This window comes from Rhyacophila brunnea, unplaced genomic scaffold, assembly GCF_057557595.1.
Source record: "Rhyacophila brunnea isolate RB1 unplaced genomic scaffold, BYU_Rbru_1.0 scaffold_21, whole genome shotgun sequence".
Lineage (NCBI taxonomy): Eukaryota > Metazoa > Arthropoda > Insecta > Trichoptera > Rhyacophilidae > Rhyacophila > Rhyacophila brunnea.
The window spans coordinates 1,361,981-1,506,159 of NW_028232871.1; positions in this window are offsets into that span (position 1 = coordinate 1,361,981).

The window sequence follows — 144,179 nt, forward strand, 5'->3', positions numbered from 1 at the left end:
AGATACATGTAAGTAAGAATTTATAAAATAACCACCAAAACTCATTCTCATATTGGTGGATAGGTGGAATATATTAATATCCGAAACGATTTGGTTGGACACGGTTATTACTGGCCTAATTAGTATTACACCCACGGTGGCCGCGCGGCTTAAGCGTTGGACTATCTCGCCGTGGGTCTCAGGCTCAAATCCTGGGTCTGGCAAGTATTCATATTGTTTTTCAATTTGTGTGTGAGTCAGGGTATGGACCTAATAGGTTGAGCAAGTGGCTGACATCCATTTCTCGTAAAAAACAAAATCTGTTAATACAAACCTCTACTCTGTGGAGGCCCATATGATCCTATTAGGATCGGACATGATCGAAAAAAAAATTAGCATTACCAATGAAAGGTTAGCTCTGCACCTTGTGAGAGAAAACAACTGATATTCTCGATTTCTAAGTTGTCAGGAACACACTGGTAAACTCTTTTAAGAATGGCAAAGTTTGTATTTACGAAAAAAATACGTCGCCAAATATATATATATATGTAATCTTCTAGCGTTTAGACTACAGTATGTAAGTATACCTAAAATAAAGTAGGTTGGATAAAATATCGTTCAGAATAGGAGTGAGGACCTGATCGTCGAATCCCCATCTAGAAGAGAAGAGGCGATATGACAGCGAGTCGCAGTCAAAACCTCGGTAAAATCACAAAACAAAAACAAAAAAATATCGTTCACCTAAACTCATTCTCACGTAGGTGGAATATATCAATATCCGAAACGATTTGGTTGAACAGAATTTTATTTTGATTCCTTCACGATGAGGTTTTCTTATGAATTTTTGAGTTTAATTTAAACCACATTATTTGCTCCAATAGAGAACAGTAACCGGGAAGGTAGTAATATTTCAAAAACAAAAAAAAAATCGAAAATGGAGGAGGGTATGAAATTGTAAAAATTAATTTCAAAATTTCTTTCACAACACCATGATCCATGTTGATTACAAGTCCATGATTTTCTATTATAAATTCCACTCACATTGCAATATAAAAAAGTTCCCCGTCACTGAAATGATATATCACCGTGAGTATTCAAAGATGAGACTACCAAAGGAAAGAAAGCGAGGTGAGGTTATTACGTGACTTGCTAATGTGATTCGATATCTCACATTTTGTTACGTCACAATTTTACTCTGCTATGACAAAGTTTTACAACGCTATTTTGTTATACTTTGTATGGTTGATACCAAGATTGGATTTATCAAAGGGTTAAAATCCATGCCTAATTGTAGGAGTCTAGAAAAATAAATAGAAAAAAATTATGAAAGGGTTTATAAAAAATGGTAAACAAATTGTAAATATCTACCATTTCAAACGTTCAAATTGTTTTAAGAACCTCTCTCTATATCTTATACTAATTGAGCGTATTTATGCAGAAAGCAGCCAGTCCACACATAACACAAACTGAGAAATTGGCACTGCTGTATTAGGTGTGATTATTTAAAACTACACACATCTAATGATTCAAATTCATGAATTTTTTTACATTATAGTGAACATTAAAAATTGTTAATTTAAAACGTTCACAACATAACATATAGAAACAAAGAAATATTATTAAAACAGTATTATATAAAAGTTATTCATCGTAATCAGCATCATCAGCCTGAATCTACCCACTGCTGGATGAAGGCCTCTTCAAGCTCATTGCACTTCTCTCGGTCCTATGCGTTGCGTTGCCACGTACTTCCACAGAACTTTATCATTTCATCGATCCAGCGGCCTCTAGGTCTACCTTGAGGATGTTTTGTACTTCTTGGATACCACTAGATGACTAGATTTATTGAAAGATTGTTTCTTCTTCGAGCTATGTGTCCAGCCCATCTCCATTTAAGGCTTTTAATAAACTCTATTATACCACAAACCCTTGTCTGCTTCCTTATCCACTCATTCCTCTTCTTGTCCTTTCGCGTTATGCCCAGCATGCACCTCTCCATACCACGTTGTGCTACTCTAAGTTTCTGGATCTCTCTTTTACTTAGGGTCCATATTTCACACGCATATGTGATCACGGGAAGCACACATTGGTTGAACACTTTGCGCTTTAGGCACAGTGGAAGGTCACTTTTGAAGACATTATTCAGGCGGCCAAAAGCACTCCAGCCTAGCTTTACTCTGCGAAGAATTTCATCAAATATACATCCATCTATAGACACTAATTGTTGTCCCAGATAGATGTAGCTTTTCACCTGTTCAAGCTGAGTGCCATTGACGAGATCTCTTTTGGTCCGCAAAGCAGTTGAACATGACTTTCGTCTTTGTTAAATTTATTTTCAAACCTACTTTGTTGCTTACTTCAGCAAGTTCCTGCTTTCTGCTTTGGAGGTCTTCTGAGTCTTGCGAGAAAATTACTATGTCATCGGCAAAGCGCATATGACTCAGACAGAGACCATGACTGATCACTAAAAGTTATTAAAGAGTAGAAAAGTGCAACTACAAAAAATATAAATTAAATACAAGGAAGTACACCAAATGAGCTAAACAGACCCTACTTAAAAAAATATTTAAAACAATGCCTACTCACACTCATCTTACGCAGGTGGAATATTGAGAGTGAATAAGTGATTTTGTTGAACAGGGTTATTGCCCTCCCAATTGGCATTACCAATAGCAGGTCAGTTTTGTACCTTAAGAGAACAAAAAACTGATGTTCCCGATTTCTAAGATAGTTATCAGGGACACACAGGTCAATACTACCAAGAATGGCCGAGTTCTCATTTTCACCACGTATAAGTCGGAAAAAAATCCGTGGCCAAATATAAATATTGTCTAGTGCTTAAGTACTGTATGTCAGCATACCTAAGATAAAGTCAGTTGATAAATGTGTCGCTATATTTCAAAATAAGCCAAGTCCACCTTTAGGTATTATTTACTTTTTGTAAATTGCTGAAGAACTACTGCTTTCTAAAATTTCCACATTGTCAAAATGTGGAATTTATTAATTTTATATTTATTCTATACTGGAAATAATATAAACTTTCACCCTTGTGTGTATTTGAGAAAACAAAAAGCTGTTTTTCTCCAATTCATCTATTATGGACTTGGCTGATTTTGAAATCTAGCGACACGATAAACTATTTTTGCCGAAATTGTGGACTGACTGCATTTTGCATAAATACGCTCAATACGATTTTTTTTTAATTATTGCGAATTCAAAAATATGGGTGCTCTAATACTAATAGAATCTATGATATAATTTATTTTATTTTGTTAACTGTCAATTCATGGTGGAACTGTATTGTATTATTGTTTTTATTTAATAAAACGCAATTTTTTTGTAGTACTTATTCCACTTTTAATCAATAGATTAGGACCGGTTTCGTCCACCTCAGAGGGACATTTTCAACTGAATACATTTTTTTTAAACAATATTTATCAAACAAAATCGAAAGCGACAGAAATAATATAACAATAGGTACATAAATAATTATCCGTCAAAAAATACCATCCCAATAACAGATTAATTTAAAATTAATCAGGTTGGACATAAATATTTCATACTACATCAGGTGCATTAAACAAATTATTTTAAATATTAACAAACCACAAAATATGAAACAATCAACACTTACAATTTCATGAATATCAACAAACAATTATGATTAGTCAAAACTTACAATAAAAATTAAAAAATAATAATAAAATAAACAACATTATCAATTGAAGTGAGATCGAATACAAAAACAAATACAACCAAAATATGAGTCAAAATTAAATAAAAAATAAAATAATAAATAATATACAATATATAAAGTTATGTTATAACAATCCCAAATATTAAATAGTGTATAATAATGGAGAAGACACAAATTATAATTGATCATTTAACAAATTAGAATTGGGCAAAAATTTATACTTATTAATTTCTAGGATTTCCTGTTTATCCAATTTTATAGATTGTTTTAAAAAAAAAATATTCAGTTGAAAATGTCCCTCTGAGGCGGACGAAACCGGTCCTAATTTATTGATTAAAAGTGGAATAAGTACTACAAAAAAATGCGTTTTATTAAATAAAAACAACAATCTATGATATGAAACAATAAATTTTGTAAAAAAAAACCAAAAAGTATATAATTTAAAAAAAATACATATTTGAATTTATTACTTTATTAGTAAGTATCTATTTAATTAGTTCTTTTTGGACATTTATTATCCCATGGTCTTTTCATGTGTAAATGCGAAATACCTACCATAAAATACGATAAGGGAATAAAAATACTGTAGGTATGTCATGAGTATATTGCTTTGGTTACTTACTTACGTAATATAATGATGGTAATGGTATCATGGTTAATCTATATAACATTGATTCCTTGTATTTTTTAAAAATCAAGTGCAAAAAGATTCAAGGAATTTTTTGCTTAAATTATATATGGAAAATAATTATCTGAGAATACTCATGAAGCCTACTACCAGAAAAAATATAAACTAAGTTTAATTGAAAATTCAAGTTTTTTAATAAGATTCAATTTGGATTGCGCCGCCATGTTGGAAATATGGCACACAAGGCTGATCTTTTAAAAATACTCTTCGTGGGTAGGTTCTTGGATAAAAAATAATTTTTACAATTTTGTAAAAATCATAATTCCCTATTCCTGAAATATTTTATAAATTATCCATATGAAATTAAAAAAAAACTTTTCCAAATAATTTGAGGCTTTTTTTACTCTCTGCTATTAGCTAGGTAATGCGTCAATTACATTGAGCTACTTTACGAGCTGTTTGTTGGCAAATTTAAAAGCGGGCGATTCAGCTACTGCGATTGTGATGATGACACACAAAACTTTCCATTCGCTGAGAAGCCAACAAGCTAGCAACTATTTTGACAGAATGTGGTTCGTTTTTTACCGGGAGGTCGCTACTACGCTCTACTGCGCAGACGCAGTAGGCCCACATGCCGGCGTGTAGCGTGTAAAGTTGACCGGCTTTCAATTTTTCTCATTATATTCTTTACAATCTGCTTGTTAGCTTGTTTGATGATGACACTGGGCGACTTTACAGACAGATTGTAAATTCGTCAACAAGTAGCTCGTAAAGTAGTTCAATGTCATTGTGCATTTAAGCAGAGTTTTTGCCCAAAAATATTTTTGTATTTTTATGAAGTAAAAAGATTTTACAAAAATTTGACCGTGTCTCATAATAAAATTTTCAGTTAATTTTTATAGACAGTTGTTGCCATTTTCATAAAATTTATTAGACAAACAAGAAAAATAATTTTACTATGTGACTTTCAGTACTTAAATGTAGGTACATAAAATAATAAAATGAAATGTGATATTGTGAGAAGTCTCCACTAATTATTAATAAATTGTTTAAAATAATACATTGAGTAAGTATACGTAGCAATTTTACACAATCACGTTTTCCATTATCTCTCCTTTCTATGACAATAATAATTGTGTTGCATTTTTAATATTCATTAATCTTATATTTTAGTTTTATATAACAAAAAGACATCAGAAGTAATACAATGACTGCAGGAATATTCAGTTTAAAAGATTAGATGCTTTTGTTTTTAAAGCGCGATCAGTTACGTCAGTTTAGTACTTTAGTATGTAATATGCATAGATACACATGCTAAGTTTTGAAGACATTTAAATATATATATATAGGATCTATATATTATATAATATCAAACTAAATAAACTATAGTATTACCGATCTTTAGCATTAAAATGTATAGGTTATAATAATTACCTCATATTAATATATTTTTTGAATTATCTATAACGCACGACAGAAAATATATGAAAATGAGTAAGAGAAAGCGAGACAACATAAACCCCTCCAAACCAAGCCGCTCACACCACACTCGATATTAAGGCTATACTTCACTTGAGGCATGGTCTAAAAAGATCATGGCTAAGTGATGCGCGGATTGTGCAAATGACGCGTGCCGAACGAAATATAATTTGTCATAAAATTGCAACATGCGTCCATTTAATATTATGTTTATTGTTATATTACCAATAATAATAGTATATTCATTGAAATATTTTCTTTTATAAGTAATGTAATTTAGTTATAAGTTTAATACGTAATGTTTTTTTAGTCATCTTTACACGATTTAAGAATATATTCATCCGACGCCATGACAAAACAAATCTACGTGCAAACACCTCGACTGTCGGTCTCCGAATGGCAACGCGGCCGAAATTACGTCCCACATAGTGTTGACAATTATTTGCCGTTTCACTTATGTACGCTCTTAATCGAGCGTATTACGCCTATTACGCCTAGGAATATCTTAGGAGTAGATACCCAAGACTGAGAGAGATAGTCTAACAAAAACGTGCCCATGTGAGAGAGAAGCACGGTGAACTTAAAAAAAATAATGATTCTAATTAATAAATATTATATAGTATAAAAAACAAAGTTAAAACAATACAGACATACGAAACTATATGAAAATATTTTAACGTTGGCAATAAGAAGCTGGAGGATGGCTGGTGATATGAAAAACTCGTGTATAATTGTGGATCTATTGAATGAGCTTCCTAGATTAAAGCTTATATACAAATATGGCGTGTATTTGGACCGACTCCGGTGTAGGAATTCCAGGTGTGCATATATTATGATGAATAAGTATGGCTAGAAAGTGTCCCCACAAATGTGGTGAGTTTCAGACCACGGGCTACATCGTGGAGTAACGTAATATCTTTGCCATTTTCGTAGTTTGATTAAACGATTTTTATGTGTTATATGGTAGACTTTAACTGATGGTATGTAATAATATGTAGGTATTGATTTTGAATTCTAAAATAACGCAGTTTATCTGTTAAGCTGTCTTAATTTTTTTAATTCTTCATTTAGTTACTATCCTAAATGTATAGTGAAATTACCATAAAAGACGATTAACAATAGCATGTTTTATGGTTTATGTGCATTGGTTATTGTTAACGTCATGTAACCACTAACTGCCTGTTGTGAGTTAACCAGTAAAGTTCAACGTGTTTTAAGTAAAAGTAGTTTTATTTGCGATTAAGCTATTGATATAATATATATATATATATAGTTTCTTCACGATGCTAGAGACATGTAAACAATCGAAAACTATCGAGATAACTTAGCATTTATCATGAATTATGACATAACAAACCCACAAACCACTTTCATAAAAAAATAATAGGTACAACACCTTAGTATTTTTGTAATATGTTTCGTTATCTCACATGGCTATGTAAATTTAGTTCATTGAATATCAAATTTCGGTAAGAATTACTCAGTTTAGATTACTCAAGGAATATAATATTAATTATACATTATGAAAGATTCACATTGATGTAGGTATGTTTGGTAATGATATATTGTCCATATATTATTTATCTCAAAGAGCTTATATTGTAGACTAGCTAGACATTTGAAACTTTTAGAATATATCAGAACACGATGCCAATGCATTCTTTTAATACTTTTAGCCATCTTTAAGCAGAATTGAATTCATTTTTAGTTAATTCTGTTTTGTATGAAAAGTTATTTCAGAAAAATCCGTAAAAAGTAAAAGACTTTTATTGGTTGCTAAATGGGTGGCCCTAGCAACTAAATTGTTAATATATACGTGCGTTACTATGGAAATCAAAATTACATTTCAGTATTCTATATTTGTTTGTATGTCTGTTTGTTTTTTATTTACTTCATATCAAGTACAAGTTTGAGCATAATAATATAACAGAAAATTTAAAAATGTTGTATATAAAAAGTTCCTTTTATCTTGTTATTATTTATACTTAATTTAAAAGAAAAAATAACTACACATTTCATTTGATATTATTCTCAAAAATTCAATTAAAACTGTCATTTTATTTTAACTAAGTTAAATATTTAAAAATATTAACCGATAAAACATAATATTTTTTTCATATCTAAGAGCGCGATGCTCAATCGTCTGTCATAACTAAAATGTATTAACAACAAAACACTATCCAGAAAGCCTTTCATAGTTATGATCGAGTTGTCTATGGTCCACCAGATCTACAATAGCTTCGTTCTGTTTTTCTATTGAAAATAATACCATATATAAATATTCTCATTTTCATAATTTAGGTAAATTATTTTGTAATTGTTAAACGATGACAAAAATATGAAAAATATACAGAATAAATTCAATAACTATAAATACACAATTAATATTTAATTAAAATGATTAAATGTCTCCGCAATTAGTGAATAATAAAAGTTATTTTTTGACCCATGTTTTTTTCCGATACGGTAACACTTACCGTTGAAATGTCAGATTTTGTCATTTACAATTATTACAAATATGCCACGATATGAATAATTATATAGAGTGATTAAAACTAATATTACCATGTTGGTGTGTAGGTTACTAAGTACTTATATATTTTAACTACCTATCTATTGGTTTATATATTTATAATTCATTGACACTGACATTTCAATTCGATAATCGGTTTTACTAAACTTATCTATACTTTACTGAAATGTACAGAATCAACGAAAGTAAAGGAAAATATGTCGTATTAAATGTCACGGATATTTAATAGTTGTTCAATACCCATATTGAGATCAATTGTTAAATGAATTTGAGTGTATGGGCTGTTTATAGACACGTAAATTTATTTTGACAGCAGTTGTCAGTGGTAAATGGTAATACAGAAGGGGGCGAGTTCATAACAAAAGTAGTCTATGGTTAAGGATTCCTTATCTCTATAATCTATAGTTAACAGATGGATTTCGGCTATTTACCAATTTTACTGTAAGTTTGTGGTAAGTACGAATTGAGCATTACGCCCTATGATATTAAATGTTTACTCGACTATTCGGGAAAGTACTTTGGATTTCAATTTATTTAAAAAGAACCTTGTAATTTTTCTTCATCCAGCGGGATTTAAACCGGTATATAATTATACTTGACATAAGATTGGTTGGAGCACATATGTATATTTAATTGTGTAAAATCAAATTAAAAATATTTAATTCTATTGAAAATCTAAGGCGAAATGGTCATATGAGTATTAATTATGTATTAAGATGAAATCATATATTTTCAAACAACGTATATTTATTTAGAAATATATATTTAGTACATAACAATAAGACGTTCAAAACATCACATTTGGAATGAAAAAAATAGGTAAATTAAGAAACAAGTCAAGAAATAGTCTTATAGCAAAGAAAAACAATGAACTACAATTTTCTACACAAAATAATTCAAGAAAAAAAACAAATTAAACAATAAAGTAGAATTTTTAATGGTTAAAAGATACATAGCGCATCACTAAAATGACAACTAAAATATCAGGATCAGAAACTATACTTATACCACGTGAGAGTAGTCGGAAATGCTTTAAGATCAGAAATGACCTACGAGATTCAAAAGAATGAAAGGCGAGCATTCCTTGAAGAAAGTAAGTGGGAAAATACTCGTTTGAGAAATAATTATTAGAAAGAAATGTCAAAGAAATTTATTCTGGACACGCTCTAAGGAAAACCTCATAAGAAATCCAGATATTAGACCCATATTCAATAATACTCCGTACTAACGACAAGAAATGTATACGTAAATCATTTGGATTCTTGAATGGCTTGAATTTACAGGATAACTAGACTTTATCATGAAGATAGATGTTTTATATATACAAAATCGATTGATTTTGGTTAACCAGACACAGATAGTTTCAGCAAAAATTTCACTTCATAGCAAGTTTTTGTCTAAAATATTAAATAATACCGAAATAAGATTGTATGAATTATTACAATTTTAATGTCAATTAATATTCATCCAATTTTATTCATAGGCGATCGTAACGCTTTGATTTAATAAAATTAACAATATGAAATATGCGCTGAGAAATATGCTAATTCCTCGAATCGAATTAAAAGTATGAGAAGTAACCTCTCAAATGATTGTATCAGATATATTTTTTCCGATGAAAGTTTTTCGAAGCACAAAGAAGTAATAACTTAACTTTAATAAAAATGAACGATTGTTTGCCTGGTTCAATTATATTGCATTGTAACTAAAATCTTTAATGAATGCATTATGTAATATTCTACAGAAATACACACAATCAAAGAATCGAAAGCATATGTTTTCTTAAAATACATAACAAATTTATTACATACGTGTGTTATGATATAATGTTTTGAGGCTTTCACGGTTTTTTTTTATCGTAGTATAGATTTTTGGGTTTTCACCGTGTGTACTTCTTTCTTCTTTACTTGACGTTTCGGGCTCGTTGCAGAGGCAACTATCATCTCTTGATAATGGCCTCTGCAACGAGCCCGAAACGTCGAGTAAAGAAGGAAGAAGGACACATGGTGGAAACCCAAAAATCTACTATGTGTGTTATAATATAATCATATGATGATTAGTTTTTTTTGTTTTGTTATAAAATTGAAAATATTTACCATTGTTACTGTAGTTAAAATAATTAATTGAGAGACTAAGGATGGAATGATGACAAATATAATACCGGTGAACAAGTTGAGTAAATCAACTTCAATTGTAAATTCTTAATAACTATTTTCATTGTAAATACTATAACGAGGTCTTATACTCAAATAATCTACGTCTATTATTCTAAGAGAAACTATTGTTTTTTTTTTTTTAAATATTATTTAATTACTTATATAAGTATAAGTAGCTATAGGACAGACTCGGCTAAAAGCGGCTCTTTGTTGGTTTAAGTGCGGCTCCCAATATCTCTTGATAAAAATATAGGTATTTTATTTCCCATTATACTTGTATTTTTGCGAGTTTTTCTTTCTAAATGTTGCGCGTATATGAATACAACTGTCAAAGATGTGCGTTTTTGTATATGCGTGTGTGCATATTCGAATATCCTAACTTAAAGAAAGCTGCTTGCCGATCATTTTCGATTTGTGTATTTAAACGTGAGAACGTATCTATGGCGTGACTCTTTATATATATATATGAAAATCCAAAATGTGGCTCTCATTGGCCTCATGTATCCACATCCCTGCTATAGGGTATGGAAACATTAAAACCAATTATTAAAATCCTAACTGTAAGGTGTGTTTTTCTACATTCAATATTTAATAAACATTATTTTCTCAATTACATTATATGTTTTTCATTTTATAATAGATAATATTATAATATACAGGGTTTTTATATAAAAAATAGTGCCAGGCAGCTAAATATTAATGTATAATTTACAAGTTTTTCGAATTATTTTCAGAATTTTGAAATTCCCATAATACTTGAATAACTTTACTTAGAAGGTTTTTTTTTAAGAAAATAGATGCAAAAATAACGATTTTTCTTAGAAAAATTAGAGTTGGCTGCATTCAAGAATGAACAATCTAAAAAACCCGTTTTGCACAAAACAGCCTGGACTGCTAAAACACCAAAATTTCATAGATTTTATGCTTTTATCTCTTTATAAGTTACACAAAATCATATAAATATATAATATCTATTATTCAAAAGGTATAAATAGTATACAGAGGCTTTGTGGATTTAAAGAAACACACTTTACATAAAAGTGCTTCTATCTCTGTTTGAGGTTTGTGTGGATCGGCTGCTTTGCGTATAACTACGCTCAAATGATATACCATGCCAATAAAAATTGATATCGGTCAGTCGTCCTCGCCTTTTGCTCCAAACGGAATAATTACATGTGAGATATATCGAACATTTTAATGAAGATAGTATTTTTTCCTGTTACAATAGTGAACGATCAAGAACATTAAATTGCTCATATCTCCAAACTATGTTTCTGTGGCATATCATTGTCTTGCAATAACCCCTTCATATATGGTTGCAAAATTTACATCCTATAAGTGCCTGAATTCTTCAGCGGAGACTATAAAATAATCAGAACCAAAGCGAAAATATATATACTTAATACAAAACAATAAATTATTCAGACTTCTCAAAAGTGCAAGAACGCCTACAAATTTCTCACCTATTACATATTGGAACAAAAAACTTGATCTTGGAATGCGATTAGCGAAAGTACAAAATCCTAATGATAAACGCCGTGTGAAAGACACAAGGAAAAATATTTTTAAATATATGAGAGTCAAAAATACACCCCTGACGTGAAGTTGTAATGATTGTTAAGTTTAAAATATATGTACTTAATAAGTGATGTATAATTTATAATAATCAAACAAAAACTAACAAGTGTAATATTGTGTCCTGTCGATTTTAGTGATCTAAAATGCCGGTCAGTTAGAAAACCAAACCATCTCTACCCAAATAACGTGTAATATTAGTAACAATTTCTCAAATGTTTATATCATAATTAATTATTAGCCTACATTATCTTGAAAATACCTCAGATATATACTAACTAGAAAAAATTCCATTTGAAAAAAATACGATGACTGACAGGATTTGAACCCGTATATCCACTAGTATCGCGCCAATATACTTTAGCCAATTAAACTACAAGCCTCCTACTTAATTACGACAATTTTAACCGGTAAGCTTTACATGAAATGCTTGAAAATGCAAATTGCGTTATTATTTATTATCAGAATTATCGTAATTAAGTAGAAGGCCTGTAGCTTAATTATTTAAAGCATATTGGCGCGATACCGGTAGATATACAAGTTCAAATCCCGTCAAGCGTCGTATTTTTTTCAAATTTGATTTTTACTAGTAGGTATATAATATTTGAGGTGTCTCAAATCTTGTGAATATTCGATGAATAAAAGAAATAGTTTATTAATAATTAATATCCCTTTACAAAATACCTACCCTTCATATTATTGTCCTAATAATAATAAATCTAACTGCGCAGCGATATAGAATTTTAAGCTTTGTTGTTTTCACTTTTACTGCAAAATAAACGTGATTCAAGCTAATACAAAAGCAAAACTCCACTCTTATCCCGAAAATTAAGGACCCCTGAGAATCCTCACACTGGATTTGGTTAGAAAGAATTATCATGTATATAAATATATTAAAAAATATATTATTATACATGGAACCGTATAGTTAAAAAGTAATTACTTATGTAACTGATTATACATTATAAATATTATATTGAGTATTAAGAATCTGTATAATTATGCAACTGCATGTAAGATGTATTTTATACGGTTTATTAAGTCCTATAAAACAATATAAATATATACAATGTAAATATCAGAAATCGGTGAATATATTTTAATTAATAAGATTTACTGCGATATCAAAACATAATAGCAAGTACCTATCGTAAAAACTTACGTTTAAGATAAAATTAATACACAAGTGAATGTTTATTATTTTCTGTTCAAGAAAATAACTTTCATAATAGTATATTACCTAATCAATTATTATGGAAGCGTTTGGTTGACATTTATCTAAAAATACTAAAGTTTTAAATTCATAATTGATCTTTATTTTAAGCCATCCCCTATCGAAGGTTTGTCAGCGTCAGGGAGATTTTTGCTTTACCGTCTGCCATCTGGAATAGTTCAATACATCTTCACGCATACCAATCATATGACATGATATATTTATCAACTACGTATTCTGTGGTCTTTTTTGCAAGAAATGCTTTGCCTTTGTCATCTTATAATAAGACCGGTGTACAGTAGTTTTCTAATTTTGATTCTACACAGAACATTTTGATCATTTCTCATTTGTTTGAGGATGTCAATTTTGGCACTCTGCTAGTCTAAGGAATTATAAAGATATGTCTATTTCTATATAGTTATGATTCCCAACATTTTTTGTTTGAAGAAACCGTTGAAAAAAATTTAGAAATCTCACAAAACTCCCACTTGGCTAACACGCATTACAGTCCAGTGTGATAAATTACAAAATGGCCAGCAAAGCAAAGTTGTATTTTTCGTATATTTTCCTTAATCCATCTTCCCCTTTGAATGTCATATTCTAAGCAACGCACCATTTCTTTGCCATTGTATGTCACTGCTGATAAAGCAAACAATAATTAGTAAGTACGTATTGAAAAATATGACGTATTATTATTTCAATACACCAGAATTACTCAATATTTGATCATTCAAATAGCTGTTAGAAAAATTCTCTTTCGAAGTAGGTAGTTCAATAATAAATTAATATAATGCGTTGTTTAAACCTAAACAATCTCAAATTTCTAAAGTTCCCTTGCTTAAATGTAAGCTTTTAGCCTATTATCACAAAGGTAGGTGTACCTACTTTTTGGGTGAGCTTTTCCCAATTCTCGACAAGCTCCAGGATTCTGCACTAGTCCAAACAACCACAACTTGAAGGTTTCAACTTTCAGTTATACGTACTGTTTGATGTATGGACGCTACCATATGTGTCGCTAGATTTCAAAATCAGCCAAGTCCATAATAGATGAATAGGAGAAAATCAGCTTTTTGTTTTCTTAAATACATGAGGGTGAAAGTTTATATTATTTCGAGTATAGAATATATAAAATTAATAAACTCCACATTTTAATAATGCAGAAATGTTAGAAAACAGTAGTTCTTTAGCAATTCACAAAAAAAGTAAAAAAAATACCTAAAGGTGGACTTGGCTGATTTTGAAATGTAGCGACACATATATCCAAAAAATAGTCGACATCAAACCTTCCACAGCCTCAGGTTTAGGTGGAGGTTTCGATCGCTAAAAAGACATCTCGTTATAAGAAAGTCAATCCTTGCAATTTCAAGTCTTGTTTATATTTTGTAGTCACTGTTCCCATTTTTCAGTGATAATAGCCATAAAAGAATATCGGATATTTTTTAACTTCAAAAAATTATCATGTCATGTTATTCGTATTATAACTTCAGTTCAATAAAAATAGCATCTTACACAATATTATTATATCTGCAAGTATTTATAGTATGTAAGTATGTATGTTGAAACGTTTTATGAATCGTGCTGTTTCTTTTAACGTAATGTATTTAATTAATAATTATAAATAATTTAACTTGTATCTTACTTAAATTACATATTTATAATATATAACTGATGACACAATATTTCATTCAAGCATTTTTCATTAATAACTACTCTACAAAGATCTTTGTAATGATTGTAGTAACTCAATAAAAAAACTTCATATTTAGTTATTTTAGAATATTTTTCTTAGTATCGTATTATTATTATTATGGTTATAGTATTTTGCAGCCATAGGGCTCAAAAATATTTTTCTGTAGAGAGAGAAACTATATTAGGAATATTAATTAACATTTTTTTGTTATGATATCATTTTTCATATTTGGTAGTTCGGCCAACATCATGGCATTCTTCACATCGTCGTCTAATACCTGGAATATTCCAACAGAGTTCCATTTTTACCAATCACAAGACTTCTTCAGCTTGATATCACAACTTTTCAAATATGTTATAATACAATTAGTACGCAATTAATTCACTCTTATTTGTTTTTAGCTATTTTGACTGAGCGATAATCATATGAGTGGTTCATAAGCATAGTGAACCAAGTCCATTCTGGTTATTTTAAAGTAAGCTAGGTTCAAATATTATTTTTGAGTATTTCTTATTCTGGAAGGGAATGATTAATTTTTCTTATATAATAACTTTAATGTCTCAAAATAACATTTCTGAATTGCAATCACACCCCTTACAGAGTTAGAAATACTCAAATATTATGTTTGAACCTAACTTACTCAAAAAAACCCAGAATGGACTTGGTTCACTATGCTTGTGAACCACTCATATATTTAATTTATTATATATGTGAACTATATAGGTATGAGTATACTAACAATATATGTGTATTATATATAACATATATTAAATTTATAAATCTCTAATATTATACTATAATGGACACAACCAAGATTTTCAATTCTAAATACAGTCATAATAAATCGTGAAACTGTAATATGTTCCAAAAAATAATAGTTATAATAATAATAATAATAAAAAATAATGATAATAATAATAATAAAATGAAAATTTAAATACGTAGTATTGTACATGTTTCGGCTTCCGAATGTTCATGCAATAGTTGCAACCTGCGCGACATGTGCGCCTGCGAGTGGAACTATTGTGGCAAACCTGCCGGCAAAAATATAAAATACACCACGCATAGCATTTTAACGTTTACAAATTTTCAGATAGCACCACACAATGCACACAACGCTTGAAAAATGAGATTGGCGAGACAATCAGCACTTTTGCATATAAACAGTTATTGTCGTGATAGTTTAATTTACACGATATTGCTGACAAATCCATACGCTTTTACAGGCGCTATTGAAAGATTAGATAATTTGGGGAGGAAACCAAAAAGTCTATTTTATACACAAGGCGGCTATCGACGGCTAAAGTTATAAATATTATCACTTTATCATATTTATGTATTGAGGTATTATAATTGTTACAATAAGTTAGCTGTTTTAACTGTCAAAACTGTCTCTCTCACTCTAAAAGTTAATACAGCTAAGGGAAGATCTGTTAAAAGATAGCAGCTTTTTGACAGTTTATATGGTTAAATTATTGCCACAATTAACCACCTCAATACATAAATATGATAAATTATTGTCGATAGCCGCCTTTTGTATAGAATAGCTCCGCTGCACTCTTTAATTATTGTTCTGTTACAACTATCTTCCTGTAATGCAAGGTGGCGGCACATCAATACAGTAAGATAAAAATTAAATTGTATCTATATTATATCATCATTTTACAACGTTTTTATTAGCTTGTATTCTAATTTTTCCGGTGGTTGTTTGTCCGGTACAAATCTTGCAATCGATTTTTAATTAACTTCCCAACTAGCTAGACATTTGAAACTTTTAGAATATATCAGCACATGATGCCAATGCATTTTTAACACTTTTAGCCATCTTTAAGTAGAATTGAATTAATTTTCAGTTAATTCTGTTTTGTATGAAAAGTTATTTCGGAAGAAATTCGTAATCCAATACACTATTATTGGTTGCTAGGGGTCTGGGGTTCTAGCAACTAAATTATTAATATATACGTGCGTTATTATGCAAATCAAAATGACATTTCAGTATTATTTCTATCAAGTACAAATTTTTTTGATCGTTTAAGCTAGCAAGTCAAGTTTGTATGATTCAACAGAAAATTTAAAAACGTTTTACATAAAAAGTTCTTTTTATCTTGTAATTATTTGTTATCAATACTAATTTGTCTTAATATATTACTATCAACAGATAAATATTTTACCTGTATGGTTAAGTTGATTAAGAATCTTAAAAACTTTTCAATCACTTACCCATGGAGTTATGAAACTAATAACTGATTAGAATATTAATTAATTTATATGTTATTATATATAATAAACAGTTGCAATCAGTTAATAGAATTATGTCGATGTTATTGTACAATCAAATTATTAACGAAACAATTTAAAACCTGATTGAAAAAAATATTTCATGTTACACAATAATTATCTGTAACACATTCCCTTTCAAACGGTGATGTACTATTACTCCACTAAATTCACACGAATATATAAAACAAAATTATCGGGTTTTAAATGCGTCGATAAATTATATCAGACAAATCCTATAGTAGATATATGGAGATTTTACATAATTTTACGTGCCTATCATTATCAGATCAATAAATTTTAGTATAATTTTCTATAAGGCATGGCATATATCGTGTTTAAACGGCATACCACCTTTGAACTTCGTTAAATATTTTCGAAAACACTTTAAATCGGCACAGTTTCACTTTTCTTATAGTAGTGAACTTAATATGATGAAATTTTATATCATTTTATATACATTTTAAATCACATTTTATTGATTACGTATTTAAAAAAAAAATAACTATTTATTAATTATTCAAGTTTACCCAAAAAATCGGTTAAGAAATTTTTTCCAAGCCAGATGATCCAAAACCACTACTTTGCAATACTATACATCTTCAAAACTCCTGTGATACAATCCAGCTATGTTAATCTCTAATCGTCTAAGTGGTTTTTTAGTCCTCAGGTATGTACAATATAATATGCAAAGTATACTATACTACTACTTACTAGTAATACTATATAAGGTAGAGGTAAGAGTGTTCGTTGTCAGTGTGTGTTTACCTTTGGTGAGTGCACATGACGCCTGAAGATGCCGAAAGGCGAAACCCGGGTCGCAAAAAACAGCTTAAATGGAATAGTACAGAGCTTGAATCTATTAGAATTTATAATATGCAAAGCTTACATTGCTGACGACTCTTTCACTATTATCAATAGATCAATATGTAGAATTTTTTTGTGTCAGAGGGTTTGTTTTGACTATACCTAATTAAAATCACGGATTTAGAGCGATTTAAAATTATGTATATTTTACTTTTTACATGAGATGTAGGATGTTTATGGAAGACCCTGGGGTTTCTGTTTTGAAGACAGTGGTCGAAATCGGTCATCTTTTGACTGCTAAAACAGTCAAGTGTATTAGAAACAACAAAATAAGCAAATAAATTCAAAGAGCTAATGCAATCACTATTTTGAAAACTGTCAATGTATCCAGAGAACTGAAGGAGATATTTTATAAGCCTAGGATATCAATAGTTTTATAATTAATGTTAGTTTATAATTATTATAATAATATGTATCTATGTATATCATTTCGTCTCTGTTCTGGCAGAACACACTAACTGGAGAATACTAGTTTTGAGTAATTTGACTCTGAAGTTGTTAAAATGTTTGAAATAATGATCTATCATGTGAGTTTATTAAGTAATCATAAAAAGGGTGACTTTAAAATAAAGACTGTTTATTTATTAAGAAGGTTTCCAGACGGTAAAGTTTGAAATAAGGAACATTTTGGTACTAACTCAATATGTCATTTTTTCGAATTAGTGTTTTCTGCCAGAACAGTGACGATTTAATCTCATTACAAAGTTTTTTTTAGGTCATATTCTTATTTGTCCGGTGGTTGTTTGTCCGGTATAAATCTTACAATCAATTTTTAACTAACTTTCCAACTAGCTAGACATTTGAAACTTTTAGAATATATCAGAACAAATGCATTTTTTAACAATTTTAGCCATCTTTAAGTAGAATTGAATTCATTTTTAGTTAATTCTGTTTTTTATGAAAAGTTATTTTAACCACCAATACAGAGTGTCGCGTGAGAGCAGCCGGAACATCCTCTGACCTCTTTGAAATCACGTCAGGAGTCAAGCAAGGATGTGTACTTGCGCCCTTTCTTTTTATCATCATGATGGATTTCATAATGCGTAAGACGGTTTGCCCCGACAGTGGGATACGCCTACATCATGATGACACAAGCGATCTATGCGAAGAAAGACTGTGCGACTTGGAGTATGCAGACGACGCAGTCGTGTTTGACTCGACGATCGAGAGGTTGGAGGTGACCGTGAACAGGCTAGCCGCGAACTCGATGCGTGTGGGTCTTCATCTGAATGCCGCTAAGACCAAATCCATGTGCAGTGCTGCTTGCATCGACGCCGACACTCCTCTGCGGGTTTCTGGTCTGCCCGTCGAGCTGGTGTCCAGATTCAAGTACTTGGGTGCCACGGTTGCCGATGATGGTGGTATTTCTAGTGAGCTTGGAATCCGCATGGGTGTGGCGGGCTCTGCGTTCAACCAACTTGGAGTCGCATGGAGGTCAAGGCTGTATTCTGTGAGGACCAAATGTCGTTTGTTTAACGCGTGCGTGCTACCTGTGCTCCTGTATGGCTGTGAGACATGGCATCTTACTAAGCTTCAAGAGTCACGGCTTTTGAGCTTTGAGAATCGATGTCTCCGCAGAATCTTAGGGGTACATTGGTACGACCGCGTTACAAATATCCGAGTTCGTGAGCAGACACAACAGCCTTCGGTGATTGAAGTTATCACGAAGAGACGATTCACGTGGCTGGGACATGTATTCCGGATGCCGCCAAAGAGTGCGGCACTTCGTACCCTTGTGGCACAGCCTCAAGGGTTCCGTCGCCGTGGCCGGCTCTCACTCACCCTGCAGCGATGCTACAAAAGCGACCTACGTGCTGCAGGTCTGACATGGCGGGAGGCACAGGAGTTGGCGATGGACCGAGGGAAGTGGCGCCAACTTGTGCTTGCCCTATGCCCCAATGTTGGGACGTGACAGGGTGAAAGAAGAAAAGAAGATTAATTGGTTGCTAGCGGTCCTAGAAACTAAATTATTATAAATAATATATACGTGCGTTACTATGGAAATCAATATGAAATGACATTTCATTATTCAGTATTTCTATCAAGTACAATTTTTTTAATCGTTTAAGATAGTCAAGTCAAGTTTGTATGATTCAACAGAAAATTTAAAAACGTTGTATATAAAAAGTTCTTTTTATCTTGTAATTATTTTATTTTGTTTTACAATTTTATTATTATTATGTAGCCATAATATATTAATTCCCCGTGTAATTTTCTATATTACAATTTACGATTTTAAAAAACTTTTACTTAATTAATTAATTAATTGTCAATTTATTTGAACGCCACCTAGTTGAAAATAAATAATAAACCATCAATCAAATAAAATTAATTTTTAATATATTATATAAAAAGAACCTGCTTTTTTCTGCATTGAAAAGTAAATATAACGATGTGTAAAAATATAAAAACAAAAAATCATTTCATACCTGTGGTTTTAATTTTGGCACGCTACAAAATTAATTATATTTTAACATCTATCTACTTACTTAGAATATAAAAAAGCATCACAAAGATTTTTGTATTGTATTGAATTATTATATAACTTTAGCAGGAAATAATGTTAATATTTGATTAAATAAATTCTTTCATACTCCATGCAATTTAATTTAATTCCATGGAAGCTGCTGCAATGTAGAAATCGATATTCATTATGAAAACATCTCAATACTCGTTTTTAAGGCCTACTTATTTTAATCGAATCATCTTGTATTATAATATTATTTACCTGATATAAGACGCGTTCATTGAAAGTTATATAACATTATTTTCTTCTGTAGTACTTCTCAGACTGATTTTTATTTTAAAATATCTTCCATAACGATTTTATAATATCAATGTTTATTTGAATCTGCCCAATAAATATGAAACATTCGGCGCCAACATTACATTTTAAAAGAATCATTTTGCCTTTCGTTCCCTAGTCCTCAAAGTCCATAACTCGACGCTGTACAAAAATATGGAGACCACTAATATTTTCACAAGCATCATTTTCGTGGAAATTGAAATTTCTCGATTCTTTCATTTAGTGATAAGACGTGTCATCGCATTTTTTGCCTTTTCAACTAATAGTCGATCCCAAATTTACGCATTCTGCAGTTTTTTGTAGACTGGATAACCTGAAGAGACTAGTAGTCTTGAAGTAGCCTCCATGGAAAACAAAGCAGATGGAGATTGTCGCCACGTTGGAGTGATCAAATAAAGGAGCATACTGGGGGCAGCCTTCATCTCGAGAGTTGAGAGGGGTGGAAAGTCTTGGTCGCTCACGGACGCTCGCTGATGGAATTTCAACGTAGTCACGATCCTTAGCCATGAGATAATGACCAAGGAAAGAAATATTTAAATCAATCTTGACAAACTTAATTTAATTCAGACCTTAGCCACATTCATCCTCCATTTATTTACGTCGAAAAGGACTCTTGTTTCTCACTTCATCCCCTTCTATTCCGATAACTGTGGCCTACCATTTATAGGCTTTTATTTTACTACTCGTCACGTTTCCATACCATTTCAGGTATACCGGGGTAATACAAACAAGATGCGCCATTACAAATTATACTAGTAGCGTAACAGAACTTTGATTGTGAATGACGACGTACTACATTATAGTCTGCTGTATTCCTAGTTTAGTCTCTATATTGCCTTCCTTTTATCTGAATTTTGAACTAAGGCCGTATTAATTTGTTATCCGTGTCTCTTGTATGCGTTTGAGTTATATGAAACTATAGATTTTCGAATCTTGGTACATGTGGCATAATCCATTATTATACTTGATTATACACAAGCCAGCCATACTTACGAGTCCGTATTTCCGTCGAAAAATCTCTCTCTCAAAAGTGCTGTTTTCACAGTTAGTATCCTACGATTTGCTTCAATATGCTATCACTGGGCATAATATGATAGTTGTGTAAAATATTATTTAACGCACTTCAAAATCGATCGTAATCAAAATGATAATTGAGTCATATTTTGATTTTATTATTTTTCACTATTTCTTTATTTAATTTATAATTCCTCTATTTTTTACCACGTTTTTCTTAGCTCGTATTCTTGTTTTTCCGGTGGTTGTTTATCCAGTACAAATTTCGCAATGGATTTTTTATTAACTTCCCGACTAGATTGACATTTGAAACTCTTATAATATATCAGAACACGATGCCAATGCATTCTTTTAATACTTTTAGCCATCTTTAACTAGAAATGAATTCATTTTCAGTTAATTCTGTTTTGTATGAAAAGTTATTTCGGAAGAAAGCCGTAATCCAATCCACTATTATTGGTTGCTCAGAGGGTGGTCGTAGCAATAAAATTATTAATATATACGTGCGTTACTATGGAAATCAAGATGAAATTTCAGTATTTTATATTTGTTTGTTTGTTGCAAAATAGCAAAAAATTGATTTGTTGACAATTGCCTTATTTGTCCTAAATTATTTATACATAGAATTGTCAAGTTTATATGATTCAACAGAAAATTTAAAAACGTGGTATATAAAAAGTTCTTTTTATCTTGTTATTATTAAGAATGGAAATAAAGACAAATTTAAAGATATCACTCTTTAAATTAGCTGTATATTTAATATGACTACAATATAATATATCAATAGTATGTCTTTTAGGGGGCCGTTCATGCCATTGGAGAAAGATAGATACATCTCTGAATGATGCCTGCTGCATACACTTTGTATTCCCACCACCACCCGTCATGTATGTACACCGCATACTGATTGTCACGAGTTGAAATGGATGAGTCTGCGGAGTATAGAAGAGTCGGGACTATCCCGCTCCCCATACTATGCTGCAAACGTATCGAATACCGCAAAGTTGGCCTCGGTTGCTATCAAATCTGCGTGGCCAATTGGGCTCGTGTGAGGACGGATCCTGGCAAACAGCTCCACTCGTTCGGTTTATCAGGATATCCGTCGAGGAGTAGCCGCCGATGTATATCACACAGCCTAAATGTATAATAAAACACATTCATTATATGGAGTGGGTAAGCTAAATAAACTGCTTCAAATAAAATCGAATGCACTACAGTAGTATAATATTCAATTACATCGAAGTGATTGGACCTATCTGCATGCATGTGGTGGTATTTTTGGTTAAGCAGAATAACCTTGGTGCTCTCAGAATTTTTAGATGTACTTTCTTTGTCGACTTATGACGGTCATGGTTTGGAAAAAGGTTCCCGCCTCCGCTCCCGTTATGTATATTATGCAGTCACGTCGATGCGCAACCGTCTATCATAACCCTTAAGTGTGCCAGTTCAAAGAATTTAAGCCCTCATTTTTGTCCCGAGCGGAGTCGCACGGGACTGGTGATACAACCTTGCACAGAAGTGCAAAAGTAAATGGATTTTATTTGTTTATCGGCAACTATTAAAGTGTCTTTAGTTTGACGAGTCGCAAGGGGATTCGGGGTTGTCCCGCTCTCCGTACGCTCTGGTGAATTTAGTAAAGGCCTCAAAATTGGCCTCGGTTGCCACCATATCCGCGTGTCCTATTGGGTCCGAATGGGGTCGGACCCGGGCAAACAACTCCGCTCGTTTGAGGCCCATAAGTGGACAGTCCCACAGTACGTATAGATTTAAGAATTGGCATAAAAAAAATACGTGTGAAGTGGCCAAGCAAAACGTTATTAACATATCATCATCAGTCGGGGTCAATCCACTGCTGGATGAAGGCCTCCTCAAGCTTTCTCCAACTCTCTCGGTTTTGTGTCGTTTGCTGCCACGTATTTCCGCCGAAATTTACCAGTTCGTCAATCCAACGGCTTTTAGGGCGGCCCTGTGCCGTTTCATGTCCCTTGGGTACCACTGTATGACGGCATTTGTCCAGCGGCCATCTTTTCGGCGAGCAATGTGCCCCGTCCATCTCCGTTTCAGCTGTTTGGCAACGTCTATTACATCACGTACTCCTATCTGCTTCCTAACCCATTCGTTTCTCTTACGGTCCTTTCGCGTGATGCCCAACATACACCTCTCCATGCCTCGCTGTGTGAATCTTAGCCTTTGGACATCTCTCGTGTTGAGGGTCCACGTCTCGCAGCCATACATGAGCATGAGTAGCACACATTAGTTGAACACCCTACGCTTATATAACTTATATAACTACTTATATATTATTATTTCACTTTATCTTATATTAAAATCATTTTTTTTTTTAATTTCTTTCATGCCAATTTTATTTTTTATTAACAAATAGCAAATCTCACATTACACTATGTTTTTTGGGCAGCTAGTATTAATGAAATATGAATCATTTCGTTAATTTGACAGATTTATCTGTCTATCTTTTCATCTGATTCAACTAATAGATTTGACTTTGCATATTTCCTTCTCTGGTCAGGTCAACGTCTCCACAGTTTACTGAGCAGCTAAATGATTTATTATTTAAACAGATTAAAACACTATTAATGTGTGCTGTAATTTTACTCAGCCGTTTTTCATTCAGCTTTCACCTGAGTCTTTTGTGTTTAGATTGTGCACACGTTGACCGAGTGGATGTATTATTATAGCCACCGCTGGGGTCTGCAATCAAGTCGAGTCTGAATAATATATGTAATTACTTAACTATGTATTTGTATCTTTAGAAAAATGTGTAATTATATCATAAAAAAAATCTTCTACGATAATAATGATGTAATTTTAGTAATACTTCAATTGAATACAAAATGTATAAGTATTGTAAAACATTTTTAAACCTAATTATCTTTAACATGATAGAAATTTCAAGGTGTTTCCTTATTTGATAATTTATTTCAATATACTGTAAGGTAAAAAGTGAATTAACATCACCGCTCTAAGAAAAAGCATTATTATATTGTATTTATAGTATAGAACAGAGGTTTATACACTATGTGCAATTTATTCCCGGAGACGCCGTATTATAATAATTTTTATTCAATCATCATAATGTATGGTACTACAACCGTTCGCTGGTCCTGACTTTCATCGGAAACTTTCTTTATCCTGGACGATCCAGCGCCAACACTATCCAGTTGCTTTCGGGGGTTGCATACATAGCCCGCCTTGCTGGTATTATACTCTGTCACATGGCCCCCACAAGGGGAGGGCTGACAGCGCTCTAGCCTAGGGGCCCGGCAAGGCGAGACGACCAGATAAATGAGATAAACACACATCAAAAGTTTGCTTAAATCGTAAAAAAAAGTCGCCTGCGGTGCTATTTTTCTTCAGAAATATTATTATTCAAAGTTATATGGTTATACGATACAATTGTTGATTGTATATCAATACTCGACATCGCCATAATTCAAATGGGTGTATTAAAATATACAATAAAACACATTAATTTTACCGTGTACACCATTTGGAAAACGCTACTGTAGAGCGTCACATTGCCTTTATCCTTAGCGATAGGTAGGGGGGCCCGCCAAAGATCCTAGCCTGAGGGCCCGCTTCACGATGTGGGGCCCATGCTCTGTCGTATTATGCACGGGGCCGATTCAAGTTAGTCCCTGAATTTTCGCCCATAAGTGTGTACAGCTCCTCATTATACCTTGATCTCCAAATGCCGCTTCCTTTTCTCATGTGCTATCAGCTGAGTTTCCAGCATTCTAATAAACACGTTAATACTGGGCACAAGAGAGTTTTATATAAAGTTGTATTGTTTTTCTTGAGAATACTTTTTTGCTCTTCAGAAACCTTTGGAAACCAAATTAGCACCGGTTGATAAGGTTGATCCGGGTAATTTATTTCGTTTGAGTCCTATTTGTTTTATTTTTTATACTATTTTCTAATATGTGTAATATTTCTCTGGTTTTTAAAAATGACGTTATTTCTAAAATAAAGAATCCAACATTTTTAAACCGTATGTATATTCAGTACTGCATAAAAAGCAGTAATTAAGTAATTGTGTAAAAAAACATCTGTTACAGAACTGTTCATTCAAATCAACCTAAATGCATGTATTGAAAACCTGTAATATTATGATAATGTACCTTAAACTTACGTATTTATATTTCTGTACCTGACAGCCATACTACATTATCTGCAAAAGAACAGTTTCAAGGAAACGCAATTTAAGATTTGTTATCGGGTTTATTGTTTTAAGAATTTCGGATTTGTGTTACGAATAGACTCAATGTGTAAGTTGGACCTAAAAGCTGACATGATAATTTAGATACTCGATCGATATTTAACTCACTTTTAATAAAATTGGACTTATGATACAGATTTTTAAAAGACCCCCCCCCTCCCCATAGATGACGCTGCACATATCCTGCACTGTGGGGTCTTGCACAATGTAGTGCTACCACTTATAATGTACTATTATTGATTATTTGAAGCTTTAAAAACATTTTTTTATTATTTTATTTATACTGTGTATTTTACGGTGGTGTAAATGTAAATGCGAACTCAGCCATACTTAATGGTGTTGACCTGAGTGTCTCCGATAACTATCTTAGAAATCTCCATTCTCTCTAGGTGCAGAACTAAAGTAATAACTATATTCAAGCAAATAGCTTCGGATAGTGATATAATATTCCACCTACGTAGGATAAGTTTCAGTGGATATTAATTTATAAATTCTTAAAGTATGCTTAGCTTATTCGGTGTACTGTCATGTACTTTTTTAATATTATTTTAATGTTTGTAATATTTAATACTATTTTTTGATTTTTTAATGTCCGGAATTCGAATTAAAATGAAATGTACCTATACAACCAATAAAATAATATTTTAGTCGCAGTCTCTATGCAAACAGTAAAAATATGATTTATTGATACAATAAAACACTAATGTATGCATATTATTTAACTGGTGTTTATTGATGGTGCTTTTAAAATAATAATTTCACTTAAGGTAGAGAGTAACATTTTAAAACCTACAATTTAATACATTTGACTGATAGCGTCCATTTAAAATAAGTATTACGTATCTAAAAACATCAATATATTATATATATACATTAGTTAAAAACTAAACTAATAAATATAAAACAACTAGTTGACCTACTTATAAATATTTTTCAAGCCACATTTCAACGTAAAAATATTCATAAAATACAATGTTGTACTAATAAGCCCTGGTTTCTTCGTGGGTTTATTTATAAATTTAAGTAAAATCTTTTTACAGTTTTAGATACGTATTAGTTATTTAGGATAAAATTTATCCGTTAAATATAATGTATGTATGTTAATGTAAATGTATGTTAAAATTGACTCGCGGAGCCATTATTGCAATCCCAATATTCAAAAAGACTCATACAGGTTTATTCGCCAATAAACGTAAACTGATAATTATTCATTTTATATTTTTGGATAACTTTCTCATTTAGCGCATCTTCTTAAGTTTCTCGAAATAAATTAAACAATAATTATTAACGTCCGTTTACTGAGATCATATCATAAACGAGAAAAGTCACCAACTAGCAGTAAGCCGTAATCACACTATTATTTTTTAAATAACATTTTTTTGTTGTTGGTATATTTTTACCTATACACCCACGATGGCCGCGCGGCTTAAGCGTTCGCCTATTGCGTCGTGGGTCCCAGGTTTGAATCCTGGGTCTAGCAAGTACACATATTGTTTTTCAATTTGTGTATGAGTCAGGGTATGGACCTAATAGGTTGAGCAAGTGGCTGAAAAACAAAAATCTGTCAATACAAACCTCCACTCTGTAGAGGCCCATATGATCCCATAAGGATCGGACATAGTCGAAAGAAAAGAAGAAGAATATCTTTACTTAGTTAATTTAGGTGGTGTGATATTTTTTTGTCGTATAAAAAATTAGATTAAAATTAAATAATTCTAATGTTATGTATGAAGCGTTATAAATCTCTATATATATAAAAATCTCGTGTCACGATGTTTGTGGTCGCACTCCTCCGAAACGGCTCGACCGATTTTTATAATTTTTTTAAATGTATATTTGTTAGATATGAGAATAGGTCATAAAGCATATTTCATACCGCTAGGTAATTAGGGTATCTCTATCCAGAAAAATTATTCTTTTATTTTTTTGACAATTTTTTTTTATTTGGCATCAAAAAATACCTATAACCCCAAATTTTTACCCTCCTACCCCCATCCTCCCATTTTTTAATCGCAATTTTAGTATTTTTTTATGAACAAATTTAACCGCCGTTCGTATTTCAAACAGAACGAAATAAATTATGTTGTTGAATGACAGATGGCGCTACGTCCAAGAAGAATTCAAGAGAAGCGTCGCGTCATTTTGACATTTCATTCGGCATATCACAACGCAGTGCGTGAAAAATTTTGTATGATCTATTTTAATTTATCTATTTGTGTGCGTGTATTACAGTGAACAATGCCAGCAAGACGCAAGGGGGCCCATTTAGGCCGTCGAACGAATAAACCAATAAACATACGAAATAGTAGAGCAGAAAGAACAGACGAACAAATCCAACAAGATAACGAAAATGTGCGTGTGAGCATGTCGCAATTGCATGCATCTCAATCACAAGAGGCACGAGCTGAACGAAATCAACAACGACAATTTGAACGGAGCCAAGCGCACCGGTTCGTAGTTAATACACGCAGAGCAAATGACTGACAACGCCAACAAGTACATCGAGCATTTACATCCACTTCGTTCCTTCGTCTCGAATTCGAGTACGAGCCAGATATTGGATATCCCACTTATCCGAAAATGCTGATTGGTGCTATGGACAAAAAATGTCCCCATTGTCATGCGCTCAAATTCAAACATGAGTCAGCCGGGATGTGTTGCGCATCAGGAAAAGTGCAACTATCAGAAATTGAGACACCACCAGAACCATTGAACGGCTTGCTCATCGGCACGGTTCCAGATTCAAACCTGTTCCTGAAGTCCATTCGCACATTCAATTCATGCTTCCAAATGACTTCGTTCGGAGCAACAGAAATAATTCACAATACTGCAGCAATGGTCAACAATTCCATTCAACGTTCAAAATCGAAAGCCAAGTATACCACAAAGTAGGCTCATTGCTGCCAGCACGCGCTATCCTTCAAATGCAAAAAACTATGCAGGAGGCAACAGTTATGTTAGCTCAAGCCACCCAAGTCGTCCAAAATGGCTACTAAGACCCAACCGATCTCCTTACAGACGGCCGTCTGGAACGCATGCGGCACCTTGATTAAAGACAAAGGGGAAATCCTAAATTTCCTAACTTCCCATGTCATCGACATCTTCCTTGTCAACGAAACTCATCTCAAACCCACCTCGCGCATCAACTTCCCGAACTACACAACGCACCGATCAGACAAACTTCACAATAAAGGCGGCGGTACTGCCATATTCATAAAATCCCACATAGATCACTGTGCAGTGCCCGAGCCCCCTACACAGCCAATCTTAGAATCATGTTCCGTAGTAGTCTCAACACGCACCTCCGGTCCCGTTAAATTCACCGCAGTGTACGCACCTCCGTACTCTACAAAATTCAACATGATATCTAACACAGATTTCAATAACCTCCTGGACGCTAAAACCCCCTCTACCTTTATCGCGGGCGACTTCAATGCCAAACACCCTGAATGGCACAGCCGAGTACCGAATACCAGAGGGAGACTACTACACAAATTCATCTGCGATAAAAATGCCAGCATTGCTGCACCCTCAGAACCAACTTACTACCCCACAAATCAAAAGTTCAAACCGTCACTATTAGATTTTGCCATTTTAATACAAACAGAGTTCATACACGAAACAAGGGTAGTAAGTGAACTTAACTCAGATCACAAGCCGGTATTAATACATCTAGGTGACCCATCAGATGCGGTCTTAGCTCTCAACGGTAAGACCTCTTCCCAAACCTCATGGGAAGACTTTCAAAAAGCTTTAGAGGAAAAGCTCACCCAACCAACCCTTCTTAACACTGAAGAATGCATAGATTCAGCAGTCGCGACATTCACGGGCGAAATCCTTGAAGCCGTAAACTCAGCCACCACAGTTAACCAGTCAATTCCAACACACCGCCCAGACACCCCACATCACATTAAAGATAAAATCAGAGAGAAAAACATAGCCAGAAAGGAGTGGCAGGATCTCAAGCTCCGCACCTCTAAAACCAAATACAATAGGTTACACGACGAAGTCAAATCAGAACTCGCTGAATTTCATAGCAACAATTGGTACGATAAAATCAGTAGATTAATTAAGGGCAGTACTTCATACTGGTCCCTAACAAAAACTTTGAGATAAGAAAAAACTAAAATAACCCACCTTCAAGGGCCAAACGGCCCAGTGTATTCATCCTCAGATAAAGCCGAAGCATTCGCCTTGAGCATAGCCAACCAATTCTCTCCAAACACTTACGATAGGTCCAACAAGGAATTAGTAGAACACGTACGGCTTGTCACTAGGAAAGCCAGGGTTATCTACAAAGAGAGATCAGACCCTCCAGAAAATCCTCTAAAGCCGACCTCGATTGATGAAATCGAACGCAAAGCCCCTGGTAATGACGGACTATCAAACCAAGCCGTCAAGAACCTCCCAGACACAGGATTAGAAATCTTAACACAGATTATCAACGCGTGCTTAGAATTCCAATACTTTCCAGCAGCCTGGAAAGCAGCGGACATAGTACTAATCCCAAAACCCGGCAAAGATCTAACCAAACCCGAAAACCATAGACCTATCAGCCTACTGCCTGTACTAAGTAAAATCTTTGAAAGATTCATAAAATCCAGACTCCAAATCATGACTGATGAATTAAGCCTCATCCCGGATTTTCAACACGGATTCAGAGCAAGGCACTCAACCAACCATCAACTACTTAGGGTTATAGAATACATAACCGAATCATTCAACAGGAAAGTCTTCACAACAGGACTCTTTTTAGATATCTCAAAAGCCTTTGACAAAGTCTGGATCAAGGGTCTTATTGTTAAATTATCAGAATCAGGACTCGACAAAGCAATGATTAACTTGATAAGCTCCTTTCTTCGGAATAGAACTTTCAATGTCAAATTAAACGGTATCAGATCCACAACAAAAACACCCACAGCCGGAGTCCCACAAGGATCCGTGGTAGGTCCCACCCTGTACAACCTGTACACGCGGGACATAACGATTCCCACAGACAGCACCGGTAACTCTACCATCTTAGCTCAATACGCGGATGATACAGCTATTATAGCGAGATCGCACAACCTCAATCAGGCCTCCAAATTAGTCCAGACCTCGGCTAACCAAATATCCAATTGGTGTGACAAATGGCGTATACAAATCAACCCTTCCAAAAGCACAGCTTGCATCTTCTCCAAACGACCACACAAAAAACATCCTCAAAAAAACGCTAAAAAACTTGTTATGAACGCTCACCCCATCCCATGGGATAAATCCGTCAAATACTTAGGCCTCACCATCGACAAAAGACTCACTTTTTTCCCACACACGCACATCAAAAAAAGGCCTAGCCAAGGTAATAAATGCACGACTTCAACCCATGATGGGTAACAAAAGTAGACTGTCTACGCGAGCAAAACTTCTGCTATACACCGCAATCACTAGACCCATAATGACATACGCTTGCCCCATCTGGGCTTATTCAAACCCGAATCACTTGAAAACTCTACAGACAATACAAAACAATACCCTACGCAGAATTACAAACGCACCCTGGTTCGTGCGCAATTCTACGTTACACAGAGATCTCAACATCGAACCCTTCCGCGACCACGTCTTTAAATTATCAGAAAAGTTTTACAAATCCATGACAGGCCACCATAATCCGACCATCCTAAATCTAACAACTGATAAAAGCGACACAGATGACGTCTTTAGGAGACCGAGGGCGATCCTGGACGACAAACTGCCATAGTTCCCCTCCCATCCCAACCACAGATCCCACAACCTGAACGACCAAACCTTGTTCGAAACGATGTTAGACCCCTCCCCGAGGATAATAAAAGACGAAAGGCAACCCTCTGACCGTCGTTTTTGCGCGGACAGAGGGAACTTTCCTCCCCCGATCTAGGGGGATATAAAGTATAAAAGATCAAATACTGCTCGGGTGATACAATCGAGCATCGATGGAGAAAAATAATAAAAAAAAAAATATATGAAAACCACTGATTACAACTAGCCAAAGCTTACCCAACAAATGAATCCAGAGATGAAGGAGATAGGGGGCCCAGCCCCGGAGCTCCAATTGAATGTAAAAAGCTATACACAAATCAAATCAAATCTCATTGCTGCCAATGCCAAACGAACCACATAATTTTTTACAAATCTACTTCATGGGCGGTGAGGACATCAATCGTGTGGATGCACGTTGCGGCTACAATAACCTCAATTCGCCTAATGCCAGGCGCATCGTCGGCGAACTGGACGCCCTATTGAATGAGCACAATGAATTATTGAAATTCTTCAAATCACACATGCACGAATTGCAAAATGACAATCACGTTATTGTCATCGATCCTGATAAAACACCAGCTGGAGTGCACGTGCGTTGATTCGATGCATCTGTTGTTGACGACGTTGCTAGAATCATTGTTGGCGACCGCACATCAACGCGAGAAATCGTGATTCGAAGAAGAAACAATAATCTGGAGTTCATCGTTGACACACACCGTTCATACGACGCTCTCCAATATCCGCTAATTTTCTGGAAGGGACAAGACGGATATTGCATACATATTAAACATCGAGATCCTGCCACAGGTAATTCATTCATAATGAACATCATTACTCATTTTGAATTGAGAAAATGAATGGTTGGTGTTTTTTTGTTTGTATTGGCGGTCATCGTCTACATCGCTCCATTCCTCTTTCTTTCATAGATCCCATCCCCACACACTTACAATACATTCGTTATTTTTTATTTAACAACCAAAATATTCACTAGATTTATATGGCAGAACGTTTGCCGGGTCAGCTAGTATATTATATATTAGTGTGTGTAGTGTTCTTTGGTTACTAGTAATTAAAACTTTTACAATGTAGAAGAATATTCGCATATTAAAAACACAAAACTATTTTTAATTACATATTCATGTTTAACGATGGAATCAAAAGATACAAATAAAAAAGTCACTCATTTGTTTCAAAACAAAATATGAAAATAATAAAAACTGAAAACATGACTCATTTGTTTTTAAAACAAATGGAAATGCAGTAAACTGCATTACCGCTCGATCTTTCATTTATTATTTTCGCCAATTGATGTCAATGGGTACATTTATGATACAAAAAGATACAGTGATAAGTTATAAAATGCGACAGTTGGTACCTAATTAATCACCTATAATAACACCTAACATGAAACCAACCCACTATATTATTAAATTTCCTGCAAGATAGTATAAAATGGAATTAAATAGTATAGAGATAAGTCGGTCCGACCCTCAGTTGGATCGGCTTTCAAAATGTTTGCGGTATTTTACGGCGAACAAGAATATTTTTTCTTATCGAAAATTGACCGTGATTTACTATATAAAAGCAGAAATCACGCACACTCTAGTAGTGCACGCCAACTAAGGTATTAGAAAATTGCTTCAGGGATACTTTCAGCACCATTTGTAAGAGCGCCTAACGTTTGTTACGCTATAGTAGTGGCGAGGGGTGGAGGTAGGCTGTTAAGGTTTGACATAAATAGTGTACACTAAACTTTGTCAGACATAGTTATTTGTTTTTATTGCACTAAGAATACAATTTGCACATGGTGGTTAGTTTTTAAAATTCAATTAAGCCCAGCCTAACCAAACCATTACAGTTTAGGTATGCTAGGGCAATCCAACAAAAATAGTGCACAATTTTTTAGACATACTTATTTGTTCTCGTTGAATTAAGAATACTTATTACAGATAGATAGAGTTGGTTAGTTTTTTTAAATTCATTAAGCCCAGCCTAAGCTAAACCATAATTATTGATAAAAAATATTCTTCTATCTCTAAAATATCCATTATGGCTTGGATGAGGCAGAGTTTCATTGAATTTTAAAAACTAACAAACAGTATCTTGTTTGTTTCAGTTTCAGTTCAGTTTGATTGGCAAAGTTTAGTGTGCACTATTTATGTCGAATCTTAACAGCCTACCTCCACCCTTTACCACTGCGCTACGGTATACAACTGCATAATGGATGTAGAGACGTGGTGGAAGGAAAAGTATGTACGGAGATATTTTAACATAATCCATATGTGAATTTATTGTCAATTTTTAGACAGATTTTATAATCAACCGATAACGGTAGATATTAATATAGCAAGAAAAGCATAGAAGTGTAGGTCAAAAACTATCGATAAATAGTCGCAAATATTGATATAAAATGATGCCTTGACTGCAATGGATTTATTTTGAATATCGAAAGACAGTATTGATGAATCTATACCAAAGTTTTTTGACAGCTCTAGTTGTAGGTATACTTGGCCATTTTATTAATGCCACATTGACCAGAAAGACGTAATCAATAGTTATTTTGAAGCAATATTTTATTAATCTTATTAATTGATTAAATCAGTTAACGCCAAAACATTTTTACAAAACGTTTCATTACGAAACTAGATCGTGCAAAACGTAAAAACCAAATCGAATTATAGAGATTGATTTTTTTGAATGAATATTATGATTAAAATTTAAAATCAGCTGGTCATTTAACGTTCTAATTAAAATAAACATTTATTTAACTAAGTATTTTAATTATAAATAAAATATGATCTATGTATGTATAATATTTAATTTAACTTTAATCAGGTCAGTGGTACTTAGCAATTTTCACTTGTAAGATAAACAGTAAAACTATTATATATCATCTATAATAAATTTCGTCACTGTTCTGGAAGAAGACACTAATTCTAAAAAATGACATATTGAGTTAGTACCAAAATGTTCTTTATTTCAAACTTTACCGTCTGGAAACCTTTTTAATAAATAAACAGTCTTTATTTTAAAGTCATCCTTTTTACGATTACTTAATAAACTCACATCATAGACCATTATTTCAAACTTTTTAACAACTTCAAAGTCAAACTACTCAAAACTAGTATTTTCCAGTTAGTGTGTTCTGCCAGAACAAAGGCGTTATATTCTATATCAGAAACATTTGAGATATTTCACAGAAGTGTCTTTTGAAACAGCACATTATTAAAGTTATTCATTACTTATATAAACAAATTTTTACATAATCTTTTTTCATGAACAATTTTACTAAATTCATTTTTTAACATATTGAGGACATTACAAATTATAAGTTTAAGATGTTCACAACATGACATGAAACAGTATAAAGAAGAATGAAAAAAAAGTAATAAATGCGATAAAAATGAAAATTATGAATTTATTTACATTTATTTATTATAAATCTATTTCAATTATAAATAATGTGTAAATAATATGTCAGAAGCGATCTATATTAATTTCGCTATGTACTTTTTACGAATTATACGTGGCGTAAATGCGAAGTCTACCATTATTGGTTATGTTGACTTGTGTGTCCCTGACAACTATCTTAAAAATCGAGTGGATTACTGTGTTCACACAAATCACTTCAGATATTGATATATTCTACCTACGCGAAGATGAGTTTAAATTGGCGCTGTTTTATAGATTCTTAAAATAACGTCTACTTTGCTCATTCAGCGTACTTTCGTATGCTTCATAATTTATGTATTTACCCTTCTACGATTAATAATTGTTTATATTTATTTGTTTTTAAAAATACTATTTTAATAGTAGGTATATCACTATTGTGTGACTATATTACGACGCAGTCGTGTTTGACTCGACGATCGAAAGGTTGGAGGTAACCGTGAACAGGCTCGCCGCGAACTCTAAACGTGTGGGTCTTCATCTGAATGCCGCTAAGACCAAATCCATGTTCAGTGCTGCATGCATCGATGCCGACACTCCTCTGCGGGTTTCCGGTCTTCCCGTCGAGCTGGTGTCCAGATTCAAATACTTGGGTTCTACGGTTGCCGATGATGGTGGTATTTCTAGTGAGCTTGGAATCCGCATGGGTGTGGCGGTCTCTGCGTTCAACCAACTTCGAGTCGCATGGAGGTCAAGGCTGTATTCTGTGAGGACTAAATGTCGTTTTTTAACGCGTGCGTGCTACCTGTGCTCCTCTATGGCTGTGAGATATGGCATCTTATTAAGCTTCAAGAGTCTCGGCTTTTGAGCTTTGAGAATCGATGTCTCCACCGAATCTTAGGGGTACATTGGTACGACCGCGTTACAAACACCCGAGTTCGTGAGCAGACACAACAGCCTTCGGTGATTGAAGTTATCATGAAGAGACGCTTTACGTGGCTGGGACTCGTATTGCGAATGCCGCCAAAGAGTGCGGCACTTCGTACCCTTGTGGCACAGCCTCAAGGGTTCCGTCGCCGTGGCCGGCCCTCCCTCACCCTGCAGTGGTGCTACAAAAGCGACCTACGTGCTGCAGGTCTGACATAGCGGGAGACGCAAGAGTTGGCGATGAACCGAGGGAAGTGGCGCCAACTTGTGCTTGCCCTATGCCCCAATGTTGGGACGTGACAGGGTGGAAGAAGAAGAAGAAGATATTTATTTATTTTTTAAAATACTATTTTAATAGTATATCACTATAATAATAATGTGTAAATAAATAAATTTGAATTGATAATAATATAATTTTAAAATTGGCACATTTGAAATTAACAAGAAGTGTATTACCAATATTGCATCAACAAATAATTAACAAGATCATTTAGTGTTCGCTATTACGCATTTGTTTCATTAATTATTATTATCGTAATATAGAACATGTCTTGATAGTAAGTTATATTGCGTAATGAAATAAATACATCACCATTATTTATTGGGATTACTATATCATACAAGATCACGACAGCAGAATTATCTTTGGTGAAAAAAAACGATTTCCAATTTTAAGCCATTGATATCACGAAAGTTTACCACCTAGTTATAACTGTTATATTGGCAAACTCAAAACAGTGGTAATGTAAGTTGATGGTTAAATCTGGCACGGCATTTTACACTACGAGGCAGCATGAGTATACTGCGACTATGAGTTCTGCTTAATGACAAACATAATTATTTCTTGATTATTATTCTTCATTTTCTTTCTGTCAACTGTAAAATTTATTAATGTGAGGGATAGATAGAATGTGAATAAAAAAGATTAGAGAAGTTGAAAGTTAAGAGTAGAGCATGATTAAGATGTAAGAGTAAAGAGTAAAATAAGATAATTAAATTGTTCAGGGCATGCGATCGCGCTGAAAAATGGATTTGAATATCAGTGAACTTGTATCTATGGAATATAATAAAAAAAAGTTATTTAAGTAGAGATTAATGATTAGGGCGCCAAGTGCTTTCTAAGTGTTTACATAGTGTTTTATTGTAGAATTGAAAAAAATAAATTAATTTAGAGGTAACAATTGTTTCTTATAAGCTAGAAAACGTTGAATTTATTTAAACAAGTAAGAAGATAGAGACTTGAAATTCAAGAGACTCGTGATCTTTGCTATGCATACATATATAGTTTTACAATAACATTACAATACAAAAATAGAGGTACTCACCTGCTGGTTCATTTTTGAAGACACTGATTTTACAGATGGTAATGAAAGTTTAAAGGAAGCAAAAGCTATACTGAGAATTTATGTGACCGGCGTCCGTACCGGCCATCAATAAAAGTAAGTTAAGTGCAGAGCTCCTTCCAGATGAAACGCCAGGGTGAGAGTGAAAGAATAGAGGTCCATCACCCATTGCCGCCAAAGTTAAAAAGTGGGGTCTCGTCCTGCCGCAGGGTGGGGGTTGGTGTAAAAGACACAAACAATCTTGCATCTTCTTCTCTTGGTCAGCATTTACCTACTTTGAATTTAGGTATAGGTATCAAAACGTGATACAACCCAAAGGCTAAGCAGGCGGTGGAAGTCTATACTTGTATTTTAGTCGTAAGACAACACAATGGTATTAGATTAACCCAAATATTTTTGACAAATAAAGAGGTCACCTATTACTATACTACTATTGGTACAACAATACTTAATGGTAATTTCAGATCATATTTACATGTAAATTTATCCACTGGTATTACATGTAGTCATTAGTGGCACTTTCCAGTGGACTGTAATATGACGGAATGATTCGGATGCTGGGGGGGGAGAGTCATACCAAGAATGCCAAGCACTGACCTTTAACGTTGATGAGGCTGGCTTCGTGGTCTGGTTCTCACTCACTCACACTACCAATCTCGCGTGTTTACTAGTTATTGAGTCACCTTATGCGCGGCAATTGACGATCAAAACCAGTGCACGTAATGACGTATTAATGTTTTACAGGTTTTATGTGTTTGTAATCACACGGTTGAAGAATGATAGTAACTGTTACGTGACTGTAACCGTTAACAGTAAGCTTGGATAGGGTAATAATGTTAGGTGGGTAAGAGATTTATTGTATTAGGCCGCCATAATAGGTCCAACCTGGTATATAATCATCATCATCAGGGGCGCGACAACCCGGTGTGGGTCTGAGCCTCCTCCAAAAGCTCCCTCCACCTGTCCCTATCCAGTGTGGCCGCTTTCCAATTTGGCACCCCTAGAATACGGAAGTCATTGGCAGCTCCATCCAAGCAGCATATCTTTGGCCTGCCTCTTCTTCTACACCCGATTGGATTGGCGGACATCACTCTCTTTGCCGGTTCATTTTCATGCATACGGTGTACATGACCTAGCCATCGCAGTTTCCTTAGTCTCTTAATTGATTGAACTGCGCTGCAATCTTCGTATAGCCCGTAGAGCTCAGCATTATATCTTCTCCTCCAATGGTGTCGTCCTTGATCGGTTCATATATACGGCGGAGAATTTTTCTTTCAAAAATGTTCAGGCATCGTTCATTTCGCAGAGTTAATGTCCAGGTTTCCGATGCATAGATGAGCACTGGATTTACAAGTATCTTGTAAAGAGTGCTTTTAGTTCGGCGAGATAGTATGCGGGACTTAAAATGTCTTAACAGGCAAAAGTAGCATTTATTCGCAGATATGATTCTCTTGTTGACCTGGTATCTAATAGTATTGTTTATAAAAAAATACAAAAATACATATTATTCACATTGAATAAGACATAATATCAAGACCACAAAATAAACCTATGGATAAGGAAGTAGACAAGAGTATTCGATGTGATATAGTTCGCTTCTTCTTCCACGGCGCTACATTCCAGGGTAGGATTTGGCCTCCTCCACAACCGTTCTCCACCCACTCCGGTCTCTCGCCACACTTCTCCAATTACTGGGTCTACCGGGCCGGTCCACTTCTACGCCGTCAGCCCACATCCTTCTTGGACGGCCTCTGGGTCTCTTCCGTTGGGGTAGCCACTTCGTCATGATTCTTGGCGCTCTAACTTCAGGCATTCTCTCCACATATCCCGCCCATCGTAGTCTTTGGGACTTCTTATGATTGTTTGCTGTTCAATCAGCTCTTTCAGCTCGTGGTTCATTTTTATTCTGTAGTTCCGATATAGTTCGCTAAGCAGATAATAATATATCAATAGTCTGGACATGTCGCTCGACGAGTGAACAACCGCTGGACAAATTCCGATATAGAGTCATACCCTAGGGGTACTAAACGCCCACAGGAACGCCGTAAAACCCGCTGAATACACGAACTCGTAAAGTTAGATAGATGTACGTGGTAGCAAAGAACTAGGGACCGAGAATTAATAGTGGAGGGAGTTATGAGAGGCATACATCCAGCAATGGATCGACCCCGGCTGATAGTGATGACACTGATGACATAATATTAGATGTTAACATCAACTATAAGGTATTATAGTTTATACGTCTTGTGGGTTACATTCTCTCAGAAATATTTGGTTACACAAAATGGCTTAGATGTTTGGTTGAGCTAAATAACATCATTTTCGAGATTTAGTGATAGAGTATACGTTTTATAACTTTGCACTTTTTTGTACCTCTTACTACCTGATTACCTCGCATAAAATTTGATTAAATGATATTCACTTGTATTAATATTATGTAGTAATAGTAATAAATGTAAAAATATATTTTTAGAATATATTACATCATTTTCATCCTAGAGCCAAAGCGCAAAGTTATGAAGCATATACTACATATACATATTTTGACTTCTTAAAAGCAAACATTACCGAAAATCGTGATTACATTTCATCGTCGCTGCAATATTGTAGTGATCAGCTCTGTAGCGATTAATTTTAATGGGTTTCTCAAACACCTGTGACTAAACTAGTTCCATGGAGACCGAACGGGCAAAGAAAAGTCTTGGAAGTTACTCATCTTGAGCTTTATCGTCACCCAAAGCGAAGAATAGAAATACAGTTATATTGTGCATTATGGTCACCGCATTGTCTGACCGTTTGTACAGCGCTTTCTTCGCTCGCCTTTCGCCGATAAAGTAAAAGCACATTAGCGGTAATATTGTGTAATACGATGAAGCCACTTAATTCAATAAAGATGAGAAATGGCCGCTGTACTAATTATTGAATTGCTTCAATATTAACAAGCCGAGCACTTTAAAGTAATTTGGCATAATGCGACGTTACGTTGACTAAGATATCACTAAATAGAAATAGGCCAATATAAGTCCCAATTTAACACTTTCAATTTTTGTTGATCAAATAGCCTGATATCACAAAATTGTTTAACTCATTCGCTGCTGAGTAGATAATGATTTTTTAATTAGCACTTTTTACATCGATCGGCCGCCTGGTCATTACGCGCCGGGTGCGTCTTCCGTGTCCAAAGTATTAAGCAAATCACAAATACCTACAAACATCCACTAAATAAACCCATCTTTGGTGCAGCGGCAAAGGCTCCACCCTAGCCTGTTCCCATTGCAGACAGAATTAATTCAAAGTTAATCACTTAAAAAGGCACACTGATTACTAAAATTGATATAACTCATGTATTCTTCAATCAATTCGATTTTTAATAAAATAGGTTTTGAATTTTTCTATTAAGTATTTACATTTTAAATAAACTTTTTGTATAAGTGGAATGAAAAAAACATGTCAAATATAGTTTTTTGGGTTTTTTTTACCCTTTTTTTATACAAAATGACATAGATAAAAAATCCATGATAGAAGTAAATAATAAAAAGATGATATACTAAAACTGGAGCTAAATATAATACTATTCAAAATATTTAGAAGATAGAGGGCCATTTTATGTTTATTACTGTCTCAAACACCTCAAATCTAGCGAACTGATCATTATTTTGACGAATTTAAATAAAAATGGATTTTATAAATCAAATGTTTCTTAAAAAATATATTGGACTGTATATAACTAATATCATAAAATTATAGCTACATATATTATTAAGTAATTTCAACTTAAAAAAAATCAAAGATCCAACATAAAAAATGCACACTGAACTTTGTCAGTCGAGTGTATTTGTTTTCTTTGAATTAAGACTACAATGTTATAGTATTTATAAGTTTTTAAAATTTAATTAAACGCTGTCTTATCCAAGCCATAGTAGATGATAGTTTATCTATATAATATCTAAAATTATTCCAATAAACCATACAGATATTTTATAGATGAATATTTTTATTGATTATGAGTAAACGCCCACCCGTGAGTATATGACACCCACGGTAGCCGCGCGGCTTAAGCGTTGGACTATCACGCTGTGGGTCTCAGGTTCGAATTCTGGGTCTGGCAGGTACACATATTGTTTTTCAATGTGTTTGTGAGTCAGGGTATGGACCTAATTCAGCAAGTGGCTGACATCCATTTCTCGTAAAAAAACAAAATCTGTCAATACAATCCTCTACTCTGTGGAGGCCCATATGATCCCATAAGGATCGGACATGGTCGAAAAAAAAATACGCAGGGTTTAATGAATTAAAAAAAAGACTAACAAGCACCATTTGCAAATTGTATTCTTAGTTCAATGAAAATAAATAAGTTAGTCTGAGTGTGTACTATTTATGTCGAATCTTAACAGCCTATCTCTATCCCTCGCTACTGTTTTGGTGATTAAACCAAAACAGGCTTCCGACGGTCTTATAACAAAGAGTTTGCTGCAAATATTCATATTAAGTTATATTTCAACGATGTTCGCGCGGCTTAAGCGTCGACCTATAACGTCGTGGGTCCCAATCGTATCTTTGCGAATTTAGTTTTTCAGCGCTCGTGGAAATGAAATTAAAAAAAAACGAGACCGTTACAGACAGATGAGGTGTTATGTGTTTGTTTATCTAATTTAGAGCCGCGTTTTGACAGAATTATTTCTAAAAATCAATTGCATCCTTCTCACTAATAAAATTATTACGACCTATATTGATAAAATATTAAAATAAGTATTAAAAAAATTGTTACCTACACTATGATTTCCTTTATTCATATTATGAAGGTACATTTCCTTTTTTAAGGATTTTTTATTTGGTGTGGCGCGGAACAAATCCCATTCACCAGTTCGCAGTGAAGTAAAAAAGTTTGGCAAACCAGCGTCAAACAAATTTTGTAAATAGGAAATAATAATGAATTCATGAACTCTTGCCAAAATTGGCTTTGAAAATTGTCGCTGTTCTCACTTGGATTCCATTAAACAGACTTGTACCATTTATTGTTTATTAAAATGTCAATAAAAACATTCATTAATAACATACCTTTTGTAAAAAATATTATTACTATTTTAAATTTATTACTAATCTGGTCCGTTTATAAAAATATTGAAATCATTCTCTTATCACAAATTGTGCTTTAATTGCACCGTAATACGTTTAGTTCCACTACGCATCTTCGAACAAGAATAGTCTAATCCGCCAACGGTCTCCTATCCAATCCATCACCTTGCGTTGTAATAATTTAATTACTATTAAATTAGAAATTAAAACTGCGAATCATGCAAGCGAACTCGAGGCAGATTAAACCGCCAAGCGAAAGTCACTGGTACATCATATTTTTGCACACTGTTATTACATTTAATTTTTATTTATAGATCTTTGTATTCATACAAGATGTTATGTAGCCATGCAATTACATTGAGAAGATCTCTTGATCAGTGATTTTTAAAGTATAATCTAAGTACTAAATTAAAAAAAATCTTCGTGTGCCATTCAATATTGTCTATCGTACTATAATAATGGTGTTAAAACAAAGCTATTTTTATTAATTCTATTTTGATTGAGCTATTTACGTTGACAGTTTTTTCGGACTATAAAACCCATCATCAGAATGCTCGACTGTGACTAAAGTTGAAGATTCAGATAACTTGTTCACAATATCGAGCTTTTGTGATCAAGGCCTGAACAAAAACGATGCATAAGTGCGAGTGAGAAAGTATTCGGCACCCTTATAATCTCTGCGACACGCGCTAGAGTAAGATAAAAGGTTTACAGATGAGTGAGATGATTTTCTGTAGTGTCGCCACCAAATCTTAGTTTGTTGCATAGCTAAGCGTCGATAGCCTGCGAGCGTGTGTTGCTAAAATTGATATTTTTTGTGTTATACATAAAATCAGTGGTAAATATTTTTTGTTAATTAAGTAGAAAAGATGGTTCTGTGTGTTGTATTAAAATGTGGTAACTGTACTGATAAGCAAGAAGATGGTATTACGTTTCATAGGTAAGTTGATAGATGTTCGTGATAATTTATTTGCATATTATTATACATTTTAATATCAGTGACCTAGTGTTTCTTTATAATAACTTAAATTATGGATGTCTTTACTTAATGGTTGCATTTTAGCCGCTTAAAAATACTATATAACGTAAAAAAAAAAGAAAATTTTATTTTAATTCTGAGCGTCTAGTTCGAGCACTTTGGGCGAGCACTAGCAAAATGGTCTATGGTCTCAAACATTTGTGTACGAATGCGTTCGCTCGTCCACAAACCAAACGCACGGCACGCAGCTTCATTTAGCAATGCAATGGGTGGCGTCTAGATGTATCTATAGTCTAAGGTTGTGATAGAGATAGAGCGAGAGAGTATATAATAAATATATCAATATGTCAACTGTTTCTCGTCTCTTCTCACTTACAACAGTGGCGTAGACATCATAATAATATACTTATTTAAGTATTGATACAATGTTTTGTCATACTTTAACCGTCTATATACAATTTTCTGTGTAGTCATATCAGCTACAGATGGGCTTAGAAATAGCTGTACACATAAATTACTCAATTGCAGTAGAGTTTAAAAAAAATAGTTAAATTTGATTCAAAACCATTGTAATGGGGTTCTCCCGCGTAAGCGCCAGTTCAATTAATAACGTACTATAATAATTGTACTAGAATTCTGGTCCTCTTACTATGTACGATAGAGATATTATATTATATTACAGGTACATAAAACGACTATAGTTTTTAAATTTGTAAAACAGCTGTGAAAAAGCGACTCTAAAAGGGCCCATAGAAAAGGGTAAAAAGCTCTTGAATGTGGATTTGTATTGAGAATTTTTGACTAGCCACTCGGAAAAAAAGAAGTCTTGATTTCTTTTGAATTGTACGTATAATGGCCGTTAAAATTTATTCAGATAACATTCAGTTGACAAAATATAATTTAGACCGGATGGACACGTTTTTCATTCAGCATTTGACATATTAGCAATTTGTACGTATTTTAAAAACATAAAACAAAAAAGCAACCGAAATAAAACAGAAAAATAAAAAAAATGTAAGTAAGTTTCTTTTCAAAATAATAATAATACAAGTGATTTAGATCCCACACTTTTCAATATTCGGCTATAATAAGTTGACCATACACAGCCAAGTGGTCTTTGACAAAGTAAAGCCCAATGATCAGTTTAGATGTTTTCATACGCCAATGGAAGATGATACACTTTCTTGCTCTTGAATATTGCGTTCCAGAGATTTGCAATAGTAGGTACAGGCTGTTTTCTATCAGCTTATTTCAATAAATATTATGCACGCAAAAGCGATATACGTCAACCTTATTTGAAAATAAATCAATCATGTCAATATACTATTAAATAGTTACATTTTGCATTCAATATTTCCACTAATAACATAGTATGAGATACAAGATATTTTCGTTTAACAAGATGAATTACACTATGACAGAATATTATGATACCTATATTTGAAAGAAAATTACATCACATTCTTACATATAGAATCTGCAAAAATAAAATACTTAGTAAATGCGACTAAATGTACCAATACACTATCAAAAAAATATGATGACACCATATAGCATTTATTTAGTTTACTGCAAAATACTAAGTTGAATATTCCATCTATACAAAACAATTTTAAGATGATCGTTATAGTTATAAGTTGAGTAGGTATATAATAATTATAGTATTATACTTTATATTATTATTTATAATAATTCAGATAATGTTTCACAGATGGATGTAAAAATATGGTTCGAATCTTGTTTATTAATTGATATTAGAATGGAATAAGTTCAATATAAAATAATATAATTATATTTTTTGTATCACATTAATTTATTTAACATATGTTACTTATTAATATTTTTGAAGATATATTTTATTGTAAATTTGTATTCATTTAAAATAATATAGATGCTGTATTATAAATTAAAACTGAGACATCTCTGTGCAGTTTTATGTATTTTTATTTTACTTATTATTAAATTTAATAATGTTGAATTATTCTGAACAGTCATGTATCTGACCATTAATATTATTTATTGTATTTTGATAAAATAGTATTAAAGACTTTCAACAGGTGTCCGTCGATGAAAATATTAAATTAGAATCATACAAAAATTTTCACTTATATTACAGGGTTGTGTGTATTATATAATATATAATATAAATACGTATGCTAGAAAAAAAATATACCATCCGATATATATAAAACATGCACATAAAGCATAAAGAAATTAGCACTATGTCTGCTTTTAGAGAGCATGTAAAACTTTAGATTGCAATTACTCCATAACATGAATTCAAAACTTACCAACTTTTGGCAGTAACTCCACGGTATTATTTACAGTACTTAGCAGTTACTTTTATTGATAAGCATATATTTTAATAAAAAAAATATTCTTCTTATCATTGTCCAAATTACTTTATAATCATATGTAAGTATATAATAAGTTATGTCAATTTTCAATTAATTACATGTTTCGTAATTTTATTGTTATAATATTTCATTGGATGATTGACACTCCGCCTTAACCCTTAAATACATGATAGAAATATATACCTAATCGACCACATTGAATGTTTAATATTATTATAGATCAACAGTGGCACCTGTGAATAAAAACTATAACTATTTTGTCGCACGCTTTGTAAACTGCAGAGAACTGCAAGTTTTTAAATAAAATTTCATTTACACAAAAAACATAAACAATAAAACAGTTTGTTCCTGAAAATTAACACCATGCTATTGTTGGTTAAATATATGTTTTATATCCTTGTATATTATTATTATTTCAATTAGGTAATTGAAAAGACCTATTAGTATTTATTAATTAATACAGTTAAAATTTTAAATTATCAAAAAAAAAATCTCAAATAGCAAGCTTCGTATTTTTCCGCTAGGTTTTCTGTTGGCATATAGGATCCTTCTTAATATAGTTGAAAGTGTAATTGCTTTGTATTTTTCCCCTAGGTGCCTCTGGCAGGTAAAGATATCGTCTTAACTATTGTCAGACATACTTATTTATTTTCATTGGACTAATTATTCAAATTGCAGATGGTTTCAGTTAGTTTTTAAATTTCAATTAAACCTTGCCTAAACTAAACAATAACACATAAAATAACAACATTTTGTTATTAAGTCAAACATAATTTTAGATTTTATTTTATAAATAGAATATTTTTTATCTATTATAGTTTGGATGGGGCAGGGCTTAATTGAATTTTAAAAGCTTAACAACACCATCTGCATTTTGTATTCTTAGTTTCATGTATTTTTAAATTCTTGTCTTTGCGATAATATAGTTTCTGTCAAGTATGAATCGCTCTTTTATTTTATTTATTCCCATATTCTACACTGTTAAATATTTATTATCTTTCACGGTCGTAAGATCGTGTGGTGCCCAGAATTTTATTATGTACATCCTAAACCCTGGATTGCACGAGCCTTTAGCCGTGTAATCCCCTTTTTAAATTCAAAGTACAGTTATCAGTTGCGAGATTTCTGACGGATAGCGGAATTCGGCTTGGAAAATATCAGGTAACTTCACGACTCGGTTCGTTGTCTCATGCTCATGCTTTACTATTAACTATTTTACTTTATTTTACTTTATTAGAAACCCATTTATTTTGTAATTGTGACGTAAAAAATCACAATTACAAAATTTTATATAACAATTGATTTTCATATTTCATACTTATTACTGGACAGATTTGATCGTGTATATTAAAACGATTATTTATTTAACTACTAAAAATTTGTATGAATAGGTATAATAAATTTAATTTTATCTTTTTTTGTAAGATGGTTGTATGGTTACCCTTATAAGGGCGAGGTGGTCTATAAGCTGTGCAAATTTCATAAACATCGGTCCATTCGTTTTGACTTCAGTAGACCTTTTTCCTTACACAAATAAATATGATTCAATACCTTCTGAACTAAAAAAGTATTAACTTCAAAATGAAAAGACACTTCTCAATTTCTGGCTTTCAGGTTCTATAGTAATATGTAGGCATAAAAAAGAAAACAAACCATATTAAGTAAATTATTTATTTTCATAAAATATATTTCATATTTTAGTGGGCGTTATAAAAATGTATATAAGTACTATATTAAATGCTTTTTTTATTAAGTCAATTGCTTAAAAAATCTTATTTACTAAGTTATACAAATAATGAATAATATGATATATCGGTTAATTTATAAAATTCATAATATTTTCGTTTATAAGTAACATTGATTATTCGTAATGTTTAAATAGTTAGAGTAATTAATTTTGTAATATGATTAACAACGATATTATTATAGCGATAACAATGCTGTATTTTTTTTAAGTTTTATTAAATGTAATATCTATAATATATTCCAGAGTAATTGTGCAGAATAATAAACACTTGCCATATAAATTTGAAGACTAGAAGTTTTAAGATTTAAATTAACAATAGTTATTGATGTTTTTTAAAAATAACATGGACTTAATTCTAGTATATGGAAATATTTACATTTTATATTACAACATCCCAGCCTTAAATAATATTATTTTATTAAGATGAATTATTATTTAGTGATTTATATACGTGGGGCATGGATTTACATAATTACTCAACGAAGGATAAGGTATGTACTTAACTTAGATTAAACAAATAGTTATAAAGTTTTTTTATCACAAGCAGAATGTCATGGTTTAAAATATTGTAAATTAATATTACATGGATATGGGTGGGCATTTTTATGAAGATCAGTTGTGTAATAAGTAAAAATGTCAAACTATTTTAAGACCTGAAGATTTTAAATAATAGTCTTGATACATACAATTAGTACAAGCATATTTTTAAAAATCTACGAAAAGACGATAAATAAATGAAACTGTTCTACGTTTCAAGATAGATGCCGTGAAAGACATCATTCATTAATCTTAATAAACTTCAATAACTTAGTTAATGCACTAATGATTATAATAATTTTATTAATGATCCCGTGATGTACCTTTTTAGTACTACTGCAGTTAAGTAATGCACTATTGATTTTAAAAATTGTATTTTTTCACTTCTTACAGTCACTGGACCAAGCGCGCACACAGAAAAAAGTTTAGGGGGGGCCATTTTCATATCTACAATATTTTTGTATTCATTTTAAGGCGCTAGGAAGGGGCGGAGTTAACAAATCCCGTTTGTGTCATCCACGCGGTATTGTCTTTTAGACCATGTCGCATTGAAAATATTAAAGTAAAAATCGAATGACCCTGATAGTTGGACCAATTTATGAGTGCCACAGGTATTCCATTAGCTACAGACCTTGCGTTAAGTAGAATACTGAGAGGAGTGCGGCCAGTCCATAAAAAAAGTTGTTCGATAGCAAATCATCCGGGTCATGATACTCAGTTATGAGAAAAAGGACGATAAGTAATATTCCATTTGCCCATATAATTTGTATTTATTCCGTTTCTGGAGGGAGTCCGCATCCGAACCCCCCCCCCCCCCCCACTCCAAGCCCCTAGTGTGCAAGCTTCGAGTATACTTTTCATTTTATTACACCGCCAGTTCTAATCTAAAATATTTTTCTGGTAATAATTATTCTTCTTTTTAGCACTTTATCATAAAAAAATTATTCTATAAAGCATAATTAATAATCGATCACAATCTTATAAAATTAATATGGGTAACTTCAATTAAAATATTATTTTTAAATACCTCAAAAAACATAATATAAATCAGATTAGAAAATTTCTCAATAAATATTAAAATATTCTCCAAGTTAAGTTAATTAAGTTAATAATTACAAGATAAGAAGAACTTTTTACATACCACGTTTTTAAATTTTCTGTTGAATCAAATAAACTTGACAGTTCTATGTATTAATAATTTAGGACAAATAAGGCAATTGTCAACAAATCATTGTTTTTGCTATTTTGCAACAAAGAAACAAAAATATAGAATACTGAAATGTCAATTTGATTTCCATAGTAACGCACGTATATATTAATAATTTAGTTGCTAAGACTACTTTCTTAGCAACCAACAATAGTGGATAGGATTACGGATTTCTTTCGAAATAACTTTTCATACAAAACAGAATTAACTGAAAATGAATTCAATTCTACTTAAAGATGGCTAAAAGTATTAAAAGAATGCATTGGCATCGTCTTCTGATATATTTTAAAAGTTTCAAATGTCTAGCTAGCCAGGAAGTTAGTTAAAAATCGATTGCACGATTTATACTGGATAAACAACCACCGGACAAACAAGAATACGAGCTAAGAAAGGCGTGGTGATACGAGTATAAATAACGCTAATGATGCCCGAGCGGTAACTCGTTGACTTAATTATATTATCGCGGGATCCCGGATTCGAATCTCAGGTCTGGCAAATTTACATAGTATCTTCATTCATTCTGGACCTAATAAGTTGAGCAAGTGGCCAATATCTTATATTTCTCGTGAAAACAAAAATCTGTTAATAACACAATAAACACCATATATGGAGGCCAATAATATCGTCGCCCCAAAAGCAAAAGGGCACATGTGCAATTTTGGCGGTTTTGAGTTATGAATGCAGTTTTCTTCGTAATTTTTTTCTCTACAATATGGGCAAAACGGTATTTGTGAAGCAACACCCATGAATTCACGATTGAGCAAAGAAAATAAAGGTTACTTGTGTATTTGTAAAGTGATCTTCATTTAATATATAGGAAAAAGGTAACATGTACACGATTTTAGGAACTATGTGCAATGTTTACAAAAATAATATAGGAAAAAGGTAACAAGTTTAATTATTTAAAAGTGAGTAAGGGCATTTTTACAAAAAAAATAATTTCGTTGCAGAAAAAGGGCACTTAAAAAATTTGTGAAAAATTTAAAAACCTGTTGGCAGTGAACAAAGAGGCCCAAATAAATATTTTGGAAGATCACAATCAGCGTAAAGTGGACGCTCGCAAATTAAAAGATGAAGATAAAGCTATTCATAAATACATATAGGAAAAAGGTAACATGCGACTTAATACCTCTTAAAAATCAAAAATTGACAAATTATAAAAAAAATACAAATTGCATTTCAATTTTGAGTAATTATGTCATATGTGTTCCAAATTTCATTTCAAAATATTAAGTAATAACCTCTCCACAATTTTTTTTCACTCCAAAAACACTTAAAATGCGTTTTTCTCAAAACTCAATTTATGCACAAGTGCCCTTTTGCTTTTGGGGCGACGATATAATCCTCTTAGGATTGAACATGGTTTATGTAAGATAAATTAGTTATATTACTTACACCATTCATAAACGGTGTGAGATATTTAAGCCAAATTGATTTATGACGTATTTATACTTTAATTTGTATGAATCATGGTTCGGCTAGATTATTATGTTAGGACAGCGAAAAGATAATTCTCATTTCGCCAATTTTTTTCTTGGATTTCTTCTGTTAACTATGTTTTCTGAAGTATTTTAAAATTATATAATGGGTAACATCATTAAGACTCAAAAGTTTTTACTTATTTGTAATAGGTTTACGTTCTTTACAAAAATACATCCATGAATAACCTATTGGTTTGACATGTTTGTTTGCTTAAATTTACATATTTTTAATTAAATTTCTTCAAGATTTTACATTTTTATTTCTCTTTTAGTTGTTCTTTTTAAATGGCCAAAAGTTACTCCTCCACTCCCTGTTGGATACATTTGATTTGGCAAAAAACCTCTTTCAAACTTTGCCGGAAATCTTCTTGCAAAGGCAACTGTATCATAAGTAGACAATGGTTCCTTACTTAAACCTCTTTTCAAATATTCAATCTGAACTGATGAAGGAATGTAAGAATCTAATAGAGATGTCGGCTTACGTGCTGGAAAATATTCATATGCAGTCTTGAAGTTTCCATGATTAGGAATTCTTTCACTGTGATAACTTTCCTGGAATTGACCACTACCCAAATTGTTCGTCTCATGCGCCGGTTTTGAATGATCTTGGACAAGATTTCCTGAAATATGCGAATAGACTGGTTGAGACACTCCTTGAGCATATTGCGACAGAACTCGGGGAATATGTCCCGTTTGACCTGTGGGCGAAGAGTGAATTGCTATTGGTTGAGGAACCAATTGAACATGTACTTGTGGTGGTTGATATTGTGGAACAATGCTTTGAAGTTGTGGAGCGGGAGTAACGTATTTATATTCTGGAGTATTGTGAGGTTGGTCTTGAGGTATTTGGTGAGTATACGCGTATTGTTGAGCTAAACCTGCATAGTTTTGTCTTAGAGGTGGTGATTTATTTACTTTATCAACAATACCAAGATTTGGTTCTTGATATTGTGGAGCAATCACATAATTTTGTCCTTGTTGAGCAAAATATTGTGCAGCGTCTCCAGAAATAGTTATAAACTGCATCTGGGGTTCATACACTTCCTGTTGATTAGTATTTGGAAATACAGTTTTATCTTGCTGATCGTTTGCCTGATACTTTTCATCTGTTTGTTGAACATACTGAACTGGAGCTTCTTGGGAAACTGGTTGATAATAATAAGACAAACCTTCTACGTTCGGTTGATAATGGTTTGCATACATTGATATACTGTTACTAGCAGAAGGATCGTATTGTGGAATATAAACCACTTGCATGCCTACTTCAGGTATATATCCAGTGGCGATAGGTTGTTGAGGGTTTTGTCCCAAAGCTCTTGTATGTTGTTGAAATGCAGAAGCATAAGAGTCTTCTTGTGGCTGTGTATTAGCATTTGGATCTCTTTTGATTTCTTCATACTTAGTTCCTGTCGCATGATAGTTTTTATCTTGTGTAGGATACACCATGATTGGCGATTCTTGTGCAGTGTTTTCTTCTACTGCATATTGGTTTTTATCAAAATCATTGGAACCTGATGGACCATAGTTCACAGTTTGCTCTGCGTTTATGCCTGGTGGTTGCAGGTAGTCTTCTTTATTGAGGAATTCTTTAGCTAGCTCACTCTTCAAGTTATCTCGTTCGATGTCTTCCAAGCCGACTTTCTTTTCTTCTGCACTCGCCAGACAGCAAAACGCCAGGAATAAGGCCGCAGAAGTCAGCAGCTGAAACAAAACAAAACACACTCATTAACTTAAATGTCTTAAAATATTAAGTAATGAAACGTTTTTTAGTATTATATTTTGATTCTCACTAAAGCTTTATTATAAAAATATGCTATTAATTATAGTGCCTACAGAATATGAATAGTGTTGACTGCTTCTGAAGCCATGTATTGTAGGTGAGAATCCAATACTATTTAGTATCTAATAACCATTTCTCGTAGTAATTTAGCGTAATATATGCTTTCCCCAGAGGAATATCAGCCATACACCAAGATAAACAGGAGGCTGTTAGGTGGATTGATGCATTACCGGTCCCGTTGTGACTTATTGTTTTGACTAATTCTATGATACTGTCTTTCTGATATTATTTTCGTGGTTTTGTTTTCTATTGTATTTGTCTTATTGAACTAAAGTTTTTTTACTATTTCTATATGGTTATACAATTATTTATAATAATGGTTTATCGAGTTAGTATGTACTTCATAGAACATGATTATTGAGTAATATAAATATGCAATCTATATTAAATTTTAAATTTCAGTCAAACCACGGAAATATTGGTAACTCTTCCTGTACAAAAAAAAATAATTGTAGTGCAATTGGCTCGGATACCTGGTGTATGACAGAATCCAAAAAAAGATATTAGGGAACACGAAATTCAAACTGAAAGCTGGCCAAAATCGAGCAAGATTGAATGATAATAGCAGGTCGGATTTAAAACTTAAAAGCTCAAAACTGCAGAAAAAATACTTTTAATATACCTAAGATATGTATAAGATATAGGTGATTGTTAGAGAAACTTGGTAGGTATTGCTGGAAAAAAGAAGAAAACACTTAATTTGGAATGATTTAATTTTGTTTATTGTTCGTTAACATAGGTATTCTGATAATTTCTTTTAAGTGTTTAGATGATTATTTTATTTTTACAAAGTACATAATATTTAATTAAATTAATTTGACTATAAAGTAATGCATTGTCATCAAAGTCTTGGAAAACTCTCATCGAGAAAGCATAATATTATAAAGCCTGGTATAATTGGTAATTTTGAGGATTTTTTTGGGAAGAAGAAATAAAATGCTTTCAACTTTGACCAGAATTTTCATTGTCGGGAAAACAAGTGTTGATAATATGATTGGAAAGCAAAAGGAATTAGAAATTTAAACAAATCTCTCAACCTGGTTTGATGCAAAAGGTATAAGAGTAAAATAAGAATTTTAAATGAATTATACTACCAATGTAGTATGATAATACCATCGAATATAATCGTTATTATAAAATATTTTTAATATATGACAGCAATTTATTAATCCACAAATTAATTAATATTTAAATCATGGAATCAACTTATAAATCAATTAATAATATAATATCATTAAGAGGTATATAAAATACACTATCTCTTAAATAAATGTTACATAACACAATGTTATTCCAAATGACTACTTACATTGGAAGTTATTAAACCTTACCAAATTAATGCAGCCATGCATTGAAAACTAAATACCAATGAAATAATGAAAAAGCATTCGCACATTAAAAGAAAAGCCCGTCTCTTCTTTTAGAATTCAACCTGCCAGTTAGGCGAATGCATAGACTCGATTTATTTTTATTTTGTAAACTTGCTCAGTTTAACAAAACAGTAATGAAAGTGGTTCGAAGGAGTCGTAACACATAAACAACTGAGAGAGTTAGAAAACTTCAGGTGTCAGGCAGTTATCTCGTTTATGTTCGGTGCCATAACAGGCTATGTCACTACACTTTGAAACATAACGAATGAAATTTTAATGTCATGATGTTTTTATTTGTGATTTATATCAGTTGTCTTCAGCTGCTAACACGAAGTAGATGATCTCATATGTTCTGATGTCATAATTGACAAAGTATCATAGTAAATATTCTTTAAAAAAAACATTTGAATTGAGTTGAGTATTGATTATTTTGCGTAATTCCATTTTACAAGCATTGTTTAACTCTATAGCCTTTTGGTACGATAAATATTGTGGTAGAAGTGAACAATTATCAGACTACTAAACTGGTGGATTAACTGCATTGAGGAAGAATACAATAGGATCGAAAGGAATGTATAAAAAATTGCAAAGGACACTTATGGAGGAAATGAAATCTCGCCCTGTGTTGAGGCGTTGAGAAAAAAGAATAAAGCTTTTTATAAAAACGTTTCATAATAAATAATCACACGATAAAAAGAACTTTTTATATACAACGTTTTTAATTTTTTTGTTGAATTATTATGCTCAATATGCTCAAACTTGTACTTGATATGAAGTAAATAAAAAACAAACAAATATAGAATACTGGAATGTCATTTTGATATTTCATTTTGATTTCCATAGTAACGCACGTATATAATAATAATTAAGATGCTAGGACCACCCCCATAGCAACCAATATTAGTCTTTTACTTTTTACGGATTTTTCTGAAATAACTTTCCATACAAAACAGAATTAACTGAAAATGAATTCAATTCGGCTTAAAGATGGCTAAAAGTATTAAAAGAATACATTGGCATCGTGTTCTGATATATTCTAAAAGTTTCAAATGTCTATCTAGTCGGCAAGTTAGTTAAAAATTGATTTCAAGATGTGTACTGGACAAACAACCACCGGACAAACAAGAATACGAGCTAATAAAAACGTTGTAAAAAAGCATCGATTATCAATTATATTAAATTTTAATGTTATATTTCTTAAAAAACCTTTCAAAATTATCATCACTTTTATTTAAGAATAATAATATTATTAAGTCTTTAATATTACAGAGTATTTATAATATAGTGTTTTTTGTTTTAAAGAATTGAATATTTATTGGTCATATTTTTATAATCTCTTTATATATAAAAATCTCGTGTCACGATGTTTGTGGTCGAACTCCTCCAAAATGGCTCGACCGATTTTTATGAATTTTTTTACGTATATTTTTTGGGTATGAGAATAGGTCAACAAGTATATTTCATACCGCTAGGTGATTAGAGTATCTCTATCCAGAAAATTTTTCTTTTATTTTTTTGACAATTTTTTTTTTGTATTTTTTTATTATTTGGCATAAAAAAATACTTATAACCCCAAATTTTCACCTTCCTACCCCCACCCTCCTATTTTTTAATCGCGATTTTATTATTTTTGTATGAACAAATTTAACCGTCGTTCGTATTTCAAACAGAACGAAATTATTTATGTTGTTGAATGACAGATGGCGCTACGTCCGAGAAGAATTCAAGAGAAGCGTCGCGTCATTTTGACATTTCATTCGGCATATCACAACGCAGTGCGTGCAAAATTTTGTACGATTTATTTTAATTTATCTATTTTTATGTGCGTGTATTACAGTGCACAATGCCAGCAAGACGCAAGGGGGGCCATTTGGGCCGTCGAACGAATAAAGCAACAAACATGCAAAATAGTAGAGCAGAAAGAACAGACGAACAAATCCAACAAGATAACAAAAATGTGCGTGTAAGCATGTCGCAATTGCGTACATCTCAATCACAAGAGACACGAGCTGAACAAAATCAACAACGACAATTGGAACGGAGCCAAGCGCTTTGGTTCGTAGTTAACACACGCAGAGAAAATGACCGACAACGCCAACAAGTACATCGAACATTTACATCGCTTCGTTCCTTCGTCTCGCATTCGAGTACGAGCCATATTTGAATATTCCGCTCATCCAAAAGTGCTGATTGGTGCTATGGACAAAGAATGTCGCCATTGTCATGCGCTCAAATTCAAACATGAGTCAGCCGGGATGTGTTGCGCATCAGGAAAAGTGCAACTACCAGAAATTCAGGTACCACTAGAACCATTGAACGGCTTGCTCATCGGCACGGTTCCAGATTCAAACCTGTTTCTGAAGTCCATTCGCACATTCAATTCATGCTTCCAAATGACTTCGTCCGGAGCAACAGAAATAGTTCACAATACTGCGGCAAATGGTCAACAATTCCATTCTACGTTAAAAATCAGAGGTCAAGTATACCACAAAGTAGGCTCATTGCTGCCAATGCCAAACGAACCACATATATTTTTACAAATCTACTTCATGGGCGCGGCGGTGAGGACATCAATCATGTGGATGCACGTTGCGGCTACAATAGCCTCGATTCGCCTAATGCCAGGCGCATCGTCGGCGAACTGGACGCCCTGTTGAATGAGCACAATGAATTATTGAAATTCTTCAAAGCACACATGCACGAATTGCAAATTGCAAAGTCATCAATCCTGATAAAACACCAGCTGGAGAGCATGTACGTCGATTAAATGCGACTGTTGTTGACGACATTGCTGGAATCATGGTTGGCGACCGCACATCGACGCGAGAAATCGTGATTCGAAGAAGAAACAATAATCTGGAGTTCATCGCTGACACACACCGTTCATACGACGCTCTCCAATATCCGCTAATTTTCTGGAAGGGACAAGACGGATATTGCATAAATAGTAAACAACGAGATCCTGTCACAGGTAATTCATTCATTATGAACATGATTACTCATTTTGAATTGAGAAAATGAATGGTTGATGGTTTTTTGTTTTTATCGGCGGTCATCGTCTACAGCGCTCTATTCCTCTTTCTGTCATAGATCCCATCCCCACACACTTACGATACATTCGTTATTTTTTATTTAACAACCAAAATATTCACTAGAAATAATTTATATGGCAGAACAACGTTTGCCGGGTCAGCTAGTATATATATATAAATTTTCGAAATTCAAATAATCTGAAAGTTAATAGTGAAGCAAGTATTGATCTAACAGCATTTTTCTTTATTTAATGTTAGATTGACAGATCATAAAAAGTAATACTTTCCGCAAAAAAATATTCTGCTAAGGACAGTCAGAACATAACGTAAATAATTTATAACTCTACGCTAATTACCAAAGAAATGTTTTATCTTTATTATTTGATAAAAAAATCTGACTACATTAAACTTATTCAAAATACGACTTTTTTTAAATTGATTTCACTTTGATTCACGTTTATAAAAGCTTTTTCCGTTCAAACTTTATACTAGTTTCTTAATTAGTTTCTGATTGTAAAGTGTATGCCAAACTGGAAATAATGAATAATCAATCATTTATGCTGTAGATTTAGTCGTAGAGTTTGTTACCTAACATTTTAATAATGCAAACATTTTCTACAGTCAATAATTCTTTTTTTTTTTCATTTTTCTCGTTCGCCATGACAGCCGGACATTAGCTTCTGACACCTTCTCTCCATGATACACTTGCTAAGCGATGTTTTTCTTCAACTTTGTTCTTTTGAAATAAACACATTATTGTCTATGAATAACATTATTAGACCTGTCATTCGTTATTCTTAAATGTATTTTTCTGTCTAATGAAGATATCATAAATACCTACTAATTAGAATTAAGCCCTAAACTTTAAAATATAATTTAAAAACTTAATCAAATTTAGTAAGAATGATTTAAAAACTGTGTGAAATATCTATATTATATTACACACTGAGAGTTTATATTTCAATTTGGACAGATATGGTATTTTTCCACAAATACACCACAAAATATTTGTAATTAGCAGCAAACAAATTTAAAACGTGACTCGATATACTTTGGACAGAAAAAACAGCTTTATAAGTACAAAAATAATAAATGTAAACTTATTATAAGTTTTCGATTACCTTAATAATTTATCAAAAAAAAAAGTATCGTTGGTACTCGTTATCATTGAGTGTTTATTTTAGGTATTATATTATGACTACGTACATTTAAGGTAATGCGGATTTAGTAAAATCAAATAATATTATAATAAGATAAGTACATAATTTGAATATTTTTTTTAAATACGATGCTCGACGGGACTTGAACCTTCATTTGCGCGAATCCAGTGAATATAATACGTGTTATATATACAGTAAATATTATACGTGTTTAATAATATAGTTGTTTTTTCAATGTGTGTTTGATCCAGATCAAGGATACACTAGTTTGAGAATTTGGCTAATAATTATTCGTGGTCAAAAATCTGAAGAAAATTACATCTCACATGTGGAAGCTCATACGGTTCGCATAGGAGTAAAATAGTAATTTATCTTCCTTATATTATTTGTCCAATTAAAATATATTGTTCACGACGACATTTAAAAAAAAAACAAAGAAAAAAATCATTATGTTTCTGAGGTTTTTTATAATTATGTATTTTGAATAAAACATAACAATTATACGTCGTCATCACATCGGTAGCTTAATACTTTGGACGCTGAAGACGCACCTGGCGCGTAATGACCAGGCAGCCGATCGATGTAATTAACGTGCATTTTATAGGTGGTAATTAAAAAATGTTATCTAGTCAGCAGCGAATGAGTTCGGATAAGAGCACTCTCCCAGATAGTGAAAAATATTAGTTCGAATCTTACACAGTCCAACTTTTTTATAAAAATAGATGTTTCCAAAATTTTTCAAAATGTTGTATTTATTGATAATGTAACACTCTTAAATTTTGTGGGTAGACGGTATTTAATGGAAAAATAATTACAAGACAAAAAGAACTTTTTATATACAACGTTTATAGATTTTCTGTAGAATCATATAAACTCGACTTGACTTGACTAGCTTAAACGATCAAAAAAATTTGTACTTGATAGAAATAATACTGAAATGTCATTTTGACAATATGTTATATTGATTTCCATAGTAACGCACGTATATATTAATAATTTAGTTGCTAGGACCCCAGACCCCTAGCAACCAATAATGGTGTCGAAATATATATTATATATATTAAATTTTAATAACCTACAAAACAGAATCAACTGAAAATGAATTCAATTCTACTTAAAGATTGCTAAAAGTATTAAAAAAATGCATTGGCATCGTGCTCTGATAATATATTCTAAAAGTTTCAAATGTCTAGCTAGTCGGGAAATTAGTTAAAAATCGATTGCAAGATTTATACTAGCCAAAGAACCACCGGAAAAATAAGAATACGAGCTAAGAAAAACGTTGTAATAATAATTAACAAAATCTTATCGGATATGATCAAGTTTAGTACCTACTATGGAATTACTGAATGTTCTATCATTTTAAAAATTTTAATTGAACTTCGATTGAAGAGATAGGTACATTGCGTGATATAAAAAGACTTATGAAATCGATGTGTCTTTATAATAAAATATCTGTGTGGCCAAAATAACCAATTATTAATTTCATTTTACCGTTATAATTGGAGAGATATTCTAAATTATAGGCGTTTCCGTTAAAACAAAGTAGCCACAGTCTCTATAATGATAATTACTATTATTAGTTACCTTGCAATTTCGTCTAGCATAGAATTAAAAATAATACAAGAAAACCCAGTTTTTTTCTCGCTGTGCCTATTGAAAATTACCCACTATAGTGTCAGATATTAAAATCATTATGGTGAATTAATCTGGAGAGTTTTGTTGTTAACAAGACAACGATTTTAGTTCGTGAATCGCTAATGGAACAGGGAAATAAAACATTTAATATAATGTAATAAATCATTGAAGGCACATTGAAGTTAAATGCCCTCCATGCAAACCCGCCCCGCACCACACTCGGTCTTAATCGAGCGTATCGTGGGACCCTACAATTGGTGATATGAAGCATCTAAAACAATTAGTCTGGAAGTGTCCTGGGAGAAGATGCCCAAGACTTAGGTTGCTACGCTCAAAGTGAGCTCTGACTGAGTTTAATGAGTTTATTTTAATGAAACTGCCAGGAAGAGAAAACCACGTGGAAGGCACAGATGAAGTTTATACTACATTATTATGAAGAATATCAATAGTATGTAGAATAGCACCTGTTTCTATCCAGATTTCCATTTTGATCAGTGAATAAATAGAGCATTGAGAATATTACCAGCTTTAAATATAAAACATGAAGACGTGTACCTATTACAGAGGATGGGTACCCAAATGAAAATGCCTGGATCATAATTTAAATCAACGTAGACTATCTAAAATCAACTGCTATCTGGATCTATGCACGCGTACATGAAAATGGTTTAGGGGTCCATTGTTAAAAAATATTCATAATATTTTTTAAATAATTTTTAATGTGCCGGCGGTATGGTGCGAGGTTAACAAAATCTTGTTCTTTTTACTCCTTATAGCTTCTCGTCACATCAACTGTAGAATAACATATTTTCTACATACATCTCCCATACTCAAAGACTTCGTACCGACAGTCTAGCGTAAAACATCTGGCCTCAGTCTTGGGTAACTGCTCCTGAGACATTTCCAGTCATAAAAAAAATGATGCTTCACACCAAACATAAGGCCCCCTTATACGCCCGATTAAGACCAAGTATGGTGCGGAGCGGGTGTAGTTTGCTGAGGCCATTAACTTCAATATCCTCAGTCATACGGTTTTGATGAAGAATCACAACAAGTAATATTCCATTTACTTACATAATTTGTACTTCTATCATTTCTGGGGGAGGCCCGGACAGAAACAAAATAATGAGCTTTAAGTGTGAAATATCAATTAAGATAATAATATCATCGTATTAATAAAAATAAATGTCATATTATTAATTTAAAACAAAGTAATGATTATTTTATAACGTGTTGCCAAATTTAATGTGTGTGTTTAGTTCCCCTGTTACACTATCATTTGATATAAAATATTCAATGAAAGGCAATGTGAAATTAAATCAATTTTTAAAATAATTATTGAACAACTTTCTATTTTTTTTCATCCTTCGTGAATAGCAGAGCAATTTTTTGGAGGTTTATTAATCGTCAGATCAAAGTTTTGCATCAGCATCATCTCATAATATGATGCAGCAGGTTACACATAGACACATCAACGACATTACTAAAACACCGAACATGCAATGACCCATTTTGTATAATTATAGCAGATCAGATATTAGTATTATTTTTTTTTTTAGTATAATCACAATATGGAGATATCATGTCATAACGTGATCGCGGCCATGACCTATTTTGGGTGAAAGTTGTTTCCTCATGTCAGGCTCACCATGCACCAATAGCGAGGGCTGTTCGGCTGGTCAATGCACTCCCTAGAGATGTAGTTATTTTTGGCGATCCATTATATATATTCTGTTTTTTATTTTACTTCTTTTGTATAAAACTATTCTTTGCTTTTTTTTCTCTAACTGATTACTTGTAATTTTTATTATAATTGTCATGTTGTGAACATCCTGAATTATTAATTTTTATGTGTACTTAACGTGTCTTTTTTAAATAAATAAATAAAATAACGTTTAGTTAATAATAAGTGAACCCGAGAGTATAACTTTGAAAATTAAGTAAAAATCATACTATTTCTCTCATTTAATTGAAACTTCATTTAATGTTATTTAAAAATAGTATATTTGAAACCCACGATAGCCAAGTGGCTTAAGCGTCGGCATATAGCGTCGTGGGTCCCAAGTTTTGAATTCTGGGTCTGGCAAAAACAGATATTGTTTTTCAATTTGACCTAATAGGTTGGGCAAGTGGCTAACACCCATTTCTCGTAAAAATACAAATCTGTTAATACAAACTTTCACTCGGCCGAGGTCCATACGATCTTATTAAGATCGGACAATATTAATTGTCTCTCAACGAAAACAGTGATATAAATTGATTTGTTGCGAAGAATTTATGTATCATATAATTCAGAGAAGTTTTGGAAGCTAAATCTTATCATTATGTTGACTTAAAACAGGAAAGATGTATATGCCGTTATAATCTCCTGTCTTTTGCATTATATAAATCAACATTATTCATGATCACACAATATATTAATTATGTTAATACCCTAGATTTGAATCTAATTATTGTAAAGTCGTTATTTTTAAATTCAGAATAAAGCCGCATTTAAATTGATAATGAGAATATGTCCATGATTATGGCACTTTTTAAAAATAATCTTGTGCATAATATAATTATTGCATTTAACATTAACTGAATGGTAGGTGTATGTTATTGGTCTAGAATTTGTACGGTGAACGATAGAAAACCGTACGTCATGATTTCGATTTTTACAATCAGATCTGACAAATCACAACAAAATTTAAATAAACTATATTAAGTTCTCTTTTTTCTTCATTTGACCATGTCCAATCCTAATAGAATCATATGGGCCTCCACAGGGTGGAGGTTTGTATTAACAGATCTGGTTTTTACGAGAAATGGATGTCACCCACTTGCTCAACCTATTAGGTCCATACTCTGACTCATACACAAATTGAAAAACAATACGACGCCTACTTTCCAGACTCCTGATTCCAACCTGGAACCCACGACGCTTAAGCCGCGTGCCCATCGTGGGTGGTAAGTAGTACAAAATTATTTTTTAATTTATTTACAGGAGATCGAGATTACAACCCTCGCTTATCCCAAAAACAACCATGCGGAAATTACATTTTGAATCCAATGCCTACTAGCTCGGTGGAAGGACTACTTACCTCTTTTCAGGTATTTATAATTAAAAGGGATGGGAGAGTAATTATATTAACCGGTTTTGGTGAAGCCCAATACGCTTTGCTAAAAAGCGTGAATTTCAAACAAAAATCAAAGTGGGTTTTCTTTTGTGAATTAATCACGACTATAATAATAATATATCGGTTCACATGTCTTACTAATATTGAATATATTTGATAAATTTTCTATTGTTTGCAATTGTTTAATTAAGTTTGAAATTGACTCATAGTTTTTGGGATATGGCAACATTTTGCGTTTTGTATTTGCCATAATGTATTTTACAATGACTTAATATATTTTATGTTTACATTGAAAGATTCCGATCGTTATATACATATGTAGTACCCGGGCCCTTAAGCATTAAAAAAATCAACATTTTTTTCTGCTATTAACTAAATTTATATAATCGAAAGCACAATGATAATTAGCAAACATCTGAGTTACAGTGCTAACACAAAAGGTAGCTGACTTTTTTCTTTTTCTATTATTTAATGAATTTCATCGCTGTCGGTGGTTTTCAACGACTAATTCTATAAGTCGTTAAACACTCTGCGTTTGAACTTTTCTTTTTTCGCTGCCTACAAAAAATAGTTTAAACACAGTAATGGTTCTTACATGCTTAGAGCGTTTAAAATTTTCTACACGAAGGCATGCAAGCAAGTAAGTAAATTAAATAATAGTAGATTAAATTTGGTGTTTAAAAGCATATCAATCACGAGAGAATATAATATCTGTCAGCGCACTTAGCAAAACGATGTTAATTCTAATCTGTTACATAATTCTAGTTATTTTAACCAAATTTTACAAAATAAGTAAAACATAACATATACTTCATGACAGTACATAAATTTTACGCTAAAAATATCATTGAGGTCTTTTTATGTAATGATGTATGTGCGTTGTTTAGATCAGGCGTATCCACATGTGGTCCAGTCCTGATGGGGTCTAGTAAAACTATCCATACAATTAACGACAACCAAATATAGAAATCATCTCTATCTTCACTGTGAAGTCTTTTTTATTCGTATTATTACTTCTATACAACACCTACGTTTTTGTAAACAACTATTTTAAAGGTTGAAGCACACAAATTAATAGTGTTAAGTTAAATTAGAATATATTGAGAAACAAAGTCAAATATTCCACTATTTTATCGTTTTTTTTTAATTTTTATTGTATAGTAAATAATACTAAAAAATAAATGAAGGTTTATTACTAAGAATTCATTGAAAAAAATCTAACTGAAGAATTTTATACCATTTATTTATTATACCAAAAACCTTAAATGGAGATAGTTAGGACATATCGAGTAACGTTATATTTAAGGTAGCAGTGGCGAATCTTTGATTTATAAAAGAATATTAAAATTGTGATCATAATCCTTACTCAAGAGAACCAACGATGTGTTCCGCCTAGTGGAAAATCGTTTCTGAAGGAAATTGATTGCTAATAATTATTATTAACTATTTTTTTTTAAATCCCTATTATTACCGTATTGTTAAAGAATAAAAAGAATCACCGCCCTCACGCAAGAAAGTGGAATTACCTAAAAAAATTAAATTAAAAATTATCTTAAATACCATCACCTTGGGTCGTAAAGGATTTTCCGAGATTTTTAAAATGCGGTCTCATAGGCCTTGACTGAATTTATTTCAGTAGATAGTAATTGAATAATTTCCTAGTAAACACGGAAAATCCATGAACGCATTTAGAAAAAAAATAACTAACCTATGCTGACTAACACCGACAGAACTGTCTGCCTTCAGCAAACGGCCTCTCTAGAGTACAAAAAGACCAGATCATCACCCTCCCGTATATTAGTCAGCTGATCTTGAATAAGTAAGTGACCTTCTTCTTAGCTACCATTCAAATACAATGAAAATATTCACTGATTATAATAATATTAAGTAAGAAGTATTAATTGTATTAATATTAAAATCAGTCGACGTGGCGTGACATGCAGGTCGATTCGTATTGGATGAGAGACCTTGTACGATGTGTTCGGTCAGCCTATCGGCCCTTCAAGGTTGAAATCGACAGGAAGCAAACAGTAGAAAGAAAGAAAAATAGGCAGTAGGAGAAATTCGTTCAAGCGGGATGACGTCTAAGGATGCGAGCAAATGTTTAAGTTGAGATTTAAAGATAATGTTATAAGATAAAGCCATTATATTTAAATTAATTTATTGTAATATGTGACTGTAAGAGACTTAGTGAATAATAATTATATCAGTTGAAAGTACACTATGAGTTATTTTTTTGTGGACCCTTTCCTACTCCCGGCCGAGTTAAGTGAAAAAGTTTTTAAATAAATGTGGATGAAATGTATGGAGGTAGCACGACCTACACTAATCTAACATAACCTACCGATATTTTTCTGCACTTTACACTACATATTATTGCAATGATTTAATGAGGTAATTTTATGACTACTAATAAAAGTGTCGTAAAAAAGCTTTCTCCTATCAAGATGCCCTTCAAAGTTTATAGATAATGATAACTTGGTATTCGCTATCTAATGCTGTATTCGCTATCTAAAACCTCTAAAAATATCAAAGCTTTCTGACTTCCGCGATTAGTGTCATATGCGATATGTTTAATTCATTAAATTTTCTTTTCATAACATTAAATCCGGTTATACACACAAAACCACTGAACTAATAAATCTTTCAATTGTAAAAGCCTAATCGCTCGATACAATGAACATGATTGAATACTTGTTGATCCAGTCTCGTAACATTTTGCTTCTTGATTTTTACAAAATGCCACCAACAGCCAATTATTAATGTTTACAAATTCAATTATACGAAGCCTCACTAAAGAAAGTTCTGTGTAGGTCTAGTAGATAGAAGGCATTAAGTGTTCGATACAGAAAAGCGACTGCTACAAAGTGATTGATGGTATTATTATGAAATGTACATTTCATATGTATAATGGACACAATATGTAAAAACAGGTTGCTCACATTTCAATTTGTTTAAAATTAACAGAGTAAACAGACATTACGTATCTTTTGAATAGACATATCTATTCATTAGATATACAAGTATTAATTATTGTTGTAAGAAATCTATGTTTGAAATAATTTAAAAAACAATAAGTTACATGGACGATGCTACATGATATTCGAAATAGGAACACCAACTAAATTAACTCCCCTTTGGAGACTTTCAAAAGGCATTCTTACATTTTGGGGATGTAGTCTTGAGTAGGTCTTGTAGTAGGTTTGAAAAATTGCGAGGTTTTTTGTCGGACTCGGCTATCTAACGGTACGCGCTTGGGGTCTGGAGCGACCATGGGAGCTAGCAGGTATGGTATGCGTTTGGTTTGAATGGGCGCTGAGGAAGCCTGTTTGTTTCGCAAAGTATTTATTTTTTTGTTGAAAGGCAGGGCTAGTTAACTTTTGTCAGGGATATTTTAATATTGAGGCTTAATTCCTGATATGGCATTAGAGACCTTTTTATGGAGAAAGGTTTCATTTGGTAATAATGTATATGCCTAAACTGTCAAAAAGCGATATGTTTTCACAGCACCTCTCTTAGCTGTGTTAAATTTTTGTTTAAGTTTTGACAGTTTAGATGGTTTTGACAGCTTAGTAACAATTATAATACCTCAATTCATAAATATGATAAACTACCCTGATAGCCACCGACAGCAGCCTTGTGCTGCGCTCGTGGTCTTATAAAAAGCAGTTAGATGAAACGTGGACACAAATTAAAATTATTTTTTATATGAATATCGTTGTTACTGTACAAATTTATCAATAGAGCAAACATTTTACCTAGTCCTATATTCCGAGAAGTCTTAAAAAAGTCCCATCCCTAGCCTTAATAATTTATTGTAAGGTAGAGAATGAACCCACCATAAGTGGTGCTAATTAAAAGGTAAATAGCTGTTTTTAATCAAATTGCTTCAGACTTTTGTATTTTCCTCTTTTGTACGGGTTATTTTAGATAGTATTCATTTTATACATTCTTATAATAAGCTCATTTGGTGTACTTTTAATTACTTTGTTATGATATTTTTATTTACCCATCTAAAGAGTCCCATGTTACCCATTTTATGATGTCCACATGGTGATTCGTGAGAAGAATGTAAGGGAGGGTTTTAAAAAATGTGACGTCACAAGGCCAACAAAATATTCCGTTAAAGTAGTAAATTTAAACAGGGGGATGAATAAATAAATAAATTTAACTCAGTGTGTGATAATGGGGGGGAGGAAGCTAAATATAATGTGATCTCATTTGTGGACAACCCCTTATTACGCTGTTTATTTACAATTTATAATTTGTAGTTATTTGCATGTAAAATCAATAAATTAGAATTTAAATGATTGCCTGTATTTTGCTTGAGCCTTGAACGGTTGCTTTTTTTGTGTGTTTATAGTGTGTTCTTTCTTCAGCTTTCTTCCTATTTTTTTCAGGCTTGTTGAAGCGTCCATTATTAATACCATTGTGGTAAATGAAATCATTAAGAGGCTATGATTGAAAACTGCATAGCTTCCGTTCTTTCAAAAATATCTAATGTCCGGTCTAAGCAAAACAAGTCTCAATTTAGAGATCGATTAGCATCTTTTTTTGTGAAAGAACGTTCGTCGTCACCTAGTTATTAAATTTTTTAGACACATATATTATATTTAGGCAACTTATATCTTTTAACTTTTATCTATTGGGAATAGGCTCTGCAACGACTAAAAAAACGTCCAGAAACATACCTAAGCGATAACTTCAAATAAAAATTATAGTATACAGCTAGATATCAATAAATTTATAATAATCAATGTTTATATTATTTGTCCAAAGTTTTTGAAAAACATAAAACGCATTCTTGAAGACGTTAACAATTTTATTTCTCATAGTGTAGTATAAAAATATATTTGACAGCCGGACGTAGTATAGATGAATATTATTATTTTTTGGACATGTATGTTTAATTAGGCAATCGTAGTAGATTTTTTGGTTTCCATCGTGTGTCCTTCTTCCTTCTTTACTCGACGTTTCAGGCTCATTGCAGAGGCCATTATCAAGAGATGATATCGACCTTGTTTAGGAAAAAGGGCGTAACACTCACAGAGCAAATTTTACAGGAGGGGCAAAAAACTTTTTTTGAATGATTTTAGTTCATTATTTTTTTTTTTAAATAGGTACGTTGGGTGCATGATGATTTGGTGTAATATCTTTTTGATCTTACAATAATTAAAGAAGTTATTACAGAAAAATCATTAAAATTGAGGGTTAATGCTTTTTTACTTATATTAAAACCTAAAATTAGATACAAATTTGGCATTTGCGGCTTACTTCCTTTTTACAGAACGTGTATTTAGTTGTAGACATTGTTAATATCTAATAAAACCACTTTTCCCCCACTTAAGGGGGGACATGCTCGTCGAAGGTCAAAATTGAGATTTTATTGTATTTTCAAACCATGATCCTGGACACTCCTTAAACGTTGTAGATAATCTATTTATATAATTTTAAAGCCTTACTATCCTTTATAGTTATTTTAAACATTTTATGACTGCATGAAGTATTTTTGTTACATAAAATAGTATTCTTTTAAACCTCTCGCTCTAATGTTTTAGAATATAGTCATATTTCGGTACAGAACTGTGCAGTGGTGTTAAGATTTTTTACATTTATTAATTTTTAAACGCATTTATAAAACCATTAGTATAATTTATTACGAGATAATTTTTGTAAAATATTCACGATAAAAAATTATTTTGATAATCTCTGTGATCCCAAATTTGACAAGAATTAGGCATTTTATTATTCAAAAAATCGGCAAGATTAACACATTTGAAGATGATTCTAAAGATATTTTTTATAAGTTATGTCTTTGACCATTCAAGTGTGATAAAAATCTTATGAATAATGATTGCTTTATAATAATTATTGACCTAAGAATAAGGTAGTGTTTTTTTGAAATACGCCATTTCTTTTGTCATTCCCTAGTAATTAAGCTACAACATACGGCCGTAGCCATAAAATGACAAACTATAATTAAAGTAGGGAGTAAAATTATGTTAACGCGCGTGTTTGAACATGTACCTAACCGAATTTATTTTTATTTTTTTTTAAACGGTACATGTTCAAACACGCGCGTCAATATCATTTTACTCTTTACTTAAATTATAGTTTGTCAATTTATGGCTACGGCCGTATGTTGTAGCTTAACCACTGGGGAATGACAAAAGAAATGGCGTATTTCAAAAAAACACTACCTTATTCTTAGGTCAATAATTATTATAAAGCAATCATTATTCATAAGATGTTTATCACACTTGAATGGTCAAAGACATAGCTTATAATAAATATCTTTAGAATCATCTTGAAAAGTGTTAATCTTGCCGATTTTTTGAATAATAAAATGCCTAATTCTTGTCAAATTTGGGATCATAGAGATTATCAATATAATTTTTTATCGTGAATATTTTACAAAAATTATCTCGTAATAAATTATGCTAATGGTTTTATAAATGCGTTTAAAAATTAATAAATGTAAAAAATCTTAACACCACTGCACAGTTATGTACCGAAATATGACTATATTCTAAAACATTAGAGCGAGAGGTTTAAAAGAATACTATTTTATGTAACAAAAATACTTCATGCAGTCATCAAATGTTTAAAATAACTATAAAGGATAATAAGGCTTCAAAAGTATATAAATAGATCATCTACAACGTTTAAGGAGTGTCCAGGATCATGGTTTGAATATACAATAAAAACTCAATTTTGACCTTCGACGAGCATGTCCCCCCTTAACCACAGTCGATATGTTTAATGATGAAAATGTAGTGTAAGTATATGAATGTAAACGTTGCTCTAAGAATGTCAAAAAGAAGAAGAAGGAAGGACACACGGTGGAAACCCAAAAATCTACTACGACAAAAAACAACCGTGAAAGCCTCAAACATTATTTAATTAGGGAATGTTTGCTGTACATTAATTAATCGAGAATTTATTATAAGCCTATGAATATTTTATAAATAAAAGACAAAGAATATTTTAGAGAAAATAAGTTATTTATGGCAATATTCCGTGACAGATAAAAATCTATATGTTTTTTATTATAGAGTAGTTAGTTAAAAATATATAACAAAACCAATCATAATCGTATTTAAAATTGATCACCTGTAACATAGAATTTAATTTGAATTGTATATACAATAACATTATTGATGTGTACGGATTTTTTTTTGTTCATTATCGTATACGACTCTACACTTTTCTTAGCACCTTCTAAAATTTCTATCGATAAATCATTACAAGAGTGTACTATACGTAATAATATACACTACGGCTAGAATTAGAGCGGTAAGCATTCATTGATCGCCGGATAAAGAAAAAGTAATTTGGAGAAACGTCATATTATTTTATTTATTTATGTATTTACAATCTGCAACTTGATAATATCTTAAAATAGCCAAATTATGATAATCTTTGCACAGTAAATATTTAATGCGAAATAGTTGGCACATGGAATTTACTTTCAGTAGAGGTATTAAAAAAATCGTGGCATATCTACTATCAGCATTGTTTAATTATTAATTAAAGATGACACATATTTTAATATACGTTAATTAGTGACGTCCCGTGGGGGTAGGCAGATTGAGCGTCACTTGGGGGGCGGCAGTTACTCGAAGGGCGGCAAATCGAGGAGAATCATTTCGTATATATAGAAATAGCTACCTAAACTTAGTAATAACGAAAATATCTTTCCATTAAAAAAATCAGCGGTACGGTTCGGTTATGAGGAATACAGCGGAAAACACATTTTTTAAATAGCCGATATACTGGATTATTTGTTAGGTTAACCTAACCAAACTCAACCTAACCTAAACTAACCCAAGCTAACAAATAATCCAGTATATCGAGTATTTTCAAAGTTTGTTTTCCGCTGTATTCCTAATAACCGAACAGTACCAATTCAGCTCATTGGGTTGGAAACAAAATGTATTAAGTAACATAAAATGTTTAACATGACTGTATTTTTCGTTATTGTAGTTCGTAGTTCGCGATTTCTAGTTTACTTCCGTTGCCCTTCGACGTCCATAGTGACCAATAACGACACATGCACGGGTGATAAAAAATAGGGCGGCATTTTGGCCCTGCCCAGAGGTGGCATTTTGTCGAGGGACGTCACTGACGTTAGTGCGTCTACTTTATAGTCAAAGCCGGATTTATCATATTACTACAATGGCTAATAAACTATTATTTTTTCAACGAATAATTCACAAGATTTAAGAATGCAACATTTTTTTATTGAACATACAATGCTTTAGAGAGTATTTTACAAACCACTAGTTAACTTCGTCGCAATTAGACGAGTACCTAAGTGAAACGGCAAATAATTTTCAACTGTATGTGGAACGAAATTTCGGCCGCGTTGCCATTCGGAGAGCGATAGTCGACCTGTTTGCACGTCAATTTGTTTTGTGATGGCGTCGGAGGAATATATTCTTAAATCGTGTAAATATGACTAAAAAACGTTCCGCATGTAGGTACCTACTTGAAAAAGAAAACATGTCAATGAATTAATATTATTACGAATATAATAATAAACCTAACATAAAAAGGACGCATGATGAATTTTTATGACAAATTTTATTTTGCTCGGCTCGCGTCATTTGCACAATCCGTGCATCGCCTAGTCGCGATCTTTTTAGACCATGCCTCAGCTGAGTTATAGCCTTAATAATTTATTATTGATTTCTAATGCAGCGGGAAGGACCTGGATTTACCAAATCTAGAAGGTATCAATGACTTTTGCATTTACTCCTTGGACCCCCGAACTTTTATGGGTATACACCTCATACCCAGACACTCCAGAATTTGAGTCTCTAGTCATGAATATTCGGTCCGCAGTTATAACTACGGATACGCATGGCATAACGATTGTAATTATTGTTAACGATTGTTAGTGTCAGCTTGTATCAGCTCGTGTCGTCCGCGCTGTCTTGTCTTTTAGAGATGCCGTCTCAGAATATTAAAGTAAATATGATTACACTAATTCGTGAGTACTACGGGTCTTCTACTGACACGGGTCTTGCGTTCCGTAAAATGTCGTGAAAAGAAAGACCCTTCGATAAGGCTGTTTCGATAGGCAAAACATAGTTTTGACGAAGATGAAGAAGTATTATTAATCAAAGAGTGGGTCAAAACCCAAAAATCCGCCCCTTTTATGTGCGCGCTTGATTATAATGTATTAATTGGTATGAAGAAGTGCATGCTGGGCATAACACGAAAGGAAAAAAAGAGGAATGAGTGGATAAGGAAGCAAACAAGGGTTTGCGATGTAATAGAGTTTATTAAAAGCCTTAAATGGAAATGGGCTGGACACATAGCTTGAAGAAAAGACAATCGTTGGACAAATCTAGTCATCCAGTGGTATCCAAGAAGTACAAAACGTCCGCAAGGTAGACCTAGAAGCCGCTGGATCGATGGAATGATAAAGTTCTGCGGAAGTACGTGGCAACGCAATGCACAGGACCAAGAGAAGTGGAAGCAGCTTGAAGAGGCCTTCATCCAGCAGTGGATAGATTCAGGCTGATGATGATGATGATATTATTGTGAATTTTCATACTTTTAGGATCATCAAGCTTCTGAATATAATCAGTAATTATGCTATTAACGTTGAAATAAGCTTTTCACGGAGATAATCAACAAAAGTAACGCTCTCCTGAACAATACTAATTTTCTTGTTAGACTAGTTTTTTATTAAGCTAGTGATGTATCCAATAATCAAAAACAATAAGATAAGTACTACTGCCCATCAATCTCACTTAGTGTTTTGTATTATTTTTTTGAAACAATACTTACAATCCATTAAAAAATAACAGTTACAATTCTATAGAGATGGAGCCTAAGTGTATGAAAATGAAGCAAAACTACTGATTCAGTTGGCTAAAGATTCATTTGAAGATAACTTCACACTAATTCTATTATGACATTTCTCTATAATCTCAGATTCACTTAACTAGTTAATTTTATACACGATTGTGTGCAAACTACTTACTTAAATAAGGCTTAATTAATGATTGAATAGTATTTATTATCAATTTAGACATATATTTAATATTTTATGCGTGTCACATATTACGTATAAAATCATATATTTGAATGTGACGAGGAGATGAGTGAAGGACTGAAGTATGATTGTTGAGAGCGGTTGCTTATTTATTTGAAGTATTGCTATAATTACAGTGATACAATGATAAAAGATAACAACGAGGTAAATATTTTAGCCCGAGTTACGATGCTACAAAGTGACAGTTCTCTACTAAGATAAAATGCGGAGTAAGATATTCATTTAATCGTGATAGCTTATTTATTGAACCCTTCACGATTGAATAATGCTGACACTGAGTATCCCATGCCTTCGGTGAGAATTACATTTTAACATAATAATTAATATTAACAAAATATTTTAAAAGTTCTTAACTTATTTGCAGTTGGTAATTAGATTCGAGAGAAATTTTAATGCTAAAAACGTATGAACTAAACAATCTTAGTTTCCGCTGTCAGCGTTTCTCACTGAATAAACACTAACCAATACCGCTGATGGCTAGTGAAAAATATACATAAAAATATTTATAAAGAATATTTTCGCGATCGATTCGTATGTCACAGATTTTTCCGACAATACTAGTTCTCACAGGACTCGTTGATCGCCACATGAATATAAATACATGTGGAAAGATTTTCTCTCATAACCTCCCTCATTTTACAAAAGCAGTTAAAAGCACCACTATTTTTAATATGAACAATCACGTAAAATAACGTACGTATGTTATGTAAACAAAGCAACAAACTTCATACTAGAACGCAAGCTGTTATTTTGTTTTTGGGTATGCAAATAAAAAAAGATAATAACGTACTTGTTACAAATAAATCTACACTTATAATCGTTTGATTTGCTTTAAAAATACCTAAAACGAAATGCCTATATGATTATTTCTATCTAAATAATTCATTAAAAATATTCATAATAATAATTCTATCTAACATATTTTTAATAATGGTTTATAACATTACTCATCAATGAATTTTTTTTATTGAAAATATTTTACCAAATGGGGCTTTAACCTACAACCTTTGCAGTTCGTGTGCTATAATTTACCACTTAAGCTACATACAATTGCAATTGAGGTATTGTTTCCAAATATGTGGATGTAAATGTGGTACACAGAGTAGAAAAAATACATTGAGAATTCTAAAAACCAGGAAAATAGATTTTAATTAATCTAGATGAAAGCCAATGCTGGAAGAGACCAATGTCTACATAATATTATGTTTGTAGCGGCAGTAAGAAGAAGAAATTGTTGACATTTGAATGGAATCAAATGATTTATTTATCAAAGTTAAAACAACAAATTAAATGATTATTATATGTACGCTTATATACAAAATCATAAATTTCGTATGCCATTGTCATACACAAAGTAAATACCTAAGTAATTCCGTTGATAAAAAATGAAAAAAAAAAATGGACATAATATCTATAATTACCGCTCATAAACGGTGTAACCAAAAAGACCAAAATGCGATCATGTCATTTTTAATTATCGTTGCGACGGTTACGTAGGATGGCAATTCATATAGAAGTAAAATGCTCGAAGTGAAAGGCCCTTTCATTATTATATTATTTTATTTACGTAACTGATAACGGGCGTATAATGTTGTTCAATGCGTAAAAACGTAGTTTATGACTAGGATTATGACTTAATTATAAATTGATGTCATCGCTAATTTCACGGCTGCTTAATAACAATCCTCTCAAACCGGAAGTTATATGCAAAATAACAGTTAAGTCAGACCTCGGATTGTAAAACGGTCAGCTAATAAAATTTTCTCTATGGTTATCATTTCAAAACATAAATATATCATTAATAAATCTTTTTTTTTACTAATATGTAATGTTTCTGTTCATAAACTCTAATTCAAAAATACCAAGGGCCTGACAGCGTAGCAGAGAATTGCGGAAATGGAAATAAACGCAGCATTTTCATTATTTTCATGATTTCCACGCATTTATGATTATATAAAAAATATATGATTTTCTCTTAATAGAAGGCAGAAAAAGGATGGCTATATCGGCTACAAAATAATTTATTTATAAAAAAGTGGATATAATAATATATACTTATCAATATTACATTATTGATTTGTTTAGAATATTTACATTACAGATCTCACACAATGTAATGGTAAAATGCTATTTTTTCTAATTCATAATAGTTTGCTCCATAAAATGCGTGCATACAAAATAATAAAATTTGACCATTTTTACGACAAATGTGACCATGTCGTAGATATAAACACTTTGCAAGTCTCAGACATGTGATCATATTGGTAAATTATAGTTATTTGTGTCAGGATTCATGTTTGCAAACTTTTGCTATATAAAAACTGGGTAGATAAATATTTAGTAAACATTCAAATCTGACATTTTTATGGAAGTTAAATTGCCAACCGATATTGTACATCCATACATTGATCTATGCAATCAGATGCTTGACTACAAGTGCCGCTAAATTGTTTGACAAATGATATTATATATTGATATTATATATTCTCATCGTAATTAAGTAGGATGCCCGTAGCTTAATTAGAAAAGCACACTAGCGCAAATCCAGTGGTTACATGTTCAAGTCCCGTCGAGTATCGTATTTTTTTCAAAAATGGATTTTTTAAATTGTTATATGCATGAGATGTTTTCAAATTATGTATGTTCAATTATATGGACCTAATAATGTTGAGCAAGTAATGGTTAACATTCATTTTTTATAAAAAAAAAAACTGCTAATACAAGATCTACTCTGTTGATGTCCATAATGATCTTCTTATGATCGAACATGATGGGGAAAAAATATGAAATTCATAAAAAATCTTATAAATACAAATTAAATAAATGTTTATTTAAGTTGTTTGGCTCTCCAATAGAGTTTGTAGGCTTGTGATAAGACTGTAGCCAAATTGCCCACAATATATTGAAATTAAATGCTCTCGGTGAAATTCACCAGTTCGAGCACTGAATAATATACGTACTAATGACTATCTTGCGTGTAGGTAGACCTTTACTTTGATACAGTGACTGAGTATGTTAACATTGTATTATCAATGTTACGCTATGAGTTATGTTATGACAAATCAATGATACACCCATTGCATTATGTTACATAATGATATATATTAGGTCTAGTAATTTATTAATTACATACATTAATTAGATTTAGATATTATTTTTCATTTTCCAAGCAAATTTATATAATCATCAGTGGCGTGTATTGACTTTTGCTTGTTGGCGTGCTTGGGAAAAACGCAAATATTATGTACCTAATGTTTGATATTGTTATCTACTTACAGTTAGAGTTGGGTATTTCCCGAGAAAATCTCAATCTCGAGATTCGGTATTTCCCGAAATGATAAAATTTTGAATTCTCGAGATTCGGGATTTCCAGAAAAGAATTCTCGAGAGATCGGGACATTTAAAAAAAAACCTGTAAAAATCCTAAAATCAGTGTAAAAACAGACATATTCCAAAAAAATATGATTTTTTTTATTTCTGTAAAAAGACAAACAAAATAGAAGTAGAAAAACAAAAATAATTCTAAACTTTACTAATTCAAATAGAATTTCAAAAAACACAGATTGTCAATCGCTGCGTCTGAAAATTGTATACGCTTTTGAGACACGAAATTCCCTGATGTTGCAAAAATTGCGCTCATTTTGAGTCAACGTTGGCATAATTGTGTTAAATGCCCCGATCAGTCCTTGAACGTTTTGTGTTTACTGTCCTATATTTTTCATATAGATAATCGTTTTTTCAATTAATATTTGAGATATACGAGAAAAGATTCTCGAGATCCGGGATTTCCCAAAATGTTAAAAATTTCGATTCTCGAGATTCGGGATGGAAAATCTCGAAAATTTCTCAAGAATTCCCGAAACCCAACTCTACTTACAGTTTTGTAATTATTTGAATCTTGACGGGCAACTACTGATGGATTATGGTGTGTATACAGTCCAATGAGTTCGTTATTTTTTTAAAGATAATTACGTTATGTTAATAATACTATATAATCTAAGTAAAGTAAAATAAAATTTACTAGATCAATTATAGTTGCACAATAATTAGCTGCATAAAATTATTACATAATACTATATCGATTACTTCGGGAAATGCGGAGTATTTATAGCATATTATGTACTATAAACCACTTGTAACCATGTTTGCTTGAAAAGTAATTTTAATTGTATTTTCTACTTTTATAATGACACTAATAGGACGTAAAAAGTATTTTTTTCCTATTTTTTCCCACATAAAATGAATATATAGTTTAACAATATTCAAAAAGTTTTCTCTGAGTTTTAAAAATACTATTTGTATAAATACATAGCTGTTTCTAATTTCCATTATTAGCGAGTAAAACCATTTCTTACCAGGTTTATTTTTTTAATCCTTGGATTCCAGGATTAGTTGAGTGGTTCACAAGCATAGTGAACCAAGTCCATTCCGGTTATTTTCGGGTAAGCTAAGTTCAAACATAATATTTGAGTATTTCTAATTCTGTATGATTGCAATTCTGAAGTGCTACTTTGAGTACATTTAAGTTATTATGTAAAGGAAATCATACCCTTACAGAATAAGGAATACTAAAATATTATTTTTGAACCTAGCTTACACAAAAATAACCAGAATGGACTTTGTTCACTATGCTTGTGAAATACTCAGTTAGTAATAGTGTATATTATTTATTTGAAAAAAATCGTCTTTATCAACAAAAAAATAATGGTATTTAACTTTATAAATAAAATATACTGATATCTCAGTAAACTGTCTTCCTAACTTTTTCGGTATGAGTTTTTACATTTCTATTGAACTTATTGGATATTAATTATAACTCATATATTATAATCCTGAAGGAAAAGGGTGAATATAGCTAATCATGGTTTAAAATCTAACCCTAGATGGATAAATAGTCTTTAATTTTATTAGATGCGGAGAGCATTAATTATAGAAAAATAACCAAAAATGTCTTTGATTTATACTATAGTTTTCACCTTATTTTAGGAGGTACAAATCCTATTAAAAATAGCATCACTCTGCATTAATAATTGTACCACCTCTATTTATGAAACGATAACCGAGTATTAACTTGTCGGCTTATGAAGTCGTGAGTCACAGATTTAAATCCTAGATCTGGAAAAGTTTTCTTTTTTTTAGATATGTTTAGATCCAGAGCACAGACGTAATAAGTTGAACATGCGGCTACTATGTTTTTTCGTAAAAAAATATATTATGAAACCTCTTCGTGAGACTGCTTAGATTCTACATCGGATTGTAGAACCAATTGATATAATATATAGGTATATAATATGTTATGAAGAAGGAAATGAATTTGATTTACAAATAATAGAGTAATATATTGCTACAAAGATCTGAGCTGATAGATATACATATAATTTAAAGATACCCTTTCTCGGTCTTCCTGTATAATACAGAAGCATAGATTATGGACGAGGCATCATGCAAAACGTTCTAGTCTATTGAGTTTTATGTATATAGACGTATACTTAATATTTTGAAAAAACAAGAAGAAACAACAAGATCAACAGATTTATTTACTTATAAACGGCGCATATGCACCTATGAAACAAAATAATATATAAATGATATACGATGTATAACACATAAAAACAGCATATGATAATATCAAAATAAGCTAATTAGGAAAAAGACGAAGGGGTGAGAATGAGGTTAAAGATGAAGATATCATAAATTTTGGGTGGAAACACCGAGTAAAGAATATCAATTTACTTAACTGATTGTAACTTTCAATTACTTACATATATATTTTTTTAATAAAACGTTGACATATTAATAAGACAATGAAGACGTATACTAATTCGATTTGAATGTAATTTATCCATCCATGTGGACAATGGTTAGAAATATGCGCGCACCACACCTCACTAATCCAACGCTGCTATCTAACCACTTTACCTTATCGTAATAAATTGTTTCAAGTGTGTTCTTTTCGATAATTTATGTCTTGTAACTTCTAAACCATATTTCATATTAAGATGACACTGTGGTAAATTGTTATTAACAATATATTATATTAGCTGTTAACGCATACAGCACTGACAACACGGCTGCCGTGTCGGCATTAGATAGCCATTAGATATAATCGGCATGTTATTTAAATGTGTTAATTAAATATAAATTAACTGGGCCGCAGTGAATTAGATTTATTAAAGTATCGGGTTGGGCTAATTATGGCAGCCCTGATATAATATAAAATAAATGTCCTACCCACTGTCCTGGCCATGTCTACTATTAATAGAGAGTCATTCTGCAACAGTGTGCTTGTAAATACATATTTATAACCTGTGAAACATTAAGACGTCATTTACGTCCACTGGTTTTGACCGTCAATTTCCAAGCTCAGGGTGACTCAATAAACAGTTAAGCGCGAGAGTGGTAGTACGAGTGAGTGACAACCAGACCACGGAGCCAGCCTCTTCATCATTATAGATCAGTCCCTGGCATCCTACATATGACAATAAATCATTTCTTCATATTACAGTCCACTGAAAAGCGTTGCCCGTATCATTAATGTTTGTTTAGATGACGTAAGTGGAATTTATATTGTGTTTAGATTTCATGTAAATATTCAAAACGCTTATCAACAGGAAAATATTATAATATATCAATGTTAGTTGAACAACTAGTAAACAGTTATTGAAATCGAATACATAAAAATACATTTTCTAACTAAAAACAAATACTTCATGCTCGTTTGCATTACCAAATAATACTTCCGTAATATTTTTTTTTCGATGCGTTACGCCGTATTCAAGATTTTCTCCTTGTGGCAAGTGCGTTTTTATTTTTATTACATATGTAATTTACTTTTCTTTTTTCTTCTAATAATACTAATAATCGCGGTGCTTAATAGACATTACCATTAGCTCGGCAGTATAATACTACAGATAATAGTGATTTAATTTTATTATGACCGTTGTAAAATATGGATAGTTGATCCGAAATCTAATACACATGCTAACTTCCAAAATTGTTGCTGTCATGGAGAGCTAGTATTATAATTGTGACAACCTAACTGTAATAAATAGTAATGTCAAAATATCTTATAAATTATGATGACGATTATTTCATACTGCCAAATCCAGAAAATATGACTGTATTTGGTTCCATTACAGATAGTGTTGCCAATACAAAAAATACCAAACAGGGTAAGAAAATAAGATAGTTATCGGGGGAAAACATACAAAAAATGTAGTCATAGTTATGAACATTATTTTTAAAAAATAATTTGTTTTTCACAACTAATAAAATATGTCACAAACAAATAAAATATCACTTAAATATTGTATGTCACAAAAAATATTGGTAAGATATTATAAGACACATAGACAGGGCTCTAAATGGATCGGAGCAGAGCGGAGCCCAGTTCCGGTTTATGAAATCTTCGAAACTATAAAATTTCGTTCTTGAATTATTAACAAAATAATTAAAACATTACATTTTCAACATCTTTAGGATATGTGGATATATTATATTATGGTATTAAGAAATGAACCAATAAAACGAATGTCTATAATAATACATTGTTTATAAAAAACAAAGCAGTAACATTTAGTGGGGTGAGCCATACTATGATTTGCTTATAAGCAACAAATAAAGGAATTAAACATAATAATATCATTTTTGATGAAATATTTTGTGAAAATATTTTTTTGTCTGCGGCACTAAAAAACTGTGCTTCTACGAATGTCAGTAAATATGCATATTAGATTTTTCAATATTTTAGTAAGTACTTATTTAACAAAAAAATCGACCAATTTTAATATTTTTGAAAAATATCTAGCGCTCCGGTTCGTGAAATTTTTCCGTTCGAGCACTGACATCTCATTGACTCTTAAGCAAATCTGCTGTACTATTATAACGTTTTTATGAGAAAATTGTTTGCCCAAGTTATTATATAATATTAATTCCATAGAAATATGTATAACATTGAAAAAAAATGCTAAGCGCGAAATTTGAACTTATATTTACTTAGGTTTTTGAAGCGTATATTCCGCCACTCATCCATGGTAGGTGATTACATAATATATTAATATAAAATGTATTTAATATGCAATCCAGTAAAAATATTTATTCTAAGACCCAGTGGAATAATATATATAACTAAGTAGCATTCTGCATTTTATTCGGAAATAATGATCATTGTGGAAAGAAGAATCTGAGAGTTTTAAGTAGTTATTGTGAAAAGAGAAGTAAACTGAGAGCATTGGCATACTAAAGTAAACAAATGATATAGCTTATTGGTAACAAATATTACTTTACCCCGTAAAAATAAGATGAGAATGAGGGATGAAGAGTATAGTTTATGTAGAAAGTGGCTGCATTTTTAATCGTCATCAATAAAGAACAACCAAGAAGAGAGAGAATAAAATATGGATATTGGAAACCTTATTATTAGGATCTCAGAAGGAAAGACACTATTAATTTTTTCCACTATCATTTTGGGGGTGTATGCAAAACAGTAGAGAAACGCCATGTTGTAAAGTTGTGATATGAGCTTTATTAGAATATATTTCTAAGTTTCTATTTTCATCTGGTGTGCCAAAAAAAAATGCGAAAGCCATGGATATATGCTAAAAAGACAGTTTGACAAAGGATTCCATAAAATAATATAAACGATCTTGTAAAGGAAGAGCGGAGCCAATATACGAAAGCAGAGGAAGCTGGTTATACATAATATTAAAATATATGGAGTTATTAAATAAAATTGTTAATAATAATTTCATAAATTAGTGAGTTAAATATGTCTAATGGTCAAAGCTTAGTATAAAATATTTAGTACATATTAATATTAAATAAATTGTTTCCCCAAACAATTTAAAAGAAATTTTGCATTACGGAAAAGGCAGATTTACTGTAAGTTATATTAATATTATTAATTCATATTAAAATTATTTTTTTTTATTTTTCCTAAGAAGTTTACTTCAAAAGTATAATAATATATTAAATAAAAATAAATGTTTACGCTTTGATTTTTTTTTAAATATTATTTTGTTTCATTATTAACGATTCTATTTGAATGACATAAAATTGTTAGTGGTTAAATATTTTAAAATATTATTAATATTCAAAGAGACCCAGCAAATTTTATTTTAAATATGTATGTATCGTCTCATTATAATATTTGTTATACATACATAGTTTTAGTGTTGTCCATGATGAGTTTAAAATTAAATTAAAAACAAATAAATAAATGAGAAGCTTTTGTATAAAGCTTGATAATCTATTCATATAAAATCGTTTTAGTACGAATATTTAAAATTCATTTTGTAAACTAAAAACTATATTTATGAACTATATAATTATATAAACATGCAAAACGTACCTTTCTTGTCAACATGATTAATGCTTTATCCTCTCCACACTATAAAAAAATTAAAACACTCCGAAATAATGAAGTAATTTATAAAATAATATAGATAAATAAACTTTAAAATGATAATTTAATTAATTATTTGCAAAAACAAATAAACAAAAATCACTTTTAATTACTGAGTATCCGTTACTCTATAAAAGTTGTCCATACTATAAAATATCTATGATAAACAATTATTATTTAATCGAAAGCTGCTTTTACTCTATGGTAATTCGATTTTTAAAAAAAGTCTAATGAGAAAGCTTTTGTAATGCGTCGGTCGGTGAGATATTTAATACGCGTCGGTCAGCGGTCAGCGAACGAATGGCCAAGCAAGGGGGAAGTTGCTATCATTAAATACGAGGTTCGCACTCGGTCGTTACTATATCGTAAGCGAAGCCACTTTTAGTTAGGGAAGGTGCATTTCTGAATATCTTTATTATCTATTCAGATCAGGCTGTGATTGAATTAGGTGGTGGAAATACTACGTAGCTTTGATGACTGTGTTACGAAATGCATATAATAAAAGAGCTGTTACAATAATGTGTTTTATAATAACACTATAAAAACGTAAGGACGTATATAATATACAATAAATTTTACATAAATTGCCAATAAAATATGTTTTATGTTATTTATCAAAATTTTATAAATGAAACCAATCCACGAAACGTATTTATAAATGATTATTTATGATTGCATTATACTTTATTTTAGAGACATATTTATTTTTTTATTATTACAATAGCATCCATGATGGACAAATGGTAACATTTTTTCGTATAAAGTTGTCTTGTAAATTTACATGATGCTTTTTAAAGTGTATCTAAAAAATGAACCTAATAATATGTAGATTGAGAAACTTTCAGGGCTTGAAATGGACAGGAACGCACCGGAGCGTTCTTCCGGTTCATACAATCCCCAAAATTATCGCTCCGTCTCGTGTAAATATTAATTTGACCGCCTGAGTAAAATATGTCATATTATAAAGAAATCTAACACAATCTTTTTTAAATACATATCTATAATTAGATAAGTAACAGTGTTAATATTTTCGTAAAATTATCAAGCGCTCCGGTTCATAAAATTTTCCATTTCAAGCGCTGGAAACTTCTACATGACACGATTCAAATTGAATTCCTGGATTACTGAAAAAAGCATTATTTAGTACCTAACACATATAAATAAATTATACATACATATACACATGACGTGTGTTTCATAAATAACACACGTTCTACTTATATACAATATCTTATTTCCTCTCTTATAGTATGTATTATTTAAATGAGATCCTGACCATTCTGAAATTCAGTCACATTTTTTGCAACCATAAATTTTCATCATTTTCACTCAGTTTATTAGTCGCTCTACTTAGACACTCTGCTTTCGCTTTATTTTTTTGATGAAAGCTGTCTTTAGATGAAAGCCACTAGCTTTTCAACAATATGCCAGAAACTGTAAAATATATCAATAATTCCATACCTACATTGGATGCCAGATGCATGGCGGGCTATGTATATATTACATGAGAGTAAGAATATACCAAAATGATTGTGGATGGACCACGCCACATGGAATTTAAGGATGTTTGATCAAAACAATGCAGCACTGGACCTTCCGGGATACCTCAAATTATCTACTTACTTCTTTACTAAATATATATTTGGTATTTACCAACATAGTCCCAATATACCAATATACATTATATACAAACTCATCTATTTAGACGAGTGTGTATAATACCTGTCGATACCAAAAGAAAAATTCCGGCTAGTATGATATGACTCAAATAAAACAATCCAAAACTTAAATCAATTATAATTCAAAATCCATCAAGTACATTCAGCCGATAGTATTAATTTACTTAATATTATCCATATTCACTTAAGTGTTACAAATGATATCTCTATAATATATCAAAATAATAATTATGTAACTCTCATTTTTAATAGATTTTACGCACCAAATAAACGGCATTACAGGTGAAATTTAATAGTGCATAATGTATCTAAATATTTTATATATTTTTTGCCGATATTATATCACTTGATATTTAATATCACTAAAGTAAATGTCATGCTATCCAATTATACAATATTAATATATAATATAACTCCAAGCGTAGAAATCTAATTTGACAAAATATAAATGATACCTTAAACAATTTTTAACAGAAGGTAACCAGCTAACAAATATTGCTAACAACTAATGAAATCTAGACAAATGATTATTATCGAATACAACAAATTATTATTGGTGGATGGTCTAATTTGGTTATCGGTGGGGAAACTATACATATTAGGTAATTAACAGGGGCGAAATAAAAATAAAGACGTTGCTTATATAATGCAAAAATTAATGTATACCTACTCACACCTACTAGAACAACAAATATTATACTAAGTTCACCTGTGTTCAGTTATTATTATTTAATTCAAGAATACAGATAAAACAACTAATAAGTGTATTTTAAAAATATAAGGCCCCCTAAAACAGAAAAAAATCAAGATATCGGTTTTTGTATTACCAAAAAATTCCTCACGATGGCCGCGTAGCTTAAGCTCCGGTCTATAGTTTCGAGGGTCTCATGTTTGAATCCTGGATCTGGCAAGTACACATATTGTTTTTCAATTTGTGTGTGAGTTAGAGTATGGACCTAATAGGTTGAACAAGTGGCTGACATCCATTTCTCGTAAAAATTAAAATCTGTTGATCCTATTAGGATCGGACATAGGGATTCCGATCCCGGGATCCCGAGCTATTTTCGATATCTATGAATCCCGAGATTGATAAACATAATCCCGAAACTTTCGGGATTGATTTTTTTATCAATTTTTATGGAAAATAAAATAAAAACGAAAATATAACAGAAAAAATACTTTTAATAACAAATAACTACATTAGAAATAAACTGAGTTTGAATGATGTTTGATTTATACCCATGTGTAAGTTGCCGATTCATTTTATTTTTTCACATAAATTAATACAAATGAGAAAGATTGGAAAAAAACAATGCTTCGCACTATTAGCAAAGTAATTCCACCATGATCTCATACGTTTTACGGCAGTTTCATATTTGGCTGACTAATTAGATTTATGAAGCGGAAAGGCCATAAGTACACCATGATTTTCCTTACTATTTTAAATCTCGCTAAACCATTCATTAAGTCTTTACTATCAAAAACAGCAATCTCGTATTAAATTCACATTATTATTTATATTACAATATTATTTACTCCATTAAACGTATGTATTTCCAAGATTGAACGTATACAATATTAACAATAAATGTCTTAAATGGTATAAATTATACTAGATTTATTTTTAACCGATTTTATCAATGTTATTTGTAAATATAAAAAATTTATATTAACAATGGAAAAAAATGCCAATCCCGGGATTGTAAAATTGTAATCCCGATATCCCGGGATCATAATTTTGGCTCGGGATTGGATTCCCTACGGACATGATTGAAAGAAAAGAATAAAAACCGTATATCGAATAAAAATCGATAAAAAATAACCTAAAATGTAATAGTTATTATTTCGTAAGCACATTTTTTTGAGTATAATAAACAACACAGATTTTTTCTTTCACGTTCAAACGAAACTCCACTTCTGCACCCCTACGAAAAGCTTCGCCCTATATACCTTTTATTATGTAACTACATAATAATATAATACTCGTACTATAGTTGTCTTATTTATACCATGAAATTTCATCATAAAGACAAGAAATTTGTTAATGGAAAGATATTTCCCTTATTACTACGCTTAGGTAGCTAATGCTATATATACCTAATGATTCTCCTCGATTTGCCGCCCTATGAGTAACTGCCGCCCCCAAGCGACGCTCAATCTGCCTACCCCCACGGGACGTCACTGTGCATATAGGATACATCTCCAATCCTGTGTGCAATACGATATCTCTACTACATTTGCTTCAGAAGTCATCTGCTTTTTTTTCTAGTCATTTTAGTTTAAGTCTAACCTCTTATGTGGTTGAGTATTTTCGATCATTACTACATGACCTCCTGCCCAATTAATGATCATACAGTATATCAATGTGACTATAAATGTAAAATAAGATATATATTTATACGCAGCGAAAGTAAAATCATCACCTGTTTATAACTCACCTTCTGCTGAGCGTTTTAACGTGCTGAAAAATATTTTTGCTGTAATTATAACTTTTTTTGGTTTAACAAACGATTTGGTCTAACCATTTAATTACTCTGCACTTGCATGATTTTAATTCATATGGTGAATGCCTTGTATCTACGCATTTTTAGTTAGGCACTAATCTTACATAATAGTCTATAATGGTTTTAAATAAAGTATTTGGCTAATTCTACAATAATTTTACCGATAGCATATATCAGGATTCTGTGAAAGTACACAAAACTATTTGCTATTACAAACTTATTACTTTTCTATAATACAACGGAAAAGCAAGGTCATCTCGCGAGTCGCGACATATCAATATAAAAATAACATATTTTTAATATTTGACTTGAGTAAATATTCATAAGATGAACAAAGGCATTAATTTTAACTCAAAATAAACACTATTTGTTTGTAAACTATGATGTGGGCAGACAGTAAAATGTGTCTAATTATTTACCCCTATTAAACTTAATTTATATTGGTCATTCCTTCGATAAATTACAAAATATTTCAAGCTTTTCTCCAATAAAAAAGGTTCGAAACACAGTTACGATAATTAAGTATTTTATAATATGTAAACTATTTTTACCTTCAACAAAAATTCAAAATCAGCTGAAAATATTATTAATGATATTGAGACATTTTTAAGCCAATAATTGTAAATACTAGCGAATAGCGATTGCCCACAACTCTGTCTGTATGAAATATTCCAACAAAAATAAAACAGATAAGAAAAATACTGATATATATTTTTTTAAATATTAATAACCATGCCCTTGCTTTTTCTAATGGGGCTAATTAGGTTCCTCCATTTATATCTTTAATTTTCTTTATGACCAGGATTAAATATTTTGTGTAATGTTCTTGTGTTGTTCTATTGCTTAGTACTTCGTGAGGCTTTTGGAGGTCAATTTCATGATTATTCTATCTACATCGAGTCCTGAGAGTCCATCGCTCTTTTTATAGTATAGGGCAGTCGTTGATGACATGCCACACAGTTGTAGATGTGTTGCCGTCACATGGAAAACAGTCATCATCCCTCAATTTAAATCTTTTTAGATAAGCTCGCACCGCTCCGTGGCCTGTTAGAATCTATGTGAGTTCGTGTGATATTATTTATGATTCGATTTGTATGAGTGCACTTCTCAACCTGCGTCCGATTTCATATGTTTGCAATTTCGTTATGTTTGAAAAAGTTCTTTTGAAATATTAAGAATAAAAATGAAACTCTACTAAAAGTTAGTTTAATGAACCAAAAAAATGTGAATGTCATAATATATAAAAAACAGAGGTTCCTTAACAATTTAATAAGTCAAAATTATCAATAATTAACACTTAATCGTAAGATGTTTATAGCTCAACCAAACATCAAAGCGTTTTTGTGAAACCATTTTTTTCTGAGAGAATGTAACTTGCGACTATAAATTATAATACCAAATAGTTGAAGCTAGCATACGTCATATCCATTATGAATAGCATTTTTTTTATATAGGTAATCATTGAACCTCATATAAGTGTGCGTCTAAATAAGCATTAGTTGAGACTTACTAGCTTAATAAATATATAAGTATAATAATTTATTTAACACTAAATATGCATTACATTTAAATTCACTTAATTGGTACCAATAAATTGTAGACTACAAACTGTGCAAATTTCAATAATACTGGTCCAGTAGTTTTTAAGTAATATGTGACGAAACAGACAAACAAAATATGTGTCAGATCATTTTTATTTTATAAAATATAATATTCGGTCGTGGTATAAGGTATTTCTATATACATTTTTGACTACTCAACGGCCTTCCAATGTTAAATGATATTCAGACATGCATTACTCTGTGTTGTTTTTTCATAAAACTACTTTTATGTAATCCGTTTATATTTTAATTTAGAGCCACTGCTTTTCACCAAAATAATTTGACAGAAACTGTAATAAATTTATTAATTTTAGCATGATCCCAATTTACTGTGTTTTTAATTATCCACAGTGGAGTGATTTCTAGATTCGGTTTTTACCAAATCGGTCGCAATGGATGCACATTTCTATTTTTACAAATAGTAAATATTTATACATACAAAATTTTGTAAAAAATCACAATATCTTAGAAAACGTTAGATGAAGCATCATTCAAGCTCACATCTTTTACTATATAGATGGGAGCTCTCAACCATTAAGCTATCGATTCATCTATAACAAAAGAAAATTATAACTAATAACTAACTATGCTTTCTAATTTAAAATTCCGTAAATCAAAAGACGGACAGATTTGTAATTGATTTAGCTATAATGTTATTACGGGCATCCGGAATTAACCAAATTTTTATTATTGACGTTTTTGTACTTGCGATTAAGTAAATTACTGAATAAATTAGCATTTTCTTAGTAGAAATCTATTTTACACAACGATAATACAAATAATATTAAACTCTACAGATTGTTTTATTAGTCGATAGCTATTTCGGTATAAATATATGGAATCGCAATGCACAAGACTGAAAAGAGTATTTGGAGAGTCATTAATCTAGCAGTGGATAGATTCAGGTAGATGATAAATATAGGTAGATGATAAATATTTAAAAAAAAATGTTTTATAATTTGTTATTAGTATTTTAATTTAAATATATTAATAGTTTTTTATGACCGACTATTATGGCGGCTTAATTACAAGTTTTATGTCAGTTTCATGAATCATATGGTTACTAATTGGGTTGTAAACATCCGTCACAGTAAAAAAACAACACTCACTTTTTTATATAATTTTACTGAGGCTTTGACTGAATTCCACAGCCATATCGCCTCTTCTTTTCTGAGTGAGTATTCGTTAATCAAGCCCTCTTTCCAATTTATGTATTTTCAGTTTTGAATAAGAAAAATAAATAATTCATCTAATATATAAAAATCAATATTTGTTTGTTGGTTTGTTTGTTCGTATTTTATGCGCTGCCATACCGTTCATCCTATTGCGATAAAACTATGTCAACTTATTGCTTGCACTTTCGCGAAGAGTATAGGTTATATCTTATATATAAAAATAAATGTCTGCCTGTCTGTCTGTCAGTCTGCCTGTCTGTCCCGTATGCGTTCCTATACTATTCATCCGCTTGCAATGAAATTTTGGTAAGTGGTTGTATGTACACCTGCAAAGGTTTCTGAATTAGAAAAATCATCATCTTCTTCTTCTTCTTCATTCTATTTTCTTTTATTCGTATGGTTCCTATACCATTCATCCTATTGCCACCAAACTTTCGTCAGTTGTTGTACGCACACCTGCGAAGGTTTCTGAATTAGAAAAATCATCATCTTCTTCTTCATTATATCTTCTTTTATTTGTATGGTTCCTATACCATTCATCCGATTGCGATGAAACCTTCGTTAGTTGTTGTGGTAACACCCTCAAAGGTTTCTGAATTAGTACAACCATCTTCTTCTTCTTCTTCTTCTTCATTATATCTTTTTTTATTCGTATGGTCCCTATACAATTCATCCGATTGCGATGAAACTTTCGTCAGTGGTTGTGCCAACATCCGCGAAGGTTTCTGAATTAGTACAACCGTCTTCTTCTTCTTCTATTCGTATGCGTTCCTATATCATTCATCCGATTGCAATTAAACTTTGGTGAGTTGTCGTGCGCATGCCCACAAAGATTTCTGAATTATAAAATCATCTTCTTCTTCTATTCGTATGCGTTCCTATACCATTCATCCGATTGCGATGAAACTTTTGTCAGTTGTTGTGCGCATAACCGCGAAGGTTTCTAAATGAGTATTATATAAAATACAGGTTTGTTGTTTGTTTGTTCCATCCAATTTTGTTTTTTTTACTACATATTAATAACATTATTAACGTTTGCATATTTTGGATTCGATTTTAATATAGTGTTCTTTTGTTTGACTATTACTCCTATTAGAATTATTTTCATATTGTCATATTGTATTACATAGATATTTTAATATTAAAAAAATAATTATTTCTTATTATTTTTTGAATATCTAAGATAAATATAACCACAAAGCGACCCTGTGCAAAGCCGGGTACTTCAGCTAGTAATTAATAAAATTTAATTTAGTTACTATTAGCACTGCAAAAAAATAATATAAACAATCTATTGTTGGTATATTTCTAATTGAATTTTGAACTAAAGCAGATTTAATTAGTTAATAGGATACGACCATAAAAATTAACCATACTTATATTACATGATCGAATATTTTCACTTATTGTTTCAATCAAAAGGTATCGACCGAATTGAAATGCAAGTCCTTATTATCGGCTGGTTGTGTCAATGATCATAAAATACCGTACCACACAGAGGCTACATAATATTAAGGAGAATCTCCTTCTACTTACACCACTTCTGCCCTCAATCTTTTCTTGTATTATATACTTGATACTTTTCATTGTGGAAAATAAAAGCATTACTCTCTTTACATCCTTTGTCCCATTATTGAGAATGATAATCACTGAAATTCCAAGCTTTTCCAACTATCTCCATTCCAAATATTCTTTATATCTAGGGCGCGATCCTTTTTTGGATCGATCGATTTTTGCTTCAGTTATTTTCAATTCAGTCGTTTTTTCGATGGTGTTCATCTACCTGGAAGGGACGCGCCTTTCCTCTTTCCTCCCTTCGACGCTTCTAAAAAAGCAATCTCTCCAGGTTGCTTGAATTTCTACTTAACACGTAGCCAATAAATTTTAATTACAGAACAAGTCTCATGCAATTGGCCAAGATGCCAAACTCTTCCAATACAAAGACATTGTGTACGCCTAGCCATCTTTAGGGATCGATGAGTATAGATAAAGGTAGAGGTAGTAGAGGTGGATGTAGATATTTATTCTCTCGATGCAGAGTATAGAGAGTTACAATGGTCGGAGTAAAGATTAACGGTATTATAGAGCTCGTGCTCAGCTACCAGACTAGCAGACAGCTAGCAGATGACTACCAATCTACTGTAAGTAGATGACTGTGTCGAGTGACAAAACTCGAGATGAGTAGTGAGTCGAGTGATGGACTCGTGATGAGTGGTGGCGAGTAATGGATCGTCAAATGAAATCAATACATCACAAGAGTCATTTTCACAATTAAATAAATCATAATAAATACTGTTGATCTAGGTTATGATTGAAGAAATGCTGACAACGTTTTACCCATTCTGGTTTTGTTTTGATAACAAAACATAAATATCGAAGAGTATCACCCTTGTATAATTGCTACACACCCATCCTCCGTCAGTACAACACCAACACGAATACGTAAATTCTCTTAATATGGGATTCTTTGAAATTCCAGGTTTCAACGCAGTTTTAAAGAGTATTTTTTTCATTGGAACATTTACATAATACTGTAATTTACATTTAATGCAAATAATTAGAACGTAGTTCTATGTGAGACTTATTCCTTTCTGATTTATTGATTAAATATCAAATATTTAACACAACGAATCTCAGAGAAAGGTGATTACTTTGTCAGGTATATCTGACACTTTTTTACCATACAATACTTTATAAAAAAAGGTATTAATCTTAATCTGTAGAGATAATTTTAATTGCCAAAAATTGTTCCTTATTCTTTCATTCAATCTGACATATCGGACAAGTCTTACATTCTTCGTTTCTTTGATATGTGTGAATTAATTTCTTCTTGCATAATAAACAAAGGAATAATCATTATGCGAAACATCGAAACCAAAAAAGTGGAATATTTTTACGGTTCAACCGGCGCATCTCGAAGTAAGTATTACATTATTATTAGTCCATTACAAGAACTAGATTGGATTTTGATTCTTCTTACAAATTGTTACATCGTATTCCGCGTTTTATTTTACTCTTACTGACTCTCACGTCAGACAGATGGGCTGCTATCATTTCTGTATTGTGAAACATTTCATGTCAATCGTGAATACTTGCGTCAAGTAGTTACTTGAATATTGATACACTAACAATTCACCAAAGATAATTTTTTGCCACGCAAAATAAATTAATTCTCATAAAACATTGTAATAATTAATAACCGACACAATTACGTTATTTAGGCAATGGATTACTTTGAAATAACTCAGTGTGATATTTATTTTGCGATAGAATCAAAAATTTATATCAATATTTCATTAAAATTCTCTTTTATACACATAATATGACACATGCTTCTACAAAAATTGCAATATTAAAGCAGACTTTACACCTTATAGGTTCCCAAGCCATGAGTCGTGATCTCCAGGTCAGTCACAAGGTGTTTTGTAGGAAGTTATAAAATACTAAAATGGGCAATTAAAAAAATATTGACTACGATACAATTTTTATTTTTACTCAGTATCTCGATGTTTGAATAAATGAATAAAAATAAAAATAGTCGGTTATTAGTGGAATAAATAAAAATTTGTCTTCAAGTGATAAAAATAGTATAACATAAAACAGTAACTAATAAAAGAAACCAAATGTAATGTTTGAAAAAAATGTCATGATTGATAATTATTTACATTTAAAAAGCAGTAGTAGGTACTTACTTTACCCAAAAAATGTGAATTCACGTTTAAACGTAGGTAAAGTAAGTGGTTGGGTTTTTTAAGTGGACTGTAAATATTTTAAGGGATGTTGAGGAGGTCGGTTCTAGTGGTGGGGGCGATGGAACAGAGTGGCAGACACTGACCTTTGTAATGATGTATGATGGCTCCGTGGTCTGGTTTCAACTTTTGCTCGAGCGGTATAGTTGTTTTGGGTCACCCGGTCCGTACACTCCCGCACACAGTTTTATGGATTATATGTGAGGGTGTATGAATGATGATGATAGTTTATGAATGAGTCTGTATCTATTGAGTCAATCATTTAAGCGACGGAAAGCTATTAGAAGCCCTCACGCGTCCGCTGTCGAGATGCAACTCAATGTTCTTTGTAACACCGTCTCTCATGACTCGTAATTGCTTATTGATTGTCTTGTAATAATAACACTTGTGATTAGGAGGTGGGTGAAGAGATAAGGAGTTGAATGGGACTATAAATGGCCCAACCAGTAAGATAAAATATTGTTTTCACGAAAAATTGAGTTAAACAATTATTATTTGTATTGTGTTATTTTACATAACATATTAAAACTTATTTGTAAACAAATTTAGCAGGGAGTGTCACAGATTATTTGGGTATTATAAAAGACCGTTATGATTCAATAAAAATCGGAAACTAGTAGTTTTACGATAAACGAAATATTTTAAATCATTGATACTTTCTGCCACTCATTGACGGACATATACAAGACATACAGCTACATACAAATTATCAATAAATGTGGGTATTAAATTTAGTTAAATTACTAACTCTAAAGATATTAACACGAATTTGTATTCCCTATGCATAATTTAACAACTTACAAAGAATTAATTTTTAAGCATTTATAATAAACAATCTTAATTATTTTACGTTATTTATTATATGTCAAGATAAGTCAAGATGGAGATCTATGATTTAACTTAGGTGAGGCTTATTTTTTATTTAAATAAACATTTATATTATCATTACGTGAAAGGCAAATAATATGCCTTTGTACTTATTATACAGTAAGATCTATCAACATAAAATTAAAATAACGATTTAGTCGATATAAAACCTTTCAATCAAGAAGTTCAAAAATAATCTCTCAATTGAATAATCGTATCTTGAATACTGTGTTTATCCGCAATAGACATAAAACTCCCAAAATCATAAAGACGTAAATATCATGTAATATTAAAATAGACATGAAATAATAAACAACCATAAAACAATTATGTGTTTATTAATCAAATATGTATCCATATTAAAAACTAAACTAAGTAGTTGGACGTAATACCAAATTATACGTTTAATACGAATAATTAATTATATTTCAAAACTATGTCACCTAATCAGTACATTATAGAGAGTGTAACAGTTTTAAATTAAACTGTGACATAAAGACAAAACTACATTTATCTACGAAAATTAAACAAATAAAAAATATTGATCACTATTTTTTTAACTTCACATGAATTAAATTGGAGAAGTAATGGATGCAAGGTATTTTGAATTTATATAAATCGATTTTTTACTTCACGTCGTTTTATTATTAAAAAAATATTTATTTTATTATAGTCACATATCAAACATTTGTTTTGGATATTTTTATAAAAGTATGTTTCAATATATCGTAGATTTTTAACTAACGTTATATTTTTATTATACTTTAATTATGTTATTGACCGAGATTTGAATTGTTTGCGATATAAATGTATCGTTGTAGAGGAAATGAATATAAATAAAAATGACCCATTCTTCTCATTGCTTTTGATTTTCCCATGCATTAAAAGTATCTATACCCTTATTCAACATATAAACAGTTTCCTTTTAAAACAATAGACACATTATCAACGTTTAAACAGTTATATTTGTGTAGATAATTTCAGTTGTAATGTCATTTCAAATAAAGCGTAAAATCTGTACAAAATGTAAATAAAATGGTAACTGACTTCTGAAAGATAAAACATATTGCTAATTTTTTAGTAAAGCAAAAATTATTAATTGACAATTTAATCTGAATTTAAAAGCATGTGATATATCTAATAAGACATGAATGGAGTTGCGGTATAAAGATTTTTTTTCAGTGTGCTTATTTGACAGACAAAACGATACAAAGTGTGGTACAAAAAATAAAAACGAGGGCGCAAAGACTCAGATAGACTAGTCTTGTTATTAGATGCGATAGATCTAGAGCCCTTGTAGGTATTCGGCACAGAACAGATAATAAATAGAATACCGATAGGCTATATTCAATACGCCGGATGGTGAAGCAGGCTTTTGAATGTGTGAGTGACCTACGAAAATGAAGCACGCATTATGCACGTGCAATAGTGTGTGTAATACACCAACATTAAATGAGCGTAAATGCATAAACCGACAGCAGTTTTCAGTATTCGACGTAAAACGTATTCTAGACACGTGTGTAAGTTTAACCCGGATTCATCCTTACTCGAGTCGGTTACCTGCTATCGCCTTACCCGTTGTGTATTTCAGTTCCCATTATTTCTGAGTTCCCTGGTATCCGGCTTCTGGCCCACCCCCGGAGGATATGGGTGGATAACCTCAAGAGGTACGCAAAGAGGTTGAGTGTGCTCTACTAGAGAAAGAGGGAGAGTTCAGGATAGAGATGCCTTTAAAATGGTTAGGCAGTCAGATATGGACCTGTATGATCTATAACGCCAGTTTAAGTAAGTACGATGTCGTACTTTTACGCATTATATCATTACCGTTTTTATGATAACAAAAGACAGGGTATCATAATGACATACCGTCTTTGTTCTGGCAGAACACATTAACTGGAGAATACTAGTTTTGAGTAATTTGACTTTGAAGTTGTTAAAATGTTTGAAATAGACTATCATGTGAATTTATTAAGTAATCGTAAAAAGGGTGACTTTAAAATAAAGACTGTTTATTTATTAAGAAGGTTTCCAGACGGTAAAGTTTGAAATAAGGAACATTTTTTTATAACTAACTCAATATGTCATTTTATCGAATTAGTGTCTTCTGCCAGAACAGTGACGATACTTTGGTATGCATATTTTACAAATTATTAAGGCCGAAAATTCTTTATTTTCAGTTTTTACGCAGTACCTAGACCTTAAATAAAGTAAAACGTAGCTGAATATTTAAATAGGATGTATGAAGTTAAACGCATTAACAAAATTAGGACTTAAATTAAAATTAAACATATAATATATTATAAAAAGTATTTATATAGTAAAAGTGCATATTCATTGTATTAAATGTAACGTTAGTAATCTAATAATTGCCTATTCGATATCTTGTTGGACTCCATGCAATCAAATAGAGCAGAGTAAAGTAGAGAAAGTGCTTTAAAACGGACATCCCAGTGTAGGCTGGTCAATTTACTTCCTAAAGGCGGCCTGATCTCGTCAAGTATCAAGAATGGCTAGGTTGTTTAACACTTTGTGCCAGTCGACTTGTAGGATAATTGCAAGTAAAAACAACAAAAACACAGCATAGACGCTTTTAAACTATTATGTGAGACTGAGGTACAGAAATACTATTATGAAATAACAAGAACTGATACATATTCGTGTATAATAAAATACTGTAATAATTTTTAGACTTGTTTTAACGATTTCAAAGTACGAGTAGACACGTCAAGCTTTTCACTGTAAAATAGCTTGTACTCTGTCTCCAGTAAATTTTAATTAAATTAAATTTTTACTATAAGATTCCAACTTAAAATGTCGTAGTATGGAAAAAGATTCGGTACTGTTCGGTTATACGGAATACAGCGAAAAACGCATTTTGAAAATAGCCGATAAACTGGATTATTTGTTAGGTTAACCTAACCAAACCTAACCTAACCAAACCTATCCCAACCTAACCCAACCCGGCCACGGAACCTTCAATGAATACCTTTGCAGATTCAAAGTGAGTCAAGCAGACGGCTGTCAGTGTGATGGTAACATCACGCAGGACGTCCCTCACATTTTGAGGGAATGCCCGATGTTTGATTTGCTGAGATACAAGCTCCAAATGGCGCTTAAATCTGCAAAGATAGATTTTCATGACATTTTCAGAAGCAGATAAGCAGCAGAGGAATTTGAAAGGTTTGTTGTTCAGATAGTTAGGCGACTAAAAGAGTTGAATAAAGGAGTAAGTATCACAGAGCAGGAATAGGAAAGATAGATAGAAGAACAAAAAGCCAACCATCATGCGATGGCTGGAAGGTCCCTTAAGTGTCTAATAAGCTTAAGTTCCGTCTTCTCTGACATAGGTTTCTATGGTTCCCTATGTCTCAAAAGCGAATGCGGAGAAGTTCCCAGCAAGGCCATAGCCAAAAGTCAAGCCGTTCCTCACACAAAAGCTAGCTCCAAGTAAAATCATTACCCTTCCAGATCCTAAACCTTGTACATAGCAAGCAAGGTACCCTTCATGTCATAAAAAAAAAAAAACCTAACCTAACCTAACCTAACCTAACCTAACCTAACCTAACCTAACCTAACCCAACCTAACCTAACCTAAACTAACACAAACCAACAAATAATCTAGTTTATCGGCTATTTTCAAAATGCGTTTTCCGCTGTATTCTGTATAACCGAACAGTACTGATTCGGTACTGTTCGGTTATACGGAATACAGCGATTTTTCTATCTGTAACTATAATTATTAATACACACTTATACTCCGTTTACACGTGAATGGTTTTACTGCTGACTGTACGGATTATCGCGGCCATAACAAAAAATACACGTGTAAAGATGTATTATTATGCAAGTTGCAAGATTACATGCATAAATCAAAAAAGTTCGGAAGCTTCTGAATTTTCACGCGGCAGTTGGTTTGTTCAATGACTGCGACTGCGTAGTAGAACGATCCAACTGACTTTCTCTTAGGCATGCTTACATACTGCAGTCTGCAATTTAGAAGACATCTTTATTTAGCTACGTATTTTTTTCGACTTATACGAGGTATAAATGAGAACTCTGCCATTCTGGGCAGTGTTGACCTGTGTGTCCCTGATAACTATCTTAGAAATAGAGACTATCAGTTGTTTATTTTCCCAAGGTGCAGAACCAATCTGCCACTGGTAATGCCAATAGGGAGGGCGATAACTATGTCCAACGAAATTGCTTCGGGTGTTGATATATTCCACCTACGTGAAAATGAGTTGAGGTGGACGCTGTTTTATAAATTCTTAAAATAGGGTCTGCTCAACTCATCCGGTGTACTTCCTTGTACCTATCTAATTTATCTACTGATATATCTCTTTTGTTATGTAATACTGTTATATTTATATATCTTTGTTTCTAAATGTCATATTGTGAATGTCTTAAACTTATAATTTGTAATGTCCATAATATGTTAAAAAAAAATGAAATTGAATAAATTGATAGTGACGAACCTGCCGGTAAAAAAACGAACTACACCGCGAAGAGACTCATTTTGAGGTTAACCGATTTTCACTACCTCGCTTACTCTTGAATAATGAGATTGGCGAGACAGTCAGCACTTTTACGTGTAAACAGTTATGATCGCCATAGTTTAAAATGCAGACTATTGCTGCAAGTAAATCCATGCACGTGTACAGGTGCTACTTATACTGCAAACAAAAAATAAAATTTATACAATAATTCAAACTAACGACAGCAATTCGCCACTATCATTAACTTGAATTTAACCAGTCCTAGATGAACGCCTTTTCATGCTGATTATACTCCTTTTGAATATGTGTGTTATATTTATTGTCACCCTACTTACTTCCGTATACTATAAATGAGTAACTATTCTGTCATCCCAGTGGCCTCTGGGTCTACCTTTTCTATCTCTTGTGTATGATTAAATGTGTCCTGCAATAATTGTTCCTTCTGCGATGTATTTGTCCTCTCACGACAAAATATATCTCTTTCAATCATCAATTTTTATTAATTTTTAAATATTAAAGAATTTTTTTTAATGTATTTAATACGTTCTGACAATTTAAAATATAACATTTAAATGGTGATTAAAGTGATACTGTATCGACGTATCAATCAAAATAGACTGACTGTTGACATTGGTATCGTTAATGTCTTCAAGCGAATGGGTAAATACCGAGAAATTTTCCGTTGTAAAATATTATATAATACTGGCTACCCGGAACAATTATTCTATATATGGGAGCAAATTTTGTGTAGTGTGAGATTTGCTGTTTGGTAGTGAAAAATAAAATTGTTATAGTAGAAATTTCAAATTTGGCATCAACAAAGTGAACCCAAGTTATTCTGCTGAACCAATAATACCATTACATACATGCAGGTAGGTCCAATTACTTCAATATAATAATTGCGTATGCTGCTATTTATAGTGCATTTGAATTTCTTTAAAGCAGTTTGTTCAGCTTGCACACTCTTCGAGTATTAAGAGCGTACATAAGTGAAACGGCAAATAATTTTCAACAGTATGTGGAGCAATAGTCGACCTGTGAGCACGTCAATTTGTTTTGTGATGGCGTCTGAGGAATATATTCTTAAATCGTGTAAAGATGACTAAAAAACGTTCCGCATGTACTTGAAAAAGAAAACACGTCAATGAATATACTATTATTACTACGAATATAAAAATAAACATAACATTAAAAGGACGCATGTTTAATTTTTATGACAAATTATATTTCGTTCGGCTCGCGTCATTTGCACAATCCGCGCATCGCCTAGTCACGATCTTTTTAGACCATGCCTCAGCTGAGGTATAGCCTTAATAATTTAGGTATCATAAGTAGACAGAGAAAATACATTTTTCAAATTAAAAGGGGGAAAAGTTGTACTGTTGATTAAATAATACCATCACATTCCTGCAGGTGGGTCCAATAATACCTTGACCACATTACAAGAGAATAAAATTACAGCATTTTTCAATTTATTATTCGTGGAAAGATCATAGGTTGACATAACAGAGAACGATGTGGTTTCACGTTTCATGGCTTAATAATCTTTTAGTACGAATGCAATTCGAAATCGCCCTAATAGTTGTTGACCTTCTATAAAATATGGAAGGTGAAAAAGAATATACTAGCACATTAAAACCTTTCTCGATGTTGATGTATTTAACGCAATGATTAGTGCCATATACGTATTTATAATAATATATACTTAAAATTTAAGTGCCATAAATGAATATTATGAATATCAAACACTTTTTTTCAAGATCAGTCGTAATTATACCTGGTTGTAATTTTTTACGGCATAATAATATTACCGACAATATTACAAGTAGGGAAAACTTTATCGCTTCCTGCTATCTTACTTGCTAGCGCAATTTCTCCATTAACTTAGCCACGAGAACTATTTTATTATCTTTAACAGAATATACATTGTATCGCACCTATTAAAATCGATACTTATTAAAACATGGTCCACAATCAGTCATCGTCTATCGATTCTATTGAAATACCTCTCTATTTCTGAATTCATTAGTTACGTCTTTAATGTATAGCTACTTTAAGAGCCTGGTGCATAGATGTCAATGTTATGTAAAACTAACAAAATATGATTCACACTAATAAATCTATTTTTTTCCCAAAATTATACGATAATACCAATTTATATAATATATTTGAGATTAAAAATACATTTAACAAATTTATACAAACAATAGCACAATTACATTTAACTTTTTTTCTAGATCCATTTATGGATACTTCGTATTTACTATTTTTTTTAAAGACTTCGGCACGCACATTATTTTACTTGATGTTAAGTCAAATCATATTTGTGCCGGATGAGAAAAATGCCTTATCAAAAACAATTTTCGTCTAGCCACAACGGGCATTGCTAATTTGAATTTGATCAGGGTTTATGTAACCAGCCTGCAAAATTCTTTGTAGCACAAGGCGGTGGTGATTCTTATTCATTGGGAACTGAGAACTACGATTTATAGCCGAGTTTTTCCTGTAGAAAAACCTTTTTTTTTTACTTATACAGTATATACTTAAGCCAATTCCGCCAAAACATCGTATCTGTTGCCTGCTGTACCCTCCCTCGTGTCCCTGTCCAACTTTGGATAGGGACCATTTTTGGACCGCGGGCCCAACTTGACCTCCCCTGACCCAAAGTCAAGGGACCCCATTTGGACCCCGACCCTTCACTTGAGTACCCCTGGTAGTCAAGTAGGTATCCACTTGGCTACATAACCACTACTTCGCTTTGGCCGCCCATAAAAGTGTTTAAACACTATCACTTCTTAAACGCCACACTACCGGCCGCGTAACGGACCAAATCCAATACAAACACCGCCCGTTTCTTTCTCTCTCACATCACGCGACGCCACGCGACTGCATGCCCAACATGATGCGTACTCCTCCCCAGGAGGGTCCTGATCCTCCCGATCCAAACATTGAAGTTAAATTCCCTCCACCAAAACCCGCCCCGTACCACCCTCGGTCTTAATCGAGAGTATCACGGGACCCATCAATTGGTGATGTGAAGCATCTAAAAATTGGCCTGGGAGTGTCCTGGGAGAAGATGCCCAAGACTTAGGTTGCTACGCTCAAAGTGAGCTCTGACTGAGTTTACTGAGTTTACTCTAATGCAAAGTGCCAGGGAGAGAAAAAGCACATGGAATTTACTTTAAAGAAAAAGAAGCTACTATTTTAATATAACAAAGAACGAAGCTAATCATACAGGCAGCAAAATTTATGTGAAGAGATCTTCACGCCCGTAGTAAGACGCCGCAAATTTTTTGAATGCAAGATAGTTGGCCTTAGTAGCAACCAGGTCGGACGGGCCGATGGGTCCAACAGCTGGTTGGACCGACCTGAGCATTTCCTCCCGTTCGGAGCACATACTCAGACACTCCCATAGGATGTGATTGGCATCCTGTACCTCCCATCCGCATGGACATGTCGGATGGCTTACAAGTCCAAGCTCAAAGAGCCTGCCAGCGAAACCACCATGACCAGTCACAAATTGACTGGTGTAATGGTCTGGAGTCAAATACTTGGTTATCTCCATTCGCCACTGAATGTCTGGAAAAAAGCTGTATGTGTGCCGGCCCTTGGTGGATTCGTCCCACTTTCGCTGCCAGGTCTTAATGGCCGCATCTAGCGACATGAGTCTAATTTTGCGCTTCAGTAGTGCTAATCCCTCGCCGGCTCGTCGAGGGGGGGGGACGAGATTAAAATCACCAACGTCGGCCTCCTCACCTTTGAGGAGCAACACTGAAGCGCCGCTGACCTGAATGTGCAGGTCAAGTGGGAGAATACCGGCCAGGACCGGGAGCGCGTCGGTTGATGTCGTACGGTAGGCCTTGGTAATGGACAGGAGCGCGCTGCGCTGTCCTCTTAAAAGAGAGATTCTAAGTTTGACACTCTTGGGAATGCGCGGGCACCAGGCACTGGCGCCATAAGCCGCTATTCCCATAAAAATGGCGCCGTAGGCGATCTTGAGCGCCCTTACTTTTAAGCCCCATCCTTCACCAGCCATGCGGCCGATCCTCTGGAAGGCCGCCCCAGCCTTGTGGACTTGGGTTTCGGCATGGTGTAGGAAATTTAACATTGTGTCCATTTTGACGCCTAGATAGGTGACGATCTTCGACACTTTCACTCTCGTGTCACCGAATCGGACTGTGGGTAGTCTCGAACAGCTAAGTCGTCTCGGTCCTTTAAGGACAATGGCTTCTGTCTTGGAAGGTGCGAATGATAGTCTAGTTAATCTACCCCAAGCCTCAATTGATGCTAAAGCTTCGCCAACGGTGCTCTCAATCTTCGCCTTGCTGTCGGCCTCGACCAGCAGCAGCGCATCGTCTGCGTAGGCAATGACAGTACAGTCGGTTGGAAGCGGAATTCTAAGGAGATCGTCGAAGAGTACGTTCCAGAGAAGGGGCCCGAGGACTGAGCCCTGGGGACATCCCATGCTGGTTTTCCTCTCTATTGTTGTTGATCCAACACGAAACTCGATCGATCTATTCGTGAAATAACTTTGAATTGACGCGAACAAATTTCCTGGTAGTCTCTTCAGCCGGAGCTTTCGAAGTATAAGAGGCCAGGACGCACTATCAAACGCACCTGCAATGTCCAGGAAAACTCCTAGGACGTATTTACGGCGAGAATTTTCAGCAATGGCAATCACGTTCCTAATGGCGTCGACTGTTGATTTGCCTCTTCTGAATCCAAATTGCTTATCGGAAAGCGGCGAGTGTGTCTCCAGGTGGGCTTCAATCCTGTGGCACAGTAGCTTCTCCAGCACTTTGCCCAGAGCGGGCAGAAGTGTTAGAGGGCGGTAGGCTTTAGGGCTAGACGGTTCTCGGCTGCCAGCTTTGGGGATTACCTTAAGTAAGCCCCTCTTCCAGCAGTCGGGGAACGTGCCGCTTCTGATGCAGTCACTGAAGAGGGCTGTAATCTCTGGCGCGGCGATGGCCCATGTGCGTTTGACAAGTAAATTGTCAATGCAGTCCGGGCCCGGGGCCTTACCAGCAATCAACGAACGCACGATGTGATTGATCTCCTGTTCGGAAGGCAACGATGAGTGATCCGTGTCGATGGGAAGAGAAGCTTCAAAGCGGGCCATCCTCATGGCGTCATCGTCCCTGGATTCATCATCCAGGGGGATGAGGGCCTCGAGTAGGACCGCAGCCGTTTCAGACTCGGTACTGGTGAATCCGCCACCCGGTTTCTCGATGCCGCACAAGAGGCTCGTCGGTCTGAGTCCCAGCCTCAGTGCGCGATATGGAGGGCCCCAGGGGTCCGAACCTCCCTTAATGGTGACGAAATTACGCCAGTAGTCTTTCTTGGCTTGCGTGATCGCTTTCTTGTATTCCGTTCGAGTGGATTTGGCCATGGTTGCAAGGGGATCGATGGAGGCAGGTGGTTGCTTGCGCAGGCGTGCACGTTGATGGGCCTTACGCGCTTTTCTGAAAAGATCACGCAGGCGAGAAACATGCTGCGTCCACCACGGCGACTGGCTTGGTGGTTTGGGCTTGCAGCGTCCGAGTGAAGCTTCGGCTGATCCGGTGATGTCTGCAGTCAGTCGTGAGGCGGCCGAGTGTAGGTCCGGAAATCGGGTTCTGGATGTCCTGTCAAGCTTTTTGGAAAGCGCCTCTTCAAACTTTTCCCAATTCCCGTCGCGCGTTCTAAATCGCGCGGGAGGGGTTGGGGAAACGTCAGAGCCGCCATCGTGCGAGGATTCAGGGGCCAGCTCAAAAGTGATCAACCGGTGATCACTCATGGAAGCGCTCTCATGGACTCTCCAGCCGCTGATACGTCTCGCGACGGACTCAGTGGCCAGGGTGATGTCGATGTGGGTACTTCCGGAGTTTGCGTGCGACACAAAAGTCGGCACGCTATTAGGGTCGTTGAGGACGACCAGGTTGTGCTGGTGAACCAACTCCTCCCGATCCAAACAACTCCTCAACCCTCGTGGCATCCACCTCGGGGTCCACCGCATACGCCCCATCATCGGCCAGGACCAGCAAAACAAAACAACGTTCGCCTAAAACTCCAACCAAAAAAACAACGAAAAACACTTCTCCGAACTCAATCGAAGAACCTGAGTCAAAAAAATCAAAATCCAGAAACAACCACCAGCCGCCCCCCCCACAAGTAGATGAAGACTCTTCCTCCTCTGGCGAGGATTACGAAGTGGACGTCTCCCGAATAGACCCGGACCAATATGAGGACATCTACACCGACGTTTCAACCTACCTTAATGAGGTCATTACGGCTTTCCGCGGCAAACAGGCAGGTGCCAAGGAACGCATAACAAATGCCCTCCTGAGTCTGTCTGAAGCCCATAGCCGACAAAATCTGGCCATGGCCAAACTGGAGCGGAAAGCAATCGTCCAAGAGGCTAGGATCCTGCACCTCGAAGGACTGCTGAAGGACAGGACCTCCGGCCTAAACATCCAAAAAAAAGCCATCAAGGACCTACACGCCCAGTCCAAAATACTCAAAACCATCCAGCCACAAGCGGCCACAAACGTCATACCCACTGTAACCACTCCTGCAATGTCATGGGCCACAGCACTGGGAAGGAAAAGCCGCCCACCCGCGGCGAATGCAGCAACACTTGCTCCACCCTCCACGTCAACTCCCGCCAACCAGTTTCCGTCCCTACTTCCCCTCGCCCCCAGACCGGGAGTTCTCTTCTTCCCGACCGGTTCTGGGGAGAAGAAGTCGGATACCACGAAGGAAATACTCAAAAAGGCCTTCGACCCCAGGTCTCTTGGAGTACAAATTACGGGTATCCGTAACATAAGGAACGGAGGTGTCATTGTTCACCCCCGTTCTGAAGTCGAGGCCAAGGCTCTCATGAAAGCCCTGGAGACCTCGGAGGCTGCCCTGCGAGCCGAACTCGCCGGGAAAAAACAGCCTCGCGTCATAATTTTCAACCTTCCATCGACCCTTACTGAATCACAACTCCGGGAAGCCATATTCACCTCCACCAGGGAACAGACCGGCCTGCCAGAAAAGGCATACAAAGACATCAGACTGAGCCACAAAGCCAGGCCAAGAACCGGCAGATGCCACTTCGTGGTCTTCGCCCCGGCGGCTATCTGGTCTGCCCTAATTGCAGAGGACAGACTCTACATGGGGTGGGAATCCTTCCCCCTTAGGGATTACGTTGGGGTAGTTAAGTGCAATATTTGCCACCTTTTCGGTCACATGGCCAAAGGATGTACGAGCAAAACTCCAACGTGCAGCCACTGTGCCATCACCGGCCATGACCGCGAGGACTGCCCCAGCAAAGGAAACCCCCCCAAATGCGTAGCCTGTCACAAGCACAAGCAGCCGTCGGACCACTCCACCGGCAGTCTTGACTGCCCAGCAAGGCTCCACGCTGAACTGCGTGAGAGGGCCATGGTGGACTACACTGCCACGCGATGATCTCCTTCGCTCAGTTGAACGTCAACCTGAGCGACGCCGGCTCGGCAGAGTTAATTGAGACTATGCGGGCCAAAGGCCTGTCTCTGGCGCTGGTACAGGAGCCGTACCACTGGGCCACTGAAAGGGGCCCAAAAGCCACTAAAAAGGGACTCGGGTGTGCGGGTCTTGTCGTCAGCGCCAGGGGTGCTGAGCCGAAGGCCTGCGTTTTCGCTCTTGACCCTCGCCTTGGCGTGCTGTCGCTCTCGCACCTGTCAACTGAGTTAGTCGCGTGTGCAGACATAAGCTTTCCCGGAGGAGGCAGCGTGGTGGTTATCTCCGCCTACTTCAGCTTTAAGAGTACAAAGGAACACGTGGCATCAGTGCTCGACGGCATCCTACGCGCAGTTGGTGGCAGGGATGTCATCATCTGTGCGGATGCGAACGCGCAATCCCCCCTCTGGGCGCCCGTGGATACCCCCCTGTGCGACGCGGACGTCATCGAGGAGTTGGTTCACCAGCACAACCTGGTCGTCCTCAACGACCCTAATAGCGTGCCGACTTTTGTGTCGCACGCAAACTCCGGAAGTACCCACATCGACATCACCCTGGCCACTGAGTCCGTCGCGAGACGTATCAGCGGCTGGAGAGTCCATGAGAGCGCTTCCATGAGTGATCACCGGTTGATCACTTTTGAGCTGGCCCCTGAATCCTCGCACGATGGCGGCTCTGACGTTTCCCCAACCCCTCCCGCGCGATTTAGAACGCGCGACGGGAATTGGGAAAAGTTTGAAGAGGCGCTTTCCAAAAAGCTTGACAGGACATCCAGAACCCGATTTCCGAACCTACACTCAGCCGCCTCACGACTGACTGCAGACATCACCGGATCAGCCGAAGCTTCACTCGGACGCTGCAAGCCCAAACCACCAAGCCAGTCGCCGTGGTGGACGCAGCATGTTTCTCGCCTGCGTGATCTTTTCAGAAAAGCGCGTAAGGCCCATCAACGTGCACGCCTGCGCAAGCAACCACCTGCCTCCATCGATCCCCTTGCAACCATGGCCAAATCCACTCGAACGGAATACAAGAAAGCGATCACGCAAGCCAAGAAAGACTACTGGCGTAATTTCGTCACCATTAAGGGAGGTTCGGACCCCTGGGGCCCTCCATATCGCGCACTGAGGCTGGGACTCAGACCGACGAGCCTCTTGTGCGGCATCGAGAAACCGGGTGGCGGATTCACCAGTACCGAGTCTGAAACGGCTGCGGTCCTACTCGAGGCCCTCATCCCCCTGGATGATGAATCCAGGGACGATGACGCCATGAGGATGGCCCGCTTTGAGGCTTCTCTTCCCATCGACACGGATCACTCATCGTTGCCTTCCGAACAGGAGATCAATCACATCGTGCGTTCGTTGATTGCTGGTAAGGCCCCGGGCCCGGACTGCATTGACAATTTACTTGTCAAACGCACATGGGCCATCGCCGCGCCAGAGATTACAGCCCTCTTCAGTGACTGCATCAGAAGCGGCACGTTCCCCGACTGCTGGAAGAGGGGCTTACTTAAGGTAATCCCCAAAGCTGGCAGCCGAGAACCGTCTAGCCCTAAAGCCTACCGCCCTCTAACACTTCTGCCCGCTCTGGGCAAAGTGCTGGAGAAGCTACTGTGCCACAGGATTGAAGCCCACCTGGAGACACACTCGCCGCTTTCCGATAAGCAATTTGGATTCAGAAGAGGCAAATCAACAGTCGACGCCATTAGGAACGTGATTGCCATTGCTGAAAATTCTCGCCGTAAATACGTCCTAGGAGTTTTCCTGGACATTGCAGGTGCGTTTGATAGTGCGTCCTGGCCTCTTATACTTCGAAAGCTCCGGCTGAAGAGACTACCAGGAAATTTGTTCGCGTCAATTCAAAGTTATTTCACGAATAGATCGATCGAGTTTCGTGTTGGATCAACAACAATAGAGAGGAAAACCAGCATGGGATGTCCCCAGGGCTCAGTCCTCGGGCCCCTTCTCTGGAACGTACTCTTCGACGATCTCCTTAGAATTCCGCTTCCAACCGACTGTACTGTCATTGCCTACGCAGACGATGCGCTGCTGCTGGTCGAGGCCGACAGCAGGGCGAAGATTGAGAGCACCGTTGGCGAAGCTTTAGCATCAATTGAGGCTTGGGGTAGATTAACTAGACTATCATTCGCACCTTCCAAGACAGAAGCCATTGTCCTTAAAGGACCGAGACGACTTAGCTGTTCGAGACTACCCACAGTCCGATTCGGTGACACGAGAGTGAAAGTGTCGAAGATCGTCACCTATCTAGGCGTCAAAATGGACACAATGTTAAATTTCCTACACCATGCCGAAACCCAAGTCCACAAGGCTGGGGCGGCCTTCCAGAGGATGGGCCGCATGGCTGGTGAAGGATGGGGCTTAAAAGTAAGGGCGCTCAAGATCACCTACGGCGCCATTTTTATGGGAATAGCGGCTTATGGCGCCAGTGCCTGGTGCCCGCGCATTCCCAAGAGTGTCAAACTTAGAATCTCTCTTTTAAGAGGACAGCGCAGCGCGCTCCTGTCCATTACCAAGGCCTACCGTACGACATCAACCGACGCGCTCCCGGTCCTGGCCGGTATTCTCCCACTTGACCTGCACATTCAGGTCAGCGGCGCTTCAGTGTTGCTCCTCAAAGGTGAGGAGGCCGACGTTGGTGATTTTCATCTCGTCCCCCCCCCTCGACGAGCCGGCGAGGGATTAGCACTACTGAAGCGCAAAATTAGACTCATGTCGCTAGATGCGGCCATTAAGACCTGGCAGCGAAAGTGGGACGAATCCACCAAGGGCCGGCACACATACAGCTTTTTTCCAGACATTCAGTGGCGAATGGAGATAACCAAGTATTTGACTCCAGACCATTACACCAGTCAATTTGTGACTGGTCATGGTGGTTTCGCTGGCAGGCTCTTTGAGCTTGGACTTGTAAGCCATCCGACATGTCCATGCGGATGGGAGGTACAGGATGCCAATCACATCCTATGGGAGTGTCTGAGTATGTGCTCCGAACGGGAGGAAATGCTCAGGTCGGTCCAACCAGCTGTTGGACCCATCGGCCCGTCCGACCTGGTTGCTACTAAGGCCAACTATCTTGCATTCAAAAAATTTGCGGCGTCTTACTACGGGCGTGAAGATCTCTTCACATAAATTTTGCTGCCTGTATGATTAGCTTCGTTCTTTGTTATATTAAAATAGTAGCTTCTTTTTCTTTAAAGTAAATTCCATGTGCTTTTTCTCTCCCTGGCACTTTGCATTAGAGTAAACTCAGTAAACTCAGTCAGAGCTCACTTTGAGCGTAGCAACCTAAGTCTTGGGCATCTTCTCCCAGGACACTCCCAGGCCAATTTTTAGATGCTTCACATCACCAATTGATGGGTCCCGTGATACTCTCGATTAAGACCGAGGGTGGTACGGGGCGGGTTTTGGTGGAGGGAATTTAACTTCAATGTAGAAAAAAAAATATCTCATTGGACTGATCTTTTGAGCATATTATACTTATCCTAAATCATGTGACTGCAATTACTGAATCTGAAAGGCATGTTTATTATTTTGATTCTTAATTACATTGTACTGGATTCGTTCTTATATTTGAATCCAGGGAAATTAGGAAACAGATAGCTTAGGAAAACATCAATTATTGAAAAGAGCATAGATATACTCCCCATACCTTATATAGACTTATTTATAATTTAAAACAAACAACTACAATTAAAACAGAAAATAGGTTAAAAGAACAGGGTATAACAATAAGGAAAAAAGTATTATCATTCGTATTAGAATAGTAAAACCAAAGGCTATTACGGAAATAAAATGTTTAATAGGGAAACAATTGTAATAATTAATCGCTTCAGAGCTGATCACTACAGTCTTGCAGCATCCCTAGCACACTTATACAGGTAAGTATAACAAAATGATCTTAAATTTTAATGCCGGCAATAAAGATATAAATTACATTAATATTAATACTATCGACCGAAGGTACTTGATGGAATTTGAATTTAAATTCTAATGGATTCAAGCATATATATTATTTATTTATATTATTAATGCATTATACCTATATATTATTTAGGTGAGTTACATATATTATATTAAGCGAGTTTATATGTATAGTTTTTTTTTTTAAATAATGTTATAAAAGTAGGTACCATGTAAGAGTATTATTAAAGACTAATATCTCATTAGTTAACTCCATTAATTATTTTTCTTAGAATTGACGAATTACACCTCTTGAGTGTAGTATTTTTGTATTGTTTATAAATAATAATGATCTATTATTAGGTTTTGACGACTTAATATGCTATCGAGTATATTGTTATTTATAAGATAGGGTTTTTACTAATTAGGTTTTTTACTCACATTTCAACTATTTCTAATTTGTTTATTGTATTTTTTGTGACCTCTGACTAGATATGTAGGTATTGGAGTTTTAAACTACTTTATTGTATTGATTTACTATATAAGGTAGAGTTAAGAGTGTTCGTTGTCAGTGTGTTTGGTGAGTGTACACGACGCCTGAAGATGCCGAAAGGCGAAACCCGGGTCGCAAAACACAACTTAAATGGAATAATATAGAGCTTGAATCCATTAGAATATAAATTAAATTGTTTGACAATGTCCGCTTTCTTAATTTAAAGAAGTCAAACTTATTAATCGTCACTTAATCTTGAGATGCATATTTATAGCTCAACCAAACATTGAAGCATTATTATGTATCCAAATATTTCTGAAAGAATGTATACTACAAGACGTATAAATCATAATACCTCATGGTTGAAGCTAACAAGTAATAGTATGTACCTACTCATTTATTTTATATATTATAATCATTAACCTTATGTAAATGTAATAATATACAGCTAAATAAGCCTCAGCTAAGACTTTGTAGATTAATAATATATATTTAATTATATACTTATAATAATAAATGATATTTTATCAAACTATTCAATGACATGGCAACATTGCTTTCCGCGATCAAAATTCCTAAACGTCAAAAAAGGTTACAGGTTAGGTACAGGTTTTCTTTCAAACATTAACGAATACTCAAAAATGACCAGTATAATCTTATAGAATCATAGAATTGTAGTAGAATCAGGTTGCGGAATTCTTCATCCAGCAGTGGATTGATCCTGGTTGATGATGATGATGACGATATGAATATGTAGATAAATATAATATCACCGATTTTGATAAATACAGCAATTCAAATGACAGAAAGGAGTAGAATCAGGTTAGGGAGGCCTTTATCCAGCAGTGGATAGATTCAGGTCAATGATGATAAGGATGCTAGAAATAGGTATAATATCATAAATTCATTTAACCGCTAGTAGTAGAATCAGATTGCGGAACCCTTCATCCAGCAGTGGATTGATCCTGGTTGTTGATGATGATAACGATATGAATATGTAGATAAATATAATATCACCGATTTTGATAAATACAGCAATTCAAATGACAGTAAGGAATAGAATCAGGCTAGGGAGGCATTTATCCAGCAGTGGATTGGTTCAGGTCGATGTTGATAAGGATGATAGAAATAGGTACCTATAATATCACAAATTTGTAGTAGAATCAGGTTGCAGAATTCTTCATCCAGCAGTGGATTGATCCTGGTTGATAACGATTTAAATAATATGTATATTATAACACTAATTATTGGTTACCAAAATATTGGTGAGGTTAGTCCAAATTCATGAAACATCTGATATAAAATTTTGACATAATTATTGTTTTGGATGCTGAAAAAAAATCTGTACATAGTAATTGTAGAAATGAATTCTTAGTATAATAGTATTTTTTCTTTAGTAACATTAATACACGATAAACACCTTTCTTTATTATTATTTTAACTCGCAGTACTATTTAATTTTAAAATATTGATTAGAAATATGTCTAAATATATAGACAGGTGTTAGTAGTAATAATATGTTTCTAACAATGTTGAAATTAAACCTCTCAATAAAATATGTAGCTAAAATTTTAATTTCAAAATATCCGGGAACATCTTTGTTGCCATATAATAAAAAAGGCGATTTCATTTAATAAAAATAATTGTACTAACTGATATTAACAGGGAGTAATTTGCAAATCACGAAACCTCGAGCACGAACTTTTGTTAATTTTTATTGAGTGTACATAACCTAAATTTAATTGTATATGAATAAATTATAAAACGAGCGTAAAGTAATGCATTGTGCAAGCTGTATCCATTTATTTACAGGTTTTAAAAGATGCTTTCTTAAAGTATTACGTTGTGTTATTTGTTCTTTTATACTGTGTTATCTCGTTTTAAGTCTGCTTGTAGATGTGCAATAAAACACGTTTGGGTGGTCCATGGCTATAAATAATTCTTATTTTTTAGTGTTACATAGGCAAGTACTTAAGTATTATATTATTTGACATTGATATAATGATTACAATTGCTTACTTTAAAATTATTACGTATGTATAATTAATTTCAAAAACAGACAAATAAAATCGCACCCGGGGAATAATAGTGTCACAAGTCCAAATTGTCATTTTTGAGTGAAGTATGCAGAAATGTTTCAAGATATCATTTCCATCCGCACAAACAGCGACATAATTCTTAAAATATAATGGTGGTCTTAAAAGCATTTTTGTCATTATTATATTATAACATTATACTTTTTTTCAAGCAGAAATAGTGACACAATGATCATTGTGCCATTGTTATTGTGGATAACATTCAAAATGAGATGCCAAGTGTGCCAACGTTACGCTATTATAAAGTAAATTAAAAAAAACTGATTTAACAACAAAATAAAATATTCAAACTACTTTCCTGTAAAAACAAGTTTTTGAATTGTGCCATTATTATTCCCCGGGTGCGAAATAATGTCTGCTCTAGTATACAGACAGTAAAAACTACGCCCAATTTTGTGCTCTGATCTGTGCATCTGACTCAGTCCGCAGCTTTCTGGCATTATCTGTCTCTTGACCATGTTCGATGCTAATAGAATCATGCCTCCATAGAGTGGAGATTTGTATTTTAAGTCTTTCAGTGCTAAAGACGCGCTAGGCGCGTAACCATTACTTGGCCATTATATATAATTAGCATTATATTTAAATGTGGTAATTAATTAGTAACTATCTGGTCAGCAGTGAATGTGATATTAAGAGATTTTTGTTTTTACTATATAATATGGATGTTAGCCACTTGCTCAACCTATTAGGTACATAGTCTGACTGCAAACACAAATTTTAAAATAATATGACGAGTATTAATTTGCCAAACCCATAATGTGAACCTAGGACCCACGACATTATAAGCCGACGCGTAAGCCGCTCGGCTATCGTGAGCGTATACTAATAAGAATTATTCTTCTTCATAACTAGAGGCAGCTCTTATCTTTATTCAAACTAATTATCACGAGTTTTTCCAGGTTGCCATTATTACTGTGAACTATTTGGCCAAACAATTGAAGATGACACCGGTAAACCGAGAGTCTCCCTTGAATTTACGCTTAACAACAATGGACTTGTTTATCCATTTGACCATATAGGAGACTCTTCAACTTCTACATCTAGCAACACGTCATTTCCAATCCGTGTACTCTTAATTTTTGTTTTGCGTGTACTATCTTAAATCTTCCTCTGCTCTTGTATGTTAACGTGTATCAAAGGCAATGGCTCCCGATGGTGTCAAATTACATATTATTATATGTGATTTTCACCAATCCAGGTTCCAAACGGAAGAGCTTCTTAAGCCAGTCCGACCCTCAGTTTGACCGTTCGCCCATTGCAACTTGGTATCCTTAAAGGAATTTTTTTCTGCTTAAGTTTTCGGAATTTTACGGTAAGCGAGAAGGTTTTTCTCATCGAGGTTTCACCGTAACATATTATACAAAATAATAATCATGCATATTATAGTGCTGACCAATCAATATCTTGCTAAGTTGCTCCTGTAACACTCTCAGCACAATATTGAATGGTTCATAACGTTTGTTACGCCACGATATACGCCTGCATAACGGAACGGATTTGGAGACGTAGTGCGTGGTGAGAGGAAAAGCAAGTACAGATATTTCTGTGATTGTTCGACTACTACTACACTACTATCATTGAGCCAAATAGTCTTCTGAAGTGTTAAAAAAAGAAAAAAATATATATATATATATATATATATATATATATATTTGTAAGACCAACACAGCTATTCGCGCGTTTCATAATTTTCATGTTTGAAAATTAACACGGAAGGCGTTCCGTATACAAGGCAGCTATCGACGGCTATTGGCGGTTATGTACGATAATAATTGGTTAATTCGTAATACGGTGAAAATGTAGGTTGGTAGACATGTCGGTCAAACTCGGGTATGTTTGTGCTGACGTATTCACAAATTTTGCATTGCAACGTCAAACATATCAACATAAATGACAATTTTATTAGTCATGTCATTACGATTGCAGCATTTAGTAAAACAAACATTGTATTACTACTAGCCACTCTATATTTGACAGATCGCGGGTAACAATAAATAAATGCTTCGGCCGTGACGTAATTATTTTTCAAAACAGTCGTATCTTACATCTCAATTCTCAACATGTAAATTTGACGTAGGTACTCTATCTCGCTCTAAAGGTTATCACAGTCAAGAGAAGGGCTGTTAAAAGATAACACTTTTTGACAGTTCAGACGGCTAAATTATTGTAATAATTAACTGCCTGAATACGAATGACGTGATAAATTAATGTGATATATTTAACACATGTAGCTCTTTTTGGATGTTACGTGATATGTTAGTATATTTGTTAGTATAGTTAGTTATGTTATGATTATATGATTATAGATATGTTAGTATAGTGGGCATAACGTGAAAGGTCAAGAAGAGGAATGAGTGGATAAGGAAGCAGACAAGGGTTTGCGATGCAATAGAGTTTATTAAAAGCCTTAAATGGAGATGGGCTGGACACATAGCTCGAAGAAGAGACAATCGTTGGACAAATCTAGTCATCCAGTAGTATCCAAGAAGTACAAAACGTCCGCAAGGTAGACCTAGAGGCCGCTGGATCGATGAAATGATAAAGTTCTGCGGAAGTACATGGCAGCGCAATGCACAGGACCGAGAGAAGTGGATTCAGCTTGAACAGGCCTTCATCCAGCAGTGAATAGATTCAGGCTGATGATGATTATGATGTTAGTATAGTTAAAAATGATGTTGCTCTTTTAAATCGATTGCGTTTTTGACATAGCATTTTCATCCATACCTATTATAATTTATGTTTTATAGATAACACACACATTTTAATAAATATAATGAGCACAAATTTTTAACATATTTTCATTATTCTAATAGTAGCTATTCCGATGACGAGACACTGGTCATATATTAATATTAATTACCTTTTAAATGAATAATTCAAAAAAGTGAAATGCAACCACACATTATAATATTTTAGAATAAATCATCTCACCGTCACATTAATAAATTAAACGAAATATAAAACCACTGTAAACTTCGCAGTACAGGCGCGATAAAACTGCTCGATTGTATGATATATCACTACTTGAAATATATATATAACTCTTCTCTATTGTAGATATATTACATTACGTTATATAATATAATCTATGATATCTTTTAAATTTGCGATTGTTTTATATTATGAAAAAACTACAATGAACATTATTTTAAAATGCGATTTTTATTATATTACTCTACTCCATATTATTCAGTAAAAAAGACCCCTCCAAACCAACCCGCCCCGCTCCAATATTTATCTGAAGTATCAGCAGTTTTATACGTCTGGCAATTTATCAGGAGCAAATACCCAAGGCTGAGGTCGCCACGTTCTCAAATGAGCTTTGACTGAGTTTACTGATTGACATAATTTAATCAAAAGTGCCAAGGGAGAGAAAAACACGGAGAATTAACATAAAATAAATAAATTTCTTCTTCTTTCAACCATGTCCGATCCTAATAAGATGCCTCCACAGGTTTGTATTAACAGATTTTGTTTTTACGAGAGATTGATGTCAGCCACTTGCTCAACCTATTAAGTCCATACTTCGACTCATACACAAATTGAAAAACAATATGTATACTTGCTACAGGATGCAAACCTCGAACCCACGACGCTTGAGTCTATCGTATAGACCGACGCTTAAGCCGCGCGACCATCGTGGGTGTGAATGAATTTAATGATATACCTATATTATATAATACAAAAAAACAATACGGACATACAAAAATAATGTGAAGAGATCTTCACGTCCGTAATGATGCCGTATTTTTTTTAATGGTATAAAATTGGTCTCTGTGGCGACCAGGTTGGACAGCCTGGTGGGCACAACAGCTGGTTGGACCAACTTGAGCATATCTTCACTCTCGGACCACTTTGTCAGATAATGTGGCTTGCATTATGTTGTTCTCCGGGCTCACCATGGACATGTTGGTCGGGTGGCAAATCCAAGCATAAACTTTGAATTCATTATTATAAACCAACATTATCACCGGAACTCGTCATTTTGTGTCACGACCTGACTGTATATGGCCTTGTTACGAGCTCTACAACCTATTTGATGATTCATTATAATATCTACTGAATAAATAAATTGATTAGTTTTGTAAAAATGTGGTAACAATGCTATTTAGATGACAGGAAGGAAATAAAAAAAAATATTTTTAACAGCGTGATACCAACAGTTAAAATTTAATAAATTAACCAATTTCACAAATTCGACATAACATATAGATCACTATTACGCAAGCACCTTAAAATGTATTAATCTGAATTATAACGCTTGACATAATAATTTATTTGCTTGGCATATTGAAAAAAAAACTCCCAGTGTCTATTTTATTTGATTCAACTTTCTAATGCACCCCGTCAGTTAATTTATCAGAGTACAATAATGTGGAGAATGTAATCTCTCGCTTCGATTACCTACTGCAAAGTGAAAGATCCAGTTTAGGTATCCAATAATTGGAGCAGTGATTTACAAACTATTGCTACTTACCATATATCTAGGTTCGTGCGTATATTCTTACGAATATCATCAATTTTTAATAGACTTGATAATGTATACTATGACAACTTCACCATGTTTGATCCTTAGAGGATCATAATGAGCCTCCAGAGAGTGGAGGTTGTATTAACAGATTTTGTTAGCCACTTGCTCAACCTATTAAGTCCATACTCTGACTCCAATTACAAATTGAAAAACACTACGTGGATTTGCCAGACCCAGGATTAAAACCTGGAACGCGCAACATTGTAGGCTGACGCTAAAGCCGCTCGGCCTTCATGGTGTATTGTCTAGTCGATTTTTTTCTCCTTCAAATATTTATAACCCAAATATGTTAAAATCTTTAAAGTTCCATCATTTTATCAATCAAAATCTCAAATCTGTAGCGCGGATATTAAAAAAAAAATACTTTTACATTATAAATCAAAGTTTTCCAAACTATTCACGATTCACTGCGCTCTTATTGTATTAGGATTTATCCACGATGCCCTAAAGCGATCTAAAGTCATTTTTTTTCTTTTTTTTGGCCATATCCGCCCCTTAACTGGAGCATATGGACACCACGCGGCGCCTCCAAGAACCCCTGTCGCTTGCCAGTCTTCTTGCTTTATTCCAGGTCAAAACAGCATCCCATAGCTCCACCGTATACACTCTGTAGATTGTACTTAGCGGCCTTCCAGGACGCCGGAATCCGGTCGGCTTGAAAAACAGGCAAGCCAGGTTGAAGTTCTCTTCTGGCATCCGCAGCACGTGGCCGAGCCAGGTCCAACGTCGCCTCTTCACTTTCAGCGTGATTGGTGCGTTCTCTTATCTCCTCGTTGCTCCTAAAGTCATACCACCACACACCCAGTATTCATCGCAAACATCTGTTTTCGAAGCTCAGTATACGGTTACTCTGAGCCTTCGTAAGGTGCCATGATTCGCTACCGTAAAGCAGCACCGTCAGAATGCAAGCGTCGAATAGGACGCATTTGATTTTGACCGAGAACAATCGTGAGTCCCAGACATTCCGCATCGAGTTGAATGTTGCTCCAGCCATTCACATTCAGATAGCGAGCTTTTTCTGCAAAATGTCATCTCCCGTGATGTGTACCCCCAGGTACTTGAAGCTGTCGACGCTCTCATTCTCACGCTCACAAAGTCATTTTAGGTGTTTGTTACAAAATAATTTTACTACCACAATACATAAATTAATATGCAAGCGCACATACAGAAAAAATGATTTGGGGAGGGGTCAGTTTTGAAAAAATATCTATTATATTTTTTATACATTTTTAAGGCGGCGGAAGGTGGTGAGATTACCAAAATCTAGCAGGTGGCACTGACTTCCATATTTACCCCGCCCAAGGAATACCACACTTTTCCACGTGCATTATACTTTTTTCCGACCATGTCCGATCCTAATGGGATCATATGGGTCTCCACAGAGTAGAGGTTTGTATTAACAGATTTTGTTTTTTTACGAGAAATTGATGTCAGCCACTTGCTCAACCTATTAGGTCCATACCCTGACTCACGCACAAATCGGAAAACAATATGTGTACTTGTCAGACTCAGGATTTGAACCTGGGACCCACGGCGTGTTAACCCAATGCTTAAGCCGCGCGGCCACCGTGGCCGCTATATATGGTTATAATTAATTAAGAATGATATTGATATTTTGAGAGTTATTCATATTTTTGTATAGTTTTTGCACACTTTTATTAGTAACATCCCCTTTCATGTTCTCTATCAAGAATGTTTTTAGTTTCAATTTATATTGCTGAATACCTTAACTAACCGGTATCAAATCAATAAAAGGATTAATAAAAACAATATAATATTCCACGGCAAATGCTTTTATAACCTTTAGTATATGTTATTGAATATATATACATATTTTTTGATTTAGATTTTTGACTCAAAAAATAGTGTAACTTATATCCGTGGGTATACTGCGAATAAGCATTAAGTCAAAAATACTAGTTTTGAGATAATCGAGTTTGAAAGTTTGGACGGTCTTAACTTATTTTATATATATAAAAGGCAAATTCCTTTCTGCGATATTGCTTTGAGTATGACTTAGTGCAGTTTTGCACGCAAAATTTTGTGAATATAGCCTGAGAATGAGAGAAGCAAATGCACTAAGTCCATTTAGTGCCTTTTCTCTGAATAGATGTATGTCTTTTTGACTTATAACATAAATTATCTTCGCCAGTTTTATAGATATGACTGTGTGTGTTTTTGTAGACTATAGAGCGTACTCTTAATAAGATTACCTCATCATTAAGTCAAAACAGAAAAATTTTGACTTAGTGCCTTTTCGCAGAATACCCACGAATTTACCTAAATTTTAAATTGTATGAATACTAATTATCAATGGTCACTTAACGAGTACATATAAAAATAAAAATGATATGTAAAGTAGTTTGGCTAATTACGAGTATTATGACACAACCTTAAATAAAAAAAAATATTTAAAGGTAGACCGTTAGCAGAATAAATAGATCAAGGCATGGACGTGAATTAATATTTGTTTCAAACATAATTTATATTGTACGTATATAACGATATTTTATGTGCCCACGTGTTAGTGCAGTAAGAGCATACTTCAGTGAAACGGCAAATAATTTTCAACTATAGGTACGACGCTATAGGTATGCTGCCAATCGGAGAGCGATAGTCGAGTTGTGAACACGTCAATTTATTTTGTGATGGCGTCGGGGGATTTAATTCTTAAATCGTGTAAAGATGACTAAAAAACGTTACCCATTTACTTGAAAAAGAAAACATGTCATTGAATATATTCTTATTATAACTAATAGAACAATAAAGATAACATTAAATGGACGCATGTTGAATTTTTATGACAAATTATGTTTTGTTGTGCACGCGTCGTTTGCACAATCTTCGCGTCGCGTAGTCACGATCGTGTTAGACCGTGCCCCAGCTGAAGTATAGCCTTAACAGAACTAAAAGATAAAACTGTAAATTTTTGTCAATAAATTAGTGATCATGAATTTTAATTAATTATCTATATTGTAATGTAGCAAAGTTTCTTCGTACAATATGATATAGCGCCAACGTATTTCAATTACTATGATCGATAATACTCGAATCTTTTATGATGCAAACCAGCTTTCTCAATTTTGACCGTCCTGGAAGCAGGTTTGATACTCACTTCGACCATACTTTGGGAGTGCTTTATTCGGGAATTGGTATCCAGTCGTCTCTTGCGTTCCATAAAAATGCTTTCACACCCCACGTTTCCTGGTACCAATGTAAAAAAGAACATGTTCACGCAATATAAAACCCATTCACTGCATCCAACGCAACTGGCGCGTTCCCCGCCAGGTCGCCATTAGATATAATAAGCATGTTATTTAAATGTGGTAATTAAATAATAACCACACGACTTGTTAATCTGCAAACGGACTAACTCCATTTAGGAAAATTGTTCAGGAAGGAGAAAAAAACTTAATAATTTAACTATTATCCAGCGAAAATAATTCCATAAATACACTTTTTAAAAATAAGCTGCATTTTATGTTCCTTTTATATATAAAGAAAATTTGGTTTAGTTCAGTTATGAGGAATACAACAGAAAACACATTTTGAAAATACCCGATATACTGGATCATTTGTTAGTTTAGGTAAGGTTTGGTTAGGTTAGGTTAGGTTAGGTTTGGTTAGGTTAACCTAACAAATAATCCAGTATATCGGGTATTTTCAAAATGTGTTTTCCGCTGTATTCCTCATAACCGAACTGTACCGAAAATTTATATCCGTTGAAATATTAGTATTTTGTGATTGTGATCTTGAAGCAAAGAGAGCATGAGACATGAGACACAAGGAAGGGCCGTGAGTTACCTGATCTTTCTCAAGCCTCGCAACTGACAACTGTAAAATTTAATTAGAAAACAAGAAGGGATTGCACGGCTGAAGGCACGTGCAATCCATGGTTAAAGATGTGCATAATAAAGTCCTGGACGCCACACGATATTGAGACCGTGAAAGCTTATAATTATTTAGCAGTATTAAACAGTATGAAATAAAGTGGGAACAATAAATAAAAGACCAATTTATATACTTGACCGAAACTATATTATAGCAAAAGCAAGAAATTAGAAATACATTAAAAGGTTATTAAGAGGTTCGATATTGAAATTTGGAAATACTATAATAAATACAAGCAGCTAAGTTTTAAAAGAAACATTGGAAGAGTAGTGAATCAAATATTAGATTTAAAATACCAAACTGGAACTATTAGAGGCTTCAAGCACTGCGGCTGCAATCGTGCTCCGTTAAGTGACGTCCATTATAAATGTTGGGTAAAACTCTAGCGGAGCACGACTATAAATATTAGACGACAGTCAGAATCAAAAAACCCTGTTGCTTCTTCCACACTTCTCGACGTCCGTTGCGGCCGGAAATTCTATCAGCGACATCTGTCAAATTGCGTACGCTCCATCGACGTGACCATAGATAATCGTCGGGGTTGCCAGCGGTATGAAAGTTAGTTATGTTCATTTGAACATAACACCATTTACGATATTGGAAATTTGCCACCTGCAGTTGACTGTTTTGCAGATTAAACAGGCGCATAGTATCAACAAATTTGACAAATAAATGCAAAAGAAATATGTATTGATTAATGAACGGACTGACCAATAAAATTGTAATACAACTGTTTTAATTATTCCTGATGTAAGATGTAAATATCATTAATGGATTAATTCCTATTTCCTACAAATCAACACAAAGAATGATAGCAATTTAAATAGCGATTAACGGTGAAGATAATAAATCAATAAATAATCTGTCTTGGTGATTGAAGTTGATTTTATGGTGCATTGTATTTGTATGAAGACGCAATAAAAACACAATCGTATCGATCAAAGTGATAGCAATTTTCAATGTTCCGGGTCTGCGAGTCGCCTTACAACAAGACACTCTCCTTGCCGTAACAACCCACAATGCATGAGTGTCCAACCGTCGAGGATCAATAACAAAATATCACGAAAGGATTCTCATTTTAAAAAGTTAAAAAAAGTTCGGTTTGAATCTCGTATCACTGGAAAATCATTGCTTGTATAAGATATTTTTTAATAAATAATTACAAGATAAAAAGAACTTTTTATACACAACTTTTTAAATTTTCTGTTGAATTATTATGCTCAATATGATCAAACTTGTACTCGATATGAAGTAAATTAAAAACAAACAAACAAAAAATATAGAATTCTAAAATATCATTTTGACATTTCATAAATGTAGTTACGCACGTATATATTAATAATTTTGTTGGCAGGACCACCAATAGTCTTTTACTTTTTACGAATTTTTCTGAAATAACATTCCATACAAACAGAATTAACTGAAAATGAATTCAATTCTGGCTAAAAATATTTAAAGAATGCATTGGCATCATGTTCTGATATATTCTAAAAGTTTTAAATGTCTAGCTAGTCGGGAAGTTAGTTAAAAATCTATTGCAATATTTGTATTGAACAAACAACCACCGGACAAACAAGAATACGAGCTAATAACAACGTTGTAATAAAATATATATTTGTTTATTGCATCCAATTATAACATATTTATATGTGCATAATATTAAAACTAATTAAACAACTGATCCAAAACATTTAGTAGCACAGCGTGCATGCTGGGTATAACGTATAAATACAATATATTGGACAAAATAAAAAACGTGGATATACGATACAATAGGTTTGTCTGTTACTCTAAAATGCAAATGGGCACATAATATAGCTAATAATAACAACTAATAAGAATAGAAAATTGAGTGTAGATATCCAGAAAGCAGCCAGTTTATAATTTTGGCAAAAATAAGTTACAAAAATGTTCTTAAATCCATTAAAAAAACTCTCTAATCGCACAATATGCCACCTTCGATATGCAAAAAACAGCCACAGTACAATAAAATAATATATATTTCATTTAATATCTCTAAAAGTTATTCACGCTCATAAATATAATATGTATATGGTACCTATATATATATATAATTAAAAAGCTAATAATCAAATTAAAATGACTATCTCTAATCCTTACAAGCTCATATGGGCCTGAGAGGAGGTTTTTAATAACAGATTTTTGTTATTACGAGAAACGGGTGTTAGCCACTTGCTCAACCTATTAGTATTATACTCTGATCCAAACAGACATTGAAAACATTATTTATATTTGCCATACCCAGAAGTCGAACTTGAGACGCACGACATTATAAGCCGCTCGGCCATCATGGGCGACAATAAACTTTACAAATTACAAATTCTAAACGATCACTACATGACAAAAAATTGTAGTTATTAAAACAGTATTAAGAAATAGATAGGAAGCAGAATATATTACAGAATACGTTGTAGTTATAAATAATCACATCACGCCCATCATAAAAATACGCTCAATTACTGGACAAATCTAAAATGTAGGAAAGGTTCAAAAGGTGGACCTAAAAGCCGCTAACTCAACTAATTAATAAAATCCTGCGGAAATACGTAACTGCGAGAAAAATAGAATCAGTTGTCTAGGCTGATGATGATAATATTATGATGATGATGATTATTGCACGTAACTAACACGCAAATGCACCAACTGCATTACTTCGACGTTGAATGAGACTATAGTCATATTAGTCACAGTATCTTTCTCTCGACGATGTCTACCTAAGTATCCAACATACAAAAATTGTAATAGCACTATAAAACACTTTTAAGTTTGGCGCATTGAAAAATAATTATATGCTCACACATCCGAAGGCAAGAAACCAATGCTTTTATTGTAATGCTTCAATTTTAAATGTATTATTTAAATTATTTTTCCATAAATCTAATTTAAATATATTTTTACACTATAATATTTCACTCATATATCAAAACAAAAAGCTTCCATAAAAACATTGCCTGAAGTGCACATTATAAATTAAGAAAATGCAGGTACACATTTATATTAAATTTATAAAATATATATCATAGATTATAAAACTAATATATAAATACACAATAATAATAGTAAAAATATATAAAAACTAACAGTTAATGTAATATAAATAATATATAAACTAATATTCATTAAACTTTTAATGTTACTCTAGGTTTTCCCCTAGTACCCATATAAAATATCCTTCTGTTTCCTTGATATCGTAAAAGTACCCGAAAGAGAGATTACTTCTTTGGATTCTTATGCTTATTCGTTGTCTCTGGTACTCAATTGAATGGCAAATATTTATTGTATAGATCATACCTAATTTGAAAAAATCTCATGCATATACTCGTACCTACTAGAAAAAAACCTTTTCAGGGTGTAGGTACATAACAGATTAATAAATAGAATTCCGATAGGCTTTATCAATACACTACATTTTGACGCAGGGTTTTTAATGTGTGAGTGTTCTATTAAAATGTACCACGCATTATGGACGCTGAAACCTTCAATGTACCAATATTAAATGAGCGTCAACGCATAAACCGAGAGCAGTTTTCAGTATTCGACGTATGACGTATTCTTGACACGTGTTTAAGTTTATGCCGTATTCTTCCACACTCGAGATCAGTTGCCTGCTACTCCACTCGTTAAGTATTTCGGTTACCATTATTTCTGAGTTCCCTGGGCATATGCATGATATATTTAGAAATTATATCATCATCATCATCACCAACCATGGTCGATTCACTGCTGTGTGAAGGCTTCCCTTAGCTCCATCCACTTTTCTCGATCCCTAGTTATTTGCTGAAACTTACATTCACCAAACTTTATGAGTTCGTCTATCCAGCGGGCTTTATGGCGTTGAATAAAATAAATAGATTTTTAAATTTATTTTGTTGGTTTGTTATTATAAATAGTGTAGAAATGGTGTTAATAAAAATCTATGCAACTTTCAAATGCTTAGGTACTTCAAGTCAAAATAAACAAAAGAATTCAAAAAGGTTGGTCATGTGTGCTGCAAGACTGGAAGGTATATCATTGAGTTTTCATTATCTCGACATAGAATATCATTATTCACTTTTTTATATGCCTTTTTCATCCTATCACATAATTATTCCTACTTTTACAAAGGCAAACATAAAGTGTAAAGGCGTAAAGAAAGGTTTATTAGTAATTTTATTGCTTCCTTAGTGCATAGTTCATAATTTTATGTTCAGTAAATTATTATTAAGACTAGAGGAATAGGTCCGCTGTCATAAAACATGTACATAGTTTATATTGACCATCATGATCACTAACGTTTTTTTTTATTGGTGGCTTAGAGAAATAAATTTATAAAATGTTAGTTGGGTACTTACCATATTATTACGAACTTAACTTGAACTTCGCGTCTCTCTAAAAATCTACAAAAACAAACACTTTCTACATGTTACACAGTGTCACCATCATAACAAAGCATTGGTAGAGCTTATAAACAGTTACTGATGCATTATTAAGCGGATTGAGCGTCGCTTGGGGAGGCAGTTACTCGAAGGGCGGCAAATGAGGAGATTTATTTGGTATATATAGAATTGTTGTTTAATTTAATAAAACGCATTTTTGTAGTACTTATTCCACTTTTAATCAATGAATTAGGACTAGTTTCGCCCCCCTCAGAGGGACATTTTCAACTGAATACCCTTTTAAAATAACATTTATCAAACAAAATCCAAAGCGATAGAAATAATATAACAATAGGTACATAAATTATCCGTCCAATAATACCTTCCCAATAACAAATTAATTTTAAATTAATGAGGTTGGACATTAATATTTCATACTGCATCAGGGGCACTAAGCAAATTATTTTAAAATATTAACAAAACCCAAAATATGAAACAATCAACACTTACAATAACATTAATATCAACAAATATTTATGATTACTCAAAATTTACAATAAAAAATATTATCAATTGAAGTAAGTTCGAATACAAAAACAAATACAACCAAAATATGAGTCAAAATTAAATAAAAATTAAAATAATAAATAATGCACAATATATTATAAAGTTATGTTATAATAATCCCAAATATTAAATAGGGTATAATAACGGAGAAGACACAAAATATAATTGATCATTTAACAAATTAGAATTGGGCAAAAATGTATACTTATTAATTTTGAGGATTTCCTGTTTATCCAATTTTATAGATTTCTCATTCAAATGCAGGATTTTAAAATTTTTAATAATATTAAACGAGTAATTATTTAAACAAAAATTATTTCCAAAAGATGAAGATTCATTACCACTTTTGGCTCAGGCTAAATGTTCTTTGATCCTAGTGTTAAAAGATCGTCCCGTTTGTCCAACATATTTGGCATCACAACAGTCATAACTTAATAGATAAATTGCACTTTGATTAAGTTTATCTAATCTATCTTTAGTATTCACCAGTATTGAATTAAAATTTTGTGTGTTGTAAAATATTACATTACATATATATAGAAATAGCTACCTAAACTTAGTACATAATAACGAAAATACCTTAAAATAAAAAAATCAGCTCACTGGTTGGAAACAGAATGTATTAAAAAATAAAAGATTGAACAGGTCTGTAATTATTTTGTCGGGTTTGCGATGTCTAGTTTACTTCCGTTGCCATTTGACGTTCTTGGTGACTAGAAACGACACGTATAGATTTTCGAATAATTAAATTAACCAGTGCGCACGGAAGTTGCCTTCGAAACTAAATATGCACCCTCTCTTTGATGGTAATGTAACCAATCAATACATTTTTTTGGATATTGGAGTCATAAAAGGATGATGAAAAAATGGGGTGGCAATTTGGTGCTGCCTAGGGGCGGCATTTTGTCTTGGGACGTCACTGATTATTAATGATACGTATTGAACCTAAACAGGCCCTGTTGATTTTTGTCAATTCAAAATGATCCACCTCGTTCGACTAAGGGTTCAGACACACGGCATTGTAGTTGCAGCGCGTTGTTCCGTCTCGATTGGATTCAAAAAAATCATTTTGAGATTCAAATTTGATACATTTGAAATCAAGTAAGATGTTTGTCGACGTGCTGCAATTGCAGTGTTGTGTATCCGAACCCTTTAAAGTGCATAGCCAACATGTATCCGATCGCATGACGCAATCGCCTTGCGTCTCTGTCTAGTTATGTCAAGTCAGTTGGCCGACGTATTTTTTTAAATGTGGCCCTGCCAATTTACTTGGGTGCAAAGAAGAATGTATAACAATTATCATAGTACCATACTGTAAATATATCTAATGTATTCAATTTGATTAATTAATACAATAGCATTTGAGTTTTATCCCAGTTTTATTGTTGATATTAATTTTAAGTAAATAAAGTTAGTGCGCGTTGCAGAACCATACTTAAGTCTCTAAGATAGGCATCTATCTTTAAAATGCCAATACCGGTAACTTATATTGTAACGGCTAGAGTACCCATACATAATAATACGCCATATAGCAGGTAGGTAATCTACGGGAAAAGGCAGTGTCCCAAAATGAACCCATTTAAAATATGATCATGACTAATCTGAGTCAAGCTAAATTACCAAATATGGGTGGTGTTTATTGCCAAGTGCGACTTAGTTAATATAAATGGTTTTGCATCGTGCTCGAAGTGCTTTAATTATTTGTCACTTAACATTCCCTTGCAAGAAGATCCTAATACTTAGCTTTCTGTCGTCCATTTTTAAAGCAATCAACGACTAAGCCGGCTCTCATTTAAACGCGACCGTCTGCTGCACAGCCATACATCAAACATTTTAAGAATGTTGCATATGAAGACTGGACACATTTACTTAGCGAAAATTGCGCGTAACCTCTCGAAACGAATATATATTATATTTGCATGCGGTGACCAGATATCTGGTATAGGAATGGCCAATTCGTAAGTGCGTATGCGTTCTAGCGCTTTCGACAGCCCGAGGGGCATACGATTTGCTAGCTGTTCGGCAGTTTTGTATTAGCATTAATTTGTTACTTACCATAATTTTTAATATTGCCTCCACGTACCTATCTCTCCCATGTGTACCCTAGCTTAAAATCATGTAAATTCAGTCAAAGCACATTTGAGTGCATGGTGATCTTAGTCTTGGGTTTCTGCCCCTAAGACATTCCCAGTCATAAAAAAGTATGCTTCACATCCAAACGTACGGTCCAGGCCTGATTAATACCGGGTGTGGTTTGGTGGTGCCATTTACTTAAATGTTGCTAGCAACACTAGATATTTTTTCAAACTAAAAAGTCGCATTTGACCAATATGCAGAGCTCCATTTGGCAACGTATGTTTTGTGAATAAAAATGACGTCACATCGACGTATATGACACGTTGCAGACAAAACGACGAGTTTTGATGTGCGAGCCAGCTAAATGTTACAAAAGTTGGATATTTATTATGAAAATTTGTACACAAATTATAATGTAAAGATAGTACAATTTTAATATTCATCAATCACCAACTTATATTATGGTGCGGTGTCCTCATTATAAATATAATATGTGAATGGTTAATATGTTTATTGCATGTGTACTATATGACCAATACTACATAAAAAAACTCATAACTGTAGAAAAAATAAATACACATATTTCCACGCGTCAAGTCAAATCATAATATACATCTCCATAAATATTATTGTGAAAGAGTCTTTGTACTGCTTTTTGCAACTAACGTTAATTATTCATTCGTTCAACCATTGATTGCAGCAATAATTTACTCACTTTTACTTTGTGGGTGTCAAAAATTTAAGCCGTAATAAAAGTTCAACGATGAGTTTAATGTAAATGTAGATACACCAGGTTAATGCACACATCTTGTTCTAAAAGTTATTTCGAACTATAGCTTTAAATTTTCGATAAAAATAACCATCTCTGGTGACAATCTCGAGTTTTATAGTGGCAATCTTTAATTGAAGCTCTTAACTTCAAATCCTTGGTTTATGAAAATTTTTGAGTTAGAAATGTATTTAGATGGATATTTTTGTTACCTATATGATGGCAAAAGATTGAACTTTAAAAAACGTCAAAAACCGTCAATACGTAATATGATCAAAAATTAGGGTAAATTTCAAAACCCGCTAAAATGGTTGGGTGTGCTTTTCAAATACCCCTAAAATGGTAATGAAATGTAGTGAATTAAAAATAATTACATAAAGTTCACAGATTTAATAGATAAGAGTTTTACGGGCTTTTGAGACTAGGTGCTTCAATTATAACCATATTATTAACGATATTGCTGTATAAATATGCATGTTCGGGGTTTAAGAAAACAATTGAACATTATTTATTCAGATATTAATTTATTCACCAAAATAACTTGCGTCAAATACGTACTAAATAATATTATATACTACAAAAATTTCTTATGATGTTATTAAAAATCGTGCTACTAACTTATATAATCATGAAAGATGCCACTGCTTATGCCGTATTTAAACATTAACATCTTCAGAGCTCTATGTAATTCCATCTTGCTTTCTGCATGCATGTTGTAAACAACCACATGCAATTTATATGATTGTTAGATAAAAAATACAGTAGGTATGTAGATTTCACATTTTGGATTATATTATAGTCGTAGCAGACCATTGAATAAATGACTGAAAAAAGTACTATGTAGCCATGGAATAGGTCTGGGAATCAGAACAATAGTGGTAAGATGCTATGGCAATAGTTCTGCTGCTTAGACAGACACCCTGGCTTTGACAAAATTACATAAATATATTGTGACCTTGCTGGGAATCGAACCCGTAGCCGCTGAATGAAAGGACAGTGTCTTACGCACTGGACTACGGGGCTGCAAGATATAGATGCTAGCGACATACTTCACGGAGTGGAGGGTTTGTATAAACAGATTTTTTTTACGAGAAATGGATGTTAGCCACTTGCTCAACCTACCAGTTCCATACTCTGAGTCATACACAAATTGAAAAACAATATGTGTATTTGCCAGACCCAGGATTCGAACCTGGGACCCACAACGTTATAGGCGATGCTTAAGTCGCGTGGCCATCATGGGTGTGTTTGCGTTTACACATGTATTTTTTTCAGATAAACGAGCGAAAACATCACCACTCATCCATAACAGGATTTCCAGGCACTGTCAGATTAGGTAATTACCATAAAAAAATAACATCATATTTTACTTTCAGATTTTATAACTTTAAAATATATATATTTTTAAAATAAAAAGAATAATATAGATGATCTCGTGGCCATGATTAAAATAATAAATATAATCTATTCAATAATAAATATAATCTATAATTAATATAAATGTATTTTATCATATGCAATCGGAAATATCGAATGAAAGTAAGTAGGTAATATGGTAAAATAAAATAATTTTTATTCTAAAATAATTTGTAACATGCTAATTACCCGTTAAATATTCAGTAAAAGTATGACTATTCACCATATATCAGATTAACATTTTGGTTGCTATCACATGATTTGACCTCTTGACGTCTCAGAATGAAATTGATTTTTAACTGAAAAATATCTATTACAGTTATGCGACGTGCGATTATTATAGCAACTGGTATTAAATCGGAAGGTTACGGCATATAGATTATAATAAAAAAACTTACCGTTATAAATGAAATTATTACTTCGTGGCTGCTATATTTTGTGATGATCATCGAAATACAGTTTGCACTGGATTATGAAAGTGTTATGAGTAAAAGAAATTTTCGCATTTTTTTTTTTAATTAGATGAACAAAAATCAAGTTATTTTAATTAAGACCATGTTTTTAGTTAAATTATCATTTTACTTTTTTTAAATATTTAAATTTTGATCGCCTCGATATGTTCGATATCATAATATTATTTTTTTTATATGTTGTGTATAGTTAATAATTTTCGAATTTGTAAATTTTAAATTTTCAATGATTATTAACTGAAAAAGATAATTAGATTAAAAGAGGGTAATGCAAATAAAATACCAATCACGTAAGCGAGTAAAACACGTGAGTACAAATAAATAACATCAAACTGGCGATGATTTTTTTATGCATATAACGCTGTCAATTCGTCAGATTTTTTTAAAAGGGGCCTTAAAACAGTTCAAACTATTTATAAAATTATTAAATTACTCCAATATATTAAAACTATGCATATTAGACATGGCACAAAATCATAACGAAATCCCAGCAACCAACATCAAAGATACTTACTTATAACATATCCACTCACACACACTAACAAATGAGTACATAAAAAATAACCTAATAATATTTTTGTATGTCATCTTTAATAATAACTATTTTTATTTACAGGATTTGATTCCAGGAAAGTTGTACATTAAAATTTTTACCATGTACGTTGGTAGTTGGTAATGTATTATAGTTTTTATTTTATTTTTATCGTGGGGGCCTCCAAATCAGTCAGTGCCTCGAGCCTGCACGTCTCTAAACGCGCCATTGCATCAAACGCACAGTCAAGACAGAAACCCGGAAAAGTTTTTTGTGCAACTGAAAAATAACAAGACCTGCATAATGAAAATAACTCGGAGATGTTCATTAGGATAACATATTATAACATATTAATATACATTGAAACTGGGTATGTCAAACTGTGAATAAGTATATATATCCAAAGAGGTAGTACGGACACTGTTTTGTGCACTTTTCAAAAATTATTAGCTGCAATAACATTATTTATACTATCTATATATTATCTTATCTCCATTCAATATATAAAAATTAAAAAAATAGATATAATTTTAAAATTATGAAATATTTTCATGACTAAATTTACATACAATCTAAATAAATTATTTGTATTTAAGGTGAAAGTCTCGCAATAAGATATAAAATGAAGAATTTCTGGCAAGATAAAAGATTTAGAAAATACTGTATAGAAAAATTACTTTTGTCATTATGATACACGATCCATTCACATTATATTCAAAAATAATTTATAAGCATAAAATATTACCTATAACACTTAACCTACTGATCTTGTTTTACATATTTATCTTAAATTTATATAAATTCATATTTTGTATAGTGGCATAAATTCCAAAGATTCTGAAAATGCTCCATAATCCCAGCAATAATAATTGATATACATATTACTACTTAATAATATTATGTAAAAATGTATTGTGTAAATCGTACGATAAATTTGACTTAACTTTTCTTCAGGTTGCATAACAACTCCTCTCGCGTTGGTTTGAAAACCAACGCGAAGAAAACCAACGTCTTGTTTAATAGTACCTGTCTTGATCCAGATTTCACTCTGATTAGCGACGGACAAAACATCGAGAGCGTCGACAGTTTCAAGTACCTGGGGGTACACATCACGGGAGATGACATTTTGCAGAAAGAGCTCGCTATCCGAATAGGAATGGCTGGAGCAACATTCAACTCGATGCATAATATCTGGGACTCACGATTGTACTCGGTCAAAACCAAATGCCGCCTATTCGACGCTTGCATTCTGACGGTGCTGCTTTACGATAGCGAATCATGGCACTTTACACAGGCTCAGAGCAACCGTATACTGAGCTTCAAAAACAGATGTTTGCGACGAATACTGGGTGTGCGGTGGTATGACTTTAGGAGCAACGAGGAGATAAGAGAACGCACCAAGCAGCCTCTCATCACGCTAAAAGTGAAGAGACGACGTTGGATTTGGCTGAGTCCTCGGCCACGTGCTGCGGATGCCAGAAGAGAACTTCAACCTGGCTTGCCTGTTCTTCAACCGGATTCCGGCGTCCTGGAAGGCCGCTAAATACAATCTACAGAGTGTATACGGCGGAGCTACGGGATGCTGGTTTGACCTGAAACGAAGCAAGAAGACTGGCGAGCGACAGGGATTCTTGGAGACGTCGCGTGGTGTCCATATGCTCTAGTTAAGGTGTGGATATGGCAAAAGAAAGAAGAAGAACTTTTTCTCTAAGTTCTATTTTTTTAGTATTGCATTGGTAATTATTTTAAAAATATATTAAAGTTTTTTATACCTCCTCTCTCTTCTATCTCTTATACCTCTTTACAATACCCGTATACCACACTTCATTACCCGGTCATCAATGTGCAAACAGTGATAAAACCCTAAGTAGATGATGGAACTAATAGGGTATATTTATGTATTCATTGAGAGCATCCCTATAATTAAAATTCACCGTACGCCACTGTATGTTATTATATCATAGTTTGATTAAAATTTATTGTCATTCCATTAATAAAACTACTTTACCATCAATCATGCAATAAATCATCATTTTTTTATACATGAATAATATATTTTTTGTAGAAATACCAATACAGTTTTTAATAATATCATATATTTTTTATCTATAAGATTAATGTCGATTATATAAAAGACGTTTTTAGATTAATTCAATTTTTTCAACATTATATAATATTGGATCATATTTTCACCTAAAACGACCTCGTATAATTTAATACATTACGTGACTCTGGTGTAAGTCAACTGTTAATCCATCAAAAAGATTTATTTCTCGTCAGAAACTAATTGAATTTAATCGTAAAAAATTAGCTCACCTTTAACAAAATATATGTAATTTTCATATAAATTGTAGCACAGATTATATATAACACATCGTTAATCCTAACAAATCATGATGTGAGATTTAACAGAATACAACAGAGAAATTATAATAATCTAAGAAAGTTATTTAAAATTATCATAATTAAATATAGCCTACTATTTTTAGGTAGGTATTTATTGTTTTAATAAATAATTTATTGCGATATAAATACACCTAAATTTTTACTCATTTAAACTTATATCATCTGCCGTAGGCGTATAAACAAGAAGTCTATGTAACAATAATTGAAGATTTATTAGTTCATGAATTTAAAAGTACGAATATAATATTATTATGCATTTCACTTTAATTTATGATTGATGGACTATAGATTAGCGGTGAGATATTTCTTGAAAAAAACTCGAGCATATTTAATTTATATTTCATAACATCACTACTAGAAAATATAATATATTATAATATGGTATATATTTTTGCACTTATAACTTAAAACGTACGCTGAATATTGAATAATATGCTACTTTGAACATTTTGATAGATCGTTTCAGAAAATTATATTATTTTCTAACCAACGAAATCTATCTTCTTAAACCAAAACCATGTTTAGCTCATCTAAATAATTATATCTAAATAATCTAAATAATATCCACGGTGGCCGCGCGGAATAAGCGTTGAACTATCACACCGTGGGTCTCAGGTTCGAATCCTGGGACTGGCAAGTACATATATTGTTTTTTAATTTGTGTGTGAGTCAGGGTATGGACCTAATAAGTTGAGCAAGTGGTTGACATCCATTTCTCATAAAAAAAAACAAAATCTGTTAATACAAAACCTCTACTCTGTGGAGGCCCATGTGATCTTATTAGGATCGGACATGGTCGGAACAAATAATTCTGGATAACTGGCTATATTCGGCATTAGCTGGGTGTGAAGGTGATAATTGAATATACCAAAGTTCCCCATCTTTTTTACACCTGTAGACCGGTAAAATATGAGAAATATTTTGTGGATTGTTATTATATTATTATAATATACTGTAATGGCAAAGGGTGGAGATAGACTATTGAGATCCGACATAAATAGTGCACACTAAGCTTTGCCAGTCATACTTATTTGTTTTCATTTAACTAAAAATACAAATTAGGCTAGTTAGGTATCATATTTACATAATTTTAGAAATTGTATAGATATAAGAATATTTGTTATCTATTATGGTTTGGTTTAAGTATGGGTAACATAAAAAACCTACACTATCTGCAATTTGTAGTATTAATAATTTAACTTAAATAAATAAGTATGACTGATAATATGTGTATTATTTTTGTTGGACCTTTATTGATACTTTGTCAATCAAACCCTGCAGAAACCAAGCCATGATAGACAATAGTCAAAAATATTCGTCTATCTATAAAATATTTTAAATTATCTCATTAAATTATACATTATTTTGGATATTTCATAGATAGAAGAATATTTTTTATCAATTATGGTTTGGTATAGGTGAGGCTTAATTAATTTTAAATACTAACCAACGCCGTTTGTAATGGTTACATGTAAGTTGTACGTATGCAGTTCATCGTGGGACACTTATTCGTGCGCCGCAGTACGTGAAACATGAGTTCGTATAACATTTTATCAAATGACGAGTTCTTCGTTGAACATTTCACCGAGGAATACATTTGTACGTATCTTATAAAATGCGGCGATAGTTTGCAAATAGTACTGTTCCAATTAGATTAACTCTAACCTAACCTCAGTGGCGAAGGGTGGAGGTAGGCTGTTAAGATCCGCCATAAATAGTGCACATTAAACTTTTTCAGACATACATATTTGTTTTCATTGAAATAAGACTACAATTTACAGATAATGTTGGTTAGATTTTAAAATTCAATTAAGCCCCGAGAAACCAAGCCATAATAGATAATAGCCAAAAAATACATGTATATCTATAAAATATCTTAAATTATGCAATTAAATCATACATAACTTTGAGTATTTTATAGATACAATAATATTTTTTATTTATTATAGTTTGGTTTACGCAGGGCTTAATGAATTAAAAAAATGACCCAACAATATGTGTAACATGTAGCTTTAATCCAACGAAAACAAATAACTAAGATTGAAAAATTGTGCACAATTATGTCGTATTGCCCAAATTAGACCAAATCTATTATGGTTTCGTTTAGGCAGGGCTTGATTGATTTTAAAAAATTAACTAACACCATCTGTAAATTGTAGTCTTAATTCAATAAAAACAAATACATATGACTAACATAGCTTAGTGTGCACCATGTATAGCGAATCTTAACAGCCTACCTCTACCCTTCGCCACTGCGCTAACCTAACCTAACCTAGTAAAGACATCTCATATAATTCGCCACATATTGTAGTATACGCATAAATATACTCCACGGTGAAATGTTCAACGAAGAACTCGTCATTTGATTAAATGTTACTCAAACTCATGTTTCACGTACTGCGGTGCACGAATAAGTGTCCTGCGGTGAACTGTTTACGTACAAATTTCTGGATACGGTTTGTAATATTATGTATTCTCAATTTAATGAAAAACGTAAGTACGACTGAAAAGGTGTGCACTTTTTGTCGGGTCGCCCATAGCATATCTAAACTCTTATGGTTTGGTGGGCAGGGTTTAATGTAATTTTAAAAACTAACCAATACCACCTGTAAATTGTAGTCTTGGCTCAATAAAAACAAATAAATATTATGACTGACATAGTTTTATGTGCACAATAATTATTTATGTCGAATCTTAACAGCCTACTTCCTCCCTTCGCCACTGTTGAGTAGATAGTATCCGTATTAGTAAATAATATTAATCTGTCGATAAATTTGTTTGTCAAGTAAATGAAAGGTCTTGATTGATATTCAATCAATTCACTCTCTGACGGCATTGATAGAAATCAAAACGAAAAACTTTTCAGTTCCGCGTACATGTATTTTTTTATTCTCCGTCAAATATATAATCGATTGACTCCGTTATAAGAAAACACTTGGTGAAATTAGTATGTGGGTCTTCAGCAAAAGATTTAAGATAAAATAATATATTTTTATAGTTCAACTTCTGGCTTAGAAGCAATTATGCAAAAAGTTCTCGTTAAATTCATTCTTGATGTAAGATGTATTAACAAATACATAATCTTATAATAATATAATTATTTAGAAAACATATTTACACATAAAGATATTTATTTAGTAACGTGTACGCGATTTATGGTTTGAATAAAATCCAAACAATGATTTTTCTTGACACTAAAAGGATTTCTAAATTTTTTTTAATGAGATCACTATATCAATATCATCATCATCATCAGCCGGGGTCAATCCACTGCTGGATGAAGGCCTCCCCAAGTTTCTTCCAACTCTCTCTATCCTGTGTCGTTCGCTGCCACGTATTTCCGCCGAACTTTACCGGTTCGTCAATCCAGCGGCTTTTAGGGCGACCTTGTGGCCGTTTTGTGCCCTTTGGGTACCACTGGATGACAACATTTGTCCAGCGGCCGTCTTTTCGGCGAGCAATGTGCCCTGCCTATCTCCATTTCATCTGTTTGGCAACGTCTATTACATCGCGTACTCCTGTCTGCTTCCTAACCCATTCGTTTCTCGTGCGGTCCTTTCGCGTGATGCCCAACATACACCTTTCCACCCTCTACTGTGCTACCTATGCTCACGTATGGCTGCAAGACGTGGAACCTTAACACGAGAGATGTCCAAAGGCTAAGAGTCGCACAGCGAGGCATGTCAATATATCTATCATAATATATACTGTAAGTAGGTATACGTAAAAAAAATACGAATAAAATGAATGAAATTTACTGTGATAGCTCGCTCGGCCCTGGCGCGCACACAAAGGTTTTGTTTCAACAAGACAGCTCGGACAATATAATTGGATACTGACGATCTTAATGATTATGACCATTAAGCGAAGCTCATTCCATTACTACACGTGGATGCGATAGCTCGTAATAGCTCACAGCTAAAGACGCATATACCTGCAGGCTAGGTTTTTAATCGCTAAACTCAAAGTAAAGAGTGTCTGGGTATGGATAATGTACCCGTTAAATTAGGGTATACCGCAGTTGAAACAATAAGTTGCAAGCGCGGTAACTGTGGCACCTGCTAGATTTTTTAAACCACGCCCCCTTACGCCGCCTTTAAAATAAAAATGGATATATTTTACAACGTTTTTCTTAGGTCGTATTCTTATTTGTCCGGGGTTGTTTGTCCGGTACAAATCTTGCAATCGATTTTTAACTAACTTCCCGACTAGCTTGACGTTGGAAACTTTTAGAATATATCAGAACACGATGCCAATGCATTTTTTTAATATTTTTAGCCATTTTTAAGTAGAATTGATTTCCGTTAATTCTGTTTTGTATGAAAAGTTATATCGATACCATTATTCGTTGCTAGGGGGTTCTAGCAAATAAATTATTAAATAATATATACGTGCGTTACTATGGAAATCAACATGAAATGACATGTCATTATTCAGTATTTCTATCAAGTACATTTTTCTTTGATCGTTTAAGCTAGTCAAGTCAATTTTATATGATTCAACAGAAAATTTAAAAACGTTGTATTTAAAAAGTTCTTCTTGTAATTATTTTTGATTAACTTACCCCAACTTGAATGTATATAGTTGAATCGAATCGAGACACTTTTATGTACCTAAACAGCATTATTTTATCTTAATTTTCTTTTAAAAAAATGTCGTTAATGCGTTCTGTTGGTAGTATTATTTCATTATATATTTATATATTTTTACCATGTTCGATCTTCAGAAGATTATGATTATATGGCACTCCACAGGATGGAGGTTGAATTAAAAAAAATGCTATTGGGTTCGTACTGTGTCCAAACTCGCATTGAAAAATAACGTATGAATTTTCCAGACACGGAATTTGAGCCCTAACAAACTAAGAATAAGTCATCTGTGAGTAATACATTTAATTAGGTATGTGAGGATTCTAACTGAGCTTTCCTAAGTTTGAACCTTCTGACTGACAGATGATAGTTAGTTTTGACGGTATGTATGCAATTTGCCGTAATTGACTTATTCACAGGACTGAGATAAACTCTATCAGTGTGGAAAGCTCTTCATTCAGTATTGTAATGATAACGACAATAGATCATTATTATTTATAAAATTATTAAAAATTATTAAAAAACGGCTTCTACCAAACAAAACAACTAACGCAACATTATTAATACATCTTATATAGTATATATTAATACATATTATAATACCATTAACGTGGTCGGTCATTAAGATTGTACGCGAACATGCATTTTTTTTAATTTTAATTATTAATAACCATGTCCTTGCTTTTTCGTACAAGGAGGTTGTTAGTAATTTTGAACAATCACATACACCCAGGCTTTGAGCAAAACACATAAATGTTTTTGTCATGACCGGGAATCGACCCCAGAACTCTCGGGTGGAAGGGCAGCGCCTTACCCACTGCACCACGAGAGCCGCCCGCGAACATGCATTAATTTATTAATATCAGTGGGATATAAATTAAAAATATACCTACATATTAAATTTGACTTTTACGTGATGGTAAAGTATCACGTGGGTTTGATTTAAAATTATGCAAACACCATTATAATTTTCTACCATCAGATACAAGATTACATAATATTATTATTAAAGACCTATAATCCTAATTTATTTAGAACTTATTGACATATTTTTTTCGTAATTATTATATAACTCTGTGTTATGATATTATGTCACTGAAGTCTTACGATATGTTCTCATTAGCAAATACATACATAAATTAATTGACAAAAAATGTACCCTAACAAAAGACATTGAAGATAAAGAAAGCCGTTCTTAGAAGATGGCGTTTGAATTATATTAAAGTAATAATGTAAAAAAACTATTATTCTAAGACTATTCTAATATTCTGTCAATTCACTCAAATAATTAAATGTGACAATGTTGCCAAAGTATACTGTGAAACTTTAATTAGTACGAACGTACGAGATTTATCTATTAAATAAATACTACATCCAATCACCATTTTGAATGATCTAATTGTACCGAAAATAGAATATTCACATTTAATATTGCTGGACCATGTCTCTCTTTTACAACGTATTTATTACCTGTTTTTCCGATGGTTGTTTGTCCAGTACAAATCTTGCAATCGATTTTTAACTAACTTTCCAACTAGCTAAGCTTTTAAAACTTTTATAGTATATCAGAACACGATGCCAAAGTATTCTTTTAATACTTTTAGCCATTGAACTCATTTTCCGTTAATTCTGTTTTGTATGGAAAGTTATTTCAGAAAAATCCGTAAAAAGTAAAAGACTATTATTGGTTGCTAATGAAAATGAAATGTCAAAATGATATTTCAGTATTCTATATTTGTATGTTTGTTTGTTTGTTTGTTTTTTATTTATTTCATATCAAGTACAAGTTTGAGCATATTGAGCATAATAATTCAACAGAAAATTTAAAATAAAAAGTTCTTTTTATCTTGTAATTATTTTATATATAGAAAGACACCCAAATACACCTCACTATCATTAATTAGAATCATCATGCTGGATGAAAGCCTCTCTAGCTCTCTCCACTCTTCTCGGACCTTAGTTCTTTGCTACCATGTACATCCATCAAACTTTATGAGCTTGTCTACCCAGAGAATTTTAGGGTGACCCTGTGGGCGTTTAGTGCCTCTTGGGTACCACTGTATGATGGCATTTCTCCAACGGTTGTCTATTATTCGAGATATTCAGCCCTTTACCATTTTATCTGTTCAGCGACCTCGATTACATCGCGTGTTCTTATCTGTTTCTTTATCCATTGATTTATTTTGCAATCTTTATGCGTTATGCCCAACATGCACTTTTCTACATCACATTGCACTACTTGTAATTTTATTATTTCTCTTACATTAGATTCAATGTTTCACATGCATACTTGAGCGTTGGTAGCACTTATTAGAATGGCATTAATTAGAATACTAAAAATGAATAATAAGATATCAATACACTGCTAGGGATGTTAGTGATACGTTTAAATAATTTATAGCCGCAATATTTCGATACGCTAACGTACAGATTTTTTTTCTGAAGTTCCAAATTCAATTAAAAGCTAAAAAAAATTCAAAATTATCATCAATTAATGTTATAATACTAAAAGTTATATTACAATCTTTTGATATTAGCATGCATTGTATTTCACGTCAAAATACCTATGTATGTACATATTTTAATAAAATTTAATCCACTCGCGGATCATTTGTAGTTAACCCTAAGCCGCCGGTAAGTATAAATACGCAAAAATAGGAAGTATCTTAATAAAAGTAGTTTATTAAACGCTGGAAAAAATTTAATATCAACAGCAAGTAAAAAAATGCTCATTGGTAAGTATTCAAATAATATATCAGAAAGTATTTAAATAAGCATAGGGAATTATTAAAATGCTCAATGATAAGTATACATATTTTCGCTTTACAACATCTTGTCGCAGCAACTCGCTCACATAACAGTAAAACCATAGCATACCACATCCTTGACCAGATCGAAGATCGCCATGAAAAATAGAGGAGATCTAGGCCTTCAATGGATCCTATCGCATATTGGCATTGAGAGCAATGAAATGGCGGATGATCTGGCAAAGGAAGCTGGCCATTCGTGGGTACCATATCAGTGGATACCAGAAAAACTGGACTGGAATGAGGCTATAAAGAAAATGTGCCAATGTATGTGGATAGATTTTCACCATAGGGCATCATTAGAAAAGGGGAAATGGGGTAAGTCTATTCTACCATCACCACGAGAGGTGCCCTGGTTTGTAGAGTCTTTTTTGACGAGGAATGAGCTTAAGTTAATACTGAGGCTAAGAACAGGGCACACCATGGTCAAAATATTTGATGTCCTCATGGGAAGAAACGAATTGCAGCTCTGCGTTGAATGTCATGTTTTAAAGGACATTGTACATATAGCACTACAATGCCCTAAATATGAACTTTACAGAGTACAGCTGCGAGTTGCGGATATCTATGAGAATTTCGACGAATTGAAGGGTGTTCTGGCGGTGGGTAAGACGGAAGAGCTAGGCAAAATTTTTATTTAACAGAATAGGAGTGAGGACTTGATCGACGGATCCCCTTCTAGAAGAGAAGAGGCGATATGACAGCGATTTGCAGTCAAAACCTCGGTAAAATCACAAAAAAAAAGTATAAATATTTGTTTGTCAGAATAGATTAAAATTTGGGCAGAAATAATTTAGTTAACCGCTTTTAAAAATTTATTAGGATAGTATTCTTTTCTGGCCTCATTCTGACATTGAATAAAAATACTTACCAATGATTAAATATTCTGACACTTGAAGTTTAAAAACTTTTCAAAATTGTCTATTAATACTTACTTCATAAATACACGCCTTTATTAAGTCAGATAGATAGATAAAATGTGCGTCAAATAATTATAAATCGCCTAATATCCAAATTGCGAATATACCAATCTACATTCCACAGCGTTTCATATATCTAAAGATCGCATTCTCAATTACTCTCACTTTCTAAGTTCATGTATTACTAATACCCTAAAGTAACTTTTAGTTATACACTGCTTTGGTCGACTAATGGATAACATTACTAGCGATCGCAATAAATATCTTGTCAAAAACTCCGCCTTCAAAAAATTTATCACTACTACGTGAGGATCATAAGTCTGTTTCTTAATGCGTGATTGCTTCGTATTGAGTTTTAGTATTTTTTACGAAGTACGTTTTAAATGCCGGTTTTTAACAACTTGCATATTAGTTCGAATAAAACTTCTTTCTTTACGTAAATAACCAGTTAACGGTGTGGATAATTTATAATTTGAATCATCATCATTATCGTTAGCCTGGATCAATCCACTGCTGAATAATTAAGGTATTTTTAAGCTGATTTCATTTATTTCTACCATATATCGTGAGGTTGCTGCCAAAACTCGGTAAGTCGATAATTTAGGTATTAAGAGTTAACAACGGATTATTTTTATATATAAAAATAAAAAAAACAAGGTCAGAACATGCACATAAAGTACAAAGAAATTATCATTATGTCTGTCTTTAGAGGGCATGTCAAACTTAAAATTGCAATTACTCCATAACATGGTTTCGAAACTTACCAACTTTTGACGGTAACCCCACAATATTTACATAGCGTCACCATAACGTATAGCATAATAACTCTTCTACCAGTGGCGAAGGGTGGATGTAGGCTGTTCCGAGATCTGAGATCGAGAGTGGTGGATGTTCTGAGATCCGACATAAATATTGCATACTAAACTTTATCAGTCAAATGTATTTATTTTTATTCAACTAATACTACAATGTGTAGATAGTGTTTGTTAATTTTTAAAAATCAATTAAACCCTGCCTAATTCAAGCCATAGTACATATTAATCAAAAAATATTCGTTTATCTATAAAATATCTTAAATTTAGCATTAAACCATACATCAATTTAAATATTTTGTAGATAGAAGAATATTTTTTACCAATTATGGTAGGTGGTTGAGGTAGGGCTTAAGACGAAACATCAATGAAACGACAAATAATTTTCAACTATATGCGCGACGAAATTTTGGACTAGCTGGCATTCTGAGAGCAAACGTCGAGGTTTGAATACGTCAATTTCTTTCGTGATGGCGACGGGGGTATTAATTCTTAAATCGTGTAAATATGACTAAAAACGTTATACATTTACTTGAAAAAGAAAACATGTCAATGGATATATTATTATTGTTATTAATAGAACAATAAACAGAAAAATAAATGTACGCATGTTGGATTTATATGACAAATTATATTTCGTTCGGCATGCGTCATTTGCACCAGCAATCCGCGCATCACCTAGCCATGATCTTTTTAGACCATGCCTCAACTGAGGTATAGCCCTAATGATTTTTTTAAAACTAACACTATCCGTAATACGTAATCTTCTTAAAACAAATAAGTTTGACTGAAAAGGTGTGCACTTTTATGTCGGATCGCCCATAGTATACCTAAACTGTTATGGTTTGGCTTAGGCAGGGTTTAAATGAATTTATAAACTAACCAGCACCATCTGCAAATTGTATTATTAGTTCAATTAAAACAAATAATTATAACTGACAAAGTTTAGTGTGCACTATTTTATGTCGAATCTTAACACCCTACTTCCACCCCTTGCCACTGGTGTATTCAATTCTATCTATCTTACATACATAGATATGGCAAATATAGTTTAAAGGTTTTTAAAATGATTTTCTTTGTTCTTCTCTAAAATTTAAATAAAAATTGAATGAATGGCATATTATCATAACAGTCAAAAAGCTTCCAAATAGTAAACAACGTACAGTTAATAAATAATAATAATTAGTAAAATATTAATATACGTCTTATTAATTTTTACCTTTCACACTAAACTAAATAATTCGGTAGCTTCAATTTACTTCCACAAAATGATTTGATCTGTATAAATTACTGGATTCAAATCGGTTCACTGCTCTAGCACGATATCCGAATCAATCACCTGAGTAATTTTCATAGTCATATTGTATAAGGCAGCTAC